Source organism: Rhododendron vialii, chromosome 8a (assembly GCF_030253575.1).
Source record: "Rhododendron vialii isolate Sample 1 chromosome 8a, ASM3025357v1".
NCBI classification, from domain to species: Eukaryota; Viridiplantae; Streptophyta; class Magnoliopsida; order Ericales; family Ericaceae; genus Rhododendron; species Rhododendron vialii.
Genome location: NC_080564.1, coordinates 12,793,544 through 12,936,692, shown reverse-complemented (window position 1 = coordinate 12,936,692; position 143,149 = coordinate 12,793,544). Strand labels below are relative to the sequence as shown.

General features: G+C 38.5%; 12 protein-coding genes and 1 long non-coding RNA gene across 22 annotated transcripts in view; 4 read left to right on the top strand and 9 right to left on the bottom strand.

The window, feature by feature from the left end:
- Positions 1–30, top strand: part of LOC131336700 (uncharacterized) — a 12,465-nt gene extending 12,435 nt beyond the window's left edge. The window contains exon 13 of the transcript XR_009202916.1: positions 1–30. This exon is cut by the window's left edge and continues 133 nt beyond it. The gene's annotated coding sequence lies outside the window, so the exon portion shown is untranslated.
- A 12,277-nt stretch (positions 31–12,307) lies between these two features.
- Positions 12,308–17,892, bottom strand: LOC131336699 (uncharacterized). The gene is made up of 5 exons (XM_058372630.1): positions 17,737–17,892; positions 17,481–17,704; positions 16,647–16,792; positions 12,941–13,059; positions 12,308–12,855 (listed from the first exon to the last, which is right to left on the bottom strand). The coding sequence occupies exons 2-5, from the start codon at positions 17,693–17,695 to the stop codon at positions 12,754–12,756; spliced, it is 582 nt and encodes a 193-aa protein (XP_058228613.1). The 5' UTR covers positions 17,696–17,704; positions 17,737–17,892; the 3' UTR covers positions 12,308–12,753.
- An 18,844-nt stretch (positions 17,893–36,736) lies between these two features.
- LOC131336698 (uncharacterized) lies at positions 36,737–38,623 on the bottom strand. Its single transcript, XM_058372629.1, has 2 exons — positions 38,509–38,623; positions 36,737–38,419 (listed from the first exon to the last, which is right to left on the bottom strand). Exon 2 carries the CDS (start codon positions 38,045–38,047, stop codon positions 37,184–37,186), a length of 864 nt encoding a protein of 287 aa, XP_058228612.1. The 5' UTR covers positions 38,048–38,419; positions 38,509–38,623; the 3' UTR covers positions 36,737–37,183.
- Positions 38,315–41,572, bottom strand: LOC131298568 (uncharacterized). The gene is made up of 4 exons (XM_058324050.1): positions 40,584–41,572; positions 39,667–40,459; positions 38,509–38,639; positions 38,315–38,419 (listed from the first exon to the last, which is right to left on the bottom strand). Exons 1-4 carry the CDS (start codon positions 41,184–41,186, stop codon positions 38,315–38,317), a joined length of 1,632 nt encoding a protein of 543 aa, XP_058180033.1. The 5' UTR covers positions 41,187–41,572.
- A 26,340-nt stretch (positions 41,573–67,912) lies between these two features.
- Positions 67,913–78,689, bottom strand: LOC131336696 (splicing factor U2af large subunit B-like). 8 transcript variants are annotated; one of them, XM_058372620.1, is made up of 14 exons: positions 78,390–78,653; positions 76,249–76,339; positions 75,510–75,850; positions 75,121–75,222; positions 74,170–74,246; positions 73,479–73,543; positions 73,300–73,347; positions 73,127–73,186; positions 72,232–72,292; positions 72,026–72,138; positions 70,619–71,065; positions 70,279–70,414; positions 69,966–70,033; positions 67,913–68,251 (listed from the first exon to the last, which is right to left on the bottom strand). In XM_058372620.1, the coding sequence occupies exons 1-14, from the start codon at positions 78,425–78,427 to the stop codon at positions 68,114–68,116; spliced, it is 1,785 nt and encodes a 594-aa protein (XP_058228603.1). In that variant the 5' UTR covers positions 78,428–78,653; the 3' UTR covers positions 67,913–68,113. The 8 variants fall into 8 exon arrangements, with proteins under 8 accessions (XP_058228603.1, XP_058228605.1, XP_058228604.1 ...); XM_058372622.1 differs by lacking the exon at positions 76,249–76,339 and adding an exon at positions 75,928–75,974 and having other exon boundaries at positions 78,390–78,503; XM_058372621.1 differs by lacking the exon at positions 76,249–76,339 and having other exon boundaries at positions 78,390–78,689.
- Positions 78,690–89,795: 11,106 nt separating this feature from the next.
- LOC131336695 (uncharacterized) lies at positions 89,796–91,482 on the bottom strand. The gene is made up of 2 exons (XR_009202914.1): positions 90,572–91,482; positions 89,796–90,029 (listed from the first exon to the last, which is right to left on the bottom strand). It is a non-coding gene; the product is annotated as an uncharacterized LOC131336695 (long non-coding RNA).
- A 174-nt stretch (positions 91,483–91,656) lies between these two features.
- On the bottom strand, positions 91,657–95,773 carry LOC131336694 (protein FAR1-RELATED SEQUENCE 5-like). The gene is made up of 2 exons (XM_058372619.1): positions 95,416–95,773; positions 91,657–93,017 (listed from the first exon to the last, which is right to left on the bottom strand). The coding sequence occupies exon 2, from the start codon at positions 92,509–92,511 to the stop codon at positions 91,834–91,836; it is 678 nt and encodes a 225-aa protein (XP_058228602.1). The 5' UTR covers positions 92,512–93,017; positions 95,416–95,773; the 3' UTR covers positions 91,657–91,833.
- A 1,954-nt stretch (positions 95,774–97,727) lies between these two features.
- Positions 97,728–99,129, top strand: LOC131336693 (uncharacterized). Its single transcript, XM_058372618.1, has 2 exons — positions 97,728–98,118; positions 98,400–99,129. Exons 1-2 carry the CDS (start codon positions 97,741–97,743, stop codon positions 99,066–99,068), a joined length of 1,047 nt encoding a protein of 348 aa, XP_058228601.1. The 5' UTR covers positions 97,728–97,740; the 3' UTR covers positions 99,069–99,129.
- A 335-nt stretch (positions 99,130–99,464) lies between these two features.
- LOC131298567 (protein ALP1-like) lies at positions 99,465–100,852 on the bottom strand. The gene has a single exon (XM_058324049.1). The coding sequence runs from the start codon at positions 100,761–100,763 to the stop codon at positions 99,465–99,467; it is 1,299 nt and encodes a 432-aa protein (XP_058180032.1). The 5' UTR covers positions 100,764–100,852.
- A 761-nt stretch (positions 100,853–101,613) lies between these two features.
- On the top strand, positions 101,614–108,580 carry LOC131336692 (uncharacterized). 2 transcript variants are annotated; one of them, XR_009202913.1, is made up of 5 exons: positions 101,614–101,761; positions 102,086–102,143; positions 102,258–102,352; positions 102,562–102,634; positions 108,367–108,580. XR_009202913.1 is itself a non-coding variant. In XM_058372616.1 (4 exons), the coding sequence occupies exons 3-4, from the start codon at positions 102,268–102,270 to the stop codon at positions 102,636–102,638; spliced, it is 162 nt and encodes a 53-aa protein (XP_058228599.1). In that variant the 5' UTR covers positions 101,618–101,761; positions 102,086–102,143; positions 102,258–102,267. The 2 variants fall into 2 exon arrangements, 1 of the variants encoding a protein (XP_058228599.1); XM_058372616.1 differs by lacking the exon at positions 108,367–108,580 and having other exon boundaries at positions 101,618–101,761; positions 102,562–102,638.
- Positions 108,581–116,147: 7,567 nt separating this feature from the next.
- On the top strand, positions 116,148–119,361 carry LOC131336690 (zinc finger BED domain-containing protein DAYSLEEPER-like). Of its 2 annotated transcripts, XM_058372614.1 has the most exons (4): positions 117,594–117,934; positions 118,025–118,337; positions 118,417–118,538; positions 119,176–119,361. In XM_058372614.1, the coding sequence occupies exons 1-3, from the start codon at positions 117,626–117,628 to the stop codon at positions 118,530–118,532; spliced, it is 738 nt and encodes a 245-aa protein (XP_058228597.1). In that variant the 5' UTR covers positions 117,594–117,625; the 3' UTR covers positions 118,533–118,538; positions 119,176–119,361. The 2 variants fall into 2 exon arrangements, 1 of the variants encoding a protein (XP_058228597.1); XR_009202912.1 differs by lacking the exons at positions 117,594–117,934; positions 118,025–118,337; positions 119,176–119,361 and adding an exon at positions 116,148–116,367 and having other exon boundaries at positions 118,417–118,553.
- A 6,258-nt stretch (positions 119,362–125,619) lies between these two features.
- LOC131298566 (uncharacterized) lies at positions 125,620–126,668 on the bottom strand. Its single transcript, XM_058324047.1, has 3 exons — positions 126,652–126,668; positions 126,061–126,561; positions 125,620–125,923 (listed from the first exon to the last, which is right to left on the bottom strand). Exons 1-3 carry the CDS (start codon positions 126,666–126,668, stop codon positions 125,620–125,622), a joined length of 822 nt encoding a protein of 273 aa, XP_058180030.1.
- A 910-nt stretch (positions 126,669–127,578) lies between these two features.
- LOC131298565 (uncharacterized) lies at positions 127,579–128,526 on the bottom strand. Its single transcript, XM_058324046.1, has 3 exons — positions 128,198–128,526; positions 127,812–128,106; positions 127,579–127,713 (listed from the first exon to the last, which is right to left on the bottom strand). The coding sequence occupies exons 1-3, from the start codon at positions 128,524–128,526 to the stop codon at positions 127,579–127,581; spliced, it is 759 nt and encodes a 252-aa protein (XP_058180029.1).
- Between the last annotated feature and the right edge of the window lie 14,623 nt (positions 128,527–143,149).

The window sequence follows — 143,149 nt, the reverse complement described above, 5'->3', positions numbered from 1 at the left end:
CCCCGTTGGTATCCCATGAGCCGATTTCCTCCGTCTTGCTAGATGTATTTTATCTGTTTTTTTCTTGTAAATTCCTTCTTGCACTTGGTTTTAAAATCAAAGCTCAGTGCTTTCTTTGCTGTCAACGTCGTCGCAGCATGCATTTTTTTCGATGATTGATATTAACTTCAAAAATCTGTGCCTTTTCTTTTACATGCTTTGTCCAAAATAGTTTTCCAATCACCACAAAATGCCAAGGGAAATGACTATTTCTTTTCCATGTAAATTACTCTGTTATTTACGGAACTTGGATTTGTCACAAAGAAAATGAAAACTAAGGCACCTTTTGTTTCGATGTAAAATGTTTTATAATGTAAAATATTTTTTTTGAAAACAAACTTCAAAATTTTATTTTCCAGTGTTTTGTTGGCATTTGAAAATATTTTCAGAAATCAACAAAATAGTGTAGAGAGAGATGGGGGGCTTAAACGGTGGAGATATATGAGATTATTGGAATTGAACATGGGTCAAGACTGACGATCGGGGAAATTGAGCAGTGAGAATTGCAGTAGAAGACAACAGGTTCATTTTGAAAAATAACTTAAGGAAGATTTAAGGGTAAGTCATTTTCATCAAATTGAGGAAAAATATTTTCCTCATTTTTTACACAACCAAACACCAGAACATAGGTAAAACATTTTACCAGAAAACATTTTACATCCAAACAAACGAAGCCTAAATGAAATGCATCTTTACTCTTCTATGAAGAACTGAACAAAATCCAGTTTTGTTAACGGTCAATGTGTGTATATCTATTCATTTTCTTTTCATCTCGTAAATCACAGTGAAGAACAGAGACGGAAGGCTTTTGCTTCATTTCTTCCTCCACTCTTTCCCATCTCTCTTTGAGTACACTCCCTGTGCAATGAATTCTTTCCACATAAGAAATTAGTATTTCTAAAAAGGTGTAACGAACCGAATTTCGGGCCCTTTTTTTCCGAATAAAAATATAGATTTTCGTTCCAAATTTTATTTATTTATTTTAAAATCAACGTTTAATACGTCGTAACGATAAGATTAGGATTATTTTGAAACGTTTAAAATTTAATAATTTTGAATATTTTAAAACTAATAATATAATATTATTATTAGATATTATGTGTGTGTATATATACATATACATACACCCATCCTTATCACCAACCCCACCTCACCTTTCTCTCTCCCTCTGCCGTGACTAGAGGTGTAAAATGGGTCGGGTCGGCACGGGCACAACACGTTTGAAGGCGGCACGTCACGGCATAATCATGCCACAACACGGGAATGGCACGGTCTTAGCGGGCACGCGGCACGGCACGGGCACGGGCATGGGAGTGAGCGGGAACGACACGGTCACGGCACGGAAGTTGGCCTGGCACGGCACGGCACGACACGGTCTTAGACGGGCACGGCACGGGTACGACACGGAAGTGGGATGGGGCACGAGTCACGACACGGTTCTAGGCAGACACAGCACGGGCACGCAACACGGTACGAGCATTGAAGTGAGGGGGAACGACATAGGCACGACACGGAAGTTGACTTGGCACGGGACAGCACGACATAGTCTTAGACGGCCACGGCACGGGCACGACACGAAAGTGGGATGAGGCACGAGTCACGACACGGTTCTAGCACGGCACGGGCACGCAGAGCCGGTCTTGAGATTTTGGAGGCCTAAAGCGAATTCAAAAAATGAGGCCCCTATATTTTTAACGAAAAAATTCAATTTATGTGTCTAATATAAGGTTAAAAGATTAAACTTTTAACTTCATAATTTAACTAAAATAAAATTTTAAAACAATTTATACCATTAGAAAAAAATGAATCAAACGTATTGCTCATACATTGTGTTTTTTTTTGACTAATTATATTATAAACTTTAATTGTAAGATTGTTATTTTTAATAATAAGAGAATTAATTATTTTAAACATTTTTTATCAAATTTTGTTGAGTTCAAAGTAATTATTATGCTTTTATATAGTCAAAAGTGTTTTTTTCTTCTGTGAATTAGATATTAAAAGTTTAAAATTAAATTCAAATTAAAAAATTAAAATAAAAAAGAAAACTTATCCAAACATTTATAGTAGTGTGCAAAAGATTTGAACTCTTAGTATGAGGAACATTTAAAACAACCGAAGCACAACTAATACAAGTGATGCAGTCTTACCTAGATCCCGCAAAAAAATATAGAAAATAAAATTTGCCAATGGACCTTGTGAGACTCAAAACAAGGACCTCTCAGTATAAGCAATATGCATAAACCGCTAATGCTAGAACTCTACTTGTGCTAGAATTCGGAATAACTTATATATAATATATTTTCGTCTTATGAAAAATGAGGCCCAGTTTTTGTCCAAATTTTGGAGGCCTAAGTGGCTGCACCTCGGGACGGGCCCTGCGAGCACGACACGAGGCATGGAAAAACCGAAAAAAATATGACTCTAAGTAAAAAAGGGATTTCAGATTATAGTTTACTTTATTTGTGTGTATTTTTTGACAATCTAATAATTTATTAATCTTTTCCTTTTATTTAAGTAAAATAAGCTTTTAAAATATTTTATATGATTAAGAAATTTTGAATGAAAATTCAAACATGATAATATACCAATTACTACACATAGATTGATATATTTTGCGTTTTATCTAATAAAGATTTTTAAATATATATATATATATATATATATATTTATAGACAATAAATAAGAAAAAAAACTAATTTTAAAAGAAGATCGGTTTTTTAAAAAATAATCTCTATGGAATTCAAACCCAAGTCCTTCGGGACTTGACACACATCTCAAATCACCAAGGCCAACAATCTTTTTGTGCTACAGTGCTTATAATTAGAACAAGTAATACTCCCTCAGTCCCCTTATTATAGTCCAGTATTTCATTTTGGACTGTCCCTTAATAAGTGTCCATTTGGTAAAGTTAGTGGGTAAAAGTTGGTACATTATCTATTTTGTCCCTAAAAGTAGATTCCATTTTGAAAAGTTAGTGAGTAAAAAGTGTAATGATGATGGGTAAGTAAGGAAAGTGGAGGAAAAAGTTAATGTGAAAGGTATAATGATGATGTTTTTTTAATAAGTTGGAGTTACGAAATAGAACATTTAAAAAGGGACGGAGGGAGTATATATTATATAATTCTATTTAAAAAAACGGGTCTCTTGTACGCTAGCCACACGATTGCAACACAAGTATGATGATCCATACTGTTCATTTTATTGTTCTTGGTGTTTAATCACTCTCGCACATTTTCGGGTCTATCGGGTTTGTTAAGCCCTTTTATCGGGACGTAGATTTATTAATAGAGAATTTTTTGTTATGTGCGATTGAGTATATAACGATAACCAATTAACTTCATTTTTTGCATGAATGATATGAACAGTCCCACATAAAAGGTAGACGGTTCCGATTTTCAAAAAACAACTCGGGAGGCCCCAAAGTGGTGCATTATAGGACTTTAACCAATTAACTGATGGTACGCCATGGGCAGTTCCAAAGAGGGTATCGTGCCCTTGTTATGGCTATAAACGGAATATATCCTTTTAGAGCCCCGCGTGCAGGACAGGCAAGGGGGGATTGGCCCATGACACGGTCATAGTTAGTGATTGGGGAGGATCGATCTTGAGGAGAATATCGTAGAGTTCACATAAGGTAATGGATAGTAAGAAAAGGATTATGTGATATATTCTTCGATTCTTGTATTACAATTATTGAATTATCTGCTAGCTGTAATGTAAGGGGTTAGTAGGGTAAGGGTTTTATCTTCTAAGTTTTGACTCATGGCGTTTAAAAACACTAGGTACCAAGGAGGAGCAGAACAATCGAGCGGAGGAGCCGTACAATACCGAAGACCTCCCATACCAGGAAGGGGAGTTTGTCAAACCATGGAGAAACCATTAGAAGTCGTTCTGATCTACTTTTAATACCATACTTTCAATTCCAAGAGATGTAATCTTTAACTCCATACCTTTTGTAAAACTCATATTATGTTATCTTTATAATTCAAATCTTTAGACTTCCACTGCTAAACTCTATTTTCGAGATTTAAGATCTTCAGAAATTTTTTGAAATTATTAAATCAAGTGAAAATGATTTAATTAATGTGTTCGAAAATCAGGGTGTTACAAGGAGGCTCGCAAAAAAAAAAAAGAGGAGAGAAATTAAACAGGATATATACCTGCAATTAATGAAGAACGGAAATAAATTTAACCAAAAAAAAAAGGATCGTCGACGAAACTAGAGAAATGTCCCCTAGATTTTATAGATCGCAGTTATCAATTGCAGTATTGCACTCATTAGAGCATATCCGCTCATTACCCTTTCTTTTTCTTTTTACTCAAACTAACAATTTGAGTTATATGTAGCAAGTTTTATCCTCATGAAAAGTGCCGATGTGATAAGTCAATGACATTTAGGTACCTCCAAATCATTAAAATGGGTTGTATTTAGTAAATTTTGGGTTATACGTAGCACATTTTATCCTTGTGAAAAATGCCGACATGACAAGTCAATGACATCTTGGGTACCACCAAATCATTAATACTAGTTGCATTTAGTAAATTCAAAATAGCTTTCACACTATCCTTTTAACCATTTACACTTCTTCTTTTTTGTTTTTATCCACGTAAATTATAATATTGTCCTCAAATGTGTGAAAAATATATTTGCATAGGGGACCCTTCGTTTGTTGTGTTATAGTCTAGTTTTTTGGCTATTCTACTTTCGATTAGGCAATTGAAGAGTTCATTTTGGGCCTCCTCTTGTTTGATTTCTATTGTCCACGATGGCCAAGAAATTTCGGTTGAGCAAAAGTTTTTTTACGGGGTCTTCTCGTGGTTCCCATCGTCTGTCTAAAGCGGCTAGGGATAAGGGTATTGCGGGGTCTCTAGACTTGTTTTCGGAATGGGATATGGTTTTGGATGATATGGGCCCGAAGGATTTTCAAGCTGATTAGGTTTGGCCCTCTCGTTTAGCGAAAGCTGTGGTCACTGCAGAAGCTAGGTTTCATGTAGAGACCCGTATTTTTATTTCAATAAATTTGATGTTGTATAATTGCTTACGTAAAAAGAAATATGATGTAAATATGTGGATTGGGTTCAATGTGCTCGAATTTGAAAGTTTGGGGGTGTTAATATGTTTTGCCTTTGTGTGTGTATATATATATATATATATATATATATATATATATATATATATATATATATATATATATATATATATAAGGGAGTGTGTGAGTGTGGAGGATAAATTTTCCCCAAAACACACCCACACAACTCACGGCCCTCTCTCTCTCTCTTTCCCGTCCGACTCTCTCTCTCTCTCTCCCTCTTGCTCTTTCACTCTCTCAAGCTCAATACTCCTCAAATCCGTAGGGATCTATTCCTCCTTCACCTAATAACCACGATCTTGAGTTTGTATCGGTGGACTGGAATTTGGAGGAGGTGTTCTCGGTGGATTTCGGGTCAAGGATAGCTAGGGCTTGCTCGGAGTTCGTGAGTTCGGCTTTGATCTTTGAGGTAGGGATTTCTCACTTTTATTATGTGTTAATGTGATGATTTGGTGTTTGAATCATACCTTAAATCGTCGGTTTTGTTGCTAAACTTGTTCTCGCGAAATCTGAAATCGTGCGCTGAAAACCCAAGTCCTACCGGTAGGAGTTTTGGCCCTACCGGTAGAAAAGCTGTCCAGAAATGTCATTTTCATGAAATTTTGGTCTCCTACCGGTGGGAGAATGTGTCCTACCGGTAGGAAATGAAAATTCAGCATTTTTGAAAAACTTCGGAAGGGCATAACTTTTTCATCCGAACTCCGTTTTGGGTAAATTTTATACCGAAATTCATGTGCCGGAAGTCTACTTTCCAATGGTGGTGGTCTCATCTCCTAATTCTTAACCAATAAGATTCGGTAGCCAAAATAAGATAGATAGGTCCGTAGATGTTGGAAAATCCTTTTCCTTAGAATCGTTTGGGTGAGAAATGGATGTTCTTAGGTTCTCCTAGGTACTTAATTGAGTGGTTTGATGAGACTAGTGGTATACTAGGCTTTGTAGTGGTCGTTGGGTTCCGTATGAATCCTTTGACACCGAAACGAGGGTTTAGAGAACAAAAGGAATACAGGTGGGCTAAGATTGTATGTGTTAACATGCGATATGAGGAACGAACATGTAGAACACTCCTTTAAGTTAAACAATGCTAGGCGCGGGTACATGATACATTTTTCTTATGTTTGATATGTGCTACATCTCTTGCGTAGCTTGTATGGTTGCATGAGTTGTAAGGTAGAAGTCTATGATTTGTTGTGAGAGAATATCCCTTGAAATGTGAGTGCTTGTATGGTGATGAGAAACTAATAACATAATGATGGCGAGTTGATTGAGATGAGATTATCCGTACTACTTCTATGTGAATAACTATTCGTTGTGAATTCATTATGTGTGATTGGGATCAATGGTTGAGTTGTGAAGTGTATTGGAGGAATTGTGGTACGGTGACCTATATGATGTGATGTGATTTTGTTCCTATAATGAGGGAGGTACTTGTAGGGAGTAGCGAGACTCCACAAACGGCTCGAGAAGAGTACTCGTTTATGACGTGTGACGTGGATTTTGTAATGGTGATTGATATAAGTAAATGTAAGGGTTTGTTTGATGAATATACAATAGAAGTGATTGATCGTCGAACACTACCATAGAGACATATATCGATAGGTTGTTTTCTTTGAACGTGTGTTGTTATCACTAAGGTGAAGTCGGGGAGCGGATGGAGTATTCGGAATAGGATATTGTGGTTAGCCTAGAACCTTGGTGTTGTATTATCATGAACGGCGGTGAGATATCTATAATCTTCCATTCCGTTTTAAACTTGAGACATAGCATACCTATTTTGTTCATTCTGCCTGTCCTCCCATTTGCATATAATGGTTGTGTAGATTTCTCTACTGGGCTAGTGTAGCTCAACCTATCATTTTTCAGGTGGGATCCCGGAGCAGTAGCATGGAGTGAAGTATATGCATTCTAGTGCATATTTTCGGAAGAAGGGGTAAATGAGACTCATGGACATTTTGGCAAAACATATTTTGGGAATGTAATAGAATTTTAATTCTATTTATTTTAATGATGTAATTTGTTCAAACTCTTAGAGTTGGATATGTAATTTAATGACTAGGACATGGTGGACTCTTTTGGGGTATTATGTAAAAAAAAAAAAAAGAAAAAAAAAATGTGAGGAGTTTTATTTATGAAAAGCTATATTTATTTATGTTGAAAATCGAGGGCGTGACATTTCATGAGCTTTTTGATTCGGAGTATGAACCGTGGGAGGAAGTACGTGGCAATTGGGACTATTCCAACTCGGAGGATGTGGATGACGAGGTTAGGGAGCTTCCTAACCAAGGCTGTGGGGGTTCCTCTACTTTTACTAATTTTCATTTTGGGGAATCTTCACGGTTTACTGATACAGTGGAGGTAAGCGAGGTGGATGGGATTGGTTGTTTGAGAGTTGTGTCCAGGATCCCATGGTTTCTTTTGGTTGTGCTGCTACGGAGTTCAAGGTTGACTATGGCTCTCCTTCTGGTGGCTCGGGGTCCTTTGATAGATTTGAAAGGCCTTAAGGACCTGGCAAGAATTTGGTGTCCCAGTGTGGTATGAAGTTTCGCCATCAAACAAAAAAGATTATTATGGGGCGAGAGTTTCTCTTAGTAAGACGCCACTACCTTCGGGATTCGGATAAGAGGTTCCAGTTTTTTCATATGCCCAGCCTCTCGGATGTGGAAGTTAAGGTTCTAGAGCCATCTTTGACGGACAACCATCCTTGTAGCCCTGATGGACATATGTCTCAGGAGGTTTGTGTTGAGGTCCTAGAAGTTGATAATCCTTTGGTTGGAGAGCCTGATTTTTCTAGTCCTTCCCGGATGGAAGTGGTGGAAGAGATTCCTTCTTCACCAACCAGTTGTGTGACTGCCTCTCCAATACTTGACCATCATCAGTTGAGCGTTGAGGAGTCTTCGTTTGATAGGGTATGAGGAGAAGATGATTGTTAAGATTATGCTTTGGGACCTTAGAATTTGCGGGCAAAGAGGATTTTGGTGTTTAGGCGATACCGGATGGAGGATTGTGATAATGTTTTTGTAAGATACTTTGGGAAGCAGAAGCGGATGAAGGTCGTCAGTATCGAAGGCAATATTGGTGGTGATAAGGCACTCTTACATCACATTCGGAGGAAGCAGAGAAGGGAAAGGGTTATAGAAGCTGATCCGTATTCCTATCGCGTTCCTCAACGCCGTGCGTTTCATTGACTTATCTCTTCTAGGCCTAATCTTTGTTTTGCAGGTTTATGGTATCATTTGTTGCATGGTCGGTGTTAAGGGCTTGTTTGGGGCTTTCTTTTGCGATTTGTGGGGTGTCTTATTTATGTTGAGCTCTTGCATGTTTGTTTAGTTATTTATGTTAGGTCTTTGTTCTTGTTTTGGCCGAGATGTGTTTTGTTGTTTGCCTTGTGTTTTCTGGTTCCTGTCTTTGGGTTTTAACCCATAACGATGGATGTACCGTTTTTATTGGATATATATATATATATATATATGATAAGTTTGTGTTTGATCCAAAAAAAAAAAAGGGCAAGATAGTAAATCCAAGTAGATAAAGACAAAAAAGGGAATGCAAATTGTAAAAAAGAGAGTGTGAAAATCAATTCCCAATTCTTGGTTATAACTTATAAGTAGTGAGTTTTATCCTTGTGAAAAGTGCCGAAGTGACAAATCAATGACACATGGAGTACTTCCAAATTATTAAAACGGGTTGCATTTAGGTAATTTTGTGTTATACGTAGCAAGTTTTATCCTCATGAAAAGTGCCGACACGACGAGTCAATGACATATAGGTATCTCCAAACCACTTAAATGGGTTGCATTTAGTAAATTCTGGGTCATGCATAGCAAATTTTTATCATTGTGAAAAGCACTGACGTGACAAGTCGACAAACGGGTTGCATTAAGTAAATTTTGAGTTATACATAGCAAATTTTATTCTTGTAAAAAGTATCGAAGTGACAAGTCAATGACACCTGGAGTTCTTCCGAATCATTAAAATGGGTTGCATTTAGTAAATTATGCGTTATATGTAGCAAATTTTATCTTCGCGAAAAGTGTATATGTGACAAATCATTAACGCCGAGGTACCTCCAAATCATTAAAATAGGTTGCATTACTAAATTCTGAATTATATGTAGCAAGTTTTATCCTTGTGAAAAGTGCCAACGTGACAAGTCAATGACACTTGGGGTACCTCCAAATCATTAGAATGGATTGCATTTAGAAAATTGTGTGTAACGGCTTGAATTTTTTGAAACATATTTTAATAGTAGTTCTTTATTGTCAAATATATTTTAATTACATTTTCTAAATTTTATTTGTGTTTGAGCACGAGTGGGTTGGTTATGTACATAAGGCCATCCACATTGGTATAATCAAAAACCAATTATTTTTAAAGTTAACAATGTTGGTGTAAAAGATAGCCCACAATGGTTTAATCAAACTTAACAATATCCTTAGAAATAATCAAATTTTGGGCTTTAGAGCATCTACAATGGAATAAGCAAAACAAAAAATTGTTAAAGTTAGCAATGTTGGATCAAAAAAGCGCTCACATTGGAATAACCAAACCTAGCAACCTCTTAACAACTCATCAAATTTTGGCTTTTCAATAATCAAAGCTAGCAATATTTTGTCAATAATCAAATTTTATCTCTCAATCAAGTACACCAACATTTACATAAAAACCTTCTCTCTCTTCCATTCTCTCTCTCTCTCTCTCTCAAAAATGTTTTCAAAAAATAATTTTTAAAAACTGTAACTTTCAGATTTTTTCACAAACTTTTCTTTTACAAAAAACAATTTTTTCAAAAAATTTAAAAATTGTAAGTAAATAAAGTGTGTTTTTAAAAAAAGTGTTTTTGAAATTTCAAAACTCTTTTATAGAAAACTGTTTTTTACACAAAATCTGTTTTTAAAAAATTGTATTTATAGTTTTTAAAATTTCAAAACGCACACCACAAGTGAATAATTGTGAAACAGAAGGGGAGAGAGAGAGAGAGTGAAAGTTGACACATCAGCTTTTGAGAGATAAAATTTGTCAGCCCTAACATTTGTCACTATGGTATGGAGTTTCTTTTCCGGGGTGATGGGAATGAGATTGACCCCTCAGCAGGTACTTTTGTGGGATCTGATCTGAATCTTTTGTCAAAAGGAAAGAGGCATTTTTAAAACTATTTCTCAGAGAGTTGAGAAGAAGATTCAAGGGTGGAAAGCTTCTATGAATGTCCGAAGTACCAAAAAATAAAAATAGAAAAAGGAAAGCTTCTATGGGGTTAGAAGGTGGTATGCAAATTAATCCATTTTTAATCCGTCCTTGTGGTAGCTATGGAGTCGCCAAGCATATCTATTGTGAAGAACTGTTGATAATCGCTGATAAGAAGTGAGGTTCAAATATTCATGGACTAATCTGGTCCATGCATAAATTAATAACGAAATTTATTAACAGAAAATTTCATCCAAGCAGGGAAAGATGTGCTAGTTAAAGCGCTAGCTGTTGCGAAAGAGACATTGTGCAATGCAATGTCGGTTTTACTTCTACCCAAGAAAATCACTGACAAGCTCAATGCTCTTATTAGGAATTATTGGTGGAAGGGGGATCCGTTTGACAAAGGGACTAACTGGTTGAGTTGGGACAAAATGTCTCTTCCCAAGGGCGAAGGCGGTATGGGTTTAAGAAATTTTAGAGCCTTCAACCTTGGTCGGCAAAGTTGGAGGGGTTATTCATGAACCCTAATACGTATTGGGTCAGGTTCCTCAAAGGAATTTATTTTCCGAACTCTTCCTTTCTCAATGCTTCCAGAGGAAAAAAGGCTTCTTGGGCTTGGTCAAGTATCATTCAAGGGACAGAGATTTCAGAGGCTGGTCTAAAGATGGCAGGTGTTTAACGGGGAATCAATTGATTTTTGGAGTGACAAATGGATACCTTCTATCTATCCCCGACTTCAGACTCACGATGCAGAAACGTAACGGCAGTGGAGTGGAGAAAGTTTCAGAAGTCTTGAAGTCTAGGGGTGGTGAATGTTGGTCATCTGAGGACTTTAATTGCCAGAGATGAATGGCGTGCTGTTTTTGAGATTCTCATTTCTTTGACCCCAAAGAAGGATGGATATACTAATTTGGCATTTCACGAGTTCTGGGAAGTATAGTGTGAAGTTAGGGTACAAAATTGCTTCTGATCTTCATAAAGAAGGGGTGGAATGAAAGGGCAGAACCATCTTGAGGCCTTCTTAAGTCAGTTTGGCGGTTGGAGACGATCCCAAAGCTCAGGAACTTTTGGTGGAGGATGTGTAAAAATGGTTTAGCAACGAAGGAGAACCTCTTTGTCCGTAATTGTGCCACAAATCCCTTGTGTCCTATTTGCTCTAAATGTCCTGAGTCAAAATAAGCATATAATTTGCTGTTTGGATGTGAGTGGTCCGGAGCCGTGTGGTTTGGGAGTGATCTAGCGGAATTCCATTTTAATCCACCTTCAAATATTCTGCAGTGATGTCCTCGGTTTGTGGTGCAAGTAGGTCCAGAAAAGAGGCCATTTCAGCCATCTCTAAGGCGGCAGTGATAGGCTGGTTCATATGGAAAGCTAGAAACGATTGTCTTTAATAATGGTGTTCTGAATCCTATGGAAGCTGTTTCAAGAATTAGGTTTACTAGGTCAGAGTTGGTGGAGGCCTTCCCAGCAGATATTCAGAGGCAGAGAATTTCAAGTTCTGAATCGGTGGAGCAGGTCTGGCATTCCCCTGGGCAAGGAGCATTTAAAGGTAAATTGTGACAGCTGCAAATTTGGATGATGGAGCGGCTACGGCTGCCGTGGTTTTTAGAGACCATCAAGGCAAAATTATAGACGGTGGTGTCAAAAGGGTTCATGTGAAGTCAGTTTTGCAAGAGGAGCTTGCAGCTGGCTATCCGTTTGGCTTGTGTCATGACCAAAGAGAAAGGTTTTTCGAATGTATTCTTTGAATCAGATAGCAAGCAGGAGATACATCTTAGTGTATTTTTACGAGTATGTTCTGGAAACTATAATCCTGTTCTGTGTTGGAAACTATAATCATGTTCTATGTTTATACATGCAATGCAATATGATATTGGTATCTGTAAAAAGTGGAGTTGGTGTTTATATACTCGTGCTTAACCAATTGCAGATATTACCGTCACAAAACCAACACAAATCAAATGACTTTGTCGTGGGCACCAGCAAGCATCTTAAGCACGCAACCATCTTCAGTAGCAACAATAATCTTAGCCAATGACCACAGTTAAATTTGGACAAAAGTATAAGGATAGAAAGTGTCATTCTTCCAGAACATCGGAAGCGATAAATATCCAGCCACCCAGATCCCACATCTAACTTTTTGTTCTGCATTCCCCCCCTCCCAGGTGATATCCAAACATTGTCAAAGGCATGATATAATGCATACAACCAATACTTAAATCCAGAACATCATCTGAGACTAGAAATTTGATCTTCGGAAGTATGAAGATAGAGTTTCTACTCTTGACAAATGCACCTTGTTTTTTAGAGATACTCTTAGGAGCTTGATGCTCAACTTTGCAGCCAACTGGTTAATCTTGTAACAAAAGTGAGTTCTTTACTAAGCTGCATAAAGGTGCAAAAGTGCTTTCAATTTACCACTGTAGACATGGGATCCTCAATAGAAGGAGATGCTATACAACAGCTTCCTCCGATGCTGCTTCTCAAAATTAGCCACAATCTCATCAATCGAATCCTCCCAAAATTCAGTTGCTTCGATCTGCTAACAGAAATGGCACACAAAAATATCGATCAAATTCAATCAGAGAATATATTTGTTCACAACATATGACACAGACACCTACCTCTTGGCACAAAACAAGAGTGAGTCGAGCTCCTATGGCCGCTTCCTCGTGGTTATCTTTTACTTCCAAGTTGATTATCAACACAGGTTTCATGAGGACATGATCCCTGTTGTGGAGATCTGCACAATATTCCATGATGGTTATGAACATAATATTAACGAATTTAAACCACAGAGGGGAACAAAATTCTGTGCAGGAGGATTGACAGAAAATGCTGTCAAATATTACAAGGAAACATCTACTCTATCCGATCTTAAGGTTCAATAATTCTACATAGGGCAGTCCCACTGTAGCAGCTACTTCATCCCAATTCAGAATGAACTTGAAACAATCCATGCTCGCGCGCGCGCGCGCGCAAGAGAGAGAGAGAGAGAGAGAGAGAGAGAGGGTATAGAGGTAGGTGGGCAATGGGCACACATTTCCTGGGATTTTCACAGTGAATCCAAATCCCTTGCACCAAATAACATGAAAATGCTTGACGGATTATAAAACAGGATCAGACAACCTAAAATCATGTCAATAATCTCTAGAGATGTGTTCTTTCATATGATAAATAGAAAAGTCAACCGTAAAAATCCCCACAGTATTGATTCTTTCGAGAAACTAAGGAAATATTGGTAACAGGTTATGCTGTTGGATTCTGGACATTAAGTTTCCAAATACATTAAATAAACAAGGAAGAGGTGAAAGGGCAAAAAAGAACACAGAATGATACAATAATAGAAAGTATCATTTAAAGTTGAAATGCTTTGCTACAATATTTTCTTCCCACTTACGGAACTCATTAGCGCGCTGAGTCAAAAGACACCACAATGAAGAGAAAGATCTTGCAACTCATCTTTCCATTATAAGGATCCCAGTCCTTTTGCATATATTTTGGGAACCCCTTCTATTATAGGAAGCATATTTTGTTTCCTACTGTTTAAGAGCATGACTCCTCACAGACGTAAAATGGCAAACAACAGACACAAGAATAATCCATTGGACCTACAGGCGTAGATGCAACTCAACAGTTAAAACCAAGAGAAAGTAAAAAGAGACTGACCATAGGATTGACACTGCTAGGAAGAGTCAGGATAATTACTAACTACCAGCTCCATGTAAGTCTGTAATAGGGAACAGATCAAGTTATTTGTATTTGATCCAGGAGGCTATAGTATTCGTTTAATTGACATGTATCTGGGATTTAGAGATTTGGTTGTCATTTTAAGATTTATCTACTAGGAGTTATTATCATGTTTGTTTCATGTTTATCTTATCGTTATCTATTTAAGGGACTATATGGTTGTTGTTTGAGTTGGTTTATGATGGCATGAATCTAGTAATGGTGTGGATGCCATTACAATTCCTAGATGTGAGACTTCTAAGGTTCCTTAGGTGCAGATTCATAAGGCTCTTATCTTTTTGTTGTTCTTTATTAATCGTTCTGCATCAGTTTGGTATTAGAGCAAAAACATCGACCCCCAGTGGTGTTTTCTTCCTTGCGATCTGCTTCTTACATCTCCCAAAAAAAGGAACAGAAAAAAAAAATGAAGAACAAGAATCGCTGTTATCAGATGCCATCAGCGGTCGACAAAGCCATAGCAGCCATATAAACAGAACACACCATATTACCCAGCATATCCACCCATCCGTTTACCCCGTCTTCCCATTAAGCTTCACCCATAACCAGCCCATTAGATCTCCAGGCCACTGCCCCAGATTAAGAACCAACCCATTACAGTTGAATTATTCTCAGCCCACCACCCAAAACCCAATACCAGCCCACCCTATTCCAGCTTATTACCAGTCCTGCAGTCCATCATTGCAAGCCCACTAGCAACCCATCTCCATCATTGTTACCAGCAACATTGCTGCCTTCAAGGCCATCAATCCTATTGCGGCAATTGTGTTGTAACTCACCATTGCCGCAACCCACCTCAGCCACCTCACCAAATTACTTCTCCAGCAATCCTTTTAGAGACAACTGCACCAATCAATCATCAATCTGCTGGCCTAGTCAATTCTGGAATTTTCCAATCAATCCTAAATCAAACTTGGAAGATCAGCAGCCTAAATTAATCCTTGATATCTGCAAATCATTCCTAGAGTGTCCTCCTTTCCAGCATCCTAGGTTTCGATATGATTAGCTGTGATTGTGGGGTTTGCTAGCTGTATAGAATGGTCAACATACTGTAACACGATGTGTGTGGAGCACTGTAGGGTTCTCTGAGTATATGAGTAGAGAAAACCTTTAATCAATTCCATATTTCCTTCTATGAAATTTTCTTCATAAATCCCTTATCTCGAGAGATCCATCTCAGCACGACCATCATCGGTAATAGTACCTATTATTCCTCCATCATAATCAGTCACCGGCCGACAACACAGTTTTCAGCCACCCACTCGTCGTCTCACCATAGACTCAACACACAATATGAACCCATAAAGTCACGAGAGACTATCAAACTATGCAAACCAGAGCTACAAACACAGGACCACAAGAACAACTACTGAATGAAGTCAAGATTCAAGAGTTCGAGAAGGAGCAACAATAACACAAGACGGACCATTAAAGCCTATGAATGAAATGGATCTTTTGATTGGAGAGGAAACCGCAATGGACTGTAATAGGACAGCACAATAGGTGCGAAACAGTATGCAGAACAAGATGTCAAAGCTCAAACCAGTGCATACAAATAGATATGATACCCAATGAACTAGTGCCCCGAACCCGGAAACGATTATTATAATCTCATATTTAGGTGTTGATTCATAGATGAAACTGAAATTTTAGATGCTGGATTAGTATCTAATTGTTGACAACTTAGAAACTCAAACAAAAAACATAAACACCTTTCATTGCATACACTATTCAATTGAAACCAAGGTCTCTTTGACTTGAAAACTAACCCATCCTAAAAGTACAGTGACAAATGGAGAAGCAAGTTACAAGATGCACTTTTTCCTGCAGTATGCAAAACCTAATAGGTCACAAAGTAGCCTTGATTGTTGTGTTTGGTTATCCTAGAAAACTAAATTCAGACTCTAGCTTATTGCACGTCACAATCTCCCAAATGCTCACCTAAATCATTCCAGTGTCAAAATTAACCACCAAATTAGGATCTTTTCGTAGGATCTGCTAGTTTGGGAACAGAATATCATATTCCGATATCTCTGGCTTTCTGAACTAATTCAGGGAGCATCATAACCCACTGGTAGTAACCGTAACTACCGAGAGAACTTAACCATATGCATATTAGTCATAAGCATACCAACTTCTCCTTGGTCTAACTCTATTTTTTTTTCCATAGAAAAAACAGAACCATGATACCTTCATATTATTTAGTTCTTGTATAGATATTTTTTGATGATCTTAAACCGCCCCAGTATGAAAGGCATACTTAAATTTGCTTAAAGGTGATCAAAGATGAGATCCAACACGCTTAATTATCATCTGCAACCTTAACGAACATATCATTTATTCATTTACACTTATTTTTTGCAAATCTACACTAGTCAAGCATCTATAGTCTCTTCTATTCATATCAATTCTGTTAATGCCGTACTAATTATAACCAGTCAACCAGACTTCACAGTCTGAAGTATGGTTTCTAGTAGGATCTTCTAAATGGCTCTAGCAAGCAATTGTTGAACAGGAAACACTCAACAAAAGATTATTGATAAAACAAACAAAAAAACTCAACAAAGGACTGAACAAACCAACCTTCAACAACCATGTCGAAAACTTTCTCTTCGAAAGTGAAGACCACATCAAAGCTACCGTCAGCTGCATTCTCTTGCCAACGCTGTGGCGCAAGTTTGACAGCTAAGTTCCTCTTAAGCATTGGTAATATGCCGTTGCGTTTGTAACTGTAGTAAATTGTTAAGACCTCATTTTGCACTGAAGTGTTATATATGCGCAATTGAAAATGTGAAGTGAGCAGAAAATTCTTAGACGCACCAAATATAAAGCACTACTATACTATTCCCAGGGTTCACTCAAACCAAAATTACATTAATACAGCTCGAAATTCGTAGAACTTTTCAGCGAACAAATATTGTCTCCCTCCTGCTAAAGAACTTTTCTTTTTCCGGGTACCAGCTACTTGTAAATACCGAAAGCGAAAAATAACAGAAAAGATAAAGGGCCTAATTTAATCTTCAAAAATTGACTTGAGAAAAATGTTGTAATTAGATCCTGAGTAATTAGTCTATTACATGAGTAAACGAAATCAGAAAATAGCTTACCAAAATTATTTCGTTTTCTTTACAACAAGACAAATTTTAGCAATTTCTTTTCTCTTTTTTTCCGATTCCATGGCCAGAGCTGTCTGGCCAGCTTACGCGCATCTCAACTAATCTCCTTCCCGATTCCTTCCCGATCCGGTCAAAGGCAGACCATCCATCCATACCGGGAACTAGGAAATTCACAAAAAACTACTTTCTTGCGGCCTGAACTCACGAATCAGACCCGGGTCAGTTGCGTAGGGTTTAGTAATTTCGATTAAAGCGTATGTTCGTCTAACTACAGGGCTTGAGAGAGAGAGAGAGAGGATACAGTTCAGGATCTTTGCGCCGGAGGTCTTCGAACATGTGCTTGTAGGGGGTGCCGAAGTCGTAGACGTTGGGTTCTCTGAGGGAAGGACCAGGGAGCTTAACGTGGGCTCCGGTCCCGTAAGAAGACACGTCGAAGCCGTCTCTCTTGAGGAGAGAATGAGCCTCCATGCTTCGGTTCTGATTCGAAGAACAAACCATGGCGTATCGAAACTTCATCTCTCTCTCTCTCTCTCTCTCTCTCTCTCTCTCTCTCCTTCCTTTTTGTGATCTTCTGTGAATAATAGTAACGAACGAGACAGACTCCAAGAATGGTAATGAGAGGCTGCTTTCTAGTTTCTAGTATTACCGTTATACACTCTCAGAAACACCGATGAGGCGATGATAATTGATACATCAAGCTCTTTTCCGCAGTTTCAATAGTCACTCGCCCTCGTCTACCCACAAAAGTGATTAGGATAGCCAAGTCTTAAGTTGGGTTGGTTGGTGAGTTAGATTTTACTCCCTCCGTCCCATAATATTTGTTCGGTTCGCAAAACGGAGAAGTAAAAATAATACTATTTTTGTGAGAAAAGTTGAAAAAAAATTTAACAATTTACTAGATCTCGACAAGTTCTTTTAACTTATGAAAAAAATTTAAATTTTTTCTCGAAAGAAATGCATTATTTTGTAGTCCTCGTTTCGCGGACCGGACAAATATTATGGGACGGAGGGAGTATATAATTAGTCAAGGTTCGATTTTTGGTGTCAGTCCGTAAGAAAATAATTTTTTATAAAATAATTTTTTGTGAATTCTTTAATTTCGGCATGAATAGTTTGTCTTTGACTAAATCGAAGAAAAATTAGTATTAATAGTCTGTCTTTGATTGAACCGAAGAAAAATTAATTGAAGTGTACGTAAACTAGTCTAGACACTCTGGACCATTGAAGACAAAGTACACTAATTAGGGTCAATTTGCATTTACCTTGGCATGTCTTGATTGTTCTTGTGGAGTGTTGGAGTATGCATCTTGAAGATGTCAAATTTTAACATGTCAAATTGTCGTATAAGCCTTAAAAAAATTTGATATCGTCAAATTTGAAGCTAAGGTCAGAGATGTTCCTAAGACTAAAGTTTCTTTCTTTTTTTCTTATTCGGTTTTGGGTTTGAAATTTTTTTTCCAAACTCAAATCCACTCATTATCTATATATTTAATGATTATATTCATTTCTCTCTCTACTCATTACCCCTATATCCAATCATTAATCTTATTTCTCTCTCTATCTCTCTCCACTCATTACCTATATCCCCAATTATTACTCTATTTTTCTCTTCACTCATTACCCAAAAACCAAACCAAAATTTTTTTCAAACCCACAACCAAACAAGGCCATACGACTAAAGTTCTTCGGAAATCATTTTGCTCCTTTTAGACTTTATTTAGTTTATTATGTATTGAAGACCTATAAATAATCTAGTGTTATGTACATAACCAACTTTTCTTAGCTACAACTAAAGTTTCTTCGGAAATCATTTTGCTCCTTTTAGACTTTATTATGTATTAAAGACCTATAAATAATCAAGTGTTAGGCCATCCACAGTGGTATAATAAAAAAAAGATAACTAAAAGTTGACACATCAGCTTTTGATTATTCACTTAAGAGGTTGTTAAGCTTAACAACGTTGAGTTTCACAATGATCACTTCTAGTCCATAACCAAAATAAGGGTCCACTACAATTTCACTCACTCACCCTCTCTCCCCTTCTGTTTCCCGCCATTCATTTCCCTCCAATTTCACTCCCGAGTATCCTCACAATGGTTCCGCCGTCCCGGGTTCCCATTGGCACACAAAACGCACACCACACAATGGGCTACCACGTCCGGCTACATTGCGGTTTCCAAAACATTTCACCCTTTTCAAAACATGTTTTTTCATAAACCACACCCTAGGTGTCATGTTTCTACTTTCTCTATTTTCGTGTCTCGTTTTCATTCATTGACTCCGCGGTAGGACTTTTCACATACGACATCATTCATTGTAATCTCTAATCTAACAAGATCATCCAACTCAATATTATACCACAAGCAATTCATGTATGCATGCTCATAACCAACCTAAAGATCAAAATACGAATACTTCTAAACAAGCGATAAGTTTCTACCTTTCAAAAACCGTTCTTTCTTCCTTTGTAGGAAGTTCAAAACAACATATGTTTATTCAAAGTTAAAAGTTGATTATTCCAACATGCTCAAGCTTCCATTTAGCAAAAACAAGTTTGTAAATTATCATGTATTTCAAACGTCATAGGTGAAAGATAACCATATATACTTAAAGAAAACGATTAGGGACATTCTACTTATACTTGGAGATAGGGGATAAGGATAATCTACCTTGATCCGAAACTAGTCGGGGCCGAATAAGCTAGTTGGAAAATCCTACGGGTGATGAAACTCGCAAATCTAGACCGAACTTTAGATGGCAGTAACTTGGTCAATCTTTGGCCGAATGCGATGGTTCTTAGGTCTAACTTGAAGGTCTCGAAGTGCTCTACAACCTTCGTGAAGGAAGTTGATGCTAAAAACTACTCTAAGCAGGAGAAAAATGAGGATTTGCGAAGGGACAGTATGCTGTCTGGAAAACGAATTGGTTTCTAAAGAGAAGTGAGAGCAAATGAGTGAAGGTGTGAGTTGAAATGGCATGAGGGTGGCTCTATTTATAGCAAAAATTGGACTCCCTCTCTCTCTGTAAAGGCCGGCCCCTCTCTCTCTCTCTCCATAGCTTAATCTTTCACATGTCAAGCTTGATTGAAAGCTTGATGGGTTAGGCCATGGGGCTATCTAGGCTTGCATGGCTAGATTTTTGTACCTTGGGTTGGATTATGGAAGATTTGGTGGAGGGAAGGATAGTTTGTACAAGATTTAGTCTTTAAATAAACATAGAAGGACAATGAGAGGATAGATTTTGGCTAGGAAGAAGATACACCCAAGGATTTGAAAAGATGAAAAAGATCAAGATGGTATAACCCTATCTTTTTTTCTTCTCTCTCTCTCTCTCTCTCTCAAGTACACTATATATATATATATATATAATAATAATAATAATAATAATAATAATGGCCAATGGTACAAGTACTAGATTTTCAAAATCAATAATCCATTAAAGAATTCTAATTTGACACATGTTTCTATTAAACTAATAGATATTGTACTTTTGGAAATCTATATCTATATATAATATTGTATATATATACACATGCCTATATATACATAGGTACCAAAAATATATGGCTTAAGATTTTTTCATTAAAATATAATATAGGTACTAGTACTAATTCATTACAAAATGTACTAAAAATCTAGGGTTTAGATTTACCCACATATTCTAATGCATAAAAGCACATGGAAAATCAACACTTGAATATTTAATAGGATTCTAGTACTTAGTAGGAAGATTAGAGCTATTACCCAATGGGTAATAGTTTCCCTAGCAGTTAATAACCAATGGGTAATGGAAAAAATGATATCAAATAATAAAGAATGCATATTTGTCCTTTGTACATGGGAAAATACACCAATATAATACTATATCTTTGTACTAAACAAATATTCTAATGAATGACCTATTGTCCAATGGACAAAGTTTACCCTAACATTTATTGACCAATAGATAATGGTCCAAAGGTAATTAAATGGATTGGTAGATAGGTCTCTCTAACTAATTTGGTTAGAAGCTAACTATACTAGCCAAGATATAATCTAAGAAACGAAAGGGCTAGAATCCAAATAGAATTCAACGAAAAAATTATAAGGCTATTCAAGAGAAAATAAAGAATTTCGAATAAACAACGAGATTTTTATTCACTAAAAATCGGAGTTGTTACAACCTATCCCCCTTAACAATTTCGTCCTCGAAATTAGGTGTACGCTCGGATTCGAACAGGTGAGGGTATTTTGCTTTCATGGTTTCTTCTCTCTCTCATGTGGTTTCTCCAGATCCACGGTGCTTCCATAGAACTCTTACCAATTTGATGGTCTTGTTCCGGATTATCTTCTCATTTCGATCTTGAATCTCTATGGGTTCTTCTTCATACGTCGCATCTTCCTCAATAGTGATGTCCTCCCAATTGAGAACATGGATGGGTAAGGCGAGGTACTTGCGAAGCATCGAAACGTGAAATACGTTATGCACTTTGTCTAGCTGTGGTGGCAGGGCTAGACGATACGCAACCTTCCTAATCTTCTCTACAATGTCGAAGGGTCCGATGTAGCGTGGGGATAGTTTTCCCTTCTTCCCAAATCTGATAACTCCTTTCTTTGGTCTGATCTTTAGGAACACATGATCTCCCACGGCAAAGGTTAATGGTCGGCTTCTCTTATCCGCATAACTCTTCTGTCGGCTCTGAGCGGTTTGTATCCTTTGTCGGATGGTCTTGACCTTCTCTGTGGTATCCCGCATTATGTCAGGTCCAATCAATCCCGTATCTCCAGCATCTGTCCAGCAGACTGGGGATCGACAGGGTCGTTCGTAGAGAGCTTCATACGGTGCCATCCCAATACTTGCTTGGTAGATGTTGTTGTAGGCAAACTCCACCAATGGTAGGTGCTGCTCCCAGTTCCCGGAGAATCCAGGGCACAGGCTCTCAGCATGTCCTCCAATGTCTGTATTGTCCTCTCCATTTGTCCATCTGTCTGAGGGTGGAAGGCTGTACTAAGTCTTACGTCTGTTCCCAAAGCTTTCTACAATCCCTTCCAAAAATGTGATACAAAACGTGGATCCCTGTCAGATACTATCGAGATAGGTACTCCATGAAGGCGTACAATTTCCCGAATGTACAATAGGCTCAGTTGCTCCACGTTCTCTGTCATCTTGACAGGCAGAAAATGCATAGATTTGGTGAGTCAATCCACAATCACCCAGATTGCAGTGTTGGATTTAGCAGATCTCGGTAGTCCAATCACGAAGTCCAATGAGATGTGCTCCCATTTCCAGGTTGGAATTGGTAATGGTTGAAGGTCTCCTCCAGGTTTCTGGTGTTCAACCTTGACTTGCTGGCACACTAACCAAGTAGACACGAATCGGGCTATGTCCTTCTTCATTCCTTCCCACCAGTACGTCCTCCGCAGGTCATGATACATCTTTGTACCGCCACGGTGGACTACGAAGTTCGAATGGTGAGCTTCTCGGAGCACGGCTTCTCGAAGAGCTCTGATATTAGGCACAAACACTTTCCCCTTGAATCTCAGGCTGTTGTCCTTCTCCATTGTCCATCCTAGTAGCGCCTTTCCTTCTCGGATTCGATACCGGATGAACTCACAGTCCTGCTCAAAGGTTTGGGCCAGTAATATTTCTCGGTGAAGTGCTTGTTCCCGCAACTAGAGCATACAATCGAGCGTTCCCATTTTCTGATGACGGTCGCAGGTTGAACTCGTTGAGAGTATCTACCATCTCCCATTCCTTAATGGCCGTTTTGACCTTCTACGCCTTCTCCTTTCGGCTTAGAACGTCAGCTACCACATTGGTCTTGCTAGGGTGATACTGCAACGTAAACTTGTAGTCCTCCAAGTATTCCATCCATCGGCGCTGCCTCAGATTCAACTCCTTCTGAGTGAATAGGTACTTGAGGCTCTTGTGGTCGGTAAAGACTTCGAATTGTTTTCCCCATAAATAGTAACGCCAGATTTTAAGGGCGAATACTACTGCAACTAATTCTAAGTCGTGGGTGGGGTAATTCTTCTCATGTGGTCGGAGTTGTCGTGATCCGTAGGCTACAACCTTTCCGTTCTGCATCAGCACACATCCTAAGCCATCTCTTGACGCGTCGCAATAGACCGTATAATCTACACCTCGCTCGGGAATGATGAGTACTGGTGCACTTGTCAGTCTTTTCTTCAGCTCTTGGAAGGATTTCTCGCAAGCTTTGTTCCAATCCCGCTTTACTCCTTTCTGAGTCAGCCTGGTCATGGGTTTGTCTAAGGTCGAGAAATCTGGTATGAATCTCCGGTAATATCCTGCCAATCCTAAGAAACTCCTGATTTCAAATACTGAGGTGGGCTATTTCCAGTTCAGCACGGCTTCGACTTTACTTTCGTTCACCGCGATTCCTTTTTTGGATACTACGTGCCCCAAGAACTTAACCACTTCTAGCCAAAACTCGCATTTACTTGCCTTGGCGTAAAATTGGTTATCTCGGAGTACTTGTAGTGCTATTCGAAGGTGTTCCTCATGCTCCTCCTCATTGGCAGAGTATATCAAGATGTCATCAATGAACACCACTACAAATTTGTCTAAGTAGGGTTGAAAGATCTTGTTCATGAGACACATGAATACCGTTGGAGCGTTAGTCAATCCAAACGACATCACTACAAACTCGTAGTGCCCGTATCTGGTGCGGAAGGCTGTCTTGGCGATATCTTCGTCTCGGATCCTCAACTGGTGATAGCCTGATCGGAGATCAATCTTAGAAAAGTAGGTTGCTCCTCTTAACTGATCAAATAGGTCATCGATTCTAGGCAATGGATATTGGTTCTTGACTGTGACCTGGTTTAACTTTCTATAGTCAATACACAGTCTCAGTGTTCCTTCTTTCTTCTTCACGAACAAAGCAGGTGCTCCCCATGGCGATGTACTTGGTCGGATGAATTCTTTGTCCAACAGTTCCTGCAATTGGGTCTTGAGCTCCTTTAGTTCTACAGGGGCCATTCGGTATGGTGCCATTGAGATTGGTGCTGTCCCTGGTTGGAGTTCTATAGAGAAGTCTATCTCTCTCTGAGGTGGTAAGCCCGGAAGTTCTTCAGGGAAAACATCGGTGTACTCACACACGATGTGTGGTAATCCCAATTCCATCTAGTTGGTTTCTTCCATTTGGAGACTAGCTAGCCATCCAAACAGTTGATTCTGCCACCTGGATCTCTTCGTCATCGAGCTTGCCGTTTATCTATCCCCCTTAAATCGGAAACGAGTTCCTTCGGAGGTATGAGCCGTCACCGTCTTCTGATGGTAGTCTATGACCGCTCGATAGGCTGATAGCCAGTCCATTCCAAGTGTAGGGGGATGAAAACAATTGGTACTACGAATCAACTGGATTGCAACGGCTTATTCGTGCCTCTTCACCGGAACCCTAACTCGACGTCTGAACCCTATTCTGCAAAATAGACAGGGGGTGAGTGCACCTTTGCCTCTCGTGGCAAAGGCCCTCCGATGCCTTTGTTAGTATCACGTACTAGGAAACTCAACCCTAATTATCAGTAGGAAACCAATAATAATGCAATGTATTGCGTACCTTTTACCTCTAGGTTTACCTCCTATTTATAGATTTATGGATGCTTGCTGCCCAAGTATCCATATTGCCCTAGGTTTCCTACCTCGTATAGGAAAACTAGGATCTCTTGGATTCTCGTTCCCTTATCAGTTTATTTCCTTAATCCTTGTAGGACTCTTTCCATAACAAGCCGAACATCCCATACTCGTTGGGTATCTTTCTTAGATCCTATATTCTTGGGATCTTATCCCGTAACGAAATACCAGTGATTCTGGACTCTTCTAGAATGTTCCCTCTGCTTCTACTCTTGACTGGAGCTTTCTTTGTTCGGCCGTCTCATGGCCGAACAGACTACCTGGACCAAGGACTTTCACATGTAACTTGGTCCAAATGTAATCAGAATGTCTCTTATCTGCCGAACAGATAGTTTACACCAATGACTTGTCATGTCATTGGCCTTTATTCAGCCGAACAGATTGCATGGACCAAGGACTTCACATGTCATTGTTCCATATCGCTGTTCTTCATACTGCCCGGCGATAAGTCCAGTCGTATTTACCACGTGTTCCCAAACATCACGTGTTCGGTAACTAAATGTATCTGCTCGGGAATACCTCCCTACAATTGCTCCCCAGCTTCATGTATTTACCACTGTTCGGGGGCAATATATGATGCTTAGAAACAGAAATCTATCTAGACCAAACTCTTTTGATCCCGTGCAGTCATAATTTCAATATTTCATTGATGCCTTTTGGCGCCTTTGTCATTATACCATTTCGGGGTAAGTGACTCCACGTGGCACGTTTCATATGCCTAGCATTAATTTTGAACTGACGTTCTATGAAACGGCGTCAGAATGGTTTCTGCTTTCCGTTACTTTTACCTGTAACGGCGTGAGATGAGACGTTTCGTCTCCGTCTCTTACCCTTAAACCCCTGAAAGGGCTCTTTTTGATTTTTTCATCCAAAACATTCAAACTTTTAGTTTTTCTCTTTAAAGCTTTCCGCCATTGCCGCCGTCTGCAAACTCGATTGCACTCCAGGGAATCGTCACAATATTCTCGTAAGATTCTCGCTCTCATTCCCTTTCTTCTTCTTAGGTTTCCATCTGAGATCTCATTCTCAGATTTTGTGGGTCGTTTCTAGGGTTTCAATTCGTACCCATTTCCATCTTTTCTCCTTTTCTGAATATACTCATGGCAGATGACAACCCTCCTAGACCCAGTAAGTTTAGGAAGCTTTGTGATACCCCTGCTGCCATGGCGGTATTTAGAGAAAAATACAATATTCCTGAAAACGTAGGGCTTGAACTCGCCCCATTAGGAGCGGATAGGGACGCTGGATCGTGGGATAGAATGTGTATCCCAATCGTGTCCATTGTCGAAGGCGGGGTCTGTTTCCCCCTTCATCCATTACTTCGCCAGATTTTAAGCTGGTACCGTCTTACACCCATGCAAGTTTCTACGAACGTTTTCAGATTGATAATGGGGACTATAGCCCTAAATGGGATTCTAGAGACCAATTTAGGAATCTGGGACATCCAATGGTGGTATAGTATAGTACTAAACCCTGAGTACAATACTTACTACTTCAAAGTTAGGAGAGCAGAGAAGCGTTTCGTGCTCAATCTGCCAGATTCTGCTCGTGACCACGAGATCGACTTCCTCTATGTGACTGGAGCATTCGAGCCTTTAAGGGAAGATGGCCAAGTGCTGGGGCTCCATTGCCCCCACATATGGGGCTGTCCACGTATGCTCTTGATTTTACCCTTTTACAATTCTTCATTTACTGCTTTCTCGTAGCCTTTCCATGTACTAAATTTGGTTTTTCGATTTGAGTTTTGCAGCTGAAAACGTTAATCATCGTCCCAGACGTACACCAAGCAACATCCGAACAGAGGATATTAACAAAGTCCTAAAATATAAAGTCGTGCCTGGTACCCGAACAGCTGGTCGGGGTCGTGACGCTGACGTGCTTCTGGGATACGATCCTGCGTACAGAGGTGTTATCGACAGGAGGCTTGCTCACCCCAGCACCAGCGCTGCCTCCACATCAACTGCTCCTCAGCCTAGGAGCACAAGAGCCACCGCAGGAGTAACTGTAGCTGGTCAATTGGGTGAAATCCCTATTTCCGAAGGAGTTCCGTTACCTCGAGTTAGAGTTCGAAGATCCAGACAGGTCATTCCTCTTCAACCCGAACAGCCAGTAGTGAATCTTGACACCAGTCAATCATCCTCTTCAGGTTATTCTCAATTTTCTCCTAACTCTAGCACCATGACACGTCAGCCTTTAAACCTCAGCTCTCTCCTCACCGTCTCTTCTCGGGGACGGGGATCTGGTCGGGTAGCTTCCACAGGGAACGCCCCTCCTGCACCCCGTCGTAACAGAGGAGGTTCGAGCCGTTCCACTTCATCTCGTGAAGTGGAGACTACCATAAAGGCCAGTGATGCTCACAGAGACAAACGGCCTAGATCAGAAGACCCTACTGGTACTGCTTCTCAAGCAGACTTCGAAACACATCACCCCGTTTCACCAACTACCCAAGTACTTCCTCAGACATGGACTCCTCCATTCACTAGAGGAGACCGTCCCGTTCACGTCGGGGATAGTGCTAGTTCGTCGGAGACAGCACTTGCTCTGGCCCAAGGGTTGCTACTCCCTGTTGACTTACAGAAAGAGTCTTTGTCTCCCCCTGATCGGCTTGTGTCCACTGGTCTCGTCAGTGGAATCAAGGTAATAAAAACTTCTCTTTTTTAAAGCTTCATCTTTGTAAGTTTTAAGAAAAAAGTTACTCACGTTTCGGTATTTGCTATAGTTTATCCAAAAAATGGTCGTACTGGGCCAAAAATTCCAGGAAGCTGAAGCCGAGAGGATCAGGCTTTTAAATGACAACACCAGGCTGATCCGAACAGTCACGAGATTAGAGAGAGAGAGAGAGATAAAGCTAAGGCTGATTTGTCTGAGACAAAGGGCAAGCTTGTGACTACGGAGGAGAGTCTGCATCAAGTTTTGGCCGAGATGGACAGCACCAAAAAGGCATCCTTTGAAGATGGTCATCAGAAGGGCTTTGACGCCACAACATCAAGTTATGTCGAGCAGATGCCTGATATTCAAGACCAAATCTGGGTTGCTTGCTGGGAGGCGTGCCTTACAAAGGCAGGAGTTGCTGAGGATTCTCCCCTATGGGTTGAGAATGATCTACCAAGTCGCCAAGTTGCAGCTCCAGCAGACGATGTTGATCAACAGATTGATGATTTTGCAGATGTTGATGAAGAAATACAAGTTGAAGCACAAAATGATGTTGTGCAATCATCTGTTCTGGAAGTGACCACTGAGATTGTTATCCCAGAGGTACAAACTGCTACTGCTGTTGATGAGGCTGATGTCCCTCCTGAGGTTCAGAACCTGGATTAAGATAGTAAACAGGTAGTTTTTTTTTAAAAAAATCATCCGGCTGGTCTTGCATGACCATAGCCTTCTTTACCCTGCGTGGTACCAGTACTATCAATACTTCATTTTAAAATAGGTATTCGGCCCTTCGTGGCATAACTTTTATGTTTTGCTCAGCTTCCATGTTTGCTGCATCTGTTCGTATGCAATTTTCAATCTAAGTATTTCGTACTGTTTAAGCGTCATTTGTTTGCATAAGTATTTCGTACTTTTAGCAAATCTTTCACACATGATTTCCTGTTCTGAATTTTAAGTTTCACGTACTTAAAAGCGTTCCACCTTGAATGGTTTTTAAGGCATATAAGTGTGCTCATACTTAATCACACAAGTGTTTCATACTTGTGTTTAAGTGTCACGTACTTAACTGTTTGAAAATCACACAAGTGTTTCATACTTGTGTTTAAGTGTCACGTACTTAATGTTTTTAAGTTTCTCATACTTGAACAAATGTGGCTAACATATACTCGTTATGTTTGTCAAGCCATGCCAATAAACGTTTACAAGAGTCTCGTACTTGTATTCGTTGAGTTTCACGTACTCATACCACAACTTCTAAGTATTACGTACTTAGAACCACTTGTGTATTGGATGTATGCACGCAAAAACGCCTAAGTATCATGTACTTAAAGATTTGAAAATCTTACAAGTGTTTTATACTTGTGTTTCAGTTTCACGTACTGAAAATCTTACAAGTGTTTCATACTTGTGTTTCAGTTTCACGTACTAAACTGTATACCCTGCTCCCCAATACGAATGAGGGAAACTAATCTCGTAGTTCGTATTAAAAACAAATACCACAACAGTTATACTAAGAAGCGATTGTATTCATAATCTGCAAAACGCAAGAGGGTATTATTCGTACCCCTTGCAACTAAAATAGTCAAAACTAGAACAAGGGAACTATATTCGTAATTCCCACACAATCACGTAATGTAAATCTAAGACAGATTTTAATACTTCTAAACAAAGAACTTTCGTAGATTATGAACATTCCAAGGCCTTGGAATTGGATCACCATCCAAATCTGCCAATCGATAGGCTCCTATGCCTACAATCTCAGTTACTCTATATGGGCCCTCCCAGTTGGCCCCCAGCTTGCCTTCGTTGGCCACCTTGGTGTTGCCGAGCACTTTTCGTAGCACGAGGTCCCCAACACCAAATTCTCGAGGATGAACATGCTTGTTGTAGCTTTTCATCAGCTGTTCTTGGTAAGAAGCAAGATGAACCAAGGCTTTTTCTCTCCTCTCCTCGGCGAGGTCAAGCTCGATTTCAAGAGCCCTGTCATTGCCTCCACTTTCAACCAAAACTGTCCTGTTGGTCGGCAGGCCTACCTCCAGAGGTATGACAGCCTCTGTTCCATAGGCCAATGAATAGGGGGTCTCTCCCGTAGACCTCCTAGGCGTTGTTCGATGAGCCCACAGGACCAATGACAACTCGTCTGGCCATTTTTCCTTAGCTTTGTCAAGTCTTTTCTTGATTCCATCAAGGATAGTTTTATTAGACGCCTCTGCTTGCCCATTACTCTGAGGGTAGGCTGGGGTGGAATAAAAATTTCTTATTCCATGTTGGGCACAAAAAGCCTTGAATTTCTTTTGGAATTGGGATCCATTGTCTGTGATCAATGAATAAGGGACCCCAAAACGAGTGATGATGCTTTTCCACACGAACCTTTCTATCATAGGCTCAGTGATTTTGGCCAGTGGTTCTGCCTCAATCCACTTTCTAAAATAGTCAGTTGCAACAAGCAGGAATTTTCAATTCCCAGTTGCTTTGTGCAAAGGACCCACGATATCCATCCCCCATTGAGCAAAAGGCCAGGGACTTGTCAAAGGCACCAGATCTTCGGCGGGTGTTGGAATCATTGGTGAGAATTTTTGACACTTCTCACAAATCTTTACATACACTTTTGCATCTTCTTGCATGTGTGGCCACCAGTAGCCTTGAGTAATTGCTCGGTGGGCAATGGATCTCCCTCCAGCATGGCTCCCACCTGTTCCCTCGTGGATCTCCTGAAGGAACTTCTGTACCATCTCAGGATGTACACATAGCAAATAGGGACCTGTAAAGGATTTCCTATACAACTTTCCCTCTGGAGACAGCCAAAACCGAGCAGATTTGACCCTTATCTTGTGGGCCTCCTTTTTGTCGGAAGGGAGTATCTTGTCTCGTAAGTACTCTATGATTGGGTCCATCCAACTTGGTCCTTGGTTCACGTCCAAGACCAAGTCTATACTCCTCCCAATGCTCGGCTCATTTAGATATTCTACTGCCACCCTTCTTTTGAACTCAGTTGGTACAGCTGCAGCCAACCAAGCTAAGGAATCCGCATGAGCATTCTGTCCTGAACTTATTTGCTCAATATATACCCTCTCAAAGGTATCAAGCAAGTCCTTGGCTGCCTGCACGTAGGCCACCATCTTTTCATTTCGAGTCTCGTACTCGCCGGACAGCTGATTCACAACAAGCTGGGAATCACAATACACCCTGACCCGTTCTGCTTTAAGGGTCTTTGCACTTCTTAATCCAGCCAAGAGTGCTTCATATTCAGCCACATTATTCGACGCACTGAATCCAAGCCGAACAGAGAGTTCAATCAGAACTCCTCGAAGAGGAAAGAGGACAATTCCAATTCCAGAACCAGTATTACACGCTGATCCATCAACGAATAACTTCCATTCTTTGGGATCTTGTTCGGCTACGGGTTGATCCTTCAAGGATGATGTCTTAGCTGCCTGTTCCTTTCTCGTAGGAGGCAAGGGAGCAACAGTGGGGGAAAATTCTGCCACGAAATCAGCCAACACCTGGCCTTTAATTGCTGTGCGTGGCTGATACTCGAGATCATACTGACTTAACTCCACGGACCACGTCGAGATCCTTCCCGAAAAATCTGCCTTTCGAAGCAGTGATTTTAATGGATACTCAGTATAAACCACAACCTTATGGCTTTGGAAGTAGTGTGGCAATTTCCTGGTTGCTGTCCTAAGTGCCAGGACAAGTTTTTCTAAAGGCAGATATCTCGTCTCTGCATCCAACAATGTCTTGCTAATATAATAAATGGGGATTTGCTCGATCCCCAAATCCCTCAACAAGATTGCACTTACTGCATGCTCGGAAACAGCTAAGTACAGAATTAAAGACTCACCAGGCTGTGGAGTTGACAACAGTGGGGGCTCGGCCAGGTATTTCTTCAGGTCCTGGAAAGCTTGCTTACATTCTGCTCCCCATTCAAATCCCTCCTTCTTTTTCAATAGCTGAAAAAAGGGTCTGCATTTGTCGCTTGACCTGCTGATGAATCTGTTAAGTGCTGCTGCCATTCCAGTCAGCCTCTGGACTTCCTTGGTGGTTTTGGGACTCTGTAGTCTCTGTAAGGCATCAATCTGATCGGGATTTGCCTCTATCCCTCTCAAAGTTACCAAATGGCCCAGGAATTTTCCTGAACCAACTCCAAACGCACACTTCGAGGCGTTGAGTTTTAGTTTATACTTCCTCAGGATTTCGAACACTTCCTTTAGATCAGAAATATGCCCTCCCTTTTCTCGACTCTTTACCACCATATCATCTATGTAAACTTCCAAAGTTTTCCCGATGAGCTTCTTGAACATAATGGTTGCGAGTCTTTGGTATGTAGCCCCAGCATTCCTCAGCCCAAACGGCATGACACTGTAACAGTATAACCCTCGTGGTGTGATGAACGAAGTCTTCTCTTGATCAGGTTCAAACATAGCAATCTGGTGATATCCTCGATATGCATCAAGAAAACTCATTCGCTCGTAACCAGAGGTTGCATCAACCAATTGGTCAATCCTGGGCAACGGAAAACTGTCCTTAGGACACGCTTTGTTCAGGTCCGTGAAGTCTACACAGACACGCCACTTCCCGTTCTTCTTCTTTACCACAACGGTGTTGGATAACCACTCCGGGTAATAGACTTCACGTATTGCCTTGGCCTCCAGTAATCGATCGACCTCCTCAATCACTGCATCTACATGCTGCACGGCTGCCCTTCGTTTCTTCTGAATGATCGGCTTATGCAGAGGATCAATGTTTAAATGGTGACAGATCACATCGCATCCACCCCAGGCATTTCCTCAGGCACCCATGCAAAAACATCCATATAGTCTTTTAGGAACTTTACCGATTCGGCCTTTTCATCTGCTGGCGGTGATTCCCCAATTAAAAAATATCTTTCAGGATCAATCTCGTTGATCTGAATCTTCTCCAAGCCCTCAACCACTTTTTCAGCCGGGCTTCTTCCAACATCCTCGATGGTTGGTTGATCTGGTACTTCTAATGTGTGAACATGGTGGACCTTTGGGGCTGTTTTGATGATGGAAATCAAGCATTGCTGTGCCACCTTTTGGTTTCCTTTAAGGACTTCAATCCCATTTGAACCTGGGAATTTCACCATCTGGTGATAAGTCGAGGAGACTGCTCTCATTTTGTGCAACCACGTCCTCCCTATAATCGCGTTGTAAGAAGATGGGACATCGACCACCAAAAAGTCCGTTCTCAACACTACTGATCCGGCCCGAACAGGTAACGTCACCTTCCCAAGGGGCCAGACTGCTCCTGCACCGAACCCAATAAGAGGCGTTGTAGACTGTTCTAAGTCTGATTGGGCCAGCCCCATCTTTTTGAATGCATCATAGTACAATACCTCTGTACAACTCCCCGAGTCCACTAGAATTCTTTCGATGTCATATTCCCCAACTCGGAGGGTTACGACCAATGCATCGTTATGGGGTATTTGGACCTCTCCCAAGTCATCATCACTGAATGCCAAGCTCTCATTGCATACATCAGTCTCTCGCCCTCTCTTGTGTCCCAATCGCATCACGTGCTGATCGTGTTTGACCTGTCTTTGCAACAGCCTCACCTCACTCCTCGTATAAGGTGCAGCCAACCCATGTATCATATGGATCACGCCTTTAGGGATTTGCTCGTAACCCAGCTCCATAGCCTTCCCTTTCTCTTTAGGGTACTCCTGGATAAACTCCTTGAGATAGCCCCGAGAGACCAAATCATCAAGGTGCCTCTTGAATATCTCACAGTCCTCGGTCATATGGCCCCAATCTTTGTGGTAACTGCAGTGCTGATTCGTAGCACGTTTTGCATCTTTGTCTCCGCCTAGACTTAGGGGCCATTTAAAATATGGCTGATTCTTTATTCGATAAAGAATCCTGTAAATTGGCTCCTTCCAAACCGTAGTGATAGAAAAGAAGGACTTGGGGTCAGGAGCTTGCTTGTCCTTGTATGGCTCTTTCTTAGGCTGCCCATATTCCCTTCTCTCTCTATAAGTCTTGGGCTCTGGCTTATCCACTTTTTTGGCAGATGCCTTTGGCTGTTCGGCAACTGTCCTGCCATCCTCACGGAGTATGTCATCCTCCATTCTGGCATGTTGCTCTATTCGTTCCATCAATTTAGCCAAAGTGGCTACTGGATGTTTATTCAATGATCGGCGCAGCTCTCCCCGAACAGGCAAACCAGTCTTGAAGGTAGCAATCGCGTACTCCTCACTGCAACTTTCAATCTCGTTGAAAGTTTCCCAGTACTTCTTTGCATAATCTCTAATTTGCTCGTTCTCCTCCTGCTTCATGGTGGAAAGACTCTCAAAAGTCTTTGGGGCCTTTCTGCTCGTTAAGAACCGAGCAGTGAATTCCTCTGCTAGCTGCCTCCATCCTCGTATGGATCGTGGGGCCAACTTATGAAACCAGGATAAAGCTACCTTGCCAAGACTGGAGGGAAACATCTTGCACAAGATGGAATCATCCCCCTCATGCATAAACATGGCCTGTTGATAATGTTGTATGTGAGCTACGGGATCCGTATTTGTCTCGTAAAGTACGAATGCACCGTGCTTCACTCTGCTCGGCAACCTTGCTTCTTGTAGCCTCTTTGTAAAGAGGAAGGCTGCAATATTACTCAGGGCCTTGCGTGCTGCTTCTCGTGCAGTCACTGTCCCATCCTCTTGCTCCTTTGACTTGTGGGCCGAAGCCTTGACCCAGTCAGCATCAGGCCTCTCGTACCTGTCTCGATGATGCTTTCTCGTATCCTCTTCCTCAGGGGTAGAACTTCGGTCTCTGCTCCTCCTTTTTCGTGGAGAAGCCTCATGATGCCCTATAACAGGACTTCTGCTCCTGCTTTTGCTCCTTCTTCCTCGTGAAGGAGCCTTTCTGTATTGTACCACAGCATACCTAATGCCTCTAGAATTTCTTCGAGACAGTCCAGAATCCTCCGGATGCTCCCTAATTCTTTCCAATTCTCTGATCTCATGCTCTCGTTTTTTAATCAGACGAGCATACTCCTCGACTTCTTGCCTCTTCCTATCAAGAACGTCGTCGCTATGGTGCACACTCCTGGAGTGCGCGATCGATTCATCCCTTTGATGGGATTTACTCCTTCTCGTGGATCTCGAAGCCGTCTCTCCATCTCCTTTATTTTTGGAGTTATGATGCACGGTAAGGGGGCGGTCCTTACTCGTGTCCCTCCTGTGCCCACCTTGGGGCTTTCTCGGAGCCCCAGGTGGTGATTTGTCCCTTCTTCCATCTAACACATCTTTTGGTTCATGCGGTGTTGCTGGAGTTACTTCCACCATGGTCGTATTTCAAAAGGGAATTCTTTCGTTTCCCACAGACGGCGCCAATTGTAGGGGGATGAAAATAATTGGTACTACGAATCAACTGGATCGCAACGGCTTATTCGTGCCTCTTCACCGGAACCCTAACTCGACGTCTGAACCCTATTCTGCAAAATAGACAGGGGGTGAGTGCACCTTTGCCTCTCGTGGCAAAGGCCCTCCGATGCCTTTGTTAGTATCACGTACTAGGAAACTCAACCCTAATTATCAGTAGGAAACCAATAATAATGCAATGTATTGCGTACCTTTTACCTCTAGGTTTACCTCCTATTTATAGATTTATGGATGCTTGCTGCCCAAGTATCCATATTGCCCTAGGTTTCCTACCTCGTATAGGAAAACTAGGATCTCTTGGATTCTCGTTCCCTTATCAGTTTATTTCCTTAATCCTTGTAGGACTCTTTCCATAACAAGCCGAACATCCCATACTCGTTGGGTATCTTTCTTAGATCCTATATTCTTGGGATCTTATCCCGTAACGAAATACCAGTGATTCTGGACTCTTCTAGAATGTTCCCTCTGCTTCTACTCTTGACTGGAGCTTTCTTTGTTCGGCCGTCTCATGGCCGAACAGACTACCTGGACCAAGGACTTTCACATGTAACTTGGTCCAAATGTAATCAGAATGTCTCTTATCTGCCGAACAGATAGTTTACACCAATGACTTGTCATGTCATTGGCCTTTATTCAGCCGAACAGATTGCATGGACCAAGGACTTCACATGTCATTGTTCCATATCGCTGTTCTTCATACTGCCCGGCGATAAGTCCAGTCGTATTTACCACGTGTTCCCAAACATCACGTGTTCGGTAACTAAATGTATCTGCTCGGGAATACCTCCCTACACCAAGGATAACATCGAAATCCGCGTTATCGATCACTCTAAGATCGCAGGTTGGACGTAGGTTGGCTATTTCTATCTCGCACCCTCTACATACTAGATTAACAGCTATACTCCCTCCCATCGGTGATTTGACTTTCGTACTCGTACTAAAAGGTTTTGTTTCTAGTGCTAGAGCGGTTACGCAGGTAGAAGATATAAATGAATGCGATGCTCCAGAGTCAAACAATGCTTGTACGTAAGTACTGTACAATAGTAGCGTACCTTGGATCACCGAGGGATCTTGTTCCTGTTCCTGCTCCTTAGTTTGTAGTACGAAGATGCGCCCTCCAGTGTTCTGTTGGGTTCCCAAGGGTTGCTTCCCCTTGTTCTGCCCGTTCAGCTGCTGTGATGGGCCTCCGGGGTTTTGCTTCCCAAATCCGGCTTGTCCTGGCTGTTGAGCCTTCTGGCTTCCAAAACCTCCAGTTCTTTCCCTTTGGGGTTGGGGGCATTCACGTTTGTAGTGGCCCATAGCTTGACAGTTAAAGCACTGTACTGTCGCTACGTCTCTACCACCCCTCTGTGGCTCGCCACGTCCTGGTGCATCAATCTTCCAAGGTTGGTTGTTTCGGATCGGGGTGAAGGGTTTGGTAGGGTAGGGTAGGGTCCACGGTTGCTGTTGGAAGGTTGAGTTCAGATAGGTCTGCCAGTGTTGCCCGTCGCCTTCCTCCATCGGGTTTTGAAATCATTCTCTTCGCTCTCCAGTCGAAGAGCACACTTCACCACACCGGAATAGGTGGGGAAAGCCTAAGCTACCACATCCCTTCTAGCAGTGGTCAGCCCCCACTCAAACCTTCTCGCCTTCTTGTCCTCCGTTGCAACGGCGGTTTGGGCGTAGCGGGACAGCTCCTCGAATTTGGCTGCATATTGAGTGACGGTCATCGTTCCTTGTTTCAGGTTGAGGAACTCTTGCTCCTTGGCCAAACGAAGGGGCGTGGGAAAATACTTGTCGAGGAATAGGGTTTCGAACTTGTCAAAGGTCATGGTGGCTATGGCATGGGTTGCCTCCATCAGATCCCACCAATAACGGGTCTCTCCTTTCAGCTGGTATCATAGTTTTAAATCGCGGTATCGGTCGCCGTCGCGGTATCGGTCGCGGTATATCGGTATCGGGACATATCGGTGATACGTCGCGGGAATCGGGTGTCGCGGTCGTGAATTTTTAAAAATCATCAGCAACATGTATAAAACTTGAAAAATATACTTTTACCCCAAACATTGGCTTAAATTATCACCTTTTAATTAATTTAAGACATGTAATAGCCCATTCTCTTCATGTGAAATATCCGATAATTTATCAAAACTCGCAAGTCAATAAGATTTTACAAATATGAGAAAAATGCAACATTATAAGTTTCGATATAATTGACATAAATAGCAAAAATAAGATGAAAACATTAAAATAAACACACCATAGAGGTTTTACATTACATAAGCGCTAGTCACAACTAGTTTCAAGCTCATAGCTTTTAAGTCATACATAATTTTGCTAATACAACTTCAATGCCAGAATGAATGACGTGGAGGTACCGCAGGATCTACATATTCCTCATTAAATTGATCATCACCATGACTATTTTGCCCAGCAGCTCCAAATACGTATCCGTAGAAGTTGTTGGTGAAATTACAGTGCTCAAAATTATTGGTGGTGCCGCTACTATCGGATTGTTGTTGTGAATACCCATGTGTTGATGGTTCTCTGACCGTAGGATTACTACCATATGAAGAGCTCCCACTGTATGAATGCTGGTGAGATCGATGTGGATATCCTATCCCCATAAATGGTGGTTCTGGTTGATTAAAATAAGATTGCTGTTCTTGAGGGGGATAATATGGATATATGGGTCTTTGCTGCCAATGATGTGCTCTCCCATGATCTTGCCCAACTTCAAGCTGTCCAAATTGGTCTCTGAGATTAGGATTAGTATAAATGTCACTAATAGGACGTGAACGTCTAATCCTATTCAATCCTCCATCATCAGATGATACAGAGTGTCGTCGTTGTTGTGTAGAATCCCTAATTCCACCATCCTCCTCATGATAAGTAGTGCGATTCACTATATTATCTTGTGTTTCCCAACCATTAGGACCATCATCATCCCCACTGCCACTACCAGATGGACTCAAACCACGACCTCCACTTGAACTGTTTTCAGATAGGTCTACATTTTGGGGATTCTGCGTATCACCTGTATCCAACCATTCTGAATTGTCTACATCATCCAATATTGCGTGCTCTTCCTCTTGCAACCATTCAGCTAATGGATCATCCTCGTCAAAGATGTAATCAAGATTAGTGGGATTAAAATGATCATCTCTCTCCTCATCACTTCTTCTAGTCGCATGCCTAATCTTTAGCCTCATATTGTAGTACGCATAGACAATCTTGTTTAATTTTTGATATTTTAATCGATTCCTTGTCTTTGTGTGTATAAGGCTAAAGGTACTCCAGTTTCGCTCACAATTTGAAGAAGAAGTGGTTTGACTCAATACTTTCACAGCAACTTTTTGAAGTTGGGGGACAGATACGCCATAATGGATCCACCATTCAGTTACATAACAAAAAAATTAGAAATACTAGACTCACGATGATGTATTTTATTGGACTATAATATAAAAGAAGATGGTAAATTAAAAAAGTGTGTCACTTAAATAATTACCAGGATTAGTTGCTTGAACTGCTACTTGGGCCACTGTTGTTCCAAAAGAATCTTCTTTATTTCGAAATACCGAAATCTGCACATCATAATATATTTTTATCACAAATCTAAATTAATGAGCTATATATTGGCATAAGAAGTAAGAACTATAAATCAACAACTTACTTGGTTGATGGCTTCCACTTGCTCATTTAGATCTGGCAGTAATCTCATAATTACTTTTCTAACTCCATCCATGACCTCCCCATGATTAGACAAGTTGCCACCGTATTGATATATTGGATTTAGAAAATAACCTGCATTTATTTATTGAGCCCATAAGAAAGTTAAACAATGAAATAAATTTTCAAATATGTCCTTTTACATTGCAATTGTCAATTTAGCAACAACTAAAAAAGTCCATGATTGAAAAATCATTAGTGAGTTGAAAAGACAAATTATAAAATTGGAGTCGGCAATTTTGGCGCCTCAAGCAGTGCATCCTTTTAACAATGGAGTGGTTTTGCTCCAAATACAAAATTGAATTGCCCGCCAATTTATGGCAATATCATTAGGAGACTAGGAGAACATAAAATGCAATGATATTTGGTAAAATCAAATTGAATTCCCCGCCAATGCCATTCTAGAAATCCGAACGGCATCACTGGGCAGTGGGCACCGCTTCATCACTGAGCCTCCCTATTTTCCTCTCTTTTTTATTTGGTGAAGTCAAATTGGTAAAACTTTGAGCACGGGAAAAGGGGTAAACATCCTACCATATTTGGTACTGTCTCCTAGTGAATAAAAATAAATAATAAAATAGTACTATAAAGTATGAAGAAAGTCAAATAGGTTTTCATAGCTTTATAGCCTAAAAGGCTACTTGTACCTTTACCTGGGGATTTTCACGTGCAAGACACAATTGGTATGTGCATGTACGGGTTCAACAGTTTGTTCACTGTGTTCAGTTGACCGGTTGACCCCACTAAATATGAATTGGAGTCGCCTGGGCACTTGTTGCTCGGAGAAAACACAGTACAAGTTATAAAAATTGATGGTGACATAACATATCACTTGTTAGGCCCTGTTTCAGAATACTTTTTTAAAAAATAAGTACTTATTTTTCTTTTCGGAACGGAGCCAAATCACTTGTTGCTCAGATTTTTCTCAAAAGAACTAGGACTAAATACTAATATTTTAATTCATCATAAAAATGTAAAATATTTACCTGCTGCATGCAAATCCGTATGTAACTGAATAGCCCATGGACGGTCGATAATTCTCCAATACTCGGTATAATAACGACAATTATTTTGTATTGCCATCTTAGCTTCGTATGTAAACCCCATCGTGGGTTTTCGATCCCCATCGTGGGTTTTCGATCCCCATCCACAAGCCTAAGTACCTTTACCAGCGGTTCTTGTATTTTTAGTATATCTGCAGCTTTTGCCCAAAAATCCTTAGATTCAAGGATATTTTTAACTTCTTTCGCCCCTTGCATTCTAGCATATCTAGTAGCTTTCCATTCAGTAGAATTGAACATATCTTTCAAACCAATCTTGTATCTAACCAAACTCTCCAAAGTAATAAAATTGGTGGCAAAGCGTGTGATGACAGGCCGTAACAAATCTCTTCCATCGGTGTAATTTTTCATGTAATTAACGACCCAATCATAATTATAAATGAAACGTGTGACTTTCTTTGCCTTTTCCAACACCGCTTTCACATTCTTTTCCTCACCAATGTCCTCCAAAATTAAATCAATGCAATGAGCGGTGCATGCGGTCCAATACAAATGGGGCCTCTTTTCCATAAGTTTCTTACCAGCCGCCTTCATAGCAGCTTCGTTGTCCGTTATAATTTGGACAATATATTGCTCCCCAATTTCTTCCACTACCTTATCCATGAGGCCGAAGTAGTAATTCGTTGTTCTGCTAAGTACATCGGTTGCATCAATAGACTTGTGAAAAATTGTTCCACGATTGCTATACACAAGAAAATTAACGAGATGCCTCCTTCTAGGTCCTGACCATCCATCACACATAATGCTAACACCTCTCTCCTCCCAAGTAGTCTTCAAAGATCCTATCCATTTTTGTATGGCCTGGTATTCTTTAGGCAAATAAACTTCAGCCACCTACAATAACCAAAAATAAAGCAGAATATAAAACAGAATGTAATGCATGCTTAATGTTATTTTCCAAATAGCAATAGCATAAACACTAGAAGAAATGTTTGTAAGCTTTAACTGTGAGACTCACCTCGTATGAACTTGGAAGTTTTGTTCCTTTCCCAACCTCTCTAGCAACATCAAGCATTGGTTCAAGCCATGGAGAATTTACCGTGTTTGATGGCAACCGTGTATATAGCACAAATTGGCTAACTGCCCTTCCCAATTTTTGCTTTGCTGCCTTCATGAATCGACTAGACAATTTCGATTGTTTCTTCCCTTTACTCCGATGAAGATCAACCTCTATTTCTGCCAATCGTGCTTCTGGTGTTGTTAAACTGGACCATTGCTTTTTTGTGTTAGTCTCGCGAACACTAGAACATCGTTTAGAAAAACCAGGAGGAGGCCCAATATCATGATTGCCGCTACCTCCAGCCCCACTACTTCCTCCTACATGATATCTACGCCCTGTTCTGTTTTGAAATCTTTGTCTCTCCTCGTGTTCATATTGCATTCTTACGCTTTCTTGTCGTGCTATGGTCATTTCTGGATCTGAGTCATCACTATCATTGTTAAATGCCGGATACTCAAATTCCTCGTCACATTGAGTAGCTCTTATTTGTTCCTTCAATTCCTCATGTCTTTTTCTTTTATCTTCTTGTTTTTTGTTATTGTCTTTCAAATGTTTCATCATTAACTCCCGAACTTCACCACTAACACTAGGACATGAGGACACTTGTCCTTTTTTGTGTGCTAAATGTTCTTTTCAACCTAGTTATACCACCACTCACAATTTTCCCACAGAAAATGCATTGTGATCTACTTCTGTTGTTTTCAACCATTTTTCCAAACTTCCACCCAATATCATCACTAGGAGTATTTGGATCAAACCCAGTACCACTACTACCTGCACCACGTCCACGCGACATTTAATTTGATGATTAACCTATGAAAAACAAGTAATGTCAAAAATCATTAATTAGTAATTACCAAAAAAAATATAAAACTAACAAAATCTTAATAATGAGAAGAAAACAAAAAATTGCCAATGTATAAATATTCTTTCCCTTTCAAAGAGAACTCCTCTCGCCACCCCCCCAAACAAAAAAAAACCCCAAATCAAAGCATCAGGGGAATAAAATACCTTCAAAGTTCAATCTACAACCATTCCTTTCTTCTCCTCTTTCCGTTTACTTCACCAAATCAGCAGTTCAGCTCCAAATGCTCTGCATCAGCAATCAATATCATCCATTTCTTAAGAATCTTAAACTATTTTTTTGGAATTTTTTTCCTTTCTTGAAATATGTTGAAGAGTGACTTGTTGAAGAAAGAAATTTGTGAAAGAATGAAGATAGAAGAGAAGATAAGAAAGCCAACGGCAGGTAATGATCAGATTGTTGTGTTATTTACTTATTTTCCAAGACAAGATCCAAAATTTTAGGAAAAAAGCTGTGAAAAGTGGAAGGAATTGATGGTTTGATGCTCTGTGTGTGGAAGGAGCTTTGTTTTTTGGTTTTTCTGTTTTTTTTTTTTTTTTCAGAACCGATACGTATCGGCCGTACCGGTCCAAATATCGGTTACAGACCGATACGTATCGGGAACCGGCCGATACGCCTGTGAATTTCAATCTCACCGATATATCGGCCTATATCCGAATCGGGAGTCAAAAATTCCGGTACGAATCGGCTGATATTTAAAACTATGGCTGGTATGTGGCTAAGGCCACACGATCTCCATTTCGGGTAATCTCCAAGGTGTCCAGGATCACCTTAACTTCTTTCAGCCATGTTTCAACCACTGTGGGGTTGGTATCTCCATTGAAGGTTGAAGGTCGGCGTTTGCAAAATTCATTCATTGCTTGCTCGGGTTCGGGTCATAGGTTCATCATCACGGTTTTGGTTTCGGCGGTTGGTGTTTAAGGCGATGACGAGTGCTTGCATGGTTTGAGCTAGGTCGGGGTTAGTGTTAGAGGATTCACCGTTCTCATATCCTAGTCCACTGCGTCGGTTCACCATCTACGAGTAAAAATTGAAAAAAGGGGTTTTAGTCTACTTAAAAATTTTCCTTTTATAAACGCAATTTATTATATAATATGCAACAGTACTCTTAAAACAAAGCAAGCTTTTCATAGATAAGCAAGAAATTACAATCATAAGCATAGAGTTCTACTATAAAACAAGTAGACTGAAAACAAGATTCCTAATACAAGTTGAAACAATCCATCACATTCCTACTACATGGTCCTATGGCTTGCCAAGTTTTATTCCACGCTGCCGTCATACCATTCTATGGTAGGGTAACTCCATAGACCTCTCTCAACCACATCTTGAAGTTCCTTTCGGCCATGGTTTCAGCTTTCTCAAAATACTCCTGCTCCTGCCTAAGTATCTCCTCTCTAGTCAAGATAGGCAGCTCCTCCATTGGTTCTAGGTAGTACTGGGTGAGGTTTAATTTTGCATCATCAAATCCTGGGTCAATCTCCATGTCAAATGTGGGAAAGGTGAATGGCTGCTCGAAGTCCTCCACAGGTGGTGCAGGGGCTTCGATAAGTGGGAGGTACTCGAGGTTTGTGGCTGGTGGAGGTATCTCCCAAGTGATTGGAACTTCGTAGAGGTCCATGCCATCCTCCAGTTGGGGTGTTGGTCCTGTGTATCCTGGTGCTAGCAACGATCGGTAGTTGGTTAAAACTTGAGGGGCGAAGGGTGGGCATCCTCCTGGTGGTACGTTCGACATCTATATAAAAGAGGAAATTTATATATTAGACTTAACGGTGTATGGAGTTGACTGAACATAATACAAGTACACATAAGCAGTGATCATATGCAAGAAGGAAAATACAAGTCTTTTCATTACCAAATAAACAAGTACATCATAGATGGCTTATATGAGCCTACACTTCCTACTACATCCTGATTACAATAAAAAGATCCAACTACTTGCTAAGCTTTCCTAACTAGTCTAGAAAATGTTCGAAAACTCGATCCTAATAGCACCTATGTCGGTCTCGAAAGGTGATGGAGGCACATCTCCGATGTCGAAGTATATGTCTATAACCTCGGGTTCCGCTCCTAAGAATGCTTATGCTTCTTCTTCCGACTCCCATCCCTCATCTTCCCAAATTTCCATGGGTTCTTCTTCGGGAAGTTCCTCCTCCTCGAAGTCTTCCTCGGGATCTTCTTCAGGATTCTCCTCAAAATTTCCCTCGTCATCGGGCAGAAAGTCTGGGTTTGGCATTAACATTAAATGCTGCCAGTCCGCTTCATTTATTGGTGGGTCGTTGAACTCCTCGGGGTCCTCTTCAGGGTCTTCCTCGGGATCCTCCGCAATCATGTTAACGGGCGGTATCATTGGAATTAAGGTGAGGGCTGCTTCAGCATCGTCCTCCTTATTTCCCTCAATTAGGAACACATCATTGGGGGGTGCTATTTGGACTAAGACAGGTACCGCTTCGGCTACATCTTCTTCCTCTTCATTCACAGGGAGTAGAAAGGTGCCATGCTCTTGGAAATGGTCATGAGTGTAGGGGAAAGCATAGGGAAAATAAGGATCTCCCACTAGTTGGCTTGTCATTGATCTTAGGGTGCTTGCAAGTTGATGAGCTTCTGCTAGTAGGTTGACTTTGTAAGGACTCAAGTAATTCATCTACATGGAAAGTTTTAAACCTCAATTAATAACGTTTTTAGGACAAGGTTTACTAACATTAAGAAAACTTTCGAGTTTCTAAATTCCACATTCGATCCTTGATTTAAGTCATCATCCAATTGTTCGGGAATTCCCAGCTCGGTGGTACTGCCAATTTCCAACACCTTGCTTCAATCCAAAGATTGTTTTGTCAGAATTCTACCCAATTTGGGACGGTAAACTTAAATTCAATTCACGTTTGTGCAACGGTCAAACTATCTCATGGTTCTACCCATTCTACCCATGGCCGAGGTTTTGAACCTAAAGCTCTAATATCAAGTTGTAATGCCCCCAATTTTGGGTACGTTAATAGGGCATTTTATTACAAAAACAAAGTAAGTCAGGCTCGTTATTACATCATAAACAAAAGGGTACATTTATTCAACAAGGGAAGAAGCTAGGGTTCCTAACTATACTCTGTCTTGCTCCTCCATCCTAGCGAGCTCCTCGGCTCCAAATGTCACCAAAGTGTACAATTCCCCCTGTTCATCTATGAGATCTGACACATTATATCGGCGTCACCACCAATATAATATGTCAGGGTCACCAAAAGGTAACACCGTGAGCTACAACACTCAATAGAATAACCCAAATCCTCTAACCCTTAAGATTCAACTAAAATACAAACTAAACAAGCAAAAGAAAAAAACAAGACAATCATGACCAAGGCAAGAGAAACTAGGACCAAATTACAAACTATGCCTAATTTACCCCAGCGGCAGAGCTATAGAAACTAGAATCCATATGGGAACTCATTGAAACAACCCAAAAATTTTATTAATAATAATATCATTTAATTAGTGTTATTAATAATGAAATTAATTCTTTTCCTTAATAAAATTAATTATTTCCTTAATAGAATATATATATACAAACATAATTATCCTATCTTAGTTTTTTTTAATTGCATGCATGCATAATTACGAAATTCCTTCCATCTCTCTCTCTCCTACTCAGTCTCTACTTCCTCCCTAACCCTATTTTCCGTCCATCTCAAAGCCAAGAGTTAGAATTCCATTAAAACACAATTTTATCACCCTTATCAAAAAAATTCACTTATATATACTCCATTACTCCGACCCTAGGGCATACTACAAAATTCCCCACACCCCACCAGTCCAGAAGAGAGAGAGAAATTGGAAAAAAATCGAACTCCAATTCATGGAGTTTTAGAGAGAGAAAGAAAGAGAGAGAAAAGTGGGTTTTATAGCCACGATCAATCGAGACCCGAATTGATCACTCCAATCACATCCCTCAACCCCAGGCATCCCCAAGTATCATTCAATTCGAGCCCAAGGTCCCCCGATCGCCAAAACCGAAGTCGTCTTCTCCAAAAATCAAGTTTCGTTCTAAAATCAATTCGATACAAACCAAGATATTATAATCCCTTCCAAACACTCCTCTAAGTATATTTATTGTTTTTAAGTTTAAACCTATGCCCCTTATGGTCCCATGCATCGAAAACCGTGAGAAAAACGAAAAAAAAAAAACCGAAACTGTCCCGAACCTTGTGGCCGCAACCTACAAGCCGCAAGAACCAGAGCCAAGGTTGCGGTGAAGGCCCCAACCGCAAGGTTGACCGGTCCAACCTTGCGGTGTGTACTATTTTAGTTCGAAAGTGTTTTTGCGACCTCCCGAACACCGTTTTTGACCCCCGAACTATTTTTCCTAGACTTTTCACACCTCAAAGATCATACCTCGTTAATATCATAATTTATTTATTTATTTAGATATTTATTAATTATTTATTTGTTATCTTTCAAGGTTTTATAAACGAAAAATATTTGCAACCTTCCAAAAAATATTTTTAACACTCAAACTATTTTTCCTAGATTCCTCACACCTCAAAGATGATAACTTGTTAAATTAATATTTTTTTTTATTTAATTTACTATTTATTGTTATTTCTATACTGTTTCCAATCAAAAATTCTTTACGACCTTATAAACCTTATTATAAATGCCCGAATAATTTTATTTAGACTCTACATTCTGAAGATGAAATTTTGTTAACCGCAACATATTTTAAATTGTAAATTATTTATTATCTATTTACTTCACTTTTGGTCACTTTATTTAACGTCTTTATTTAAACTAATCACGTGACCCTCCGAACCCAACTTTCGACACTCAACTGGTTGCATAGGACCTTTAGAACTCTTATTAAGGTCATGATAAATATTTTAATATTTTTATCTAATAAATGTATTTAATTAGTTTTTAATTAATCTATTATCTTAGAATTTATTAATAAAGAGCCCAGAAAATTTTTCTTTTAATTTCTCTTAAATATTTTACTTTATTATTGACATTGTGACCCTACAAGATTAAGGACAACGGCCCGTTCATAATAAGTTGCGTGATTACATTGCTTATTAATTGTTTTAATTATTATTGATTTGTTGTATATTTCATCGATATTTGATTTGAATGCTAGATTGGACTCTAGAGACATGGGGTGGTGTTGCGAAATAGAAATCATCTATACGATGCTAGATAATGGATAAATTGGAAAGTTTTATTTTTTTTAGATTGCCTGCAGGCGGGATTTTGAAATGTGATGAGTTGGATGTGAGGGTTTGAAACTGGCAAAGTAAGTCCAGTGTTGATTGATGAATGATGATTGGGAAAGTAAGCCCAATGATGAATGATGTATTGATACTGACAAAGTAAGCCCAGTGATGATTGTGAAGTGGTATATAAGATAAGCGAACCCTAGTTATGATTCGGGCATGATAAGCTTTCTTTTGTTGTAATGAGAGGGATACACGTTAGGTACATAACTGAAGTGCAATCCGCGACAACAAAAGAAAGTGAGCTCATGAGACAGGGCATAGCTAGCGGTTGGGGAGGAAAGATCCCGTGGAGGAGATCTTAGATTACACGATAAGTTAATGGATAGTAATAAACTGTTTATGTGGAACAAATTCTGTGTTACTTTTTCGCACTACTATTATCCTGCTGTTTGCTAACTGTAAAGTAAGAAGGGTAGTTGGATTGGATTATACTACGGGGTGAACTATTTCACTCAGGTACGGATTGTCTGGCTTCCGTACCAGATTTTGCAGAAAATCAGGAAGAGACACAGAATCCCGAAAGTGAGCAATTCTATGCAGAGGAGAATCCAGAGGTGGGAGTCGAGCCAGAATATGTTTGGGATCCGTATCAAAACCTTGAAGACGGCTCGATTATTTTGTTTAGTTTATTACTACAAAGACTAATTTCAGTATTCCTACTATGGTTTGTAATAGATGAATCTTTAGGATGAATTATCCGTTTTGGATTTTGAATTTAATCTAAAAAATTTTCAAAAATTAATATTTAATACCTTCGATTTTATTTCCAAAAATCGGGGCGTTACACTCATGTTCACACCAAAAAATTGGAAACCAGTGGACTTTATCCCTAGGTCTTCATGCTTTGAACAAGAGCTATCTTTACCGGGTGTTGTACAAGCAAAGCGAATAACCAAAGATAACCCATTTTTAAAAAACTACCATGTAAAGTGTGACTAGGAACCTCTAAGCAAAATGATCACTGAAGTAAGAAAAGAAGTAAGAATGGCTTGTCCTAAAATTAATAGCATGTAACTTCGCAAGATCCATAAATAATTTTTTATAGTTACATAACTTACATGGCAAATTTGCAAGGCAGGCAATATGTATAAGAATAAACAAGTAGCATCATGATCTGATTCGCATATCCATAGTACCAATTTAAAATGACAAAATGGACGCAGTGAAAATAGACAACAAAGGCATCAACGCCACATATTACCATACTTTTTCAATAATGCATGTCATGACCATAACATGTGCCAGGCAACTTAAATTTACATACATATGGAATGGAGCAGGTATGCTACCTTTTCCTAGTGTAATAGAGACCTGTTTGATAAAGTTTCCATTTTCCTGAGTGCAAGTGTGTTAAAAAAGACACTGAAACTGTAATGGAAGATGCATAATTAACCAAGTCTAAGAACTTAGTTAATGAACTTGGGCAACAAATCACCAAGTCTTAGTGAACAAAAATGGAATGGAGCAGGTATGCTTTTCCTTTTTCCAGCAAAATGAAGGTCTATTTGACAAGTTTCTGCTTATCCAAATGCACAAGTTTTAGAACACGAAAACAATAATGGAAGATGCACAATTGACCAAGTATAAGAACTTAGCTAATGAACTTCTGCAATGAATCACTAAGTGGAAAATAAACGCTTCAGTCTAGTAGGATAAATACTACTCTTGTGAAAGAACACATGTTGGCTATTGCAAAAGAATAAGGAAATTGCAAGACGACCATACTATTGGTCCATGTTCTCCACAAGATTTTTACCAGAAACCCAGGACACATATAAGAAGATCATATCAAAATTTCAGAATTTCCTGACCTTGGGAAGTATTTTTAAACAGGTACCGACTAGACAAAAAACTCAGTGATTTCCAGAAAACAGATTTTAGGCCAACTTCAAACTGAAATCTGTTATTAGTCAGACACAACTAAGGCACGTGGCTTACACATAGTTGAAGCTCTATGTGTCTAGTTTCCAACAAAGAAAGCGGAATGTGATTTCGAGTTTTCTAGGCCGAGTTATAGCCGTTTCCGTGAAGTGTGACGGTGTTGTCAGCACTGAGAGTTTCACAACAGCAGTTCAGTATATGATTTTTAATTCCTTCCACGTTTTAAATTCAGTTCTACAGATTTTACACAATAAATTAGACATATAGAGGCATCTCCTATAAAAATATTGAAAAATTACAAGGTCGGAAAGTTGGTTATAAAAATTCATCAAGAACCTGGAAAATTCATATTTGTTCGAACTCTAACTTGTATACCCATAAGCTAAACGAATTTTTCTGAAGTAAAACTCATATCCCACTAGCTAATCAGAACCTAAACTACACATTCAGATATCCATGGTTGTATTATTTCTCAAAACATGAAAGAGATATGCATCGCTTCCTAGCATATTCAGTCCATGACATTCACAAAACTGGTTTCCTAGCTTTATGAATGCAGTCCAATGACTGTTGTGGAACCAACACCCAACCAGCTTCAACCTTTATAAGCATTCCAATCGTAATACACCAAAAAAACAGAAGCAGCACGAAAAATTGCAGTCCATAGCAGTACCACAAACATAATAGCCGTAAATTCTAAAAGTGATATTCTCAAACTACGTACCATATATTTGAGCCACCATCACCCTGCTCCCATGTTGCCTCATCCACCATTCTGCATTTGGGTCATAAAGCTTTTGAATACCTCCATCTCTTTTAGAAGTATAGACCGCTCCTCATCTTGTCGCCTTTGTGTCTCCTCCCACCACCTTTTCTCCTCCTCATACTTGTCCTCATGTCGTCTTTGTTCCTCCTTGTGTCGTCTTTGTTCCTCCTCCCTTCGCGTCTTCTCCTCTTCCCTCTCTCTTCTTTGCTCTTCACGAATTAGGGGGCCCTCTACTTTGGTACCCCTTATAATAGTCCAACAACAAAAAATTGCCCTTAGGCCTCTGAGAAGTTAGGGCCAGCCCTGAACACTACAAACAAAAGGCCATAACAATTTCTGTTTGCTCTACCTGCGTATTGTGCAAAGCTTATACAGTACATGTAAAGTTGAGAGACGACAGTATTGATTTGTGGAAAACCCAAAATTAGGGTAACTTTCATTAAACTGGGTATATATACAACGCAAGATACAACAATTACAATGAGGTCCTAACTAATTAACTATTTACATACTAACGATAAATAATAAAACTCCGTACAACGAACTAATTCAATAATCTAACACTCCCCCTCAAGTTGGTGCGAAGATATCAATCAAGCCCAACTTGAATGCAATAGGGTGGAAACTCTTGCTGCCAAGTCCCTTTGTGAATATATCAGCCAACTGATCTCCAGATCTCACAAAAGGCATACATATCGAACCCTCGCTCAGTTTCTCCTTGATGAAGTGTCTGTCAATCTCAATATGCTTCGTTCTATCATGTTGAACAGGATTATGAGCAATGTTTATAGCAGCCTTATTATCACAGTAGAGTTTCATGGGACCACTGTCAATGAAACCTAAATCACGCAACAAGGTTTGGAGCCACAAGAGCTCGCAAACACCATGAGCCATGGCTCTGTACTCTACCTCTGCGCTAGATCTAGCAACCACTGATTGCTTTTTACTTCGCCAAATAACCAAATTCCCTCCAATAAAGGTACAATAGCCAGAGGTAGAGCGTCTATCATCCACAAAACCAGCCCAATCAGCATCAGTAAAAGCCTCCAACCGCAAATGAGCATAATTAGAGAACAGAATTCCTCTTCCTGGAGCTGATTTGAGATACCTCAAAATACGATAAACTGCATCCAGGTGTGAAATACGAGGATCGTGCATAAACTAGCTAACTACACCCACTGCATAGGTAATGTCTGGCCGGGTGTGAGCTAAATATATCAGTCGCCCAACAAGTCACTGATACCTCTCCTTATCAGTACGTTCGCCCATATCTCCACTTAAGTGATGATTTAGCTCAATAGGAGAATCTGCAGGTTTACAACCCAACATGCCTGTTTCTTCCAAAAGATCAAGAATATATTTTCGTTGAGAGATAAAAATACCTCTATCAGATCTTGCCACTTCCATTCCAAGGAAGTATCTCATCGCTCCCTAGTCCTTAATCTCGAATTCTTGGGCAAGTCGAGACTTCAAATTATGAATTTCATTCATATCGTCACCTGTCATTATTATATCATCAACATAAACAATAAGGACAGCAATCTTACCATCACTCCTCTTAATGAATAGAGTATGGTCAGCATGGCCCTGTTTGTAGCCGAAACTCAGCATGGCCTTTGAGAATCTGCCAAACCAAGCCCTAGGTGACTGCTTCAAACCATACAATGCCTTCTTCAATTTGCACACCTTTCCCTCACTTGCAGCGGAAGAAAAACCTGGTGGAATATCCATATACACTTCCTCATCCAGATCACCACGGAGGAATGCATTTTTTACATCAAACTGTTGAAGTGGCCAATTCAGGTTAGCTGCACAGGAAAGTAGAGTTCGCACAGAATTCATCTTTGCTATTGGAGCAAATGTCTCCTCATAGTCAATACTGTAGGTTTGAGTGAACCCTCTGGCGACCAATCTAGCTTTGTATCTATCAATTGTACCATCTACATTCTGTTTAACAGTAAATACCCACTTACATCCCACTGATTTCTTTCCTCTAAGAAGTGGTACTACCTCCCAAGTGCCATTCTTTTTCAAAGCTGTCATCTCCTCTACCATAGCTCTTTTCCATTCGGGTATGACAAACGCATCCTTCCAATTCTGTGGAATAGATATAGAGGAAAGCGACGAAACAAAGGCATAATATGAAGGAGATAAACGATCATAAGACACAAATTGGGAGATAGGATGTAGAGTACATGATCTTTTCTCTTTTCGAATAGCAATAGGAAGATCATCAATAACAGAAGGTTCAATAAGAGAAGAATCACTACTAGATAAGTCAGCTGAGAGAGGAGAATCATTAACAAGAGGAGAATCATTACCAGATGAATCAGCTGAGGAGTCTGGAACTGGAGTAGGCAACGGTGATTGACAGAGCGGTATCACATGGGAGGACTTCCTATCTTTCTGTCTAGCATAGGTCCTCAAGTTACCTTGCAACCGTGCTGGAAGTCCATTAGTGTCATCGCCCATGTCATGTGTTGCCTCTTCAGCAGATAGTGTTTCTTTCTCTCCCTCAACATGATTATAAAATAGGTGCTCCCTCTCACCATGATTATATATAGTAAACATCTCTTCCTCCTGATTAGACTCCCCCTGAAAAGATGACTTGGAGAGGGAATAAAAAGATTCTCTTTCCCAAAAAGTGACATCCATGGAGACTAAAAACTTTCTAGAATGTGAATCATAACACTTGTAGCCCTTCTGGGTAGGAGAGTATCCAACAAAAATACATTTATGGGCTTTATGACCCAACTTACCCCCGGAGGGGTAGGGTGTATGGACAAAGCACACACAACCAAAAACTCTAGGGGGAATAGTGATAGCATGATAACTGCTAGGAAGACACTCTATGGGAGTCCTAAAGTTGAGAACACTGGATGGCATATGATTGATAAGATAAGCTGCAGTTAAAATGGCTTCTCCCCATAAGAATTTTGGAACATTCATGGGAAACAAAAGAGACCGAGCAACCTCAGCCAAATGACGATTCTTGCGTTCAGCAACTCCATTTTGTTGTGGAGTGTCAACACAAGTCGTCTGAAACAGAATACAATGCTCATCAAGAAAAGCCCTAAAACCTTTATCAATATACTCAGTGCCATTATCACTACGGAGAATTTTAATTTTTGCATCAAACTGAGTACTCACCATCGCATGAAAAGATCGAAAATAAGAAAAAACTTCACTCTTTGATTTAAGTAAAAACACCCAAGTAGCACAAGAATAACAGTCGATAAAAGTGACAAACCAACGATACCCCTTAAGAGAAGTAACAGGAGAGGGCCCCCAGACATCAGTGTGAATAATCATAAACGGGGACTCACTTCTTTTGTTAATATGTGCATAAAAAGAACGCTTATGTTTTCCAAGCTCACAGGCTTCACAAAAAAAACTGACTCCGATGACAATGTTTAGTTAGATTAGGAAAAAGTTTTTCTAAAATCCCATAAGATGGATGACCCAATCTACGGTGCCACTGATGCAACATGGAGAGACTTGGACTCGTATCTACCTGCAGAGCCAGACCACTTGGCATGGGTGAAGGAGACGGACGAGGAGTAGACTCCAGATAATAAAGGCCATCACATGATCTACCACTGCCAATCACCTTTCCTGTACCCAGTTCCTGAAAGACACAATGTGTAGGAAAAAAGGTTACTGAGCAATTTAAGGATTGTGTAAGACTACTAACGGAGAGAAGATTAGTAGGAAAATTTGGCACATGAAGAACTGAAGAAAGAGGAAGGGTTGGAGAGCAGCGAATGGAACCTTTCCCTGAAATAACACTAGATAGGGATCCATCTGCCACTCGAACCTTATCCTTACCGGAATATGTAAAGTAGGAGTCGAAAAATGAAGAACGACATGTCATATGATCTGTGACACCAGAATCTATGATCCACGGAAAAGAAAATGCATTAGCTGGAATACTTGTAGAGAAAGCTGCAGTGGAGGTAGGAGCTATAGTGGATGGAGTATCAAGCCTAGCCAGTAGGTGCCTGAAAGCTTGTATCTCCTCCCAAGAAAGAGAGCCAGTTGGAACATGGTTGGGATTACCCGCCATATCAACAGAAGGTAGTGAACAAATACGAGACAATAACAATTCCCAAAAACAACTCCAATCAAGGGAATCAACTCAAAATAAGCAATACTCAATCAATTGGGGCCTCAAACTTCAACAATCCACGAACAATCAACCACCAATAACCAGAGATAGTAGTAACAATCGACTAAAAAATGCCAAAACGCTACAACCAGCAGCAAACAAGAGAAGACTAACCCAGAAATTGCAGAAAAGGTGCCCAAACTCACTGGGTCAACTCAAACTGACTCGGTCGAACTCAAATAGCAGCAGCAGAAGCCTGAAAGTACCTGACCTGAACGTGAAACGACTTGGAAAACTCTGGCGAGCTCTGGTGAGGGAAGGCGACGCCGGAGAGCAGTGGTCGGAGGTTTGAACAGGGCCAGAAGACTGTCGGTGAACCCTAGGTTTCAAATTTGAGTGGCAAATAGGGCTAAAACTGGTTGATATAGCAGAATGCTACTGTTCATCGGTACTGTTCACGCGACACTGTTCACCGGTACTGTTCACGCGACACTGTTCACCGGTACTGTTCACGCGACACTGTTCATCGGTTGGTGCAAGGGAAATCCCACGTTAGGGTTAGGATCTCTGCTCTGATACCATGTAAAGTTGAGAGACGACAGTATCGATTTGTGGAAAACCCAAAATTATGGTAACTTTCATTAAATTGGGTATATATACAACGCAAGATACAACAATTACAATGAGATCCTAACTAATTAACTATTTACATACTAAGGATAAAATAATGAAACTCCGTACAACGAACTAATTCAATAATCTAACAGTATAGCACATGTGTTATACGTGCATTAGATTTTATATGTTATTAACTTTGACTATATACGAGTACCCTTTTTTTTTTCCCACTAAATCTACAGAGGTGCAGTTTTTAACATTGTTCAAGTAGGGAATAAAAGTAAAAGAGCTAATATTTATTTGGTGGAATGGAGGTTATAAGTGAGTATTTTAGGAATAGAATCTATAAAGTGAAGGGGAAGGGATAGATCAAAGGACGGAAGACAAATTTCAAACTAAGGGGTGCAAGTTGGGGGCTGCACTCTCTCGGTAAGGAGCCACTATGTTCATGTATTGGAGATGTGGCTGTACATTTTACACTAAAGTTACAAGTATGAATGAGAGGCACTGCTCCCGCATTTGATAGAGCACTCCACCATTATTACCTATACTCTCGCTACCATTCTCACCACCACTCCTCCATTGTGACGGAACCCATAAACAATCAAGTCTCCCTCCCTCCCTCGACGGGGAATTACCAACAAATAGTTGGGCATGGACTCAATAAAGAAAGAAATAACTCTAACATTAGAGACACGAACACTATTTTTTAGATGAGGGAGATTAACGTACACGCTATTTTTTACGTGGTGAACCTAACAATCCAAACACGTCTACAACAGACCCAAAACATACAGCAAGCACAAATTCTGGAAACAATATCTTAGGTTCTAATTTAAGCACACAAGGAAAGGGTAAGGCCAACAATCAAAACCAGAAAATACTGTATTAGGGATCTATGTACAGCACCAAATTAAATTCTAGCACTTGAGTACATGTTTTCAACAAATACAATTTGTTTCCAGCAAGTAACACTCAATTCCTGCACTTTTCCACATAATTTCAGCTCTTGTAGGTTATTTCCAGAATTCTAACAACCAAATTCTTGCATCTATACTACAACTACAGCAGATTTAGCATTTAATAGAACTAATTTCAACCTCTAAACTTCAATTCTAGCAATTACAACTTCAATTTCAGCATCACAACAAAAAACTTGAGGAACACAAAAAGATAGCAAGGTACAACACTTGAAATGCCAAAAAAACAGCCATGTACAGCTATTTCAATCAACTGTAGAAAAATACAGGTATTTCAAACTTCAAAGAAACAAATGAGAGTATATGGACCACTTTAATGTGTCAAGTCTCGGGCTGCCTGAAGGTGAGCACGTACCTGTTTAATTATTTCTAGGATACAATTTTGTGTTGCTTTTTGTGGTAACCAAAATCATGTATGTTGTCCTATAAAGGAGCCAAAATCATGTATGTTGTCCCATATGTGGATGTTAAGTAAAATAGCTCAGCAAGCACAACAAACCTTGTGGCTACAGTAATCAGTGTTGATTTGAATCTTATCCTTGCTTCTCTTATATTAAGCAAGCACATTAAAATATAATCCTCCAGAAAGTCATATAAATGAGACAATACCTTAATAAAGCGTAATCACCTCAGCAAAAGGGCAATGCTTGAGTTCATCAATCTGCATTTTCAAAAAGGTCAATACACACCACACAAGCTGGCAGAGGGAGTTAGAGCTAAAGATTGAAATTTTTAACGCATGCGGAAAAAAACCTGAACGATGACAAAAAAAAAAAAAACCAAGATGTTTTTATTTTTGTTTGGAAACTAGGCCTAAACAATTTAAGAAGAACCAAACAAGGCCTTAGATCCTGAGAATTCTCCTATTAATCTCCACCACCACCAAACCCTCATTTTTCTACACAAAAAAAAAAAAACCAAGGGTTACATTGCAGGGAGCTCGGGCTGACTCGAATCAATTCTATGGCGTCTAAGGTGATTACACTGAAGGCGAAAGGCAAGGCGGCGAAGGGCTCCTCGAGGCCGTTGGAGGACCTGTCGCTGGCCAAGTCCGTCAAGGAATGGACGAACTGGATCATGAAGAAAGCCAAGGTTTACCCACTACGGCTTCATCCCGCTCGTCATCATCATCGGCATGAACTCCGGCCCGAAGCCCCAATTGGTAGGTCCGTTGGGAGCCCAAAGGAAAGCCCATCGGAGACCGTTCGCCGACACCCTCTACAGGAGATCTTATTACACACTGTGCATAAATCGTGTGTGTGCACGTATATATGCGAGGATAAAGCAAGCAATCGACAGCAACGAGATTTCGAGGATACCTCGGGGACGCTTGATTTGGGCCAGCTCGATTTGGGGAAGATTGATTTCTCCACCACTGGATCTCTCCCTCTCTCTCCACCGCTGGGTTTGGAAAAGAGGGGAAGTAGTGAACAAGGAAAAAGTACAGAGCAACAAAAAAAATTAAACAAAAAAGAAAGGCAATAAACAAACGACATCGTTTCACCTAAGGGGAAAATTTATTTCCCGCCCTCAAGCCCTTTTTAGCGCGTTCCAAATGCCGCCGAAAAATTGGAGACTAAAAACGGCTGCGTGATCATGTGCAACAGTTGCACCATAACCCATATGCACTCAGTAAAGAAAAATTCTCGTAAAGTCCTATAATCTACCACTCAAGGACCATTCGAGCTGTTTTTTAAAAATCGAAACCGTCTACTTTTTATGTGGGAGTGATTATATCATTCATGCAAAAATGAAGTAAATTGGATATCGTTATATACTCGATCGCAATAACAAAAAAATTCATATTAATGAATCTATGTCCCGATAAAAGGGTTTTCCAAACCTGATAGACCCGAAAATTTGCGATAGTGATTAAAACACCAAGAATAACAAAAAGATCGGTATGGATCGTCATAGTTGTGTCGCAATTGTGTGGTTAACATACATTGGACTACAACGGAATACATTGGTTTAGAACTAGATAAGTTTGATGTAAAGATTTGAAAGGTAGTTGCAGAAGCATGTTTTCGAATATTCGATCTAAACCGTTATGATTTAAGATCTTATCAAATTTACCATTCTCCCATAAATAAGTGATAATCGGATGTCAAAAATCACGTGATCGGATCACATTCGGTGCTTCCAAAGGTATTAAAGTCCTATAATGCATCACTCGAGAGCTACCCGTGCTGTTTTCTGAAAATCGGAACCGTCTACCTTTTATGTGGAAGCGATTATATCATTCGTGCAAAAAATGAAATAAATTGGATATCGTTATATACTTGATCGCAATAACAAAAAAATTCATATTAATGAATCTACGTCCTGATAAAAGGGCTTCCAAAACCCGATAGACTAAAAAATTTGCGATAGTGATTAAAACACCAAGAATAACAAAAAGAACGGTATGGATTGTCATAGTTGTGTCGCAATCGTGTGGTTAACATACATTGGACTACAACGGAATACATTGATTTAGAACTAGATATGTTTGATGTATAGATTTGAAAGGTAGCTGCAGACTCATTTTTTAGAATATTCGATCTAAACCGTTACGATTTAAGATCTTATCGAATTTATTATTCTCCTCTAAATAGATGATAATCGGATGTTGGAAACCACGTGATCGGAACACATTCGGTACTTCCAAAGGCGTTAAAGTCCTATAATGCATCACTCGAGGGCCGCCCGAGCTATTTTTTGAAAATCGGAACCGTCTACCTTTTATGTGGGAGTGATTATATCATTCGTGCAAAAAATGAAATAAATTGGTTATCGTTATATACTTGATCGCACATAATAAAAAATTTCATATTAATGAATCTACGTCCCGATGAAAGGGTTTTCAAAATCCGATAGACCCAAAAATTTGAGAGAGTGATTAAAACACCAAGAACAACAAAATGAACGGTATGGATCGTCATAGTTGTGTTGCAATTGTGTGGCTACCGTACAAGAGGCCCGTTTTTATACAATAGAATTATATAATATATATTACTTGTTTCAATTATAAGCACAAAAAGATTGTAGGTCTTGGTGGTTTGAGATGTGTATCAAGTTAAGGACTTGGGTTCAATCCCCATAGGAATTATTTTTTTAAAACCAATTTATTAGGACTTGGATTCGAATCACATGGAGGGTTTTTTTTTTTTTTTTTTCAATTAGTTTTTTTTTCTTATTTGTTTTCTATGTATTTTTTTTAAAAACCTCTATTAGATAAAAAAAATAATGCATATCAGTAGATGTGTGGTAATTGGTATATTATCATGTTTGAATTTTGATTCAAATTTTCTTAATCATACAAAATATTTTAAAAGCTTATTTTAGTTAAATAAAAGGAAACGATTAATAAATTATTGAATTATAAAAAAAAATTAAATCAAAGATCATTTGATATTGGCGACCTCGTGATCGAAATATATTTTATGCATTTAGAGACGTTTAAGTGTTATATTGCACTAACCGAACCCGAATGAGGTATTTTTTGATCTTTGATGTAATAAGAATTAGATTATTCATCCTAAAAATGAAGTTAAAAACATATGGATAAACTCTTGATTGGACAACGAAAAACTTTTAATTGAAGAATTTATGCGTCGATAATGGGATTTCCTTAGCCCAGTTGAGCCAAAATTTATGAGAATCTCATAATTAAGAAGAAAACAAATTGGAACAATTTCGATCAAAAGAGTTGCATTGTAATCAATGTAGTTGGAATAATATTCCATTCCTTTCTTGAATTTTTTGAAAAGGAGGGGGGGAAAAAAATTACCGACTAAAGAAATTATTAGTCAGCTAATATAAATAAATACCGACCACACTTATTAGTTGGAATATTATATTCTATTTTTTATTTTTTAAATTCGCAAAAAATGATTTTTACTGACTAAAATTATTATTAGTTGGCTGATATGGATAAAATTAATGTATTTAATGTATTATATTTATTTATTGAAAAAAGACTTTTTCAATAAATACCGAAAAAAACAATTAGTAGGGAAATTGTATTTTATTTATTGATTTTTTAAATTAGTAAAAAAAGACTTTTTCCGACTAAAATTATTATTAGTCGTTTAATATCATTAAATACCGACAAAAACAATTAGTCGGGAAATTGTATTTCATTTATTTATTTTTTACATTAGTTAAAAATGACTTTTTTCGACTAAAATTATTATTAGTCGTTTAGTATGATTAAATACCGACAAAAATTATTTGTCAGGAAAATGTATTTTATTTATTGATTTTTTAAATTGCTTAAAAGTTAATGTTCGCCGACTAAACTTATTTTTAGTCGGCTAATATCAATAACTACCGACTAAAATAATTAGTAGGGAAAATATATTTTATTTATTGATTTTTTTAATTAGTTGAAAATAATTTTTACCGACTAAAAGTGCTATTAGTCGGCTAATATGGATAAATACCGATCAAAATAATTAGTCGGGAAAATGTATTTTATTTATTGATTTTTTAAATTGCTTAAAAGTTAATGTTCGCCGACTAAACTTATTTTTAGTCGGCTAATATTAATAAATACCGACTAAAATAATTAGTAGGAAAAATATATTTTATTTATTGATTTTTAAAAATGCTTAAGAAATTAGTTTTCCCCGACTAAACTTATGTTTAGTCGGGAAAAACCTCTTATTAGCGACTAAAATATGTTTAGTCGGTAATAATTAACAGTTCTACCGACTAATTTATATTTAGTCGGTAATTGGTCAATATTTGGCAACTAAAGTTTATTTAGTCAGCAATTTTAGTCGAGAATTGTGTACTTTGTTGTAGTGAATATTGTATATATATACACATGCCTATATATACGTAGGTACCGAGAATATATGACTTAAGATTTTCCCATTAAAATATAATATAGGTACTAGTACTAATTCATTACAAAATGTACTAAAAATCTAGGGTTTAGATTTACCCACATATTCTAATGCATAAAAGCACATGAAAAATCAACACTTGAATATTTAATAGGATTCTAGTACTTAGTAGGAAGATTAGAGTTATTACCCAATGGGTAATAGTTTCCCTAGCGGTTAATAACCAATGGGTAATGGGGAAAATGATATCAAATAATAAAGAATGCATATTTGTCCTTTGTACATGGGAAAATACACAAATATAATACTATATCTTTGTACTAAACAAATATTCTAATGAATGACCTATTGTCCAATGGACAAAGTTTACCCTAACATTTATTGACCAATGGATAATGGTCCAAAGGTAACTAAATGGATTGGTAGATAGGTCTCTCTAACTAATTTGGTTAAAAGCTAACTATACTAGCCAAGATATAATCTAAGAAACGAAAGGGCTAGAATCCAAATAGAATTCAACGAGAAAATTATAAGGCTATTCAAGAGAAAATAAAGAATTTCGAATAAACGACGAGATTTTTATTTACTAAAAATCGGAGTTGTTACAATGCCACTTCAATAATTATACAATCACATAAACATTTACAAACATACTCACAAATGGGGTGGACTGCACACACACTAGAGGTGTGCAGTGTGTGTGGGCTCCACCTCATTTGTGAGTGTGTGTAAGTGTTTTTGTGATTGTGTTTGGTTGTAGAATGATTGTATGCCGCTTAGGCCCCGTTTCGCTAAGAAAAATAAGTTCCTATTATTTGAATTAAAGGTGATGAATTGTGAGAGAATAATAGATAGATGATAAAAACTACTACAAGAGAATAAATAGGCACGTACTTTTTGCTTAAGTATTTTTATTTTAATCATAAACTATGGATGAATATAAATAGATAGATGATAATTTTACAATTAACAATGATATTTGCATAAATAAAGCCTGGATATGGAGATGAAATATTTACGGATAGGGATGGAGAAGGGTAAAACTTTTCGAGGGAAGGAGAATTAACCGTGAAAAATCAACCAAACCCTGAATGCTGAGTAGATTGGATTGTAATATTTGATCCCCTCCCCTTTTCCCTCCCCCTCTACCCGACTTGATGTACCCTTTGTCGAGTTTCTTAATAAACTTTTTGTCTATAAAAAACAATATATATCCAAGGCTATGTTATATCCCAAACCCTTTGATCCTAACAAACATGCCCTACTAGTAAAAACTGGTCGTGCAAGGCATATATACCATTTTTGAAAGACCGAGTTTGTGTACTGTGGTTTTTTTTTTCTAACCCTATCTCTCTCTCCCTCTCTCTCATCCCTAGCCACCACAACACCTCTTCTCCCTTCCCCCCTTGTGGGTTCCATACCCGTGTGCGGCGGTGGGAGGGGAAGACCATGATACTATTCTGACTCATTTTGTTTGCTTTTTCCTTTTTCTCTTTCGTCTCTCCAGATCAACAACTTGTCTTCTAATCTGTGAGAGTTTTGTCTCTCATTTTACGAGAGTTGTTAGTTTTGTTTTTGGACGAATTTTGACTGCAGATCGGGTTCTCTCAATCAAGGTTGCTTCACAACGATATCTGTGCTTTAGCGTTCTATCACTACATGATGTCTGATAGTATTTTATAACATGCACATATTCACACTTTTGTACGATTTGTTTTAATTCACCTGTTGCATGAAAAGCCCAGCGAGGGATGTGATGAGTAGGGGTAGTCCTGAGATGTTTGAGACCCTAGGCAAGCTTGAAAAACAGGGGCAGGTATGTGTTTTATTTAAAAAAAATTAAAGAAATGCAATTAACTTCAAAATGATAGGTACAAAGTTTCAAATTTTGTATTTTTTCCATAGGTTATGCCATTTTTTCAATAAAGATTATTTTTGCACAAAATTTGTAAACTTTTTGTACCAATAAAAATAAATCCTACTTATTCTGGTACTTGTTGAAACCCGAGCCGGGCCCTCAAGGGCTGACCGCATCACTCAACGAATTAGTTTCCCCAACAATGTTTTTTGAAAAGCCCCCAACCATGTTAAAGTTGAGTATTTTGGGTTCTCATAGTGGGCATTTGGTTCCTTAAAATCTTCAAACGTATCCATAAACCTTAAAATTTTGCACAAGTGGAGAAAATATATGTTCTTCTTCAAACAGATAAATAACTTCAAAATGAGTGCAACACATAACATACTCTTTCCGTTCCTAATTATTAGTCCATTATCTCATTTTGGAATGTTCCAAAATGTTCGTCCTTTTTCCAAAGTAAAAGTAGAAATTTAATAAGTTTTCACAAATATCCCTCATAAAAGTGAATGTAAATGTTGTAAAATAGATAGAACATAAGGATGACGATGGAAGCGATGTCATTAAATTTGAATTCAAGTGCAATCATTACACGTCTCCTTACAAAGTTGAAATTCCCAAAAGGGGTCAACAATAAGAAACGGAGGGAGTATTTGTTTCTTACTCGCGTCTCAAAAAACTCAAGTGTAACTGAAGTGTGTCTGTGTCATTTGTTTGTAAAATATTAATATAGGCTGACTGAATCTACACCGATAGTTTTGTGTGCCATTTCTACGAGCAGATCGGAGCAACTGAATTTCGGGAGGATTCGATTGATGAGATTGTAGCTAATTTCGAGAAGCAGAGCATCGGAGGAAGCTGTTGTATGTGTAGCCATCTCCTTGTATTGAAGACGTAACATTTCCATGTCTACACTGGTAAAGTGAAAGCACTTTTGCGTACTTTATGGCTTATGCCACTTCAATAATTATAGAATCACATAAACATTTACAAACATACTCACAAATGGGGTGGACCGCACACACACTAGAGGTGTGCAGTGTGTGTGGGCTCCACCTCATTTGTGAGTGTGTGTGTAAGTGTTTGTGTGATTGTGTTTGGTTGTAGAATGATTGTATGCCACTTAGGCCCCGTTTCGCTAAGAAAAATAAGTTCCTATTATTTGAATTAAAGGTGATGGATTGTGAGAGAATAATATGTCTCGTAAAGCAAAAAATAAGTACTTGAAAAAGAACCTTAACGGATTAACCGCCAAGTGATACTCAAAAACTTCTCGCAAGGTTGAGCATCAACCTCCCTAGGAGCAAAGTCTGTCCTGGGGTACAAGGGGGGACCCAAGCCTTTTCACAACTCTAAATATTCTCGTGTATTATATTAGTTTTTAGGTTAAATAAGATAAATTTTACAGGATTGGCTCCTGCAAATCCTTTTCATGGGAAAAAAATTTCTTAAAATTTCTCTCTATTTGAAGTAAAAACACTTAAAATTTCAAGTTATCAATTGTTTTTGAGGTTGCTTGTATAAAACTAAACGGTGGCCACACACATACACAACATTGTCTCTTCTTCAGACTTCGAAAATAGCAATATATGCACAAAAAATATAACTTTTATTTTTTATATATATATATATATATATATATATATATATATATATATATATATCAAAATACACGTGATTAAGATCCTTACTACACACAAATCATGTGTCCGCTACTGCTTAGGAGTATATGTCTAAAGAACAAAGTGTATTGTCAAGAGTAGAAACTCTATTCTAGTCTCAGATGATGTTTTGGATTTAGGTTTTGGTTGTATGTATAATATCATGCCTTTGGTAATGTTTGCGTTGATTTGTCTGCTATATTGGTTTAGTAACCAGAACAGGAGTGTAAAAAGATACAACCAAGTTTCCAGAACATAAATGGAAATAAAAAGATATGTTCCATGCGACATAATTAGGACTTACTATTATTTCACCATCTATCATAGTGGGCATAGTTATGGTTTCTTTCTTTTTTTCTATCAATTAAGAAGCATCCCAACTGCATCGTCATCAATACCAAAAGGTAGAGGTAGCAATCTCAACCCACATTTCTTAACCCGCCCAAATCCGCCCACTTATAACCCAACCCAACCCGCCCATATTGTATAATGGGTTGATATGGGTTGGACCCATATAAACCCATATTTACATGGGTTTAAATGGGTTAAAAATGAGTTCAATATGGGTTGGACCTGAAATATCAATTCTTGCACAAAATCGCTTCCTGTACGGGACCAAATTCGGTCTGCTTTATTCACTTCAATTAGATTCCCTTGCAAATCCCCACTCTCTCTCTCTCTCTCTCTGACTTTTGGAAAGAACTAAACTAAAACAAATCTGGATTTGGCAAGTTAAAATGGGTTTTTTTTTTTTTATTTGATAATTTTGCGCTAAACTTTTCAGTCATCCATTCGTGCAATTAATTTGCTGAGATTCGTTTTCAATTATGACCGGTCACAATTAATTGTTGCCGGTCATAATTGATTTTCAATTCGGATCATCCAAAAACACTTTGGACGTGCGCTATTGGTCTTCATAAACCCTTCTTTACGGAATGGTCTGCAAATAAGATTTTTTGTTAAAGGACAGAGAAGAAGACTTCAGGTGGGTTTGGATTGTTAAGTCAAAATGATTTTTCTTTTTTGTCTTTATTCAAAAAAAATTCGAATTTGTTAATTTTGCTTTAAATTGGGTGGCCCTAATGCCACGATAGGATTTGTTGGAGCCACGACAAAGTTATGTTAATTTACATTTTCACCCTCCCAGCTTACGCCGTATGAAATGCTTACCATTCCCCCCTCTCTCTCCAACTGCAAACCGGAACAATTCTCACACTCTCCGTCCCATTTCTTCACACTACAAAGTACAAAGTGCTCTATCTTGACTCAATACAACTCGATCAGGGCCATTCTATCCCGTTAGTAGCTCTCAAAAATTCACACAACTATCCTACAAAAATCGCCAAAACAAAATGCTTCTCGATTTTGCGAGCATCAGATCTACCTCTGGCTCTCCAGCAGAAAACCAATTGCTTCTCGATTTTGCAAAATCATCATCGTACTAGGATGCTTCCGTTTCGGTTTATCGTCCTTCAGATTAGTTGTAGATTAGTATAGCCCCACCGAATCACCAAGTTTCATTGATCAGTGTAAATTCTTATGATATTTCAATTGCCGCCGTCATTCCAATCAAGAGACTTGGAGAGAGAGAGAGAAGTGGGTCTTGTGGCTATCGAATTGCAAGACGGAAATACAAGTCAAAAGGGGATTTGAACTGGATCGATGTATAGCAGTGAATTTGGTTTTTAAGAAAGAGGAAAAGAAGACATAGCGTAGAGAAGTGGTTTGTATTTTTTGAGATTTCAGGAATTCTTGTGGTTTAGAATGAGGGAGGAGAGAGAGTGAAATTGCAGGGAAAGTGGGTATAATGTGCTCAGAGGGACAATGAAATGAGAGAAAATTGTTTCAAGGGTAGAAGTGTCAGAAACTATGCACAGTCGTGGCTCCAACAAATCCTGTCGTGGCATTAGGGCCACCCGTTTAAATTTTTGTAACTTATTGATTCGTTTCGTCGAGAGGAATCAAAAAAATAAATTTTTTTTAATCGAAACTCAGTTTTTTTTTTACAAAAAAGATTATTTTTTTACTTATTTTGTCTTTATTCAAAAATTCATGAGTTTCGATTATAATTTTTTACTTTTTTGATTCCTCTCATTGAGACGAATCAATAAACAACAAAGTTTAACGCAAAATAAACAAATACAAAAAAAATTAAAAAAAAGAAGAAAAAAGTCACTCAATTTTTAATCCAAATGCACCCGAAGCCGGCGTTGGTATACCGGATATTTTAGCTTAGGGAGAAAAGGAAGTAGAATGCGTCGGGTCGGATGGGTTTGGATCATAATTTTTTAATTTTTCGATTCTTCTCTGAATAGAACTAATAATCGACAAAAAATTGACGCGGAACGTACAAATTGAGTTTTAATCATAAAATTTTACTTTTTTGAATCCCCTTATTGAGACAAATCAGAGAAAGGAGGGGGGAAGAGAGGGGAAGGGGAAAAGGAAAAAAAAAAAATGAAGCAACATACCCCATCACACATCACACGTCCTGATGCTTACAATAGAGTAATTCAATGGTAAAAGGGGAAAAGGAAAAGGGCAAAAGGCATTAAGATACGCTTACGATAGAATAATTCAATGGTCTCAGAGCACTATCCTGATGCTTCAACATACCCCATCATACATCCATATGAAACTCGCACACTTAAACTCGAGTGAGGCACTGATGAATATTGAGACATCGTGCGTCCACTTTTCCCCGAGAATTTTAACAAATGAAGCAACCTCCCTTGAAATTTTTGAAATACCAATTTTCCTCTCTACTGCAGTTCAAAAAAATTCTCTCCTCTACTTTTGCTGGCAATGGCATTAGCAAAACTTCCCTCCACTTTTCCTAGATGGCGTGAACTTCAAAGATTAAAAGAACAAGATACCTACATAAGCATCTCCAACAGCCTCAAGTCCATCCTAGGCAAAATGCTTAGCAAAAAGCGCAAATTTGTATTTTGTCTAGCCACCAAATAGCTTCACCACCCAACAGCAGCCTAGGCAAATACCTATTTTCCCAAAACTCAGTTAAAAAAAAAATCACAAAACCCACATTCCGGACATCACAAAAGGAAAACCCATCCACAAAGTCGGCAAACCCAGAAACCATAAAACCTCTCTCTCAGAAATCGGAAAACCCAAATGAAAACCAAACGATTTTTAACTGCTTCGCTCAAAGCGAAAAACCAAACCTCTCTCTACCAAATTGATTTTGCTGCCACTGCCGCCGTTGAGTTCAATTTTGCCGCCATCATCGTCGTGGAGTTCGATTTTAAAAACCAAACCTCTCTCTCCCAAATTGATTTTGCTGCCACTGCCGCCGTCGAGTTCAATTTTGCCGCCATCATCGTCGTGGAGTTCGATTTTTCCACCGTCAATATTGAAAACACCAAATGATTTTTCCGTCGTCCGACTCTGAAGTTGTATAAACAAAGTGAAAAATAATAAAAGGTTAAAGCGAGGTACTGTAGCTCCCAATCAAAGCTGCGAGGTTGGAGCGAGTCTGCTGCTTGGCGGAAATGACAACAAGAGGAGGCAGAGAGGAGGCTGTTGGAGATGCTCTAATACTCTTTCCGTTCCAAAATGTTAAAATCTTTTTTGAACTGCGTGTCATTTTTAATTGTCCGCATCTTTTAATTTATAGTCTCGTAAAATTTTGAAAATTTTGTTTAGTAAAATTAATTAAAATCTATCAAAAGAAGATCTATATTACATATTTTTTAATACACATTGAAAAACATAGACAACTGAAAATGACAAGCTATCAAAAAAAAATTCAACATTTTGGGCCGGTGCGAGTAAAAGCATAAACCAATTGTACAAGGCCCGCTAACCCCAAAGAATCTTTCCACCCTTAGAAACAGTTTTAAAAATGCCTCTTTCCTTTTCACATAAGATTCAGATCAGATGCCACAAAATTACCCGGCCGAGATACCAGTCTCATTCCCACCTCCCCCCCGAAAAGGAACTCCATACCACGTTATAAATGTTAGGGCAGAAATAAATCCATGGTTTGGGGGTATTGGATCTTCCGCCCAGGTGGCTGCTACACCAGTATCAAAGAAAGCGATAACTAGTATGGGTTTCTCGGATCAAAATAAGCTTCAAGTTCTAAAAAAAGAAACCAAATATCACAGTATGGGGAAAACTGAAGTAGTTACCCACAAACAGAATATGTGAGACATCAGGGGTATTCGCTGAAGCCTTGGATCCAAGCCACCCATGTATGATACAAAAAGCCGACATAATACCTCTCCGACACCCAAACTGCATTGAAAATGACCTCAAGGCAGCAGAAAATCCAAAGCCAACGAATTGTAGACTACAAGCAACAGAAAGAAGAAAGTGTAATAATTCTATTTTTCCCTTTTGAACAAAGTGCAATTTTTATACAAAATCACAAATGCTCCTCTCTTCCCCTAATGGTAATTCAACTTTCAAGCTAACATCACTGAGACGACATAGGTCCGCCAAAACTAATGTTTCCTTTTCATTCTTGGCCTGGTACAAAATATCAAGTCAGAGAAATCTAAGTTAGGGAATAAATTGTGCCCCGAAATGAAAACTACAATAAGACAAACTGTCATGAGCACACAATCCTCTGCAAAACAATCCCATATAAAAAAAGCTTAGAGAAACAAATAAAGGTAAGAGAGTATATTAGCAGATAACTAGCCATCATAATCTGCCTCAGCGAATTTGTTCTCCGGATAAAAAACAGCCACAACTTGATTCCCGTCGAACTTCCTTCCGTTCAACCCTTGGCGAGCTTTGGTGGCACCATCAATGTCTACGTACTCCAAGAACACCTAAAAGGCAAAACAATTTTATTAGTAATTGCACTTCATGAGTACAAATAGCCTCTAGCCAGATTCATAGACCAATCCAGGAACACCCCAAAAGCAACCAAAGAAAAGGAGCTCTCTGCCTTGATGGATACAAAAAATTCAAAAGACAAGAAATAGTTGATCCCCTTTCCAGAAGTCCTCTGTTGATACTAACTTTCTACTAAGGCTCAATTTGGATGGTAGGAATCAACAAACAGGAATGGGTATCGTATTACTAGGAATGTCATTTCATTTCTAGTAATATGATTAATGGGTAATCCTATTCAAGCGTTTGGTTAACCCATGAATGTTGTCCAGAGAAAGCAATAAAATCCTACTCAAGTGTTTGGTTTGATCATTGAAAGCATAGGAATGAATTGAAGTTTTTACCCTATTTTCCAAAGCTACCCTTTTAACTCTTCATAATCATTCCTTTTTCATATACAACATCTTTTCAATTTTGATGTTGTTCAGAAAACAAAAATGCCTTGTTATTGAAGGATTTCAGATTATCTGCATTATACTAAGTATAATAGAAACAAGGGGCCGCTCACACCTTATTTTGACACCTCACCCTTCTGGGTCTCACTGTGTTATTTCCAGGCGTTGATCTTGTTTAAATGAGTAAAATAGGGGGGCCTACAAAAATTCAGCTCATTTTGATATCGGTAAGGGCTTGATCGAAATGTTTTTGCAAACACTAGTTCCTATCACAATTTCTGTAAAACTGTTTGGATCAAGCACTAACGGATATCAAAATGAGCTGAATTTTTGCAGGGCCCCCTATTTTACTAATTTAAACAAGGTCAACGGTTTGAAACATCACAGTGGGACTCAAAACAAAATCGGGTGTCAAAATGGGTGTGAGCGGAACCGGCCCCTAAAGACAAAGGTAAATACTATATCAAATTGTCTACTGATTTTCTCGTCACGTAAATAAATTGTCCTAAAAGAAAAAATTCAATCTTACCCAAATTGTATTCATCAATCGTGCTTTCAAGATGTACTTGTGACAATATATTCGACAATACAATACAGAATGATGTAAAACATAGTATATTAATCACGGCAACAATTTTTTTTCTTTTTCGTCTCACTGCCTTACAATAAACATATACCAAAACATATTTATCACTATGCTAGATTGAACCAAGGAAAAAACAAATAATCTTTCTCCTTTTTTTAGCCGAAAATAATATTTCTCATTACCCGGTCATTGCTAATCCTATGCTTTTTCCCTCAGCAAAAAACTAGACATTTAGCCCTTCAAGAATTGGTTTGGCTTCATGGAAGAAAAAAAAAAGAGAGAACATGTAGTAAAGATAAGTAGAAAGGAACTGGCGGGAGAGTACGTGAGGTGGTAACTGGGGGCATAAGAGGAAAAAAATTGAGCTTTCCATATTTCCCGAATTTAGATTACCCGGTAATCTCACATTCCCATGGGGTAGTGGAGGGATCAGATTCCTCCTCTATTCAGGACAGTGATTGCTCCTGGATTGTGAGATAAGGAATCGTATTCCCAATCAAACTCTACCCAAACATAGGAATGTCAGAATTCCGGAATCATATTTCCATTCCTCCCTAAGATGTCTGCCATCCAAACACAGCCTAACTATATGTGAACTATTTTTTTTACCCTCAACACTGTAAGGAAACAAGACAGTAGTTGGATCTTAAAATATTCAAAAGCACTGACCTTCCCAAGCCCTGGAGTTGGTTCACCATTGGGATTCGGGCGCGGAATGACCACTTTCTCCAAGGTACCTGCAAATGGCAAAGAAAATTGAATCCAATGTATCAATATAGATGAAATACACAGTATCAGGTGAACATAAAAATAAGGTTGTGGAGTCTTCTGTCTGTATGTTAGGCCTGATTCTGTATAGCACAATAGGCTGTAAAACAGAAAGATAGAACACAAAGCAATGAGAGAATATTTTGGAGGCTAAAGGGCAAAATGAGCAATTAACAAATTCATGTGAAATCATGAGGTCACCCCCAGAACTTACCAAATTTTCCGCATTCTACTCTCATGTCCTCTATTATGTCTTCATAAACTTCATCATCTATGAGCTCATCCACATTGACCGCTTGAGTTAAGCACACAACCTTAGTAGCCAATGCAGCAGGTTGTAACATGAGCCTCTACGAAAGAAAATTGCAATCAGAAATGCACACAAGAAACCCATACCCGACAAGCTGTTCCATACAGCTCAACAACGTGACGTGTATAGGCAGACTCAGAATTTGATTGAAGATTGCAAAATACAGGTAGCCTATAAGAAAACAAGTTAAGCATTTGCTCTACAGACAAATGCCCATCAAGTTGAAAAAAATTGTTCCTCTCACCTGTAATGCTATTTGTTGTTGGGCATGCAACAGTACATTCTCTTGTTCAGGTTTAGGTTGGGTAGTGCCCTGGTTAGCACGCCTAACAGTAAGAGTTTTATCACCCATTTTTATTCCATTCAGTGCCGCACAAGCAATATCTGTAACCGCGAGCTCCTGGTAAACACAGAATGCATAGCCTTTCGAGTTTCCAGTTTCTCTGTCCTTCACAAGATCGAAACCCCGAAGGGGCCCAAAAGATTCAAGGAGCTCCCTGATCTGTACTTCAGTGAAGTAATAAGGAAGCCCACCCACAAAAATTCTGTCAGGACCCTCAAGCCCACCTGCAGATCCTGGTGTTAGCCCAACAGCAGCTAGGTTCAGATTTGGATTAGGTTGGCTCGGCCCCAGTGTAGCAGCCAGTGAGGGGTTATAATCACTAGGTCTCCTCACTTTAACTGGTGCTCCCTGGAGATAAGAATATATAAGACATATAGGACGATACAACACGCAATCGTTGTATTTAATTTTCACTCTCCCCCTTTTTATAATTACTCCCTTTTTTTCCTTGAGTTGTGAAAATGGAAGGACAATATCATAAATTCACATCGCAAAAAAGACAAAAAGGGAGTGGTTATAAAAAAAAAAGGTGAGTGTGAAAATCACTACCACATACTAAATTGAAAAAGCGCATTGACAAAGTTGAAATTTTGCATACAAGACAGCAAGGCGTGGGTAAAGAGCTATGAAGCATGTGACAGGTACAAGTATGGGAACTTGTACCATACGAGTAGGTCAATACGACAAAAACAAAAACAAGTAGGGTACGGGTACGGGTACGGGTACAGGGGTACAAAAACAGTATTCTACAATTTAGATGAATCTGTAACATCTAGTAATTGCTTATAAAATAAAGGAAATAGCCATAATCCAACAAAAAACCAAAATTTTAAAAAGTCAAACTTAAGATACAAATACGAGTGTAATATCATTATACTAAACAACCAATAGACCAAAATCTCAAAGCTACAAGCATGCTAGGCATAGAAAGTCTTATGAAGTTAGCTTGATTTATGTATGAAATATAATACTTATTTGGATGGGGTATGGCTAAGGTATATATTGGGGTATATCTGGAGTATGGCAAAAAGTATACAGAAAGATTTCATCGCTTGTTTTGCACACCTGGTAAGCCTACAGAAGTACGATTCAAAGTACGGTATGCAGTACATCACGGGTCCAATATGATTTAAATTATCCATGCTTCATAGGAAAGAGTCAGAGAACTTAATAATAAACCCCCGCCCCAACCGCATATGTAGGGAGACGAGAGTCAGAAAAAACGAATTTCTACAAGAACATATTTCTACTAAATCTTAAACTCCGAGCCACATCTGAGCTAAATGAGTCAGGAAAACATTCAAGCACCTCAAAAATAATGCCATCCAAGGCCATGGCATTGCTGGCTTCCTCTACGGATCTCATCTCCACAAAAGCAAACTTCTTTTCGTGGTTTATATAAACGTTAACAACAGCATCTCCTGAACATCACAACAAACAGTAAATAGCTACAAATTTAAAAGCATGTAACTTTAGGCATGCATGAAAACTGCAATCAAATACTACTGACAAACCTGGACCAGCAGTGTTTCCTCCAATTGCCGACATAACATGGCTGAAAAAGGTCGCCACAGACTGCATAAAAGGTCATTAACATTAAGCAAGCTGAACACATTATACACAATATACATTGGAAAATGCTAGATAATGTGCAAAAAATGTATTAATATCGTTGAAAACATATAAGAATCTGCGAATGTATCATGACATCTGTAAAACGTGTGCTAGCAAAACCTACAATGACTAAGAAAGTTCTGGATTCATATACATCAATTTCTAAAACCAACATATAAAAATAGGCTAGAAATGACATCTGTCTTGTCAAAAGGTTAAGTGGAATGAATGGCATTGGGATACAAATTGAAATACAGTGAAATAGGGCCACTTTGAGGTTCCTATGAGGTAAGTCATCGAAGGGAGCCACTATGAAAAATGTTTGGGCAGTTACGAAGGAAGCATAGAGCACATACTGACCATGAGTTGGAAATGGCAATTGAACTCTTGGAGACCTTACCTATCATTGTTCCTTTGTAGCCCAATGTTAGAGGGGTCAGTCGTTAACTGACTGGTTGGGGTTTCAAATCCTACTTCGGACGTGTGATTCGTTTTGAATACAATCAGAAAAGGGACACGACGTTACAAACTTCAAAATCTGCTCATAACTTGCGCAGTTAACAAAAAAGCTTGAGGAAAAAATGTGATCTTCCAAGAAGCCAACTTCTGCATGTTGTGCTTAATATGCATTCAAATTTTCAAAAGCACAGCAAATCAGACAACTAATCGTTAAACACAGCTTGCATCGACATCAAGTCATCGACTATTCACAGCATACGGATAGCAGAGTGAACAGACATTCTTAAACCCCAACACAATGTACAAGTGGTACTAGAAAGGAACATTAGACCTCACCTGTTCATTTGCACTCGGAGGAAGCCCACCAACGTACACCCGCCGAGCATGTCTAGTAGCCTGCAATGATATTTCAAGTAAAATATCAAACACCCGATAACAAAGTTAGTGCAGTAAAAATTACGCAAAGAAACAGAAGCATTAACAGAAAATCATTGCTTGATCATGCTAACCTGCTGAGTCATTGCCTGGACTGGCATAATAGGAAGAGCTCCAAATTGCTGCAGGAAGGCAATAATTTTTCATTTATTTATTTATAAAAAAGCGTATTAGAAAGCAAATGCGGAAAACATGCAACCTAATAGATCAAGGATAGCATGACAAATCATTTGACTGGTGAACAGAAAAATACCTGACTAGTTGGCAAAGGGAACATGTTTGGAAACATTACTGGGGGGGTGGTCCCCGAGATTTGACCTGCAAAGGCTGATGAATTACATTCCTGAACTGAACATGAATTGTCTTCATACTCTTCCACTATAAGTAAACACTATCTGACACACCTAACTAAACGTAATCGAATGCATAGTGCCTTGGATAAATAAATCAAAAGAGATCTAACAGAAAATACATCATATTTCAAGTACTGGAGGAAATATTCGTGAAACTACCAAAACAGGCAATAGTTTCCGGATGAAGACGAACAAGACCCATCAAACTGGTGCATCGATTCCTCCTTGTACATTAAAGCTACAGAAGTCGGCTCACGCCCATTGTCAGCACAGTGGGGCTAGTAGCCCACATTGCCTTCTTACAACAAAGAAAAGACATAGAAACAACAAGCAAACACCAAACACAAGAAACAACCAAAAAAAACTCTCAGTTTCTGCAATATTGCACCAAGTAATTAACTATAAGAAAAGAAATACAGCATGTTCAGGGACCACGGATCTTAACATGTGCAAATAAAAGACCAAACAAGTATGGCTTACCAAAATGACACCATGCAATTTGATAGGAACTTTCCACACTATACCAAAAACAAAAACAGAAGAGAAGTTATACAAATATAGCCATGGTACCATATGTGATGGAACAAGTACCTCCAACAGCTGCAACTGCAGCACTAGCTAATATTGCAGAAACTGGAGGTGCCATGTCGAAACCACTTATCCTTTTGCTGCAAGTATAAACCACTGAAGCACTTACTAATAAAGCTCTGCAGTAAATCAATATACAAGACTACATGTAATAAGGGTAAATTAATATGTTACAATGACTCCAACGACCAGCAAACAGAACAAACAGGTCAATCTGGAATAAAAGTGCAAGCCAGACACCAGTCAACCCTGGAAAAAAGTTCTGCTCAGATCTAGCAAGGTGTGAGGGAAAGGAAACATGTATATCATGTATGAAACCACAGCTAGTATATCTTTTTCAGTTTTGCCATTCTTCAACTTCCTGTCACATAATCTAGTACTGAATAACGCACTGTTGCAGCATTGTGCAAGTAATTTGGTACTTAATAAGTTCAGCACCACTACTTTAAACGTAAATGCAAGTGGCAAAGTGAACTAATAGAACAGAAAACCAGTAAGCACATATATCCAAAAGAATCCAAAAGCTCACCATGCATTGTAAGTGGAGGTGTTCAAATAAGAGAGAAGAAATACAAACTGTCTTCAGTAGCTCATCCCCTTATTGCTCATCATACACATTTTCTTTTGCAGATGAAAGAACTTCCACAGTAGGGACCATAGAAGCATGTAAATTATTGAAAACACTTCACACAAGATACAAGCGTGCTGACAATACCTGCAACTTATTCAACCATGGACCTTATGGAACTTACGAAAGTTTAATGAGAGATATAAAGCAACCGAGATATTCGTATTTAGTGTTGCATTTAAGCACAATCCAAAACTACATTACTACATTCAAAGTCTCACAGATACTAATTTTGATGAATCACGCGTACTCTACAATGCAATCCAAATATAGGAATTCAAATCAAAGATTTCAAAACCATCAGAATGATAAATTGCTACACTAACCTTTTTGAACGCGATCTTGATCTGCGCTCTGATCTACCGCTGGAGCGAGATTTAGACCTTTGTCTGTGTCTGTCCTCTCTGTCCCCCTCATACTCTTTGGGCCTGCAACCAAAATTAAAACAATCTCATCTGCACCTCAAGAGACATCTACAAAAATGAAATTTGACGAAGTTGGGATAAAAGTCCACTTTTAGCCTCTCATACTCGCAATTTTGGGATTAGCCTATCAAAAGCCGAGAATAGGAGGCTAAGTTTATGCTGAATAGTGAATACGTTTTTTCCATGACATTATCAATACTTAATACAAGAATGGACCAGAAATCAAACTGAGAAATGAAATAGATGTGAAACAACAGAAACCAACAAAGAGAACACCAGACCCACGTTACCTCTCATAGTCTCGACTCCGGTGGTGGTCATCATCATCCCTATCCCTGCCCCTTCCTCGTCTCTCACTCCGTTCACTGTAGCGGTCTCGGTCTCTGTCTCGGTCACGGTGACGGTGACGGTCACGACCTTCATCCCTATCCCTTTCCCGAGTCCTGTCCCTATCCCAATCCCTATCCCTATCCCGAGTCCTGTCCCTTTCTCTATGTCTCTCCTTGTCCTTGTCCATGTCCATATCCCTTCCTCTGTCCCTATCCCTATCCCGGTCTCTTTCCTTATCACGCCCTTTTTCCCTTTCCTTCTCCCTGCTCTTTGAAGACTCTCTTTCATATTCCCGAGAGTGCTGCCATAAATAGCATCGCATCACTTAAAAAACTTTAATCAAACTTCACAATCAGATTGCACAATTTAATTACTAACCACAAGGATAAAAGAACACATGACCCGCTACTACAGTAGTACTTCTACTGCAAGATAACAAACCAGAAATAACGAAATTTAAATTTCCAGCATGTGTCGATGCAATGGAATCTAAAAAGCCTCAGAATCGGCTCCGCAAAGCATGACAACATTTACATTATCAAGATTCAATCCATAAACACATGCAATCCCATCTCCAACTGAGAACTTAAGTACAAATATGACGAGATAAAGGGCGAAGAATATTCATTCAGTTAGATTTCATAAACATATGATCGGGGGATATTGCCGCGGCTAATATCTACCAATTCCAAAACTTACTTTATCTGAGGGAGAATACCTTTGAAATTCCTCATAGGCAAGGCTGTCTATTTTAGATCTTGTACTCGAGTACACTGAACACCAACCTAACCTTCAAGAAAATCAAACTAGAAGAAACTACATTAACTACCTGATGTGAAACGGTAGTTTCTTGGAACAAATTCATGGTACTTCCAATTAGTTAGATTGGAGTGAACACCAACCAAAATTAATAAATTAAAATAACTAAACACGCGAGTACATGCAATGCATATGCTCTAATCTTGGAAATTTGTATTTTGAAAATGAATAAGTTGGCACACACTTAATGCGAATGAGTTTCAATCATGTAATTACCCATATGCGATCAAACATGATTTTTGAAAATCAATCACCGAGTTGGGAAAGGTTAACATTGTTTCCCGACAGGATTATGTTCAACCACTTTTCGGAACCCTATGAAGCATCATGTCTTTCGTAAATATGATCCTATTCATCGCCTAATTTAATGGATCCCAGATTATTACTTCATGACTCTCTCTCAACGCTGAACTAATGAGAGAGAGAGACTTTTGGGGACAAAGGGGACAAAGGGGAGGGTAAGAATGCAATTCGACAAGTCATGCAGTGTCATTTCCTAAATGTCAAGGAGAAATCTGTTGTAACGACAAACCTTAAGGGGGTGTTGGTGAAATTTAGCTGAAAAGAAAATGCGGTTTGATATAAAAACCCCTCCCTCCCGCCAAAACCCCAACGCACATCGCACAACCGACTCTCTCTCTCAATGGCCCATCGCTGCAGTATGAAGCGCCAAAATGCTATCGTGTTTGATTGGTTTTGCTATAGTTGTGAAAAGGGGCTCAACAAGGAAGGACGGAATGAAGAAACACAATGACCAGGTCCACCGCTCCGATCATTTCAAGTGCCAGCATGGAGGTGCGACAACAGCCGTAGTCTCAGATGCCTATCCATACCTAGGTCCGTGATCTGCTCCGTCATCAGTGGTCTACCTTCTCCACCTTCTCCTTGTGAGGAGCTAGGTTGGCGGCATACCGGAATATGTTGTCGCAACTTGCAAACTCCATGCTGGCACTCGAAATGATCGGAGCGGTGGACCTAGTCATTGTGTTTCTCATTGTGAAACCCTTTTCACAACTACAACAAAATTGATCAAACACGACAGACTGCAGCAACGTGCTATTGAGAGAGAGAGTGCGTGCATGTGAGTTGTGCGATGTGCATTGCGGTGTTTTACCAGGAGGGAGTTTTATATCGAACCGCATTTTCTTTTCGAATAAATTTCACCAATACCACCTAAGGTTTGTTGTTATAACATATTTTTCCTTGCCAACCTGAGAAACTTGCGAGTAAAAAAGTTAACAAAGACTTGTCAAATTACATTCTTACCCTCAACTTCGTCCCCGTTTCTCTCTCTCAATGGCACGCCGTTGAGAGAGTCATAAAGTCATAATTTGTGATCCATCAAATTAGACTATTCACAAAAGACATGTTGTTCAAAAATCATGTCTGATCGCATATTGGTAACTCCATGATTGAAACTCATTCATATTAAGAACAATAAGGCATGTAGTGTGTCAACTTATTCCTTTCCAAAATACCAATTTCCAAAATTAGAGCATATGCATTGCATGCCCCTACGTGTTTAGGACAAATATGACGAGATAATGGGCAAAAGAATATTCCTTTACTTTAGATTTAATAAACATATTAAGTGTTCATTGGATCAATCTCCAAAGAAAATGTCAACAAGAAGTTCTAAGTAAAGCCCCAGTTAGTATCACACTCACAATTATGGCAACCAAAACTCCACACACAAATGGTTCTTTTCAATACTGCATAGCCAGCAATTGAAGCGATAATTACTAGATTTTCATGCAACAGAAGCCTATTATTTCGAACTGAAATTAAAACAGACCCTATATTCATTAAAAACCCTACAGTTACAAACGCTAACATAAATTTCATGCCGCATCGAAACAACCAACCAGCTTGCACCTAAAATTCGTCGTAAACCTTACAATCGCAATCAGTGACATCGTTGTCATCCTTTCAGACACGGTCTCGTCGATTCACATACAAAAATTAATCAAATTCAGCGTTGTATTAGGGCAGTGGTATATATATGAGATGTAAACAGATACCTGAGACTTTGAATCGCTGTAGTCGTCGGTGCCGCCATGGTTGTGACCTAGAGGCTGAGGAGAAGAGCCATAGTTGTCGAGATCTACTCCGTTGCCCTCGTACCTTCCCTCGTACTCCGTCATCCTTCGCGCTTTCTTCTCGCCTGCTCTGTCGAATTTTTCCCGTGCCGCTGCTCAAACAGTTTAGGGCTTCAAGAAGTTGCATCAGAGCGCTTTATATATCGGGTCGAGTAAATTTCACCGACTTCGCTAAGGATCCGTTTCATCAGGGTGAAATAACAGCAGTTCAAAAAATAAAAATACTTCAACGCAAAAGGAAAAGGTAATTTTACATAACCATGAATAAAAGACCCAAAAAAAAAAAAAAAGAGTGCCAATAAATAAAATAAAAGGAAATAGTGAAAATTATTTCTCAATGCAAAAAAAAAAAAAAAACAAATTAATACTCTTCCAACGGTTGATTAGTATAAAAGCAATCAATTCTAAGTACATAAGTTCCAACGGTTGATTAGTATAAAAACAATCAATTCTAAGTACATAAGGGGCAACCCATTCTGGCATGATTCATTAACATTTTTTTTTTTTAGCCGTATCACAACCCTAAAAAAAGTTTTTTACTACTCTTTAACTATAACCAAAAATTGACAGAGTTGGTGTAAAAGAGAAAATCTTGTTTACAAAGCAGCTGTAAACAATTGTTTACGGAGTTCAATCTCGATCGTCCAAAAGTATATTTTGATGATCCGGATTTAAAAAAAGTCTATTAACGATAGTAGATTATTTATTACAGCTAATAGATTATATTTAATCCGGTCCGTTCAATGCTGAAACGAACGGGTAAGATCGCTCAGCTCCAGAATGAGCAGTTTTGCAGTGGCTCGGTAAATAAGTTTCTCTCAATGTAAATCACATTATAACCCTAATGTTTGACTCAACTATCCACTCTCTTACTTGCACACCTCACTCCTCATGTATCTAACCTTGTAATAAAGGAACGTTAAAAGGGTTGGAAATTTTTTGTCCAATTTTTCCAATTAAGTCCCCGGATTGGAGGGGCTCTAGGCTATCTTCTGGGGGTGTTTTCGTAAAACCGTCCCTCACCTCTCTCGGCCTCCCCCTCTCGGCACTTCCACCACTTTTGGTCCTCGCCTCCACCATCACCTCCGGCCCAGGACCACCCAAATCACCCACCTCTCCTCTTTTCCTCCACTGCACCACCACCTTCCTCTCCCCACACCACTGAACTCCACCACCCGTCACCTCCTCCTCTCGGGCTCACTACCATCTCCTCGGTTCTTCGGCTCCCCACCGAACCGCCACCACCCCTTTTGGCCACGACCCCACCCAACGCCACCACTACTGCACCCACCTTGAAACCCCACCACCGCAACTCCCTCACTCCATCAGTGGGTTTCAAACCCACGCCGCCGCCGGGGGCACCACCGGACGCCGCCTCTAGATTTCGGAACCACCACAGCGATCTACAGACACCGTGCAACACTTACCCGAGCTTAGAATCGGGTTTGAGGTAGTTTTCCGAAAACCCGAAACCTTAATCTCTATTTTAATGGAAATAGGACCAAAACTTAAGTTTTTGATGTAGATGGTGACCTGAGTTTAATTTATTAATTATTAATTAATGTTTAGTCCTACTTTCGTTAACTTTTAGTCCTATTTGTATTGAAAAGTTTTTGGTAGGCCCTGCATTAAATTGGATGGTTTAATTATTGTGTGGATGACAAGTTATGGTGGATTGTGGTATTGAAATTCATGTGTAGGTGAAGAATTATGCTATTAATAAATTTATTGGAATAATCATAGTTTATGTAGTAATTATTCAATAATTAAATACGTAAGGATTTGGATTTAAAATGAAAATGAGGAGATATTTTGTTTTAGAAAAAAAAAATAGTTACTACTTATAAGCTAATCTCAAAATATATTATTGGCCATATTAATCTCATATCACCTCATTATAAAGATCTAATATTAAACATTTATTGTATTTTGTTTTAAAAAAAATAAAGTTAAGTAAATACTCCCTCCGTCCCACTTTCATTGTCCTTTTTTGAATTACGTGTCATTTTTGAATTGCTTATATCTTTCAATCTGTAAAGTTTTTCATAATTTTGAAAATTTTATATTATAAAACTAATCGAGATCTATCAAACAAAATATATATTGTATATTTTTCAAGATCCACACTAAAAGATATAGGCAAAAGACATAAAAGAAACAAATAAAATAATGGACAATGAAAACGGGACGGAGGGAGTACTAAATTTAGTAATATGCACTTTCGAATAAAAATTAGTTTGTAAAATCTATGAATAATAATATGGTAGTTAAAGATAATATTTTAAATAGATAAATAGTGGAATTGTTTTATAAATTCTAAATGTGAGAAATTGACTTAATTTTAAGTGTAGTAATTAATTGTTTGGCTGAATATTTATTTTGTGATAATAAAGAAATAGAATAAATGATTTCGAGAATACTATATAAGTTGATATTATCAGTTTCGTAAAAGAAAAAGGAAAAATATTATCTTTTAAGATAATGATTTTATTCAAACTGCCGTATACTTATTTTGACTTATTCGTTAATAAATATTTAATAAATTATAATATTGTTATGCCAGATATTGTATTTGTGAGTTTTGTATGCTGTTGATTGTTATGTGGATTATTGTAATTTGAATTGCTACATGAACGTAGAAAATTGGATAATAGGTATCCTGAGGGTATTCGTGACCGAATTGAAACTGAATAGACGTTAATAAGGCAATTGTCACAAAAGTGATCAATGATTGGAGATTGTGCGTTGTATGCAATATTTTAGGAGAATCTCCTTTTTAACAAATTCTACGGACACGAAATCTTCGTGCTTGCACGATGGCGAAAAACCTATTTCATACATGAACACACATAGTGTGTGCCCAACTTCTAATATAAACTATTTGAAATTAAATTTTGTTGTACAACTAATTTGAGAATTGTGACATAGATTCTACTCTCTTTTTTCTTCTCCATACCTAACCCTTCGTACCTCTCCAGACCCTTAATATTTGTCATTGTTCCATAATTTAATTAATGAATCGAACCACTCTTATCGTAGGTCTCGTAGAGAATAAAATCGTAGACCTCGCAGAAAACAATACTATTGTAAAAAAAAATCAGTTTAATCGAACAAAAATAGGTGCACAAAGTTATCAAATCGGATTTTGTTTTACAATATGCATGGCAAACATGTTTTGAACTTAGACCATGGATTTTAAATAATTCATTCAATATATTTATGCGTATTTTTCGTCTCACTTTTTGTAGACAATATTTTCTTTAAGAGCTTCGAGTTGAACAGTTCAGAATCTTACATAAATATCAGAATAAGATTAAAATTAAGAGTTTGGAGGGATATAGAGGATTAGAGTATGGACAAGAGCTTACCCCCTTGCTAAAAACACAATAAATTTTTATTTTCTTATGAAATTTGCCAAACTCTTATGTCCCTCCCTATTATGCTCATAATGTTTATTTTTCATGTCAATCAACCATATTGTATGTGAAGGGGGTAACTATAAGTATTTACTTTTAAGTTTCTTATAAAAAAATTCATTCTAATCAAACGCATATATGAATTTGGTTTTTTATTTCTAATCAATAGATCCTAAGGTTACTCACAAACCTCTTCACAAATCACTATTACTCTTTTCCAATTTTTAAGGTCTGACTCACAGTGATCGTTTCTCAAGGAATAAGGATGTTACGACCCATTTTGATGGAGGATTTGATTTTGGGTGGATATAGAAGGAGGGTGGATATGGAATGAGGGGTGATATGTAAGAAGGGTGGGCCCATCTCATAAGAAGGGTGGATTTGTAATTCAGTATTTGGATGATTTTTTGACAAGGAGATATGGAAGGTGGATATGAGAACATAAGTTGTCAAATGACTTAATTACCCCCGTTTAATTTTTTAATGCTCAAATTTGTTTATTTCATATTAATTAGTTTTAATTGACATTTACCATTAATTTTAGGATAAAATAATTTTATTCTAGAATGGCAAAGGTTGAAAACATGTTTTTTATTAGGAATAAATATTATTTTCCGAAAAAATTAAAAACATGTAATTGGAAAGTAAAAAAATGGCAAGCTGGATATGTGTATATGTAGGGAATGTTTATGTGTGTATAAATATATATATTAAACAAACGTAAAAACCCCCCACCCACAGATCCTCATTCCCCATTTCCAAAAAAAATCCACCCATCCAGTGTCTTCTCTGGTGACCTCTGCAACCCACTCGTCTTCTTCGTCTATTGCCACCGATCTTCCATAGTTTCCAATTCGTAAGTCTCTCTCTCTCTCTCTCTCTCTCTCTCTCTCTCTCTCCCCACCAATCATCTTCTCCATTTGGTCTCATTTTCCACAGATCTGCTTCGGTCTGGTTTCTGTCACAACTCCACACGCATGATGGAGTACAAAAAGTAAGGGCGAAAATGGTCATTACACAGCCCCGCATAACCAACGACAGGGGGTACCCTGTCGTTAGCAAATTCGGCCACGAGTGGATTACAAATCCGAAGTCCCCAAATCAGGGGGCAAATATGGGTTGGTTTTTTCATAGCCAAAGACTGGATTAGAGGAGGGAAGGAAGATGTAGTTGGGCCTCATGGCAATTCGGGACCAAATCCGGCATCCAAACATGCTGTTAGTGAGGGCGGCAAGCCGCCTTAAATGTTATAAGCAGCTACGTGGCAATTCGTAACCCATAATTTTGATTTGGTGTGTTATGTTGAAGTAAGGGTGTTATTCGATCGGTTCGGTTCAGGTGGATTTGCTGGAAATCGATCGGGTTCGGGGTATATAATTCGGGGACCGATCCTGACCAGTATTAATTTCGGTTCGGTTCAACTTGGTTTGGGATGAGTTTAGTTCGATCGGGGATTTCGGTCCACCCAAAATGGGCCTTAGTTGGGCCATTTTTAAAAACTAATGGTAGACTATTAGCCATGTTTGGACTATTTTTTTCACCCATATTTGGGCATTTTCAAACTTAAGTCAATCACCCATATTTGGGCCATTCTTTCACCTATTGCCAAACAATAAAACTCTTCCACCCATATATTTTCAGCCAAAAAAGAATTGTACTTGTTTTTTTTTTTCAAACACCAATTGAAAAGAAAATAACATACAACAGACATGCTCAAACAATTACTACTACAAATGGTCATACAAGTGAACTTTTGGCACCGTAGCATCTCATATAAGAAAAATAACTGGCATAAAGAACCTTTACTGTAAATCTCTCTTCTTCTTTTTTATATCAATTACTCCAAAAGTTTGTCTACCACTAAAACTGAAGTAATGGGCCTCAATTTATATATTCCAAATTTAAAAGAAAAAATTTACCAAATTGCTTAGTTGATCTTTGTCAAATATCGAAGTGAATAAATTCTTCAAATAAGAACTCCAATTGCCAAACTGATATTAATGAACTCAAATTAAGTTTTATGCTAGCTATAGGGAAAAGTATAATTTGAGAGTGGATGATGTAGATCAACACACCAAATTGATTGACGGTCAAGATTAAAACGATTTATATAAATAAATATATACACCTATATATATATATAATATATGGTTCGGTCGATTCAATCCTACGTCGGTTCGGTCCGCATAGATTTCCAGAAAATCGAGACCGAACCGACCTAGGTTCGGTTCGATTTGATCCACCCCGAACCACCAAAAAAACTCCCCTAGACCGACCGAAGACCGAACCAATCAGTTAGTTTTTTCGGTCCGATTGGGTTTGTAACAACCCTACGTTGAAGGGCTGCCAAATGCCAAAGCCCTTATAACGGATCTGGATCCTTTGTGATGATTTATCTGTGAGGATCTTGTGAGGGTTTTAATATGGAGCTACCACCTCGTTAATGAAGAGATCCAAGGGTGGATAACAAAGACAGTCCATTCTCAAAATGAAACGAAGAGATCCAATGGTGGATAACAAAGGCAGTCCATTCTCAAAATGAAACGACACTGTTTAAAGAATAGTATTCCTAACGGAGCCAATACTGTTAATTACTCAAACTGCACCTCCGTTTCTCCTCGTTTCTCCTCATTTCACCATTGTTGTTAATTTTTTGAAATTTCACCGTTGTTGTTCCATAGTTCCTGTTTCCACACAACATCACATAAAAAAAAAATCCTCACTTTCCAGGGATTCACCTCAATCTCACCGAGGAAGTGCCATTACCTCTTGCAATGAAATTTTTTAACCTCACTTGTGAAAATCGTAGCAACAGAGAACACATCTCTTCAACCCATATGCAATTCTAACAAGAACCCAGTCAATGAAAAGGTTGTATTTTTTCAAAATATGCTTACAAAATAATTTTCTTAACTTGAAGCTTTGATTGACAAACCCCATTCTGGTTCTGTATGAAATCACAAAAACCTAACTTTTGTTTCATGGACTAAGGTTTCGTTCTTTTGGATTTAACTTAAACTTAACTTAAATTTAAAATTTTTGTCTTTATTTGAATTTTTTTCGTATTTATTAATTTTGCGTCAAACTTTTTTGGGGTATTGATTTGTCTCGACGAGGTTTTGGTTGGATAGAAAACATAATTGATGAGGAAGAGAAACTAAGATATCATTGGGCTAGCATCATAACGGTTGGGAATCGATCTGCGTTGGGTCGTTACGAGTTATTTTGGACGAAGAGAAGTGATTTTCTCCTTTTGCCTTGAACGGGAACTGGAGATGGGAGGAAAAACAAGTAACAGGGGAGAATACTTTTTCTCTTTGTTAAGAGCATCTCCAATGGTAGATGTCAAATATGACGTGGATGGTGTAACGGTTACTTTTGGCATCAACTCACCTTTCAACCCATCTGCCTTCACTGGTGTCAAAGCTGAAGTGGCTTTGGCATAAACCTCCTGCATGCCAATTTTGGCAGCTACCCTCTCCCATGCCAAATTTCAAAAAGTAACCGTTGAAGGTAAAAAGTTATCGTTAGAAAGTTTACAACCTCTCCATACTAATTGTTTGAGTTTTTTCTTTTCTTTTTAAATAAATAGAATTTGGCATAAGGGTTGGATAGGAGGTTTTAATGTCAAATTTGAGATGCCAAAATGCCACATAAGCCTTTAAAAAAAATTGACATCTCCAATTTGAAGTCAAGTGTTGGAGATGCTTTAAGTAAATTTACTTTCAAAACAACATTGTTTCATTTTGAGAGAGGGTTGTCTTTGTTATCAACCCTTGGATCTCTTCATTAATAAGGTGGCAGCTCCATATTAAAACCCTCATAAGATTCTCACATAGGATCCGAATCCTTACAACCAACCCGCTGCATGGCAAATCTTTGATTTAAGGAGGGTTAACAAAATTGCACTCAAATCAAAGACCACAAGGTTCTTGTATCCTTCTTCTATAATGTCTTAGGGCTTTGATATATGGAATTGCCAGTTTCAAAAAAAAAGGGTTCTTGTTTCCTCTTTGGAGCCTTGGCGACTGATGTAAGCAGTGGTGGTTGGCATTTTCATCTTGGGATGACGTAATAAAATACCTTTGGACTTAGCAAAATCAAAAACTAAACAAGGAAGGACAAGGAAGGAATGTAGGCTCCGTTTGTTTTGACGTAAAATGTTTCCCCTGTAAAATGATTTTGCTGAAACTGTTTTTGTTAATTTTGTTTTCCAGTGTTTGGTTAACATTTGGAAAACACTTTTCAGAAGAAAAAAAACTGAATCAATTTAAATTTCAAAAAAGCTTTTTATCAGTCTCCTCGTTATAGGGCCAATTCCGTGGACAAAACAAATAACACAAGATTTGTGTTTTAAACAAATTAAATGGCTCTGATTATTAGCGTTGGGCACCAAACAAGATTTAGGTCAAATTTTGTGTCTAAAACGTGTCCGATTAATCACGTAATTAACTTGCGGAGGAAGCTATGGTACACAGGGTATACCGTATGTCTAAACTATGGCAATTTTTTATTTTCATTATGCCGATTTTTGGTTTTCTAATGCATATTTATGACTCTAGTTACGACTTGTACTTTAAAATTTACCCGTTGAACAGGTCATTAGCAGGTTACCCATAATTAAAAAATATTGTTGTCGTATAACCATAATTATTCGTATCGGAATCCATAATACTTGTACCCTAACCAGATATATGCGTACAATCTCAAAAATTAAATAATGTTACCCACAAATGTTATAACAACACCATAAATTGGCATTATCTTACCACAATGAGTCGTACCAAAAATTCTTTGACTCGTATGATATTCCGTAACAAAATCAAAATATGTCATACCAGAATCAACAATTGTCAAACCCAAGCCAAAAATATTTGTAAAATGCCACAAATTTTATTAAATAACCACAATTGTTATGACCACACCTAAAATTGTCATTTTCTTAACACAATGTGTCGTATCAAAAGAAAATATATTTAAATACCACAAATTATAAAATAAACCACAATTGTTATAACAATACCATAAATTAACGTTTTCTTACCACACTGTGTCGTATCAAAGGAAATTAATTAAAATATTCCATAATAACACATGTCTAAATATTACAAAATCAGTAATATAACAAAATTTGTTATGACAACACCACAAATTGACGTTTTCATACCCTTAACGTGTCGTATAAAAAAAATTCAATCGGTATGTTCAATTAACGATAGTTATAATTAGCAAAATACCATTCCAAAAATTGAGTAATATAACCAAATTTGTTATAACAATATCATAAATTGACGTTTTCATACCCAGAACGTGTCGTATAAAAAAATTCAATCGGAATGTTCGGTTAACGATAATTATAATCAGCAAAATACCATTCCACAAATTGAGTAATATAACCAAATTTGTTATGACAACACCATAAATTGACCTTTTTATACCCTTAACGTGTCGTATAAAAAAAATTCAATCGGTATGTTCAGTTAATGATAGTTATAATTAGCAAAATACCATTCCAAAAATTGAGTAATATAACCAAATTTGTTATGACAATACCATAAATTGACGTTTTCATGCCCTTAACGTGTCGTATAAAAAAAATTCAATCGGTATGTTCAGTTAACGATAGTTATAATTAGCAAGATACCATTCCAAAAATTGAGTAATATAACCAAATTTGTTATGACAACACCATAAATTGACGTTTTCATACTCAGAATGTGTCGTATAAAAAAAATTCAATCAGAATGTTCGGTTAACGATAGTTATAATCAGCAAAATACCATTTCACAAATTGAGTAATGTAACCAAATTTGTTATAACAACACCATAAATTGACGTTTTCATACCCACAACATGTCGTATAAAAAAAATTCAATCGGAATGTTCGGTTAATGATAATTATAATTAGCAAAATACCATTCCACAAATTGAGTAGTATAACCAAATTTGTTATGACAACACCATAAATTGACGTTTTCATACCCATAACGTATCGTATAAAAAACTTCAATTTATTGGGAGTACGATCCAACGGCTGTGACATTGACGATCGGGGATTTCTTGAAGGAATGGAGAGTTTGCATGAAAGTGTTGGAGTGGTCAATGGGGTAATTCCTTTGGATGGATTAAGAAAGTATCTCGAAGACGAAAAGACCGTTGATGCTGGAGATGAGTTCAAGCGGAAATTCGCTTTATATGCATTAGGTGCACTTTTATGCCCAACCACGAAGGTATCCCTGAATGTTTCTTCCCTTCATTCCGTGAATAATAAACGTTATTTGGAGTTTAGAATTCAGTTTGACATGTATAACATGAGGTAGGTGCACACAGAATATTACATTACAACCCATATTTCGAGTAATTTTGCCTTATTTATTTTTTATGCCAACGTTATGGAATCTATTTTCCTCTATGCAGGGATAGTAGAATACAGGCTATACTTCAGGGTGACAAGGCTAGTATGACTGGCAGTGCGGCTAAAAAGTGTGTTCCTTTCCGCAAGAGGGGTAAAAAGTAGGGGTTGAGAATGCTCTTCGTCAAGCGATTTTCATTTTAGTTTTCAATCTGCTAGGGAGTTCTAATGTTTCACTTTTCTTGAGCTACATGGTTACGACTTTGTAGATACGTGGCATGTACGTTTTCCCTCTTTCTTAACTATTTTGTAGGGGTCAGTCAACAATTGTTAAGTGTGGGTGGCCTTTGATTTGGACCTCTATTACTGTGTCAATACTCCAGTAAAGAATTTCCTTTCTATATCACTGTGTCCCGTTTTTTTTGTTTACATTTCCAGATGCTTGTATACAATGTTTTCAATCACTGTCTCTTTTTCTTTTTTACTTTTTTGATTCTCTCGTCGAGACAAACTAATAGGGATAAAAAATTTATCGCAAAATGAACAAATACAAAAAAATTTGAATAGAGAAAAAAAAAAGTCACTTGACTTTTTAATCCAAACCTTAGCGATGGCTTCGGCAAACGCAACAAAGACCGAAACTGTACAATCGGTATCTAGCTCTCTATTTTCTTGTAACAAAAAAAGGCTCTCTTTTGGTCATGAATTTTATGATAATTTACTGTACTAGTATCTCCAGTATTTGGGAGAAAGAGGATGAATGAAGACAACATGTTTGGGTGTCGGTTAGACGTACAGTTTTGCAGAACACTTTCTTGTCAGAAATTAATTTCAAGGAGAATCACCCATTTCACAAAATGCCTTGCAAGTGCTATGTATCCGTCCTCAAAAAAACTCATCAATTGGTGTCTTATAATGTATCAGTAATCACCAGAAACTGGTAAAATTGGTCATACGTAGCAATTCGATTTATCTGCACGACATAAAAATAACAATTTGGTTTTCTGTAGAAGCTCGTCAGGCTTTTACAGGAAGCTGTATCCATAACTTTTTATTCTATTAATACATGAATACCAACTATCATGGGGACTCATAAAGGAGAAGAGAAGCAAAACCCAGGCCAAAATTCTTCGTAAAAGTCACTCCAACCAAAAACATGCATAAATTCTTCTACTCCTGTATACTTCTATAAAACCATATGTAAAAAAGAAACTGCAAATTCACATGAACAACCGATATAAACTAGTTCAAGCTGTTAATGGGAGATACAGCAGTCCACGCCAATAGAAGATGAAACAAGACACCAACCCAAGACACAGACACCAATCCAAGACACCCGCCGAAGACAACACCCCAAGACATAGACACCAACCCGAGAAAATACAAGACACTAATGCAAACGGAGAAAATTTTGACAAGGTTTCATTGCTTTATGGCCTAGCCCGACGCCGTGCGTCTCAAAATGGCAACAACAACAACAAACATAAAAAACATTAGTATGTATGGGCCCACGCCGGGCGTTTCGAACTCCGTATGCAAAGTATGCTTAGAGAATGTATGTCAGCCATTCGAACTCCACTAAATAGTCAAACAAAAATCCATTTCACCAATTATGCCACGCAGTATCAAAAACTTAACAAGCATTGATAAGCTAGTCTACATGCCCAAACTCAATGAAGCAGTTAAAAAAGCTAAAATAACTCATAAGACACCATAACGGCAAGATAATGCCACCTAAAAGACACTAGAACTTGACTGGATGGCTCCATTTGTTGCAGCTCCTTCTTCATCTTCCTGCGAGAACTAGGGGTGTGCAAAAACCCGACCCGACCCGAAGGGTTTCGGGCGGGGCCGAACATATGGTTCGGTCGGGTACGGGTACACTTTTTCAAAAAAATCAGTTTTCGGTTCGGGGCTCGGGGTGCTGTTTTTTCTTACCCGACCTGACCCGACCAAAAGGCACGAATTCATATAGTTTACTTCGGTTTTTGGTCGGACCCAACCCGACCAAAAAAATCGGTTGCGTGGACGGGTATCCCCCCTCATTCGGTTCGGGTTCGGGTCCCAAAAATTCGATAACTGACCCCGACCCCGAACCGTCCGACCCATGCACACCCCTAGCGAGAACACAAATGATAAAATTACCCATAGGATGAACATCATTGTACTACTTTTCAAGAAAAATTCCAAAAAAATTTAACTTGTAAAAATGTGATCAAAGGTGTTCTCTTTTTACAATAGTACTGGTGCTTACTTGGGAAAACACAAACATCATGTAGAAAATAATAGTGCAATTAAAATCCCAAAATTTTAAACTACTCCAGAGGTAGACATACCTTACTAGCTTCACTAATTCTGAATGATACATTTTGGCACACTTGAGCATCACGACTTGCCGTTGCTCTATTGATGCCATGTCCTAACTCCAAAGGAGTTAGATCTGTACGCTCATGGTTAGTGTAAAGTTGCCTTTTCACACGATGAATCATAGCAGGACCTGTTGACTTCCTTTAACATCCTGTTTGTGTAAAAGGGGAAGGAGGAGGAGTTGGATAGCCGTCCTCCGAAGGACAGTGTGTCGCCGATGGTTGGTAGTCATTCTTATCGATAGAGATACTATCCACTCCTCGGCTAGCTAAAGGAAATTTTGGACATGTTCTCTTTGTGTGGCCTGGAACCTTGCACCTTCCACATGTCCTTGGCCTTTTGGGTTTGCCCATAGAAGAGTTCCCCCCCGGATTACCTTTGGTTTTGACTATATTAGGATCCCCAATACCAAACAGCTTGGTCTTCTTATTTCCTTGAACACTGTTGAGGTTATCCTCCTTTGTCATTTCCTGGCGTTTCTTCAACTTCCACAAAAACTGGACGGCTACTTCCCTAGCCTCTTTGAAATCCAAGTCAGTGTGTGAGGCATAATACGACACCTCGTTGAAAAGTGAGCTTAATATACCGTAACGTGCTGTCTGAGTTAGTGTAGTATCAATTTTGCTATGACTATGTACCTGATGGTTAGGCCTATGTTGCCTCGCCCACCTCTGCAAGACACAATTCTGAGGAATACACAATAGATAGTTTAATTTCATAACACAAATCATGTGGCAGCAGGGTATGCCAAACGATTCGAATTTCAAGCAAGAACACATCATTTGATTATCCGCTGGATGATAGTCAACTGTCCATGTTTTCTCAGGTGACCCGTATTTAGATAAGTAATACTTGTGATGGTCTATCCCCTCAATCACAACTGTTTCTCCACAATGTACTTGCCTGCTCGGGCAAGCTTCTCACGAAATAACAAGAAAATATTTCGAGTGAACATGCCGGCTTCATGTTTCTCTAGACGCTTCAGTGGTGTAGTCAATACCGGAAAACTGTTCTCTATTCGGACCTCTGCCTTTGCCTCTCTATTCCGAATACGCCTAAAAGCCCTATCATAATGTACCATAAATTCAAATAGCCTTAGTCTCTGTTTTAAGAACTAGTTGAAATAGGCATTCATGCCTTCTACCCACTGTGTACTCGATGCCCCAGCAAACATATAGCCACAAAGATATGCCTGAGCCCATAAAGAATGTTTGCTATAAGTCTCCAACACCTAAGGTTTTTGCTCAGTATTGTACCGTTTCACCACCTGATCCCAAACGTTTTCAAACTCATCTATTTCATAATCCATTTGCATACACCGCTTGAAATCTTCTTGAAACTCAGGTTTGTGGATATTTGTCGCGTCATTTCGCGACAGATGCCACAAACAAAGACGATGCCTACAATCCGGAATGACTTTTTGAATTGTCTGACGCATTGCCCTATCACCATCTGTCACTACGGACACAGGTCGTTTGTTATCCATGGCCTCCATTAAGGTTTCCAGCACCCATGTGTATGTTGCAAATGTCTCATCAACCAACAAGGCACAACCAAAAATAGTCGTAAGAAAATGGTTACTCACGCCAGCTAAAATGACAAACGGTTTCTTACATGCATTAGTTCGATAGGTTGTGTCGAATATCAGTACATCACCGAAAGCAGCATAGTCCATCCGAGACTTCGAGTCTGCCCAAATCAATTTACCTAGCCGGTTGTCCTCATCCACAGTATACTTGAAGAAAAATAATGGGTCGGCATTGGCTCTCGCAGATAAGTAACCCAAAGCACCCTCTGTATCCCCGTCTTTGAGTTCTACTCTACGCTCAACTTCAATTTTGTTCTGCAGATCTTTCAGAGTGAAGCCCACATCCCCGTACCCCCCTGATTCATTGACCTTCAAATCCATGATCTAACATGTCTTCACACCGACATTGTGCATAGCTTTTGTTTAAGCTTTAACCGCATCACTCACACACCTATGTGAGAGGAGGAAAGGCACGCAACGTTTCTCTATAAATGGATGGTTGTGTTCATCGTCAAAGTGGGTCACCACATATTTTTCAACTCCTTTATCATATCGGATGCTGAAAGTAGCTCGACATCCAACTCTAGTTTCATCCCGGGGGGGTCTTTTCCAATCCTTACGGTCCAAATGTTTTTTTGCTCTTCGACCTTGCTTTGAACATACCCATTTCCTCTTACGAGGCACATTAGCCTCGTCAACTTTCAACCTATCTTTCCGTATGCTAAACCCCATTTCCTTAGCGTATGCATTATAGAAGGCATGTGCATCATCCTCTGAATCAAATTTCTACTCGAGAATGTCATTCTTACTATAACTGCTAGAATTAAATTTATCATTGTGGACATTTGCATGACCACCCTGACCACCATCGAACTGATCCATAATATCTACATACCAAGAAAAGTAAAGGGCTATAGTTAAAACAATTAAATAAAGACACATAAAATGGATAACTATACCCAAGTGATGATTGGGTTTAACCATGAGCAATCACAAGAAGCTTTGAGAACTAATGGATTTATGATATTTACCAAATGCTTAAAAATAGTTCATCAAGCCTCTAAATTGACAACGCGAGTATTTTTAAAAATTGAAATCATCCACCAAAAGTGTAAAAAGTGATAGCCAAATGTATTGGATGCATACCTCTCTCTTTCCTCTCTTGACTAATTGACCTAATCCAATTGGTCTCAAATTGAAATTCCGAGAGAGTTGGAGAAAGTGAATTGAATGAAACTGAAACATAACAAAAGGAAAACATAAAAAACAATGACATGATTACAAAAAGAATAGAATTCAAACTGAAACTTTTTTTTTCCCTTTACCTGGGTTTGTATCCCCTCGGATTAAATTTTGGTCCTCAACGCGCATGGAAGTTTGATGCCTCCAATCAAAAAAGTAGCTCTACTCAATAACTAAAATGTACAGTTCTATTGTCTCCAAATATCATCAACCCTTATTGTCTCCAAATATCATTAACCCCTAAACTCCAACCCCCACTCTCCAATTACCCATAAACTACTTACCCCTACCATCTGCACATAACATTGGAGATACTAGGGTTTGCCCGTGCCTGAAGGCATGGCTCAACGCATTTTGAACATAACTAAAATGAATTACGAAACTATTGACCAAATTAGCCAACGAAGCTATTTATACGGGAATATTTTTTCTTAAATTAGGGTCAAATAGATTTCTTCTAGTGTTTGGGCACGGATCGAATAATCAACACATGCAAATGATCAACATTGTATCCGTGAACAAAGTACGTATCAACCTGTTCATGTAACATTGAGGGGTCACATAGTTTCATGTAACACTGACACTTCTAGAGATCGACGTATCCGTGTCAGACACTTCGGAGACAGGTGACATGACAGGCAAAACTTAAACATCTGTTGGTTGAATAAGCTACAGAAATATATGAAGCAAAACTTAAAGTTCTTTATTTGAACCAAAAAAAAAAAAAAGCACAACAGGAATGAAATTATACCACAACAGGAATGAAATCCTTGTTCGTTGTGATCACTGTATATGAAGTTCGTTGTGATTGCTCATCACGGCATCACAGATTACAAATAAGGTGTTCACATTATGGTCCCGCTCATCATGGATTACAATTCCAATATTTCTGTATCGGAGAAGTTGAAACTGCATGTTCAAAGTTAGTTGAGGAATGCAAAAAAAAAAAAAAAAAACTTTGTCTGAACATAAAAAATAGAAGTTCTAAAATGTAAGGGTCATACCCCTGCATTCTCGTTTCTCTTGGATAGATTACCAAATTTTACAAAGAATTCCTTTAGTGCTCTTAACATTAGAGTTAGGATGTGTATATATATGCCCTATGGACAATAGAATTAAGTACACCAAGGTTAAAGTCAGAATCCAATTAACTTGTCAAGCCATTTCCTGGTTCATGGTTCTAAGGACAAATTTGAGTTCTAGAATTGTTTCAAAGGGGGGAAAAAGCCATTAAACTATTGTTTCAAAATAGAGAACAAAGATGGGCTTAATTAGGTTACCAGGTGAAGTTCCTAGCATTGAAATCCCAAAGTTTAATAATCATATTTTTGATACTCAACATGAAAAAGCCAGCATTAGTTCGTAATGCACTCCGCGTCTCCGTCATAGGTGCTGATTGTTTGCTTCAGTATTTAACTTGAAAAGTACTTAAAAAAATATTTAGCTTCAATATTTATTTATGTGTGTTGATTGTTCGAGCCCGTGTCATGCGATAGTACATCAATATGCATAATGCAAGCACACTTTTTTTCCCTCAAGTTTTCTTCGTTTGTCAATTTGATGGGGAAAGCTCGAAAAGTAAAGGATACTTTAACCCATTGAGGGCAAATATACTAAGGGTATCCAAGCCTAATCTTGCAAGATCATTTCGGCTATTCTGATTTTAGCATCTAGAAACAATCAATCAGTTCAATTTTCTCACAAACTAAGATGATATGTAGTATGTAGAGCTAATGTCCATCATACATTGGAGTCATATAGTTGAGAGAAGCATTTTATCGAACATGTGGTTCGCAGTGAAACTACGAAATCAAAATTTTCATTCAACTATGAATACCATTGATGTGATGAAGGCATAAAAAAACTACACAATCAAAAGGTTGAACCAATTCCTTATCTATGGAAAAAGCCCTAGTTTTTCTCTAAAGAAAAAACTAATTTCTTAACCCATGAAAGGATTCAATTAAAACGAACAAGATGGAATGAGCCTGCGGTTGCTCCCCTATCGTTACCAAGCCCGAAGAGAAAGGGAGAAAGACTTACTATCACGCTAGCGAGGACGTCGGAGTGAGTGGTCACCCGAGTGTGGTCGTCAAACCAGAACGAGTAGTGGGAGGGACAGAGACGATAGTCCTGCGAAATCACGATAGATTGAGATGTAGGAGGATGGCGGAGGAAATCGTCGGAGTGAGGTCTTCGAAGGGTAGTCAGTGGGAGGGAGAGAGAGCCAGTACCCAGAGAGGAGATATGGAGAGCGAGAGAGAGTCAGGAGGGAGAGCGGGAGAGAGAGCCAGAGAGGAGATATGGAGAGCGAGAGAGAGTCAAGAGGGAGAGCCACCGTTAACCTGTTAAGCCATTTTTTTATTTTGTTAATTGATTTAATAAATGTGTGGTCCGGATTATTCACTCTCAAATCCAAGGGTTTAAAATTATGGTGCGTACGATACACTCCTTAATAAGGGGTGTGTACCATAGGACTACCCTTAACTTGCTAGTGGTTTTCCAAATTAATTTGGTTCATTCCCCAACGGAGAGAGAGAGAGAGAGAGAGAGAGAGAGAGAGAGAGAGAGAGTAACAAGGACATGCTGTACAATTCCTGCACTTCAAAACGTTTTGCACTGGATGGGATAAAATATTTTATAACAAGAGAGAGAGAGAGAGAGAGAGAGAGAGAGAGAGAGAGAGAGAGAGAGAGAGAGTAACAGACATGTTGTACAATTCCCACACTTCAAAACGCTTTGCATTGGATGGGATAAAATATTTTACAACAAAAAATATTTTACTTGGTGTTATCTAGCCTGCAAAGTGGGTAAAATATTTTTGAGTTCAAAACAAACGGAGCCGTAATGTAATGGTCTTTTCCCAAGAAAATTACACTAGACAAAGAAATTACACTACACACCTTTTCCCAAGAATATTCTGTGCTGGATGGACACTATTGGAAATCTTATACAAGAAACTTTTGGGTGCCGAATGGGTACCACTTGGTGGTACCCGTCAGCGATTCCAGTCATCCAACCATGTTTTGGACAATCTAGATTTATTTTCTCTCTCCTCTCACCCGACCACACTCTCTCCTCTTTTTCTCTCTTTAAAATCCAGATCGCTCAAAACACGTTTGGACGGCTGAGATCGTCGATGAGATACCATATGCGTTTTTATAGCTTTAGGACGTATTGGAGATAACTTAGGAAGATTGGCAGAGCCAGGATTTTCGATAAGTGGGGTAGGGAGTTTGAACTATGTGTAATTTATGAATGAAACCCTTGATTTGTTTTGAGAAACAAACAAACTAGGGCTACGTTTGGGAATTTTGTGGGCATAAATTCTATTTTGACTCCTTTTTGCCTTAAATGCAAAACCCTTATATGAACTAGGGCAAAAATAAATTTTCAAATGGGGTCAAATTAGTAAAAATTGGGTAAAAATTATACCTATCTCTATAAAAATTTGGTAGCTAGTGGGGTCTGCTGCCCACCCTTGTCTCTATGTCTTTCCGCCACCGAAGACAGGAATGTAATGGTCTTTTTGAGATCTGTGGGAGATACAATCGACTCCCTACTCCTCCTTTTATTATTATGTTATTAGAGCATCCCCAATGGGGATGTAAAAGCAGGTGCTATACTTAAAATAGCACCGGATGCAAAAAAAAACCCCTCCAATGGGGATGTAAAATGGAACAAATCAGGTTGTAAAATGGCAGAGATGGAAAAGGAGATGGATATTTCCATCCCCACATAACTACAGCTATAATTGACAGGTCACCACCCAACTGAAAATACCAGAATTTTGGACAATCGGAGGTCACCTGATTTCGTCGAAAAGTCGTCGGAAAATGGAAGAACTCGCCGGAATCTGGTAGAGTACTCCGGAATCCGGAGATGACCGTCCCTCACCCCGATTCTTGACGATCCATGGACGGCGCAGATGCATGCCGCCGGCGTGCCATTCTGAAACCCTCGCCGGCCATGCCCTTCCGGCTGTGATTCCCTTCGGTTCAAAGAAAGGGAGAGGAGGGCTGGGTTCTACAAAACCAGAGAGAGAGAGAAAGAGAGAGAGAGAGAGAGAGAGAGGGGGGTGGGTCTGCTGCAGTAGAGAAAGAGAGAGAGAGAGAGGGTCATCTGGTTTTTTTTGGGAGGAGGCGTGTTCTGGGTTCGTAGAGAGAGAGAGAGAGAGAGAGAGAGAACAGATAAAGAAGAAAGATTAGAAAGACTGAGAGTAAAGTTGGGCCTGGGTTTGGGTGTGGGAAAGCAAATTCTAACCGTTTGTTTTTTTTTTTTTTTTTTCCTTAATTAGGATCCGACCGTTGGTCACCACCAACGGATGAAAAAAATTCCAACGGTCATTTTTTTTTTCCTTGCTTATAAATGTGTGTTAGTAGGATTTTAGACAACAAAAAAAATTTTCATTCTCCACAAACACCCTCCAAAAAAAATAGTGTATCAATTATGGCAGAAGGAAGTCGTAGTGCGAGAGGAAAATCGTTCAACTCCGATCAAGATGAAGCAATTTGTAATGCTTACTTGTGCGTTAGTCAAGACCCGATTATCGGTACCAACCAACCACGATCTAAATTATGGGATCGGGTTGCAAAAAAATATACCGAATTCACAGGAGGTGATGTACGATCGGATGCTTCTATCAAGTCTCGATGGCAAGTCATCCAGCAAGCTTGCAACAAATATCGTGGACATTTAAGGCAAATTCAAAGGCAACATCAAAGTGGAATGACAGAACAAAATGAGGTATTATTATTTTGTTAATAATATTATTTTGTTTTCATAAGAATTAGTTAATATTATTATTTTGATATTTAATTAAATTATTTTGTTAATAATATTATTTTGTTTTCATAAGAATTAGTTAATATTATTATTTTGATATTTAATTAAATTATTTTGTTAATAATATTATTTTGTTTTCATAAGAATTAGTTAATATTATTATTTTGATATTTAATTAAATTGAATTAGTTAATATTATTATTTTGATAATTAATTAAATTATTTTGTTATTATTTGTATAGATTGATCTAGCGAAGAGACATTACAAAGATACTGAGACTAAACCTTTCGCCAATTTGGATTGTTGCTGGGCAATCTTAGAACACAGTATGAAGTGGGCGGATTTAACCCCACCCCGGTCCGACCCAAGATCTTCACAAATGGATACAAGTTCGGTCCCGCTATCTCCTGATTTCTCTCAAAATCCAAACTTAGACTCTCCTGATTTCTCTCAAGTTCCAAACACATCGACTACATTGGAAGATAGCAATCCTACGAGTGGAGGTAGTGTTCAGTCTCCAAGAAAGAGGCCTCCTGGATGTAAAGCATCAAAGGCAAAATTATTGAAGACCAAAAAATCAGGAAATGAGGAACGTGAATGGATCAACTTGATGGAAAAATTCAACCAAACTACATCTGACAAGGAAAGTAGGAGAGCTGAAATGGAAGCAAGAAGAGTCGCGGCTTTGGAAAGGAGTACAACAAATGATGAGAGAAGGGTGGCGCTTGAGGAGAGGAAGGCAGCAATAAAGGAAAAAGAGATGGAAGATAGGATTATGCAAATGGACTTGGATTTGGTTCAAGACCCCCAAATGAAGGCTTATTATCAGTATCGCAAGGGTGAAATCTTGGCTAAATGGACGGCTAGCTCAAGTTCGAACGGTTATTTTCCTGATTTTCCTGATTATTGATTGTAATAAATTTTTATTGTCATATGTAATAGTCTTTAGCAATTATGTAATAATCTTGACTTTGATGTAATCGTTGAGTACTATTCGATAATAAAATGCATTTTATTTAGCTAATGAAGTACAAGACTCGAAAATGAAATACAAGACTCGATAATGAAATACAAGACTCGAAAATGCAATACAAGACTCGATAATGAAATACAAGACTCGATAATGAAATACAAGACTCGAAAATGCAATACAAGACTCGATAATGAAATACAAGACTCGATAATGAAATACAAGACTCGAAAATGCAATACAAGACTCGATAATGAAATACAAGACTCGATAATGAAATACAAGACTCGAAAATGAAATACACGACTCGATAATGAAATACAAGACACGGGAACCTCATTCTTCATCTCCATTACGGGCCCATAGGTGTTCAATAAGATCATTGCGGAGCGAATGATGTGCCTCATTTGATCGAATCCTCCGGTTATTTTTAAAGAAATCAACCAATGCAGGAGTGATATCTCTCGAAACTTGAATTGGGTTGGAAGAAAGAAGTTCAGTAATTTCATCACTAGCATCATGATCACGTTGGTCTTCAATTATCATGTTATGCAAAATGACACATGTTTTCATGATGTAGCCTAGATCCTCCTCATTCCAGAATCGCGCCGGTCCTCTCACAATTGCCCAGCGTGCTTGGAGTACGCCAAATGCCCTTTCAACATCCTTGCGACATGCCTCCTGCATCCTCGCAAAGTGTTGCTTCTTTCTTCCTTGTGGTTGAGAAATGGTTTGGACGAGAGTCGCCCATTTTGGATATATACCATCAGCAAGGTAGTACCCCATGTCGTACTGACTCCCGTTAACAATAAAATGGGCTGGAGGGGCACGACCTGCACTGAGATAATCAAAGAGATGAGATTGATCAAGCACGTTGATATCATTGAATGAACCTGGCATGCCAAAGAAAGCATGCCAAATCCACAAATCATACGATGCAACTGCTTCAAGTACGATAGTGGGTTTTCCGCTGCGGCCACTAAAGAAGCCATGGTAAGCAGTTGGACATTTGTCCCACTGCCAATGCATACAATCCAAGTTGCCTAGCATTCCAGGAAAACGACGTTGATTGCCCACATGTAGGAGCCTTGCAGTATCTGCTTCATTTGGTTTTCTCAGGTATTCTGCTTCAAAAATAGAGATAACGCCTCTACAGAAGCTTTGAAGAGACTCAACTGCTGTACTTCCCCCAATCTTGAGATACTCATCAAGACTATCAGCAGGCGTCCCGTATGCCATCATCCTCAGAGCTGCTGTCATCTTTTGGATACCAGAAAGACCTACAGCTCCCGTCGCATCATTCCTTTGGACGAACGTCACGTCATGCTCTTGGAGTTTGCCCAAGATCTTGTGAAATAAGGGTCGACTCATTCGAAAACGTTGCTGAAACAATTTTTCGTCATAGAGCGGATACTCACAAAAATAATCATCATTGAGTCGTTGGTCGGCAGCAACTCTGTCACGGGGGATCCAGGCTCGACCGCTTGTAGAACCAACATGACCTCCTTGTTGGCGTCTTCTTTGAAATTTTTGGTATTGCCTGGCCATGATCATTTGCACCATTGTAATCTCATCATCATCGGAGGAAGATCCGTCAAATTCTCCCAGTAATATTCTGTGGGTTAAATTGCTCATGATGATTTTTTTGGAAAGAGAAGACTGTATATAGATTTGAGTGTGAGAATGAATAATGGGGAGGATAGTATATATAGATGGTAAGTAAATGGTGTAGTTGAGAGTAGATAAGAGTAAATGACTGAAGTAAATGGTGTAGGTGAGAGTAGATGAGAGTAAATAATGTAGGTGAAAGTAGATGACAGTAAATGATGTAGGTGAGAGTAGATATAAGTAAATGACTATAGTAAATGGTGTAGTTGAGAGTGTGGAGTAAATGGATCAATTAAATGACGTGGTTGAGAATTGATGGGAGTAAATGGATGAAGTAAATTGTGTTACTGAAGTGGATGAGAAGTAAAAAAAAAGAAAAATGAGAAGGAAGTTTTTTTTTTTTTCCGAAATTTTTTTTTTTAAAGTTCTCGATTACCGGATACCAAAATTATTTTTCAACGGAAGTAGTATTTAAATTAGGATTAAGAAAGTTAAGGAAAATTAAGGAGGATGGAAAGTTAGTTAATTATCCATCTTTTTTTTACATCCCACCATTGGATAGGCATGGGTTCTATTTTACATCTAACCAACTTTTAACTACTTTTTACATCTAAAATAACTATACAACCACTTCTAAAATGCATCCCCATTGGGGATGCTCTTATAGGTAGTAGATTAAGGCTATTTTTGGAATTTGGGGAAAGAAAGGGAAAAGAAGAGAGAAAATCATTAGAAAGAAAATGTGAGGGAAAATTGAGGAGAATTTGGGAGTAAAGTTGAATTGAAATTTGTAATTTTTCCTCCTCTGTTTCAAGAACCAAACAAGGAAAGGAAAATGTTTTTCTTTTTTTCTACTTTTTTTTCGCAAGTTCCAAACAGAGCCTAAACTGTCAACGAAACAGAACAGTGCGAATTGTCAATAGTTAAATAAAGGACGGAAATTCAATGGTATTTTAGCAGGCGGCAAATCAAAACGAAGATTTGTGGTCCGTCTGCTACGACTTCTCTCTCTCCCTCCCGATCTGGTGCGCTCTCTCTCTCTCTCTCTCTCTCTCTCTCTCTCGGTTATATTTGTGTGTTTGAATGGGTGACAATGGTTGAATGGAGTAAAAAGCCCCAAACTATAACGCAATAGATCTCTAATGTTCAGGTCTGAAACTTCAACATCTTTGGAACTCTCCCCTTTATGCGTTTTCGTATGCAAGGGTCACTCTAAATTTGCTCTACTTCTATTCTTCTTGCAAGTATCGATCAGCTTACACGTGGATTCGTAATTCAATCTGTTTGTTTTCCTATTTTCCAAGTGATGTTTTTTGTTCCGTGTATGTATAATCCATGTTTCCTTGCAGATTTGTCCTAGAAAACAACTCTTTTCAACCCTTTCGATTACACGCGGAACATTCAAAGGTGAGACGAACCGTCTTTCTGGGTCTCCTGAATTTGCCCCGATCGCTCTGATTTTTGATTAAATTTTCGATTTTTATGTTATCATGCCGCTCCATTAAATTACTCTGATAACAGATTTGAATCGATGAATTGGGTACAACGCAAGATCTATCTCTACAACGTCACCTTCGGGCTGTACATGTTAGACTGGTGGGAGCGTTGTCTCTTCAGTATCCTACTTTTGTTGATCTGGTTAATTTTTTCTTTTACTTGTTTGAATCAATGGTTTCACTATATGGATTAATTTGATCTTACCGTCGTATTAATTGATGTCGTTTTTTGAAACAAAAATTGGCAAGTTTCTATAGTATGGAGTTTTAGATTAAAGATCAGTTCTTTGAGTTGAGGTTTGGTTAGTGTGAATCCTTAACGAATATAGACATTCTGGTGGTTGTATTGATGTGGTTCATCTGCTACAACGGGGTTCGGTCTGCCAACGAGTTATGCAAAAGGTGATTCAATTCCATCTTTGAAAGCTGTGGCTTGAATTTTTTTTGTGTCATCTCTTAATCTGTTTTGTCATTGATATATTTTTTTATAATCAACCTTGGATTGCCACCAATTGGTCCAATTCACCATTGTTATTCTAACTAGTTCTTGTGGGCTTCTTGGGATTCACATGGGATTCACATGTAATCTTTAACCGCTGAAGTTTATTCGAAATTGTTGATGAACGATGTTTAGCATTCTCGGATGCATCATCCTCAAGCATATACTCCCCCACTCCTTCCTCTGGGTTTGCACTTTCTGACTTGCATCTACCGTTGGGTTGCGTTATTTGATCTTTTGAATACTAGGAAAGCCAAAATTCTACAAGATAGTCACAAATGAATGAGCTGACTGACAAACAAGCTACTTGTAAAGAATATCTGCCAGGAAACTCAAAATTCGGAAAACATTGTTATTAGTCCGGTAAACTGATGATGGCTAAGCAGTTGCCTTCCTAGTTCCTAGACAGGCTAATAGTTATGTGCTTTATATGGACTCAATGAGTTTGTTTTACGATGTCATACTTTCTCTTCTCTGCAGTTTTAATAACCACAGACTTTTCCAAATAATGGATTATCCACCTTTACAAACATCCATACATCGCACCGGGGAGGAACATCTTGGGATGCATGTCAGGCACCAAGTTGTTGTATGAATACCGAGGTGGGTTGGTGAGGGCAGAGGCTGCCTGAAAGGGAAAGAGAGGCGCTGAACGTGACCAGAGAGCCAATTCATCACATGTTCCAAGGGGCCAGGGTCATGGTAGAGGGGAGGAGTTGTTGGTTTTGGAATTTGACATTTGTTGGGGACTACATTGGAGATAGCGAAGCATGGTTCTCATATACTGACACTCGTAAACTATGCCTAATTTTTTTTTTGTCTTGGTGAGAAGTTTGTTTCTTCCGAAGATCTTTTTCTTTCTAATGATATAGCCACATGACCTGGAAGTTTCGATTCTTGCATTGGTTGGTACCCAAGTAGGTGCATGCAATGCCGCAGCATTTGGGTTCATAATCATGGGTTCAGAAGACAAGTATGACTCGATTTTGTAATTATTGCAGCACAAAACACGAGGGGTTTCTAGGCCTTGCTTCAACCTAAGCTGGTGTGGGAGTAGTATATAATACCATTGGAGGCAAGGTACCATATGTGACTAGAGAGAGAGACTCATGAGGAGATCTTATTAGCTTAATCGAGGGTGGGGATTGAGCTGTTATCATGACTAACATGGCTGGTAAAATTCGTTATTATGTTTAATCATACTATATCAACCAACAACCTGCAGGCGTTTATGGTGGCACCTGATGCATTTGATGTGCTCCAAGTTGATTTCGATAGCCAATACATTCTGATCTTCACCGATAAACATACATAGATCGCATGTTCAGATACATGTAATAAATGAAACTTAGTATATCTCCAATGAATTATTATGTTTACAATTTTAAAATCACATTAAAGATTAAGGGAGTTTATATTAGCATATAGTTTACTAGATTAGAAATGTGTTCAATCAGACAGTTGTGAACATCATAGGATAGAGATAGCAAAACAAGAGGAAGGAAAATGAGAAGATAATGAGGACATTTAGACGCCGTTCGTTTTGGGTTTTGAGGGAGATTTTTAGGAGTAATATGAGAGAGAGAGAGAGAGAGAGAGAGAGAGAGAGAGAGAGAGAGAGAGAGAGAGAGAGAAAGAGAGAATTTATTGGAGACTGTGTCCAGGGATTTTGAGTCCCCCCTCGTAATGCTTATGGAGTTAAAAGTTGCAATTTCGTGTGAAACTGCATACCTTATCTGCTTATTTCCAAAATTATAGGGGGTGGGGGGTTATTTAGATGTTGCCCACAAAAGTAACACCATTTGACTATGAAATTATATTATTGAAACGAAAATTAAGTCAAACAAAGAAACCTGCAAACTTTATTTGGGATCTCAGTACATACGAGAAGGGAAAAAATTAACCTGGTGGCCAAATCACGAGTTACGCGGCTAGAACCGTGGACTTTATGGGTAGGGATAGGAGAGGTTTGCCACTTGGCCAATGCTTCTTGTAGCAATTATGCTTGATGTTTCATATAATATAACTATATCTAAAACCTAGTTGCAGTCCCTAGTTTTTTGGGCCCTGGGAGACTGCCTTGTGGGCCTCTGCCTAGTGTCGGCCCTTGACTAAGCAGGGATGCACTCTCATAGAGATGAACCACTCAGCACTCAGATGGAAGTCCTCTCGGTTTAAGTTGATACAACAAGCACTTCGTCTCGGTTTAAGCTGATACAACAAGCACTTATGGGTGAGTGAACTAGGAGTGCCTCTTGGAGACTGTCCCTAAATGCTTAGACTTGAAGCTTAGTTGGATCGTGTGCGGATGCCATTAGAAGTGCTGTATTATGTTTAAGTTCCTTTTGCCATTTTCCAAATTGATGTGCCCATGCGATAGAGATGATTTAGTTCACTTCGTTGCCTAGTTTTACATATGCAATACTTTTGTTATATGCTACCATCTTTAAGCTCTCCTATTCTTTGGGAATAGTAATCCTTGCGAACTCGCTAATACCTACTTAAGCAAGCACTAATGTCATGATTTATCTTTATATAGTAGGATTATTGACTAATCCATATCCTAGGAGGTGGCAGTCACTCAAACTAAGATTTAGACGTACCACACTGGCTTTTGATATTGTCATTCTTAGGCACTGTTTGGTAACGTAATCTGTTATTAGTTTTTGTTTATCAGTTTGCTAAAACTTGTTTCTGTTTACTGTGAAAATAAATAGTAGCAGGAAACATGTTTGGTGCTAGCCTCTTGCAAGTATATAGAAAACAAAAGCAGATAAATCATATTTGGTACCAAAAAGAAAACAAATTGTTTTGTTTTAATTTCATTTACAGCAGTTACTCCAATGATCCCAAATTCAGTTTTTGCCAATTACAAAGCTCGAGCAAATTCCATTATCAAGGTCGAGATGGAGGAGGGATTTCCTGGTCGAAATCTATCAATTTTGGAGATCAAAATTCGGTACCCTCTTGATTTTGAAGAGCTGCACAACCATAACCCTAATTCTCTTTGGATATAAGCGTATATAGATATGTTGAGAGCCTTTGTTGACTGCAAATGTAAAATAGAGGAGGGGTTTACAAGTGGGATTCTATCACTTTTGGAGATCAAGAATAGCTACCCTCTTGAGTTTGAGGAACTGTACAACCACAGCCATAACTCTATTTGGATATAGGTGTATATTAATATATTGAGATCCTTTTTTGACTGCAAATTTTAAATATTAAAAGTCTGAGCTGGGATTCAAGAATTAGTTTATTGATGGGGTTCTCTTTGGAAAAAGAGGTTGTGGTTGTCTAGGGTCAGAGAGAAAGTACTGAAAGTGCAGCCAAGTTCGAGCTTTAGCTTGGAGAAAACCTAGATTGAGAGAAGCTCACATGCTTGGCGTGTGCCTAGTGTTCGTGTTGGGGTAAAAATAAAATAATTTTGCACTTATTAGCAACTATTAGGGAATCGATGCATGGCTCAAGGTCATGGCGCACTTGCCAAGGTCTTGAGCCATGCATTTGCGTTTTTGGAGGCGCCATCACCTGTTTAAGAAACAAGTGGCAACAAATTTTTTGCGGTTTCGGAAATTTTGTAAATTTGGTGAAGGTTTACGACTTTGAGGAAACAATAACTGTTCAGCAAACATGTTAAGTCATCAATTTCCAAGATTTACAGGAACAAAAACTAAAAACTGTTAGCAAATGTTACCAAACCTAGCCTTATTGTTTGAAGATATTTCATCAGTTGACCCTTCCATGTTCTCATGACGCCTAGATACATTGGCTACAACTCTAGTTCCCCCCATGCATGGTTATATTAGAAGTAGTAACTTTGTTATATTCAGGCTTCAATATATTTTAAACTGACTGCCTCTGAGGTAGATAATAGAAGCTTGGTAAAGAGATGCGATTTCTTTCCTTTGAAACCAAAGCAAAATGAGGAAGCAAGAATAGCTATGCAATATTGTACTACTCATAGTTGTATGGACTAGATATTAGCAAAGAAACAAGGAAAATATAAACAACAACAGAGATGTGGTCCTAGAAAACTGAATAATAGAGTTGATGAGTTTTTCGCTTTTGAAGGACGTAGTGGTTAGACGTACTGTCAGGGAGAACTTTACAACCATGAGACGTGAGAGTTTCACTTCCATAGGAGAAGGACAGTATATCTGGTGAGAAGATTTATGGCATAAATTACTCAAGGGTGTTGAGCGTTATGGACTTGAAGTAGGATTTTGTTTCTGGAAGAAGAGTTCAGTGTGTCCTTGTAGGGCCATAGAAGTACTATGTTCCAAGTTTTTGGCATCATGAGTATGAATGCATGATTGCACAGACATTTCCAAATAGTAATTTTTACCTTTTAATGGTGACATTAGCTTTGTGGATTGTGGAACTGTACACAGATAAAAACACGCATACTCACACACCTGTATGAGTGGTTAATTGACTTAATTCATGTATTTGTATCTGTTTGGTCTCTATCTTGTCATCTAAGGTGGCTATTTACAATATAAAAAAGAATAGATAAATAAAACAGATATCAGTATCACCCAAAACAGGTAGATGCAGTGGGTTGGTCATAACTTCATGGAGTTCATAGTTTTGAAATTGTTTTGTCATGGTGCTCACAATCATGACTTGAAGTAAATGAGTTTCTATATTTCAATTGGTCATCTAGTTATCATTGGTTATGATGTGGATTCTGGATGCATATCTATGTAATATCAGCATTTTCTAGGGCTGGCATTTGATATTCTGTTATATATCCAGTTTTCTTAAGTACTGACAACTTAAAGAGTTGATTTCTCCTGTGTGTAATTTTCCTCCTAAATTCGTAATCGAGGAGATTATCGGGCAGGTATATTCATATGTGCTACAATGACAATTTGCTTTGGAAAATTTGTTAGGATATTAGGTAATTACATCCTCAAAAAATCTGGTATATTCCTTTTCAGAATGTGATTAGATCAACATGCTGACATTTTATGTTGATGGTATTTGTGTTATTTGCTTTTTTTTTTCTTCCCTTTCCTTCGTAGAAAGTGAAGTTAAGTTGGGTGCTAGCCATTTAACACTACTTTGTAGCGGACAAGCACCGGTCAACTAAGGCATTGTTCCTCTAAGAGCTTTAGAGGCTTTTTGGGCTTTTCGAGTTTAGTCTTTTTTCAACAAAAAAAAAACGCGTTTGTTAATTTTGCGTCCAACTTTTGTGGATTATTGTTTCGTCTTGTCAAGATGAATCAAAAAAGTACAAAAATATGACTTTTACCATAATATTTTTGAAATATCCAAGTTAAAGCCCCAAAAGCTGGCTTTTGGGGCTTTATCTTGGATATTTTCCAAAATATTTGGGTAGAAGTAATTTTTTTTTAATCCACAAAAGTTGGATGCAAAACTAAAAATGAGAATTTGAATAAGGACAACACAAAAGCCCCCAAAGCTCTTAAGAGGAACAATGCCTAAAAGTTGTAACTTTTTCAAAATTTTGAATATTGTAAAGCATAACTGTGCACTGGAGCTTGCTGCCTAGCCTGCCTTAATGTGCTTTGGATTCAAGCTTTGTCGTGCTACTCGTATGTCGTCAATGATCTATTGCTCCCTTCTGCGTAACTGATGTCTGATCTGGGGCTAATTTTGATTCTTTCAGGATTTTATGGTGACTCCAAGAGCCTTCAAAGCCACCTGAACTTGGAATCTTTGTGGGTAACTGTAGCTTAATTGTACTGCACCAATTATGATCTATCATGCCTTTCAATTTTTATTTTGTCATCTGTAATGTAAACCTACAAAAACTTCTCACTATCTTGTAAAAGTTTTGTTTATTCCCTCTTTTTTCTTAAAGAGTTAGAGCTATTTATTCATGGCGTAGGAAATTTCCTATATATATTTGTTTCTATTGATTGTGGTTCGTCTATTTGTTAGTTTAACAACTTAGTGGGGAAGAAATAATGACACTTGTATCACAGAGTATTTCCATTAAAATGTGTCACAGGCTTTATAAAGCCCTGATAAAGTATGTGGGAAATTTAAAGAGGAGCAAAAAAGAATACTTTTGTTTTATTTTTCCTGTGCGATGGAGGTGTCAAGGGCTATATTAACCTATTGGAACAGTTAGAAACCAAGCAATAGTGTAATAAACTACGAGAGAATACAATAAGACCACTTTTGAATCAGGTTGAGCTATGTGTGGAAAGATTTAAGTAAATAAAATGTTAAGGCATATTCTTCCACTTCTGTAAGTTGTATTTTCAACAAAGAGGAAAAGAAGCCTCTGGATTTGTTTATCTTTTCAATTGTGATAGGTGAAGATATTTTATAAAACCTAGAAAACTGGGTAACATAATATTCCTAATATTATTCTAACAGCAACTATTGCACTTGTAAGACACGATTCAGGGCTTTTACTAGAGGAAGTTATCAGTAGGTCCAAATATAACAGGACTTGCATGTGTAAATCCAACCAAAGCAAGCATAACGTCCCTGTATCACTTTTGGCTGTTTTTTCCGATAGTGGATTTTGAGAAGATATTTGACATTCTCTACCTCGATATGGAGTTCCATATGGACTGATGTAGACCCCCCCAAGGGTTTTAAGTGTTTGGCTTGTTGGTTTAGTGGATTGGGATGGATAGTGGGGATCTTCTAGTTAGAACCAACCAAGGTACAAGTGGTTGTCGTTTTGCAAGATGAAGGTAGAATTCTTTTGATCATTTGTTGTTGAATTGTTGTCCATCTTGGTTATTATGGTATAATTGTTTGTTGGAGGTATTGGTGCATTAAGTGGTTCTCTCCTCCATCTATTGGTGGTACAACTTTAGATTTAAGTCAACGGAGAAGCTGAGTTAGGAAGCAACAATGCCTATAAACATTATGTGGTCAGAGCGGAAAGCTAGAAATGGTATGATTTTCAATGATGTGCCACTGATGTGCATTGAATTAATGGATTTGGTAAAGTTCGGAATAGCTGATTGAGTGATAATGCATACAAAGTTAAGTTTTACTTGATTAAAGCTGAAATCCATAAAATGGCAGGGGAGGAGTTCAAGGTATCTAGCTGGATGTGTTCTGTGATTAGGTTTTTTCTGTTTTGAGGTCTTTCGATGACTCCAGGTCAATTCTGTAGTTTTTTTTTTTGCTTCCTTTGTTTTGGTTGCTGGTTTTTGTTGATCTTTTATGGACTGCCAATTGCCTCTTCTTGTGATTTTCCGTATTTGCAATCTCTTGATTTTGAATATGTTTTCTTCTTTGCTGTTCACACAAAGAAAAGAAAGAAATATGAAGTCCTAAAGGTTGAATTGAAGTCTCAGAGTGATACACGCTATGTGGTAAACTAGTAACGAGTAGAGATGGCAGGAACTAATAGGTTTTTTCGCCCATAGCATTTGAAGTTTATCCGTCGATAATAATGTAGATCTCGACATCGATTATGGTCTAGTCCTTCAGGAACTTTTATTAGAATTTCAATACAAAGCTTTTTATTTCTCCTAGTTTCAGAGCCGTTGCTATACTCAGAAGCAGTTCCAACAACCTTATTACTTCTGCGAAACTTTGCATATCTCACCACTTAAACCAGCTTTTTGTATGGCTGTGCGAAAGAGGCAACTGCCTTAGTTCAGTTTATTGTATTCTGGAGTCTTCCAGTTGATCACATGAATGGTTGCTCTACTTGCTCTAAATTCCTCTCTTTGCAATTGAGGCCTGTTAACGGACCGGATTTGAACTTTGTCATGATCCGAATCCAATTTGGCAAGGAAATTATCTGAATCCGATCCGGATTTGACATTTGCAAATCTGAAATCAAGTTAATGCAATCCGGATCCCAACCTGTAATGCGATTCGCTCTTTAAAGCTAAGTGAATGCCAAATACACTTTATTCGCACATTGAAGAAAGTATGCTTACGTATAAATTTCACCTATCAATGTCTCTCTCGCTGTCTATGTGTTGAGAGAGAATTCCATCAAATTCAAGTTGCTTAGTTCCAAGAGTGAAATGAGGCAGTTTCACTTCTAGAGAAAGAAAGATGGTGTTAGGAGAGAGGAAGTGCAAAAATGTTGATGTCCGTTAATTGGCGAGACGAATGGACAGTGAAGAGCACAAGGGTGGTGTTACTTGGCGGCTGTGCATGGAGGAGGGGATGGCTATACTGGTGGTGCTTGGAGAGAATTGCAGGAAATATACATCTTCACATCTATTACTTGTGTATACAGCAGTATAGTGGCCGGAACAATGGGCTCGGACCATGACCGAGCCGCATGGCTCAAGGAGGTCCTTTGGTCTGATCAGGCAGGCAAGGCCCTTAAGGCCAAGGTACATTGTTCGGATCGGCTTGATCAAGCCATGGATCACGCGTGGGCTCCCTCCGGTGCAACCGGGTCGTCGTGCCCAAACTATACGAGTGGGGCATGACTGATCCAGATCCAACCAGTGCAACCTGAGTAATCCATTGAAGGCATCTTGCCCATGTGCACCTAACCGCCTAGCCACATACGTCATGATGACATAGGCCGAGAAGGTTACAGTACATGGCAAGCACACTCATGAGAGTTAGCTTGTGTTATGTTCTCCGTAACCATCTTATCTAATACGTCATATGTGGTGTCACCAGAAGAGCGGTTACACGCCCTTGCTTGGAGAGCAAGTCTGGAGGTTCTATGTAAAAGAAGAGCTTAAACCTTAGAGGGGTAGGCCGCTAGTCCTTTCCTAAGCTCTGTCCATTGAATTTCTCCTCCTAGGCTCCTACAGAGACTTTTACTTAACCATCAGAGTGCCTTTCCGGTTGACTCTGGCCAGTGTGGGTGGCCGGTGTGGGTACTAACTGTGAGTGTCACCTATGCAGGAATACCTGATATAAACATTGCCCTACGGCTCCTATGGGTATCCGATTAAAAATATTTCTAACTAATTGGATTATGATCACACGGATTTGGATTTTGATCAGGTTAAGGTAGATTCAGATTATTTCGAATCGAATCCATTTTTAATCAAGTCCATTAATAGGCCTACTATTGAGCGTATGACAGTTAACCTTTTGATGTCATCTTTATGGTACATTATTGAACCTTTTCCTTCTACTGTTGTATTTTGCGATTTACATTTGTCTATTGTCCTCTTCTTTTTTCCTCCTTTTGTGCTGAGGTGGACCCGCTTTCAATTCTCGCACTCATAAATTGTATTTGTTTGAAAGGTTTTTGAAAGACGTTTTCAAGCTCACGCTTTCGCATTCGCACGCGCATTATGTGACTTAGATTCAGATTTATCAAAGCCTCAACCGCAGCCTAATAAAAAATAATTCCTTGATTAGATTTTCAATTTGGCCCGACTTCGGGCTGATGGACCGAGAAACGGAATTTGCTATAACCACATTTACATGTTTTTAGTGAACGTGTATAGGATTTTTTTTTTTTAGTAGAATTTTGACAAGAAAAATCATCACCTTAACATAATAGAGCAACATCAGCTTACGTATATTGAACTTTTAGATATTTTAAATTGCGAAAGTACAAAAGAAGCACATGCAGCAGCTTCTTCAAAAGTTGCGGTAAAATACATTTGTCTACCGTGCTTCGGCACAAGTAGAAAAGCACTGTACATCAGATATGTAATATTTTACATTAATTTCTCTCTTCTCTCTCCATCCTTCTCTATTTCTTTTTCCCCTTTTTTTTTTTGAAAAATCTGCACTTTCATGCACTATTGAGAAAGGAAAGAAAATATATTTTAATAGATGATAGGTTAAATAGAAGGCGCTGCTATTCGCAGCCCTTTATTTTCTCCCATAGCCCACTACATTTCGGTAAATGATTGTTGAAAATCATACATAACATTTCGGTAAATAGCTGTTGAAAACAATATTATATTTCGGTAACTATATGTCGAAAATATGTTCAACTCTCGGTAAACAACTGTCGAACATACATTTTCGGTAAATAGCTGTTGAAAAAAATATTATATTTTGGTAATTGGATACTGAAAACATATCTCAATTTCGGTAATTAACTGTCGAGTATAATTGAAAATTTTTAACGGGCTATGGGAGAAAATAAAAGGCTGCGAATAGCAGCGCCCTAAATAAATAGTATTGGTGTAGTGTTGAAAGGAATGTAAGTAGGTAAAATAAAAAAATGTGCACTGTTCACAAGTTTTTTTAGCTAATAGAGTAACTCGTAAACTTGCCCTTAGGTCATCTACAGTGGTATAATCAAAAGTCAATTATTTTTAAAGTTAACAATGTTGGTGCAAAAAATGGCTCACAATGGTATAATCAAACTTAACATCTTTAGAAATAATCAAATTTTGGGCTTTGGATTACCAAAACTAGCAACATTTTTCAATAATCAAAATTTGTAGACCACACACCATATTAGTTAACTAGTTCCAAAATTTGTATACACGCGTGTTTCAACTGATATTTTCTTATCTTCTTCTTCGCCTATTTTATATCTTCTTCACTTCACCTACAAATTATTTCTCTTTCTTTCCTTCTAAAAGTGAAGCTCATATCTCTCGATCATCTACAATTCAACTCATCGTCGCCGAATTAAGGTATTTTACTCTTCTTTTCTGTTTTTATTTCCCACCCCCCCCCCCCCCCCCCCCAACAAAAAAAAAAAAATCATAGTAGAAGAGAAAAAAGTCACCAATTTTTTTCCAAAATTAAAACATAAATAGAGGGAAGTGAATGGCGGAAAATAGAGGAGAGGAGAGTGTGTGAAATTGTAGTGAACCCCTTATTTTGATTATGGACTAAAAGTGACCATTGTGAAGCTTAACAACCTCTTAAGTGAATAATCAAAAGCTAATGTGTCAATTTTTGATTATCTTTTTTTAATTATACCCCTGTTGATGGCCTTAGCTCCACTGGATTTGGCCAAGGGGTCTTCGACTGAGATTGAGGAGTTTGCCTTCTTTCTGCCTTGTTTGGATTGGATTTCGAAAAAAAAATTCAAACTCAAGAATACTCATTACTCATATTTTCAACCATTACTTTCATTTCTCTCTCATTTTTTCAATCATTATTCTTATTTCTCTTTCTATTCTTATCTCTAATTATTATACATATCTTCAATCATTATCCTAATTTCTCTCCTCACTCATTACCCAAAAATAAAACTCAAAAATTTCCAATTCACCATCCAAACAAGGCATTATGATTTTAATTTTTTAAGTCTAATTCTCTTTGCCAATAACCCGTGAGACTACCTCACTGTCATGCGTAAGAAACTGTAGAGATTTATCCGAAATGCGCGTAATCAGACTCGAAATCTTGATTAAAGAAAATGACTCGGAAAAAACAGGGCATGAGAATCGAGGACATCTGTACTATTTGGATTCAAATAGGATGTGTTAATGATGATGACGATAATTGAACGGTGGTGATGAATAGCAGTAGCAGTGAAAAAATCCGCCGTCACAATGTTATCAACGCACGCGTTAAATAGCTGCCGCAGAAGGAATGATGAGGAAATAGGAAAAAATCCAATCTGGATACTGCTGTAATCTTTCCGCAAATCCTAAGGGTACGATTAAACGATATACCGAAAATCTACAAGGGGTTGCGTGGCGCTGTAAATGAATTGAGTCATTTGTAAATTGTTTGAGACTCGACTCAGTATAGGCTTGTTCGAGTTTGATTCGTCTACTAAATGAATCAAACATAAGCCTCAATTTTAGAATCGTTTTATAAATGAGCCGAATATAAACATAGTAGTATTCGACTCGATTATGCTCACGAACCTGGAATCTCTATTATAAAACATAAGGGTGTGGGGACAAGTTGTTACAACAGCTCAGATTTGTTTGATCTAAGGGTTGATATGTGCTCTTTAACTCTCTTAAGAAAGTGCCCACAATCTTTCAAATATTTCACAAAAATGCCATCTCTTTTTTTACCCAGCTTCTGTCGTTGGCATGATAAAAAAAATAAAATTCCAACTCCTGTCGTTTGGGTTCCCCCCCTCTCTCTCCCTCCTATCATCTTTCGAATCCCCGCCGAGGTCTACAAATTCCGTTAGAAGTTAGGCCAATAAACATTCATTTTGATTATAAAAAAAAAAGAAACATTTCTTTGGGATTTTTTATATATTCCGGCGAAACTGGTTGAAGAAAGTTGCGTGAAAAGCTGGGCCAAGAAAGCTAATGTAATGGGTCTAACAAAAAAACCATTTTTTAAAAGCCGTGTGAAACATTCTTTCGGGATTTTTTTGGGGAAGTTTTTGGTGTCTATTTTTTTCCAGGGTGCAAGTAGTGTTTAAATTTCAATCTAACTATTGTTTCGAGTGAATTTGTGCATGTTCTAAATGTTCAAGAAATTTGGATAATTTTTTTGGTGTGGGTGGGTAGTAGAGCTGAGCAATGGACACGTAAACGACACGAACCGAACACGAAGTTAGCGGGTTATGGTTGACCATTTCTGACACGAAATACGAAATTGACACGACTCGAGAACACGGATTTTAAATGGATCGGGTTCGGGTCGAACACGCGAGACCCGAAACAGACACGACTAACACGATTACTTATCCGTGTCACACATTAACACGACCCGAACACGACCCGACCCGAACACGGAAAAAATGTCACCCATTAACACGACTTGGCCCGACCCGAACACTAAAAAAATCGAAACATCGTGTGCACTTGCAGTACATGATTACACGGCTCATATAAAAGGCAATGAGAAGTTCAGAATCTTCAGATGTTGCCCTAGCGCAGACATCACTCAATTCTGATCTCTTTTTCTCTCCCTCTCTCAATGACTCAAAATCAAATACTCAATGTTCCAACTTCCGAATCTTCTGATCTCTTTCACTCTCGTCTCACACCTAAAAGAATGAATCTCGACGCCTGAGGTTTCACCGTTCAAACACCATTCACCGTCTCACGCCCTAGCGCAGACATCTCTCATTGGCAGTTGCCTAGCTGGTACGTCTCTCTCTCTCTCTCTCTCTCTCTCTCTCTCTCTCTCTCTCTCTCTCTCTCTCTCTCTCTCTCTCTCCCTCCCTCCCTCTAACTTCCGATCTAGATTTTGTTAGCTACAAACCCTAAGACCATGTACACTAGATTTTGGTATTGTGTTTGAAGATTTTGTTACCGTTCACCAAAATAGATCCGAAAGAAACCAAAAGAGATACTACCTTTTCGGGTTCTCGATTTTCTTGGTTTTCCTCGGTAAAGTGTTTTGTCTTTGTCCCAATCAAAAACAGTAGCAGTAGAGGGGTCTCTGCGATTTGGGTTTTTGAGTTTTGACCGAGAGTGCTAGAAAGGTCCATTTGGTGTATTTTTACTTAGTCTCACTCTCACTTTCGTCTCAAGTTGTTTGCGATCTGTTTCTATTTCGGATCTGTTCATGTTTTTGTGATCTGTTTCTATTTTTACTTAGTCTTGATTACTGGTTGTCTGGTTCTATATAGTCATTTACAGTGGTCTGTTGCGATCTATTTGTTTCACTTATACAATCGTTTTGATTACACTGGTTCTGACAGTTAATCTTTAAACAGATGGATACAAATCCTACAATGGAATCAATTCATTCTCAATCAGCTCATTCACCACCTGAAAAAGGTGTAGCCAAAGCCAAGAGCAAGAAGCCTCCTCTAAAGAAGGCTAAGAAGCCTGTTCTGAAGAGAAAACGTAGGCTTACGTCTGAGGTATGGAATTATTTTGACATTCTTGACAAGCCTAAGAAAGAGAATCACCCTGATAATGAGAATAACCTTGAGAACCCTGATGATGATGAGAATGACCCTGAGAACCCTGATGTTGTTGTGGACGATGAGCCTGAAAAATGCAAGTGTAAGAAATGTGGTCAGGTGTATCTTTCAGATAGTAAATATGGAACTGGAAATATGAAGCGTCATTTACTTGTTTGTTTAAAGAATCAAACAATGGATATTGGACAGATGCTTGTATCTAAAAATGGAGCATTGCAACTAGCGAAATTTAACCCTGATAGGTTTCGTGAACTGTTGGTGCATGCAGTAATTAGACATAACTTGCCACTTAGCTTTGTCGAGTATGAGGGTGTTAGGAATATTTTTACCTACTTAAACCCAGAAGCCCACTCAATTTCAAGGAGGACTGTTAGGACTGCCATCCTTTCTTTGCATGAGAAAGAGTATCGAACTCTAGGTCGCAATTTGCGTACTTTGCCTGGTAGAGTTTGTTTTGACGTCTGATTTATGGACATCTATTGCCACGGATGGTTATATGAGTCTTACTACCCACTTTATTGATGTGAATTGGCTGTTGCACAAGAGACTTCTGAATTTCTCGTACATGCCTCCACCACATAGTGGCATTGCATTGAAAGAGAAGGTGTATGATTTGTTGGGTAAATGGGGCATCGAGAACAAGTTGTTCTCTTTTACTTTGGATAATGCTTCTGCAAATGATGTGCTTGTTGACTTGCTTAAGAATCATCTTAATTTGAATAGTGCACTTGTGGACGAAGGTAGTTGTTTTCATATCCGTTGTTGTGCTCATATTCTTAACTTGGTAGTTCAAATGGGGCTAAAAGAAATAGATGTTGTTGTTGACAAGATTAGGGAGTGTGTCAAATACATGAAAGGATCTCAAGCAAGAAAACAAAAATTATTGGAGTGTGTTGCACAATATTCTCTAGATTCCAAAAGAGGTTTGAGGCAGGATGTTCCTACTAGATGGAACTCAACATATCTCATGCTCGCAAGTGTCATTTACTATCGGCGTGCATTTTGCCAGTTGCAACTTAGTGACTCGAATTTTAAGCATTGTCCTTCTCAAGAGGAATGGGGTAGAGCGGAAAAGATTTGCCAGTTCTTGAAAGTTTTCTATGATGTTACTTGCATTTTCTCGGGTTCGAAATATCCTACATCAAATTTGTATTTTTCAAAGGTTTGTGCAATTCAATTTCTCCTAAATAAGGAGATGAACAGTACTGATCCTTTCATGAGAAGGATGGCCAGTCAAATGATGGTGAAGTTTGATAAGTATTGGTCGGAGCATTCTGTGATCTTGGCAATTGCGGTTATATTTGATCCTCGTTTTAAGTTTCAGTTGGTGGAATATTCTTATGGAAAGCTTTATGGTGAGTCATCTAGTGAGGTATTCACACAGTGTACACGAATCCGGGAAAAGCTTTTTGGTCTCTTTAACGAGTACCAATCTAGAGCCTCTTACAAACCGGAAGTTGTTCAAGGAAACATTGTTCAAGAAATCCAGGGCGAATTCATTGAGGTAACAATATTCTTTTTGACATGGTGTTCATGTAAATTAACTTGGTATTTTGTGTTATCTTCTAATTTTTTTATATTTTGTTGTTTATAGGATTTTGATGCATTTGAGAGCCATTTATTTGTTTCTAGTGCACAAAAAAATCAGCTAGAATTGTATTTGGATGAGCCTAGGCTTCCAAGAAATGAAAATATTGATGTACTTGAATATTGGAGAGCCCACAATTATAGGTATCCGGAACTTGCATCGATGGCTCACGATGTGTTGAGTATTCCTATTTCTACGGTTGCTTCCGAATCTGCATTTAGTGTTGGTGGTCGAGTTCTTGACAAATATCGGAGTTCTTTAAAGCCTAAAATTGTCGAGGCTTTGATATGCTCTAGGGGTTGGTTGTTTGGAGGGGAAGGTAAATATATTGTTATCCTTTGTTATGCATTTTTTAGAGAATAAACTTGAGACTAACATGACTTATTGTTGTCATTTAGAAATCGACAACGTGAAGTTGGATGATGTCATTGAAGACATAATGAACTTGAATCTAGACAACGATCTGTCCGAATCAGTGGGATGTTCTAGTTCCGTGATCAATGTTGAACCTTGATTAAAAGTAAGTATTATCTGCTACTTTGATGGTGATTGTTTTTAACTTTTTATGGCATGGCTCCTAAATTGTGCAGCAATGACTAGTCCAGTGTAGTGATAAGTGATAACTAGTCCTGTCTCCTGTGAAGTTAGTTGTTGGAAATTAAACTTTAGAACTACTTTGAACCATTCTCTTCTAGTTTAAAGATATATGCCACATTTTAAACATCATGGAGGAATATTCCCAAGTCTGTTGTGTGAATTTAATTTGGAGCTTTGTTGGTCTAATTGGGAAATCCGTATGCCGAGTGTTTCAGCATGTCTAGCTTTTACCTTCTTTGTTGTAGCTAGGATGTCCAGTTTTGGTTTTGTTTTCTCTGCCTGGTTGTAAAGGGTCAAGTATGTAGCCCTGTTGGTTTCAGCTCTTTTCTTTAAGAGTGAGGGAGGGGGGAGTTTGTATCAAGAATTGATGTTAACTGTGAAGTTCCTATAATTATGAATCAACTCAACTCAATGGAGAGTGCTGGGCCATCATAGAATTGTTATTAATTATTAAGTTAATTGTCAGTCTGAAAATCTCAATATGCTTTGGTACTCTTTCCTACAATTAGTTGAGGTATTCTTTGTTTGTATTTTCTCTCACAACTCTGCTTCAATTACAGCATTGCAGGGATATGGTAGGGCTCTGTGGTTGATGCAAGGACAAATGGGGAGTGTGGTTTTGTGAAGAAGCCTAATCTGAAAATGGAACCAAATAATGATGGTTCCAGTGAGAACTTGTTTTGTATTTGAATGTTTAACTGTTTAAGTCAAACTTATTTAGTATTGGAACTTATCTTTGTAAGACTCTAAGTAGTGGTAGACCGGGTGATTGGAACTTATGTTTGCAAGACTTTAAGTGGTGGTGAACCTGGTGGTTCATTTGATTTTTCTAAGTTGGTTGTTGGAAATTAAGTTTTAATTTTTGAGACTCTCTGAAATCTGAATGCAGGAAGTATTTTATTTGCAGAAAGTGTTTAAACGTGTTCAAACCGTGTCGTGTTATGGGTTGACACGGGTTGACACGACTATTTAATAAACGTGTTACACAGGTCGTGTTCGGGTTGACCTGTTTGTTAACAGGTCGTGTTCGTGTCTGAAAACTTGACACGATTAGTAAACAGGTCGTGTTCGTGTTGGGTTGTTTGTGACACGAACACGGCTAACCCGACACGAACACGACCCGACCCGACATGTTACCCAGGTCTAGTGGGTAGGTGTGTTGTTAAATGTTACACATAATCGAGTTTTGTTATTTTAACTCCTCTTGACGTTCCGTTTTGAATGATAATTTAGTAGTATAGTCCGCGCCCAGGTTCATGTGTTTTCAGACCCTTCTTTTTCGCCCTTCCTTTTTCTAATATCATCGGGTTGCTCGTGTCTGCATGGGTAGAAATTGATGCAATTCTTGGCAGAAATTGAATTTCAGAATAGTAACTCTATGGGTACATAATTTTCAGCAAATTGAGCCAATTCCGATCGGAGTGGGTAGTGCCGTAGGCACGGGTAAGCACTATGCTTCTGGTGATCGCTTACACTTAGGTATTTCAACCAAAGCCTGAGTTCTTTGTAGCTTTTTTCGATAGCCAGTTTTTTTCTCGCGGTCTGAACTAATTTTTTTTTACTCTTTATATGGTTAGTTTATGGTGTTTGATAACTATTAGTGATTGAAGTTACATTGAGGTTTTTGATTTCTGGGTTCTAATATGTTCTTTTATTTCTGCAAATGAGTTTAATAGATGTGGTGGGAGATCCATAGTAGTACTATTTTAACTTTTTTACTTGGTATTTATTGGAATTTCATAAGCAAATTGATAGTTTTTTTGTAACTAGCTTAAAAGTTTAATTGAGAGAGTACCGTAAGCATGTGTAATTCTCTTTCATGCCACTAAAAAAAAGATTACATACTACACACTAATAAATTGATTTAGTGTTTGAGCCACTAGCTAGCAAGTGCCATAGATACGTGCAATTCCAACCGGATTGCGTAGTGCCGTAGACACGGGTAAGCACTAGTATATGTATGTTATGAGAATTTTATATAGTTACATAGTGAAAATTTTAAAACTTGTACCAAGTCTAAAAAACTTACTTATATTGGGACGATTTGGTTCAGTAAAAAAAAAAAACTTACTTACGTATATGTTTTTATCATTTTATATGTATACGAACATATTTTTGTAATAAAAATTTTATTTACAGCTTTAAATTTGTATACGTGTATAAATATATGATATTATCTTTTGAACAACAATTTTTTTTTATTAATCTTTAAGAGAGATACAAAGACTTAAAAGGAGCAAGGAAAATGCAACAAAAACCCATCCAAGATCCAATTCCTTAATTGGCAAGATGCCAACCAAGGAAAAACCCCAAGGGACAAAACCCAACACCTAAAAAGGCCTAAAAGTCCATATCAAATAATGAGCACAAATAGATTACACCCCAACACCTGAAAGAGCCTAAAAACCCAAATAGAAGGGACAAAGCCCAACAGATTAAGCCCATTAAAAACAAACCCTAACCATAATCCAAAGAGCTGTGCACAGACCCCTTTTTCTCCCGCCTCGAGTCGCACAAAGATGATCGGCTCTGTGCACAGACCCTTTTTTCTCCCGCCTCGGGTCGCACAAAGATGAGCGGCTCCAATCATCTTTGTGCGACTCGAGGCGAGAGAAAAAGGGGTCTGTGCACAGCATGCTGTGCACATAGCTTTTCTGTAATCCAAACCAACACCCAACCCACGGCTCGTCCCTGCCACGCACCACCACCCGAGCAGCCGGCCAAAGCAACCTACCGCCGCCGCCTCCTCACTTCGCCGTTAGGCAAGAAGACCGAACCAACCTCAGGAGGAGAGATCGGTGGAGGAGAACAACCATGTCGAGCCCCGGAGAGAAAAAATATGGCCATTAAGTAGAACCGGCAAAACCCAATAGAAACTCATTAAGACTTGCGAATAAGCTCGAGTTAGACCCAACCCTAAGCAAGCTCAGTTCGAGTTCGGTTCTTCATAATTTTCATTGTGTTCGGCTCGAGTTTGAGTTCGCTGAAAAACTTAATGAATGATTCTGAACATTCTAATACTCCCTCCGTCTCATAATATTTGTCCGGTCCGCAAAATGGAGACGTAAAAATAATACCATTTTTGTAAGAAAAGTTGAAAAAAAATTCAACAATTTACTAGATCTCAACGAGTTCTTTTAACTTATGAAAAAAATTTAAATTTTTCTCGAAAGAAATGCATTATTTTGTAGTCCTCGTTTCGCGGACCGGACAAATATTATAGGACGGAGGTAGTATTTGGCTCGATTCGGTTCGTTTACTGCAATTCTCACTACTCAGTTTTCTCGATCGCCATACTTGACTCACGTTCAATTCCAATATTCTCAGATTTCTCCACCGTTTAAGCTCCCTTCTCTCTTTACACTATTTTGTTGATTTATGAAAATATTTTTTAAGTGCCAACAAAATTCCGAAAAATAACAATTTGAAATTTATTTTCTGAAAAAATGTTTTACATAAAAAATACGAGTATTTTACATCAAAACAAGCGAAGCCTTACTGCCGCACGTTCCCAAATCCATCATCGACCTTCATTCCTTCGCATGAAGCGGGCACCACAAAAAATGTGCTGATGCCAATTTTGATTTGACCATATCAAAAGTTCAAAACTCTCGAACATTCGAGCTCCAATGCACATCTCGTATAATTATATATGTTATGCATATATTGGACAAATATTAAGTGGTAAATATTATGTCTCTCAATAGTTTTTGGTGCATGTGGTATGCACCATTACATATACTGGTAAAATTTACACTTCTCAGTGAAAAATGTTATCGATTGTCTAGGTGATTGTCTAGGTGAGAGGTCAAGTGAAATTACTCTCTTCCCTCTCTACCAAAAAAGAAAAGCGGTCAATATTACTGGCCGGTACATCGTATGCCAATAGTGTGCACCGTAGATGTTCCCTTTGTGAACCTTAAAAAATGGTCTATATTTTTCACTCTATTTCCAAAATAACTCGAAAAAAAACCCAGCAATTTAGATCGAAGGAATTACAACAGTGTAGTTGGAGACGCTTTGAGTGGACTTTTTTCATTTAACTGTTCGAATAAAAGGCCTCAATTCTGATTTTGCATGTAGGAAGGAAAAACCCTTCATACGAATTTCCTTCAAAATAAAGACCTCGTATCCTTCCCTAGCTAGCTCTAGCTATATAAGTACTTTATTTTATGAATTACAAGTGATGTCTTGTGAGAGAATGACATGTTTCGTAAAACGAAAAATAAATACTCAAAAAATAAAATCCTTAACGAAACGGAATTCGGGTACAAGTTATAGAAAGGTGATTCGTATTTTACACGAGCACTCTATAATTAGGAAAATACTGCAACCAATTTATTGAACTCTTCATAAGATTGAAAAGATGAATTCGTTTATGTAAAAACGGTCTAAGAGAGTACTAAAAATATGTTGAACTATATATATCGAATATATAAAAGACTAACAAAATTATTTTGAAAAAGTTTATCCTTAGAGAATCCACTATGGTCTATTTGGCCAACCTATTAATACATTTTGTATAGAATGGACTCTGTCAAATTACATTTATAAAAAAAAAATGAATTGAAAATATATAATACAAAAATCACCTTCGAATAAATTTTTGGAATTCTGATTATACTTTCCCTCACAATTGATTATCGTTATTTACTAGCATTTGGGTATTTGTTTACCTTGCATTGGCCAGGTTATTGGAATATTAGTCAATTTTTACCAAATGATAAAGCGTTGTTTAATTTTGGCCAACCTTCCATTCAAGAGTGAAATCCTCCCAACTAAATGATACTTTAATTAATTTTTTTGAATATATCTTAACTAAAACTATTTTAAATAATTTTTTCCAACTAATTAATAGTTTAGCTAGCCCATAAAACTTCTTACGAGCTAATTATTTAATTAAGCACTTAACTAAGTGGAGTGGAATTTATTGTTGCCAATGCAGACACATCGACTTTTATTCATGATGCGTTGTCGCCTAAGTGAAGTTGATTTTGTAATACCACGACTATTATCATCATGCAACCAAAACATGGTAATTATTCAATACATTAGGAGCATCATGTTAAGTTGTTCATAGCTGTTCACAGTAAGTTACATAACGATAAATTTAACAAGTAAGACATGATAATACATATACTAAACTACTAAATAAAAGAGAGACAAAGAGGTCTGCTTTATGTGTTTTACGTAATTGAGAAATTAACTAAGTGGAGTAGAATTTATTGTTGCCAATGTAAACACATCAACGTTTATTCAATACACTGAGAGTATCATGCTGCGTTGTTGTCTAAGTGAGGTGGATTTTGTGATACTGCGACTATAATTATCATCATGCAACCAAAACATGGTAATTATTCAATTCACTAGGAGTATCATGTTGCGTTGCGTTGTTCACAACTGTTCACAATAAATTACGTAACGATAAATTAAACAGGTATGAAATGATAATACATACACACTAAATAAAAGAGAGACAAAGAGGTCCACCTTATGTGTTTTTTTATTTTTCACTAAAAAAATAAAGGCCGCACACACTTACACAAACGTAATTGCATAGTCACTCACAATACAGTGCGTGGGTTTCACGTGCATTACAATACGTGCAAAGATGCTTGTATAAGCGTGTACGTGGGCTTCACGTGCATTAATTGTTAGTGTCGGTAGAATTGTGTTTGTGTAATTATGGGTGTTTATTTGTTGCACTTCTCCTTTTCACATACAAAGAAGTTAAGAGTAATTATTCAGTAGTCATGGACTACCATGTGACATGTTCACGTGGTGCTTCCAACTAATCACGTAGCGAAAATTTTTACGGGTGACACATAGTCATCGATCTTCTCTTGTTGGATGGTTGGGAGACAATAATTAACCTACTTAGCGTGGATAGCAAAAATTTATTGACCGAAAGCACCATGTAAGACATGTCACGTGGTATTCCGAGACTATTGAATAACATACCCAAGAGGCGGAAAAAAAATTGCCAAAGAAACGTAGCATGACAGAGGTTTTCAACCACGTTCCGAATGAACTGAAAAGGGGAAATTTACACAGTGATCGGTTTCACTTTTTTTATGCCTTGTACCAAACCCTCTTCTAGGAGGACAGGACATGATGTTACATGGATGTTGATAGGTGATGGAGGAGGAGCATGAAATAGGAAAATTATTCGGTGGTTTTGGGCGCCGTTACGTGTTGTTTAAATGCTTTTATTCATTATACTTCCTCCATAGTAAGAGTCTCATACTCTTTCTCTTGTCATTTTTTAAATCAAAAAAATTAACTACTTTTGTATATAATTTTTAATTTTTTTTTGTACCGTATTAAAGATCTAGGTTAGTAGTTTAATTTGGTAAAAAAATTCAAAAAATTATACACAGAAGTAGTTGATTTTTTTATTTACACCACTTTTTGTAATGAACTCTCAATATGAATATAAAACGGAGGGGTATATGTTTTTGTAAAGTTTAGTGCTAAATATATACTTATTAATTAATACCATACAAAAATTCGTGAAGAATAATAGTGCTGGACATTAATATTGTGTTTGGATGAGTTTTTGAGAAATTTTTTATGAGACTAATGATTAGAAGTCAGAGTAATAAGTGGAGAGAAATAGAGAGAAAAATGAAAATAATGATTGAAAATAAGTATAATAAATGAAGAGTAATGATTGAAAGTATAAGATATTTTTTGAAAAATATTTTTCAAAAGGTGAAACAAACAAGGCATAAGAGCATCTCCAATAGCCTCGTCGGATCCACCATCCTCGTGTGAGTTACAGGTTTTGACGAGGAAAGGGGCTAAAAATGGGAACCAACGGCCTCGTCGGAGCCCTCGTCTCTTGCCCGTTTTTTTTTTTTTTTTGCTCGGCAAACGAAACTTTTTATAGAACTCGAAAGGGTTACATCGAGGGAATACATCCTAGCTCGTAGAGCCTAGAAGCACCAAAAGAAAATACAAACACATCCAACTAACAGTTGGATAACACACCTCAATCTAAGTTACAATTTTAGTTTTCGGATACCATCCAGAAAGACCTTAAACTCTTCCACCGTATAGACCTTGATGTCGAACTTGACCTTCATCCACATTGCGACCATAGTTTTAACTACATCTCCCACTTCCCAGGCCTGTTTTGCTGAGTTATTGAAGATGTAATCATTCCTCACCAACCATAGGGACCAAAACGTTGCATAGAAGCATGCTTCCCAAATATGTTTCTCCAAATTGGAAAATCCATTTGCAACCACCAACTTGCTAAATTCGGAACGGAGACCGGGCACACCCATTTCATATTCCACCACTCTAAAATTATTGACCAGACACTCCAAGAGAAATGGCAATGGAGAAATAAATGCTGATTTGATTCAAGATGCATAGAGCAGAGAGGACACAAGGCTAAATGAATTTCATTTATCACATTTCTACTAAGAAGTTCTGACCCGGTAGTAGCTTTTTCCTTGACAGCCAACCAAGCAAAAATTTCCACCTTGGGAGGGCTTAAGTTCTTCCAAATAGAACCCAGAAAAGTATTACTTGAATAGGACAGCAATTCCCAGGGGCCATACGCTGATTTCACAGTGAACTTACCATCCCCCGTCCACCGCCACAATAACTCATCGGGCTTCGATTGGATTAATGTCACCTGTTGCAATCGCAGCCTTAGGTTAACCATCTCTCCTTTCTCCCGCCCAATCAAGCCTCTCCTAAATAGAAGGTCCCAAGATCCACCAGCAGCGTCACCCCTCATATTACAGATCAGTTCCTCCTTTTGAGAAGATAATGAAAACAGTCTAGGATATTCTTCTTTCAAGGGTAACTCACCCAACCAAACATGTTCCCAGAACGCCGTAGCATTACCTGAATTTACTTGTACTCTGAAGCTCTCACGGATGGAGTATCCCAAATGAGATGAGGAATTCTCCAAATTCTTGAGGTTGAACCTGAGCCATGAACATAAGGGAGCCAACAATTTCCAACCAATTTGTATTTGTCTCTAATGACTTTCACCCAAAGAGAGCCTTTATCTGTACCAAATCTCCACCACCATTTGGCCAAAAGTGCTAGATTATGTTGAAGCATCTTTTTCACCCCCAACCTTCCGTCAGCTTTCTTCCTTGTAATCTCGTCCTATTTTACCATGTGTATCTTTTTTTTATCGCTCGTATCGCCCCAAAAGAACTGTCTCTACATTTTCTCCAGCTTCCTCGCGACTGCCACTGGCATTTTAAACAAAGACATAAAGTAGATAGGCACGTTTGCAGAGTTGGAATTGATAAGGGTAATCCTTCCCCCCGTCGAAATACACTGTGATCTCCAAATACTCAGGATCTTCTCAGTCCTTTCGATTACGGGGTCCCAAGTCTTAATCCTACTTGGGTTTGCACCTAACGGCAACCCAAGGTATTTGATTGGTAATTTTTCCACCTTACACCCTAAAATACGAGCCAGTGAAGTTATCGCTTCGGGTGGAACGTTCACTCTGCAAAGAGAGCTTTTTGAGAAGTTAATTCTCAAACCAGACATCAGTTGAAAGCACCTTAAGATTCTTTTAATGTTTGCCAACTCCTCCGGGTCGTTGTTGCAAAAGAGAATGGTATCATCCGCAAATTGTAGGTGAGTTAATGAGACCCCATTACTCCCCAATTTAGTTCCTTTGATAATATTCGCTTCCTTTGCTCTTTCTAGCATTATGTTAAGGGCTTCCACAATAATATTAAAGAGGAAAGGTGATAGGGGATCCCCCTGCCTCAACCCCTTATGGGTACAAAAATCCTGAGATGCTGAACCATTGATTAATATTGACATAGAGACCGTCGAGCAACACTCCATAATCCATCCTCTCCACCTGTCCCCAAATCCCATCCTCAATATCATGTTGTTTAGAAAGCTCCAATTGACACAATCGTATGCTCTTTCAAATCTAGCTTTAAAATAAGGCCCCCGTGCGCCCTATTTTTTCAGCTGTGAATGGCCTCATTGGCTATAAGAACGCCATCAAGAATTTGTTTCCCACATACAAAGGTAGCTTGGGACTCCCCAATGACTAATCGCATATGCTCTTTGATTCTATTCGCCAATACTTTAGATAGAACCTTATAGACCCATCCCACCATACTAATGGGTCTATATTCTTTAAAAGAAACCGGACAAGCTACCTTAAGAATCAATGAAACAAAAGTGGAATTGATACCTCTTTAGTAAGCTTCCCATTGGCATGGAACTCAGTGAAGAATTGAGTGACCGACTCTTTCATAAAATCCCACCCTTTCTTGACAAAAGAGAAATTGAAGCCGTCGGGTCCTGGTGCTTTGAGACTACTACATCCTTGCAGGGCTACCAAAATTTCCTTCTCCTCAAATTGTTTCTCAAGTTGCGACGCTATAGCCGACTCTATCGTTCTGGAAAAGAACCCCCCCAACACTGGTCTGATCTTTCTATCTTCCTTAAAGTTATTCCGAATTTTTTTTTGCAGCGGCTTGTTTGATCTGATCCAGTTCCACCAGCAGACATCCGTTCATCTTAATTGAACCCACCAAATTCCTCTTGAATCGGTTGTTAGCTGAGATTTGGAAAAACCTCGTGTTTCTATCTCCCAATTTCAGCCACTTGACTCTAGATTTCTGTTTCCAAAGAGATTCTGACAACTTAGAGAGCCTCCAATAATCTGACTTGATAGAACATCTTAGTGCTTTTTCCTCGTCATTCAATTGCCTAACTTCAGATAGAGTGTCGAAGTGATGCATTTTAGCTTCGGCTTCTTGAAGAGCAGAATTGATGTCTTCGAAGTCCTCTTTATTCCAAACTCTTAGCCTGTCTTTAATACCTTTTAATTTCTGCATAATGACAAAGCCGGCCCAGCCACTTACCCGAACCTCATCCCATGCAGCTTTAGCTACTACCTTCATACATTGGGGTCTCTCTTTTTTAAGAAAAGGTTTTTTGATTTGAATAGGCATTTGCTTAGGCTATTGGAAGAGAGATATATTTTGTGACTAAGTAAAGTAAGAATTTTGGTATTTTGGGTAGGCAATTTAGAATCATGTTGAAACAGTTGATAAAAATAAAAATAAAAAATCCCTCCATGGAAAGAAAGTTCTTACTTGCAAAGGTACGTGGTACAAATCTAAAAGCTCACTGTCCAGTTGGGCTGCTCAACTCCAGCCCCCCATCATCCGCCGCCGCCCCCCCCCCCCCCCCCCCACACACACACACACACACACACTCTCTCTCTCTCTCTTCCATGGCTGGCTCCAGGGGTTTGAACCCACGAGCACCGGCGTATATACCGCTGTCCTACACAAATCAAACCCCTTTCACAAACTTCCCACCACTACCGCTACACATCCACCACTTCCCTTTCTCATCTCCACCGCCACTGCCACTGCCACTGCCGCCGCAGCCGCCTTCTTTCTTTCCCACCCCCTCCCAATCCCCACTGCTCCACCACCCCCAATCACCTCTTTACACCACCCCCTACCCCATCCATCCACCGGAGCCTCCGCCGCCACGGGTGGTTGAACCTCCACCGATTGTACCGAGTGTGGGCCCTGAAACGGTGAGAATCGGAGCTCCAAGGAGGAGGCCTAGTACTACTAGTGGGTTTAGATCATCACAACACCACCAAAAGGAGCCCAATTTTAGGGCTAGTAGTCGTAGAAACAGGAAAAGGTGGAGGAGAGGGTCAATGTTAAAGAAGTATGAGGTGTTACCTCTCTCACATTGTGAAGAGAAAACTACTGTCATGATCAAGAACATTCCCAAACTCTTCAAGTATGTTATTCTTCCTTCTTTTAAGTACTAATAATACTCACTACTTTTAGATAGTAAAAACTTTTACTCTTTCAATAGGGTTTTTTTTTTTTTTTTTTTTTACGAGCTGGGAAAAAAAAAAAGACGAGCTGAAATATTGGGGAAATTAATTAATTAATTAACTTAGTTGTTGGAAATTTGTATATGTCCCCATTTAGTTTTTATTTTATTTTATTGGCGTCCACATTTTATTGTTGGCCTACAATAAAGGTTATTTATCTGCTTTTAGCACAATTCTATGTATCCAGATTTTCCATTTTTAGAAGAAAGTGAGCCAGGCCCAGGGTGTAGGATTTATCTGCGTACGTTGACTAGTAGGAGTCAAGGGCTTGTGTTCCACCACTGAAATATTCAATTAAGTACTTAAATACTCCTAAGTACTTCTCTCTCTTTTTGAATTAAAAGTGTGTAAATTAAAAAACCAGTACAGTACTTTTACATGCATGATATGGGTTATGACCAGAATCAAATGGGTTTATGTACAATTTAGTTGTAATATATTTTGAGGAACCTTTTCTTGGGTTATGATCATTACGTACTTTCATTAATGATAGCCTAATCCTAAGTGTCTATATTATGAGTGATTTCTTGGAACTAATTAGGAATTTTTTTTTTTTGGAATATATATATATATATATATATATATATATATATATATATAATTTTGAAAGTGGGAAGATGCTGTTGAAGTTTCTTGATGAGCACTGCTTGTTAGAGAATCAGAAGTGGAAGGAGAATTCGGAGGAAGAAGAAGATGATACGGTCTCGGCTTTTGATTTTATGTATTTGCCTATTGATTTCAGGTACTAAAAAGATTTGAGATTTTATTATTAGGTTTAATTTCTTCTAATTACAGTATTAGTGTTGGGTGTTAAGTACTCTTCTACTGTAAAATACGGAGTATTTGGTTTTGCATGCAGTACTGGGTGTAGCAGGGGGTTTGCGTTTGTAAATTTCACAGAAGCAAGAGCAGTGTGGAAGTTCTTGAGAGCGTGCAATAGAAAGACTTGGGAATTGTTCCAATACCCCAAGACCCGCGAGATAGTCTGTGCTAGGATCCAGGTATCGTATATATATGGATATATGGTACTCTCTCTCTCTCTCTCTCTCTCTCTCTCTACATATGCTAGCTGCTACCCATGATTGGACAAATTAGGTCATCATAACCCTACGTATCTATATGCCAACTGCAAATTAATAGTACAACTATAGTAGTACTGTAATATAATACATAGAGGTACGTAGAAATGCATACATACTAGAGTATATTTACGGGGATAGACAGAAATTTTAAGTTGGATGTACCAACATTAGAAATTTTTATTAGGGTAATAAAAAATTGTGGAAATTAGTCATCTTCTTGTAAAGGACTACAGTAGTAAATTCATATCTGGAAGAGAAATAAACTTAAATTTGACATCTGTGGCCCCATTTGATAATTTCTTTCGGTCTTGGGATTGGACTAATAATCCCAAGGAAATACTAATTCTTTGTTTGTTTTCACAATGAAGGTGTGGACTATTAGTTCCATGGGGATGTGAATCCCCTCATTAAGGGGTATTATCAATACCTTGGGAAACTTGGTATTAACAATTCAATCCCCTCCTTGTCAATGCACAAATACGAAAATAGCCTTCACAAATCATATCTTCTTACCAATCATATCTCATGTGAGGCAAAAATGGAAATGTATACTATCAATCCAATTCTATGCCATATGAAGCAAACATGAAATTAATAATTTCATCATCTAATTTCATCTCAAACAAACATACTTATCACCAATTCCATTTTCTTATCAATCTCTTCTCATCACCAATTTCAATCATAATTCCACCGCTTTACGAATTCCACCCCTCTAATACTTTTATTAAACGAGGCCTGAAGGGATTGATTTCCTAGCTCCCTCTGTGCACAGTTTCAATGATAGAGTTATTGTGGGGCCGGGTGAGGCTCCAGTCACACATAATTTTTATACTTCTTTCGTCCCTATTTAATTGTCCATTATGATTTTGTGTGCAGTTTTAATGGCTTATATCTCTCAACATATATTGCTAAAAATATGCAATATGGATCTTATTTAATATATCTCAATTTTTTCTATAAGATAATAATTTTAAATATATAAAACATAATATTCGTTGAGAGATATAAGTCGTTAAAAATGCACGCAAAACCATAGTGGATAAATAAATAGGGATGGAGGGAGTATTTAGATTATGTTTGCATGTTTTTGATAGTTATTTATAAAATAAAATTACGAAATTTCAACTATAATTCGAAAATAATCTTCATTAGCACGACACCTTATGATAAATGATGTTGTGCTATAATGTTATTGTTTTGTCATTGGAGTAATAATTGTTTTGGCACAAACTCTTTTTTTGGTGGTTGTAAATAATTAAACTTTGTTGTTCTTTGAAGGGTAAAGCGGCACTGGTGAAGCATTTTGCGAAGTCCACGTTCCATTGCGAATCGGACGAGTTTCTGCCCGTTTGTTTCAGCCCACCAAGGGACGGGTCGGGCACTGATCAGTTGGTAGATGAAACCCGGATTGGGAAACGTATAGCCCCCACCACGCCAAACGTATAAGCAACCAACAAGCTGCACAATGCAATATATTGGCACAATCACCATCTCTCTCTCTCTCTCTCTCTCTCTCTCTCTCTCTATATATATATATATATATATATATATAGACACACACTCCGTATATATATTGGCAGAATCACCATCTCTCTCTCTCTCTCATGATGTCATTTACTGAAGAGTGGCTATAACTTTCAATCAAACGGTGGTAGTGGTAGCAAAATGAGGGGTTTCAGTAGGTAGCAGTTGTTTCAGTTGGTGATGGGCTCTGCCTCCCATTTCAGTACTTGATATTTTAGGGTTAGAGACTTGAGAGATAGGAGTATCATGTTATTGGCCCCGTTCACGTTGGTGATTCACTTATGCACCATAATTTTTTGGTTGTTTTTATCATTTTTTTTTTGTATTTATTAGTTTTACGGCAAATTTTTATGTGATATGAGTTTGTCTCGACAAAAGAAATCGAAAAAGTATAAAATTATGACTTTTAAACAAGTATGTTGGAAAATATTCAAGAAAAAGTCCAAAATATTTATGTAAAAGTCATAGTAATTTTTTACTTTTTCAATTTCTCTCGTCGAGACGAATTCATATCACATAAAAGTTTAGCGTAAAATTAACAAATGAAAAAAAAAAATTGAATAAGAACAAAATTAAAAAATTATGATGCATAAGTTAATCATTAACATAAACACTCGGGCTAAACTTGGATTGCACTCATCATCACACATATTTTTGCGGAATCCATACCTCAAATCCAGAGAAATGTGCAATGTTGAGGGGCATCGGGTATCGCGTGGCGTGTGGCTACTTGCATGGGAGCCCAATAGTTTTCCAAAGAGGACAGGGGGCGGATATTGCCACCTGGGATTTTATACTCATGAGGTAGGATCAGGCAGGTGGTGGGGTCCACCCTTTCAATAGTTGCATGTGGGGCCATATATGTAGCCTACTTAGGTCTGTTTCGGAATATTTTTTTAAAAAATAAATATTTTTTTTATATTTTTAAATTTAAAAAAATGTAAATAAAAAATAATTTTTAATTTATTTTGTACCGTATTAAAGATTTCAATGAGATCTATCAAACAAAATTTATATTGATGGAAAAATTATTTTCTTAAGCACATAATTTTTGAATTTAAATTTATTTTTTTTAAAAATAAGTGCTTATTTCTCTTTCGAAAATGGGGCCTTATTATTACAGTATATGCATGTTGTATGTACTATCCGGAAACCTCGTTTGGTTGCAATGCAAGAAAACTGCTGTGAAATTGTTACTACAAGCTTTTCTTTGAACTGAATTATTACTACACCAGCTTGAGTTAAGGCAGTGTTCAGCCGATTATTCTGTATCCGCAAAAAAAGGGGACACCTAGGCTAATGGTTTGACGCAACGGAACTAACAAGAGATTAGTTAGAATACAAATTCAAAAGAGATAGGAACTCGTAGCAACGAGCAGTTTTTGAATCCTCAAGAACAAAGACAAAAGTCTGGAATATTATTGATGAAAAAGTTAAAGCAAAACCTTAGATTTACAACCATTTTATAGGGAGGAACCCGAAACCCTAATAATAATAAGCCGTAAAAATAAAAAGTCCCAAAATTTGGTGCTTCTTCTAAAATTGAAAACAGAAAAGTAAAGTAGGACTTTTCCAAAAAGAACTAACTAAAAATGAATTACGGACTAAGAGTTATTAGCGAATTAAAAAAAAATTTAAAACGGCAAAAACCATAAATTGAAGGCCTAAAATGAAGGAATTAGGCGGAAAAACACCATCAGTCATGAACTAGGGTGGTGAGTCTTGACCGAAGTGCGAAATTAAGCTAGCCCACCAAATTTGGGCCTATTCCGAGCTCGTCCGAATTTTATCAAATTGGGTAATCTGAAATTAAACACCTTTTGGGCTTTCGAGGCTTGACACGGTTCAACTGATCATGGAATTGGGCCTCCACGTATTCTACATCGATCATCGTCTCGTCTTTGCTACTCCAAACACTGCCTTGCTACGGGCGTTCTCGGTGTCTCGTGTCTGGTGGAAGAAAAAATTACACCAGTAAACAGTCTTTCTAGGCTTGGAGAAAAGCATTGGCTGATTAATTGGTTGAGGGTGTAAGGTTAGGTAGTTCTTTGTTAGTGTTTTATTATGCTTTCTAGGCTCTTCTTTCTCTATTCTGAATGATTTATGCAGCAGAGGATACACCATCACTAATTTTCTTTGGCTCCATAATGTAAAGAGAACTCATTAGTTAGTTGTGGACCAAACTGTAATTACGTTAATTGTGTGGCTAGTTTGTTTAACTGTAGTTAGAAGTAGTTAACTGGGGTTTGGTTTTGTAACTAATGCTGGTAAGAGTAGTGCGCAGTATATCAATCAAGAGCTGAGTTCTGTATCAGCACGATTGAAAAGAAATGAAAATGGAGATTTCTCTCTCTCTCTCATTCTCTCTTTATCTCTTGTTCTTAGGTTGTTCTTGAAACTTCTTTATGGTATCAGAGCCTCTCTAAGACGAAAGTCTTGCGATCCTGATCTTTCTTTGTTCATTGACAGAAATTAGGGCACAGAACTTTGATTGTTCTTCGTTCGTTACCAGAAATTAGGGCACAGAAATGGCTTCGAATCCAGCAAGTTCAACAGCTACAAGTTCAACTACAGTCGTCATCCCTTCCGCTCTTGCATTTCTCGTCTCCAATTTTCACTCTTTGGTGAACATCAAGTTGGACAGCTCCAACTACTTACTTTGGAGGATTCAAGTCGAGAATGTAGTTGATGCCAATGGCTTCTTTGGTTATCTCGATGGATCTATACTGATTCCGTCCAGTCAGATTCGTGATGCTGAAGGTAATCTTACAACAAATCCTGAATTTCCTCTGTGGCGATTGATAGATTCACAACTTAGGTCATGTTTGACTGCATCTCTATCACAATCCACACTCCCATACGTTCTAGGGTTACGAACTGCTCATCAAGTGTGGGATTCTCTCTCAAATAGATATAATTTCTTATCTGAAACACATGTTCAAGAACTTAGAGATGAATTGTACAATTTGTCCAAAACGTCTACGATTGAGGCCTATATTGATCATGCTAAGGATATTGCACAAAAACTAGTCGCAGCTGGTAGTCCAGTTGATGATGATGAACTAGTTTTTAGAACTTTACAAGGCCTACCTAAGGTCTTCAATGGTCTAAGAACTGCAGTCAGGGCTGTACGAACTCGAGGTCATAATATGAGTTTTGAAGAACTTGTTACTATGTTAAAAAGTGAAGACAAGCAACTTGGTAAAGAAACTTCTGAGCAAGATGTTGTGAACACTGTTCTTGTTACTACACATGGGAATTCCTCTCAAAATCAAGAGTCAACAGGAAGCATTTCTTCCATGATACCTTCTGTTTCTTCAGCTCCTGTGCCTCTGCCTCAAAATCAGATTGGGGCAAATCAATCTCAACATCAGTATTTTCCTCAGAATTTCAGATCTTCTACCAACAGAGGCAGAGGGGGTAGAGGTTCCTATTATCCTAAAGGACCCTGTGATATCTGTGGTAGAAGTAATCATTCCACGAATTACTGCTACTATAGGCCAAATAATATGCCTTTTGATGTTTCAAGCTCACAGTGGAGAGGGTACACAAATTTTCCTTCGTCTTTCCCATGGAATCCTATGATGCCTGGTGTTCCACAGTACACTATGCCTTTGTATCAAGGGTATCCTAATCAGTCATCTAGATTTCCTGCTCAGAACTCTGGTGGCTACAGATTCAGTGGTGGGTTTAGGTCTCCTAGTGGACCTGCTCTACCCATGCAACACTCCCAGTCCATATCACAGATGCCATCACCTCAACATTTAACACATCAGCCTGCATTTGCTGGTTTCACTGAGAGTTTTGGCATGCCTTCTTTCTCTGGGCCGTATGGTAGTTGCTGCATGCAGCAAACTCCTTCTGCACCCTCAGTTGTTTACAATGCTGATTCCTACAACAGTACTGCATCACAGCCATGGTATTTTGATAGTGGGGCCACCAACCATATTACCAATAACTTGCACAATCTGAATCTGGAACATTCGCAACCCACAAATGTGAATGAAGGTGTCTTGGTTGGTAATGGGAACACATTGCAAGTTACTCACACTGGTAAGGGTCTATTACCCACTCCTGCTACTGTTTTTAATCTTTCTCATATTCTGCATACTCCTCACATCACACACAATCTATTGTCTGTTCATCAGTTTGCAAAAGATAATCAGTGCTTACTTATTTTTGATTCCAATGGTCTTGTCATTCAGGACAAGAACACTCATCAAGTCCTCTACAAAGGCCCTTGTCACAAGGGTTTGTATCCCATTCTGAACCACTCTAAAGCTGCTTCAGCTACTGCTCTTCTTAGTCAATCATCTTCTGCAGAACTGTGGCACAGAAGGCTTGGGCATCCAAGTACTCCTTTGTTTACTTCCTTAATCAAACAATTTAGTTTGCCTGTTGGTACTTCTACTTTAGTTGAGTGTCCTTCTTGTCGTATGGCTAAGAGTCACAAACTTCCATTTCCTATTTCCATTACTCATACCACTGCTCCTTTTCAATTAGTACATATGGATGTTTAGGGACCTTCCCCCGTTGCTTCTAATAAAGGTTTCAAGTATTATCTTTTGGTTATTGATGATTTTTCACGATACACTTGGTTGTTTCCTATGCATTACAAATCTGAAGTTAAGTATAAGATTTCTAGTTTCAAAGCTTATGTACAAACTCAATTTGGCACTTGTGTCAAAACTGTTAGAAGTGACAATGGGGGCGAATTTCTTAATCACTTTCTTCTTCATTTGTTTCTTTCATCTGGTGTCATACATCAAACTACCTGCCCCCATACACCTGAACAAAATGGGCTTGTGGAAAGAAAACATAGACATTTGATTGAGACAACCATTACCTTGTTACTCCAGGCTAGTTTACCTGTTTCTTTCTGGTTGGAAGCCTTAACCAATGCAGTGTATTTAGCAAATAGGTTACCTCACACCTCTTTGAATTTCCAGGTGCCTTATGTTCTGTTATTCAAGACTTCCCCTAATTACGTTAATCTCAAGCCCTTTGGTTGTTGTTGTTATCCTTGGCTCAAACCATATGTAGCACATAAATTGCTTCCTAGGTCTACTCCTTGTGTCTTCCTAGGCTATTGTGATAATACTAAGGGGTTTAGATGTTACGACCCTAAAACCACCAAAGTTTACACTTCTAGACATGTTCAATTCATAGAAGCTGAATTTCCTTATCCATCTCTTACTGTGTCTTCTTCTAATACTTCTTCTGTTGTTTCCACTTTCAATGTTCCCTTAACATCTTTTGATGATCTTATCATCTCTGTTCCTTTGTCTAACCTTCACTCTGAAGTTTCTGTGCCATCATCTTCTTCTAATCTTGTTCCTCCTCTTAATTCTAACCCAGTATCTGTTTCACAACCAATAGAGTTTTATGTTCCTATTCCTGATTCTCATTTTCCTGACCTGTCCACCACTTCTCTTGATTCTATTCCGTCTATTTTGACTCCAATATCTGTATCTCCTTCTCATTCCTCCTCTTCTCTTTCTTCACCTTTAGTTTCTTTCCAGTCTTCTCCTGTTGTGCTTCCTACTTCTTTACCTCCTACTGTACCTGTCAATACTCATTCTATGGCTACAAGAGCAAAACATGGGATAGTTAAACCCAAAACCATTGTGAGTCTCACTGCAGTTGCTAGTACCTCTGCACCTCCACACACTGAACCAAAACATTTTTCTGAAGCCATCAAACACTCTGTATGGCAAGCTGCAATGGCAGAGGAGTATCAAGCATTAGTCCATCAGGGAACTTGGTCTCTTGTGCCTCCTCCACCAACTGCCAATGTGATAGGCTGCCAGTGGATCTATAAAATCAAACGACACTCTGATGGTAGTGTGGCCAGATACAAGGCCAGGTTGGTTGCAAACGGGAATCAACAAGCCGAGGGATTAGACTTCACAGAAACTTTCAGTCCGGTTATCAAACAACCTACCATTCGAATTGTTCTCAGTTTAGCAGTGCACCATGGCTGGACTATCAGACAGCTTGATGTTACTAATGCTTTTCTTCATGGGGTAGTGGAAGAAGAAGTGTATATGAAACAGCCACTTGGTTATCAGAATGTCACGTATCCCAATCATGTTTGTAAATTGCATAAAGCTTTGTATGGCTTAAGACAGGCCCCAAGAGCTTGGTTTTCTTTATTTTCTAGCTTTCTTCTTCAACAAGGGTTTGTGAACAGCAAAGCAGATCCTTCTTTGTTTTCTCTCAAGACTGATCAAGGTGTGACTTTGGTTCTGGTCTATGTTGATGACATTCTCATCACTGGTAGCAATGTGTCTTATATCACTGAATTAATCAGAAATCTTGGCAGCCGGTTTGTAATGAAAGATCTGGGGACACTTAGTTATTTCTTGGGCTTAGAAGTTGAGTATCATGGTAATAGTTTGATTCTATCTCAGGGTAAATATGCTACAGACCTGCTGGTGAAGTCTGGTATGAATGAATGCAAACCTAGTCTTTCTCCCTCCTCTACTAAACCAGCTATCTTGGATCCTGATCCATATTTTGAGAATCCACACTGGTCTAGGACTGTGGTTGGCTCTTTGCAGTATCTTACCCTTACTAAACCTGAAATTTCTTTTGCTGTCAATCTTGCATGCCAGCAGATGCATGCTCCTAGACAAAGCCATTACATTGCTGTTAAAAGAATTCTGAGATATGTCAAGGGCTGCATACACCAAGGACTACATTTTGTTCCTAGTTCCCTTACCTTAACAGGATTCAGTGATGCTGACTGGGCTGGAGATCATGTAGATAGGAGGTCTACCACTGGTTTTTGTCTATTTTTGGGTTCTAACTTGATCTCATGGTGTGCAAAGAAACAACACACTGTTGCCAGGTCTTCCACAGAAGCTGAGTATAGAGCCTTAGCTCAGACTGCAGCTGATGTGTCTTGGGTTCAGCAGTTACTTCTTGATGTTCATGTTTCCCCTACTTTGCCTCATCTCATCTAGTGTGACAACCAGTCAGCCATTGCCTTGGCGTCTAATCCTGTTTTTCATGCAAGGACCAAACATGTCGAGGTGGACTATCACTTTATTCTAGAAAAAGTTATCAGCAAACAGATTTTGGTTCAACATATTGGTACCTTGGCCCAAATTGCAGATCTTTTTACAAAATCTCTATCTGTGGACAGGTTTCTTTCTTTGAAGGCCAAACTCATGGTCATGGATACTCCCATGAGTTTGAAGGGGGGTGTAAAGAGAACTCATTAGTTAGTTGTGGACCAAACTGTAATTACGTTAATTGTGTGGCTAGTTTGTTTAACTGTAGTTAGAAGTAGTTAACTGGGGTTTGGTTTTGTAACTAATGCTGGTAAGAGTAGTGCGCAGTATATCAATCAAGAGCTGAGTTCTGTATTAGCACGATTGAAAAGAAATGAAAATGGAGATTTCTCTCTCTCTCTCATTCTCTCTTTATCTCTTGTTCTTAGGTTGTTCTTGAAACTTCTTTATGGTAATATATATGGTCACGAAGGAGGGCCATCTGGACACCCCAATGTGATGAATATTGAGAGGAGTGTGCAGGAAGAGATTTATCTTGCAAGCTCGCATGCTCGAATAAGCAATGAAGGAAAACTATTGGGATTATGGGAAATTTGTCGTTGTGCCGTAAGTTGGTCTGAACTCCCAAAGTACACATCTACTAATTCGGTTGGACTTTATTTATATTTTCGGCATATCGACGACCTCCAATGACAACTTCACTTGTCTCAAGTGACATTAAAAAGCGCCTTTAATTCTCAACATACACAAGCAAACTAACATGCATTCGTCGACCCCTCGTTTAGCTTCAAAACTCGTATATTTAGAAAATTCTGTATGAAAAGAGCAAGGGGTTACATGGGTATCGAACTCAGCTCTCACTTTCCCTCCCCCCTCCGCCAAGAAAAATTGAAAATTTGAGCTTTCACATGATTAAAAAGAAGCTACAGTAATAAAGACTAAGAGCAAGTACATCAGAGTAGTCAAATGTGCATTTTAGGTATTTTAGAGAACCAAATACACAAAAACACCCCTACAGCAGGCTCTGTATATGCTAAGGTAAAAACCATTTTGCTACGGTTCTTAGTTAAAAGTGCCGAAGAACTATTCACTAGGTTTTCTATACTTTATTCTTTTTGTCATCCCCATGCACTTTCTCTCTCTTCTCTCATTGGTTCCTCTTACTTTATGTACATCTCCTACCAATAACAATATTAGAATCAATGGATAGGTAAAAAATCTAGATTGTTGCAGCTTGTAGTGTAAAGTGAATAGGTAAAACTACTGTTTGAAGATTTTTGATAGCAATTTTACCTATTTATTGATGTACTTGCTCTAATGTGGCGTGGTGATTCGTAAGAGCTCTATGGGTCAGATCCTTCAAGTTACTCCCTCCTTGAGTTAACCTGCAAGACAAGGAACCGGTTAGCGCTATTCGGCACTCTGATGCCTAAGTTAAACTCAAGAGGAGGAATGTCACGCTCTCGATTTTCAACATAATAAATAATCTATTTCGATAAAAGATCCTTGCATAACAATAATAGTACTCAAAAGAATTTCCACCTGTTTAACTTTACAAACAAGTCCCCAAGTTTAAATAGTTTACGACATTGGCACTTCGGCCCAAATTAGCTTAGATACAAATACGAACATATCTTGAATATTACAAACTTTAGTCAAAAGGGTAATTTAAGAGCTATTAATTGCGAAGCCATCTTTAACAAAGGAAAGTCTATTACGAAGATGAATAAGTAACTAATGAAATTAGCTTCCGTAGTCTTTCACTTCCAACATACAATTCATGCAAGCTACTGTCCAGCATTTGAACCTGAAAAAAAAAATTAGGTTGAGCTACACTAGCCCAGTAGGAAAATCTTTACCAATTCTATATGCAAACATGGGGATAAGTGCAATGGAAGGATAAACAAGAGGATTTAGCTCAAACGACGAAATACAATCAACTCAAGGATATGTCAATCATTCAAGACGATTGTTCTAAGAAGTGCTATAATCACTTTATGCCATATATAGTTCACAATACTCAAGCAAATCAACAATTTCGACACGACTCACTAACACCAATCTCCATTGACTGTATTTCCACCCCTTGCGTTACAGTTTAACCCCACAAGAGTCACCGTATTACCACCCCTAGTGTTACGGTGTGCTCCAACATCTAAGATCTCTGTATTACCACCTCTTGCATTACGAGGCTTCCTAATTCGACCACCGACCCAAACAACTATTCCTTCACACAATATATAAGTTAAGGCTTTCCCAAATCCACATTCATTCATAAAGTATGTCACAATATGCCAACAATATCACAAATATGCCACAAACGTTCACAAGTAATCATTCAATCATAAGTCGCATCTTATTGACATTTTAACCAAGTAAATTATTGTTCGTTCCTCACTAACGGGAGTCCAACGGATCAAGGACAACATCGATTATTCGTAGGAAGTCAATTGAACATGCAAAGAATAGGTTTGGAAGTGTCCAAAAGGGTTTAGAAACGATCAAGGGTCAATACGATCGAAAGAGAACAAAACAGCAAAACGACTGTCTAGAGGGGAGGGGGATAGATCCATCCTCCATCAGGGATTGATCCTTGCAGTCACTGGATGAAGACAGAACAAAGGGGGAATCGATCCCCCAAGTCTAGGGATCGATCCCAGGCGATTTCGAGAGATTTCTGCAGTTTTCTGACAGTTTTCAAATGAATAAAGGGAGACGATCAAAGCTCGATTCTTGCATCAAATCATCATATAAACACATGAAAAAGGTAAAGAAGTCCCTACCTCGCGATGATAACCAAGATCCAAGCGATTTGAATGCGCCCTAGCTTCCTCAAACTTCAAAATCAAAGAAAGCTCTCCTCCAAGCTTTACCCAAGGAATTTCAAGCTCATGAATGCGATTAGAAGATGGAATGAAGGTTGATCTTTGAGGTTCTTAAAGTCTTGGTAGAGTTTTGAGTGAGAGAAGAGAAGAGAGAGAGAGAGAATCGGTAGATAGAAAGAGAGGGGTCTGTAGAGAGAGAGCGATGGGAGATGAAATAATCTCCTACATACACACACACCCACTATATATACCCACATATTCTCTAAATCACACACACATTCCCTTAAGTTTTCATTCTACCACTTCAATTCTTAATTCAATTAATCACCAAATAAATTATATTTTCTCAATTAGGCATTTAATAAGCATTTTAATTATTAAAAAATTTTCCGGGTCTCTACAAAGAAGAAGATAAAGTGCCGTAAATCTCAGTCGATCTATAAATGGGGTCCCTCCTTTAGAGTTAGGATTAAGGCTTATATAGAGTGAGTATTAGGGGTGTGCACGGGTCGGACGGGTCGGACAGGTCGGGTTCGGCCTCGACCCCGACCCGACTAGTCGGTTACCACTTTTTTTGGCACCCGAACCCGAACCGAAGGAGGGGAGATACCCGTCCGTGTAACCGATTTTTTTGGTCGGGTCGGGTCGGGTCCGACCAAAACCGAAGTAAACTACATGAATTCGTTGCCTTTTTGGTCGGGTGGGTCGGGTAAGAAAAAACAGCACCCCGAGCCCCGAACCGAAAATTGATTTTTTTGAAAAAGTGTACCCGTACCCGACCGAACCATATGTTCGGCCCCGCCCGAAACCCCTCGGGTCGTGTCGGGCTTCGATTTTTTTGCACACCCCTAGTGAGTATACTTGCTCTTTAAATAAATAAGCTCGTGTCTAACACGAGCTCTGTGATGTCACCCGTAACTGTTTCTAGTAGGTGACCTCATGAATGATGCTTGGTGTACACGTGGCCGAACGTACTCGTCCGAATCGTGCGTGGCGGGTCGGGTCTGCTAGTGTTTGGGTAGGTTTTGGGCCTTTTGGCTGGGCATGGCCTATGTACTATGGGCTTGCTTATTGGGTCTGAGCTGTTTTTTGCCTTGAGCTTTATATGTCTGTATTTGGGCTTGTGAGGCCCTTTGGGTGTTTTTGGGCTCTGCCCTCAGCTGTTCGGGCTTGACCCGAGTTTTTGGGCTATGCCATGTTTGGGT

Excerpts from the sequence above, each read along its gene's own strand:
- LOC131336699 (XM_058372630.1), bottom strand. The coding sequence starts at position 17,695 with ATGAAGTTTCGATACGCCATGGTTTGTTCTTCGAATCAGAACCGAAGC. Across the intron at positions 16,793-17,480 it reads CGGCGCAAAGATCCTGAACT|TTACAAACGCAACGGCATAT; the intron begins GTATCCTCTCTC and ends AATTTACTACAG. Across the intron at positions 13,060-16,646 it reads TTTCGACATGGTTGTTGAAG|ATCTCCACAACAGGGATCAT; the intron begins GTTGGTTTGTTC and ends AATATTGTGCAG.
- LOC131336698 (XM_058372629.1), bottom strand. The coding sequence starts at position 38,047 with ATGAGGCTAAAGATTAGGCATGCGACTAGAAGAAGTGATGAGGAGAGA.
- LOC131298568 (XM_058324050.1), bottom strand. The coding sequence starts at position 41,186 with ATGATGAAACATTTGAAAGACAATAACAAAAAACAAGAAGATAAAAGA. Across the intron at positions 40,460-40,583 it reads AACTTCCAAGTTCATACGAG|GTGGCTGAAGTTTATTTGCC; the intron begins GTGAGTCTCACA and ends TGGTTATTGTAG. Across the intron at positions 38,420-38,508 it reads AAGTGGAAGCCATCAACCAA|ATTTCGGTATTTCGAAATAA; the intron begins GTAAGTTGTTGA and ends TATGATGTGCAG.
- LOC131336696 (XM_058372620.1), bottom strand. The coding sequence starts at position 78,427 with ATGGCGGCACCGACGACTACAGCGATTCAAAGTCTCAG. Across the intron at positions 71,066-72,025 it reads TGGATGGCATTATTTTTGAG|GGAGCACCAGTTAAAGTGAG; the intron begins GTGCTTGAATGT and ends TCTTATCTCCAG. Across the intron at positions 68,252-69,965 it reads CAACTCCAGGGCTTGGGAAG|GTGTTCTTGGAGTACGTAGA; the intron begins GTCAGTGCTTTT and ends TTTGCCTTTTAG.
- LOC131336694 (XM_058372619.1), bottom strand. The coding sequence starts at position 92,511 with ATGGATTTGAAGGTCAATGAATCAGGGGGGTACGGGGATGTGGGCTTC.
- LOC131336693 (XM_058372618.1), top strand. The coding sequence starts at position 97,741 with ATGTGTGTTAGTAGGATTTTAGACAACAAAAAAAATTTTCATTCTCCA. Across the intron at positions 98,119-98,399 it reads GAATGACAGAACAAAATGAG|ATTGATCTAGCGAAGAGACA; the intron begins GTATTATTATTT and ends TTATTTGTATAG.
- LOC131298567 (XM_058324049.1), bottom strand. The coding sequence starts at position 100,763 with ATGAGCAATTTAACCCACAGAATATTACTGGGAGAATTTGACGGATCT.
- LOC131336692 (XM_058372616.1), top strand. The coding sequence starts at position 102,268 with ATGAATTGGGTACAACGCAAGATCTATCTCTACAACGTCACCTTCGGG. Across the intron at positions 102,353-102,561 it reads GTGGGAGCGTTGTCTCTTCA|ACATTCTGGTGGTTGTATTG; the intron begins GTATCCTACTTT and ends TAACGAATATAG.
- LOC131336690 (XM_058372614.1), top strand. The coding sequence starts at position 117,626 with ATGAACAGTACTGATCCTTTCATGAGAAGGATGGCCAGTCAAATGATG. Across the intron at positions 117,935-118,024 it reads TCCAGGGCGAATTCATTGAG|GATTTTGATGCATTTGAGAG; the intron begins GTAACAATATTC and ends TGTTGTTTATAG. Across the intron at positions 118,338-118,416 it reads TTGGTTGTTTGGAGGGGAAG|AAATCGACAACGTGAAGTTG; the intron begins GTAAATATATTG and ends GTTGTCATTTAG.
- LOC131298566 (XM_058324047.1), bottom strand. Across the intron at positions 125,924-126,060 it reads AAGGAAAAAGCTACTACCGG|AGTGGTGGAATATGAAATGG; the intron begins GTCAGAACTTCT and ends CAATAATTTTAG.
- LOC131298565 (XM_058324046.1), bottom strand. The coding sequence starts at position 128,526 with ATGAAGGTAGTAGCTAAAGCTGCATGGGATGAGGTTCGGGTAAGTGGC. Across the intron at positions 128,107-128,197 it reads TTGGGAGATAGAAACACGAG|ATCAAACAAGCCGCTGCAAA; the intron begins GTTTTTCCAAAT and ends GAACTGGATCAG. Across the intron at positions 127,714-127,811 it reads ATGGGAAGCTTACTAAAGAG|GTTCTATCTAAAGTATTGGC; the intron begins GTATCAATTCCA and ends TGGGTCTATAAG.